At 40.0% G+C, this 142919-nt stretch overlaps 7 protein-coding genes and 1 long non-coding RNA gene across 14 annotated transcripts in view; 3 read left to right on the forward strand and 5 right to left on the reverse strand.

Moving 5' to 3' along the window:
- Positions 1-1874: 1874 nt before the first annotated feature.
- On the forward strand, positions 1875-5633 carry LOC103457450 (voltage-gated potassium channel regulatory subunit KCNF1-like). Its single transcript, XM_008397584.3, has one exon. It carries the CDS (start codon positions 2161-2163, stop codon positions 3658-3660), a length of 1500 nt encoding a protein of 499 aa, XP_008395806.1. The 5' UTR covers positions 1875-2160; the 3' UTR covers positions 3661-5633.
- Positions 5634-20062: 14429 nt separating this feature from the next.
- Positions 20063-21404, reverse strand: LOC145549683 (uncharacterized). The gene is made up of 2 exons (XM_081602268.1): positions 21253-21404; positions 20063-21179 (listed from the first exon to the last, which is right to left on the reverse strand). Exon 2 carries the CDS (start codon positions 21162-21164, stop codon positions 20154-20156), a length of 1011 nt encoding a protein of 336 aa, XP_081458394.1. The 5' UTR covers positions 21165-21179; positions 21253-21404; the 3' UTR covers positions 20063-20153.
- Positions 21405-21672: 268 nt separating this feature from the next.
- Positions 21673-25944, reverse strand: LOC103457645 (uncharacterized). The gene is made up of 2 exons (XM_081602267.1): positions 24255-25944; positions 21673-24121 (listed from the first exon to the last, which is right to left on the reverse strand). Exon 2 carries the CDS (start codon positions 24117-24119, stop codon positions 23115-23117), a length of 1005 nt encoding a protein of 334 aa, XP_081458393.1. The 5' UTR covers positions 24120-24121; positions 24255-25944; the 3' UTR covers positions 21673-23114.
- A 299-nt stretch (positions 25945-26243) lies between these two features.
- Positions 26244-61261, reverse strand: LOC103457451 (rho-associated protein kinase 2-like). Of its 5 annotated transcripts, XM_081602265.1 has the most exons (35): positions 60999-61261; positions 60788-60926; positions 54362-54443; positions 51698-51798; positions 50944-51081; positions 49322-49582; positions 48113-48257; positions 47879-48017; positions 45900-45991; positions 42488-42647; positions 41468-41564; positions 41300-41379; positions 40806-40854; positions 40576-40711; positions 40409-40500; positions 39322-39568; positions 38346-38452; positions 38080-38239; positions 37268-37428; positions 36635-36819; positions 36415-36484; positions 36133-36236; positions 34785-34971; positions 33683-33776; positions 32979-33073; positions 32494-32691; positions 31618-31786; positions 31223-31438; positions 30618-30685; positions 30444-30532; positions 29465-29543; positions 29081-29345; positions 28618-28894; positions 27205-27288; positions 26244-26775 (listed from the first exon to the last, which is right to left on the reverse strand). In XM_081602265.1, exons 2-34 carry the CDS (start codon positions 60881-60883, stop codon positions 27222-27224), a joined length of 4506 nt encoding a protein of 1501 aa, XP_081458391.1. In that variant the 5' UTR covers positions 60884-60926; positions 60999-61261; the 3' UTR covers positions 26244-26775; positions 27205-27221. The 5 variants fall into 5 exon arrangements, with proteins under 5 accessions (XP_081458391.1, XP_017157833.1, XP_081458392.1 ...); XM_017302344.2 differs by lacking the exon at positions 27205-27288 and adding an exon at positions 27490-27581 and having other exon boundaries at positions 60788-61261; XM_081602266.1 differs by lacking the exons at positions 60788-60926; positions 60999-61261 and adding an exon at positions 60753-60771.
- Positions 61262-62393: 1132 nt separating this feature from the next.
- On the reverse strand, positions 62394-77335 carry LOC103457453 (sine oculis-binding protein homolog). Of its 2 annotated transcripts, none has more exons than XM_008397587.3 (7): positions 76980-77335; positions 74213-74342; positions 73737-73931; positions 71273-71424; positions 70180-70275; positions 68093-69997; positions 62394-64966 (listed from the first exon to the last, which is right to left on the reverse strand). In XM_008397587.3, the coding sequence occupies exons 1-6, from the start codon at positions 77070-77072 to the stop codon at positions 68102-68104; spliced, it is 2562 nt and encodes an 853-aa protein (XP_008395809.1). In that variant the 5' UTR covers positions 77073-77335; the 3' UTR covers positions 62394-64966; positions 68093-68101. The 2 variants fall into 2 exon arrangements, with proteins under 2 accessions (XP_008395809.1, XP_008395808.1); XM_008397586.3 differs by having other exon boundaries at positions 68093-70018.
- Positions 77336-81776: 4441 nt separating this feature from the next.
- Positions 81777-84528, forward strand: LOC145549807 (uncharacterized). The gene is made up of 2 exons (XR_014085661.1): positions 81777-82953; positions 83576-84528. It is a non-coding gene; the product is annotated as an uncharacterized LOC145549807 (long non-coding RNA).
- Positions 84529-105222: 20694 nt separating this feature from the next.
- Positions 105223-114475, forward strand: LOC103457454 (NAD(P)H oxidoreductase RTN4IP1, mitochondrial-like). Its single transcript, XM_008397588.3, has 9 exons — positions 105223-105793; positions 105877-106028; positions 108648-108716; positions 109035-109159; positions 109916-109964; positions 110086-110222; positions 110312-110495; positions 112671-112766; positions 113980-114475. Exons 1-9 carry the CDS (start codon positions 105532-105534, stop codon positions 114145-114147), a joined length of 1242 nt encoding a protein of 413 aa, XP_008395810.1. The 5' UTR covers positions 105223-105531; the 3' UTR covers positions 114148-114475.
- Positions 114476-114640: 165 nt separating this feature from the next.
- Positions 114641-142919, reverse strand: part of LOC103457455 (uncharacterized) — a 33056-nt gene continuing 4777 nt past the window's right edge. For both annotated transcript variants that reach the window (XM_081602142.1, XM_081602141.1), the window contains 21 exons: positions 141364-142763; positions 137649-140964; positions 137284-137460; positions 135926-135964; positions 135082-135200; positions 133733-133889; positions 133389-133528; positions 129981-130107; positions 128365-128400; positions 127811-127971; positions 127534-127654; positions 126675-126820; positions 125382-125508; positions 124044-124073; positions 123811-123923; positions 123297-123429; positions 122149-122288; positions 118421-118544; positions 117653-117811; positions 116516-116681; positions 114641-115147 (listed from right to left, as the gene is read on the reverse strand). In XM_081602142.1, coding sequence (XP_081458268.1) covers positions 115059-115147; positions 116516-116681; positions 117653-117811; positions 118421-118544; positions 122149-122288; positions 123297-123429; positions 123811-123923; positions 124044-124073; positions 125382-125508; positions 126675-126820; positions 127534-127654; positions 127811-127971; positions 128365-128400; positions 129981-130107; positions 133389-133528; positions 133733-133889; positions 135082-135200; positions 135926-135964; positions 137284-137460; positions 137649-140964; positions 141364-142763 — 7020 coding nt within the window. In that variant the 3' untranslated portion in view covers positions 114641-115058. The remainder of the gene's footprint in view (positions 115148-116515; positions 116682-117652; positions 117812-118420; positions 118545-122148; positions 122289-123296; positions 123430-123810; positions 123924-124043; positions 124074-125381; positions 125509-126674; positions 126821-127533; positions 127655-127810; positions 127972-128364; positions 128401-129980; positions 130108-133388; positions 133529-133732; positions 133890-135081; positions 135201-135925; positions 135965-137283; positions 137461-137648; positions 140965-141363; positions 142764-142919) is intronic.

Here is a 142919-nt window from a genome sequence, read left to right on the forward strand (position 1 = left end):
CCAGCTCTAATTGCATCAAAAGGTGTTCAGCAAGGTGTGAAATGTTCAGATTATCTCTAAAAATGTGTGAAAGCGGTCCATCTTCTTGCACTTTACAATTAAGCACTGCTTTTCTTCATCACATAAACAATAACATACTTTGTTTACTTACTTTAAGGAGAAATTAGTGACACATTGTTTTCAAGTTACACGGGACAAATTTAAGTTAATAGATGCTTCTTTATTGTAATAACCTTTCTTTAAAAAAAACAATACAATCTTTATTAAATTAAAAATAACTATCCAAAATAATATTCTCAACTACATTTATTCCACATTACCAAACAGAAAAATAATTGAGAACACAGCATTTAATTTAAGGTGAAACATATCCATCCATAAATTCTTCAGTTTTTTTTTCTGAACTTTTAACATGTTTAGCTCTTGAAACCCACAACTTTAACGCACACATGTAATTTCTCTTTACAAGGCAATTTAAAAACAATAAATGTTAAGCAAACTAAAAAGGGGAAAAATACTCCACGAAAGCACAAAAAAGCACACTATTAAGTGATAAGTAAAACAGATCAGATTGATTAGTTGTGATTAGTGCAACAAAAGACGAGCTGCATTGGAACGACGTGACCCCTAGATGGAGACAAAGTCCAATACTCACTGTACACAAGTCTTAATAAAAGGTGTTCATTTGTAAAATATAAAGTTTGATAAATAAATCAATATTTGTCACTATTTTTATAACCATTGTAATACGTTCTTTTGTCAGACACAGTCACAAATGTGCTGTTCTTCGTAGCATGTGTATGCGTGTCTATGTGTTATTTGTGTTTGTTATTCGTGTTATTTGTCTGAAATTCATCCATTCATTCACGTCCTTCTTATGAGCTTTCCATTAATTTATCAGATCAGCTGTCAGTTCATCATTATCGTGTTAAAGGCCAAATGACTCACTGGTCTGCGTTACTGTTAAAAAAAAAAAAAAATCCCTACTGTAAAAGCTCTTCATCTTCATAATGCTGTTAAAACTGTTGCTGAGAAGCTTTCAGTTAGTTTAAGTTTCATGATGATGAATCCAGTATGGATGACAGGACGGCCACATTTTGGTCTGATAGAGAAAGTCTCGTGGATATTTCATCTCAACAGGTTATAGCTCTCGTGTTGCGATGGAAAGCTGCAATTCTCATCTGTAATTTCGTCAAGCTAACACCTCACAATGCTTCCCACGAAGCGCGGAAAATTGCGATCCGCAGCGCCTGGCTGCACTGCGCCGCGTCCAGACAGTAAACAGCAAAACACGCAGCAATCATGTCACAACCGGAAGTTGAGAAATCAGCTTTAGAAATAAATGTGGGTGGGTGGGACATATCGACTTCTGAATCGACTTCAATAGTTTATAATTTCAATGTTAAAAGTGATGAGGTTGAGAAAAACAGAAGTCCAAATTTTGATATAGAAAGTAAGTATTTTGGCTTTAAAGTTTGGTTTATGACTTTGAATTTCACAAGTAGAGCCAGCATGCCTAGGTGGGCCCCATGTGGGGAAAAGGAGGGCGGACCAGATGGGTCCCATATGGGTTTGTCCGAGGGTTCCTCGATGGCCCCACATTGGTTTGCCCATGTAGGCCACAGCCAACGTGGGCCCTATATGGTGGTGGGCCCACATGGGTTTGTCCATTTAGGGCCCATGTAGGGCCCATGTAGGCCCTACATGGGCAAACCCATGTGGGGCCATCGTGGAACCCGCGGACAAACCCATATGGGACCCATATGTCAGTCCTCCTTTCCCCCACATGGGGCCCACCTAGGCATGCTGGCAGGGAGAGAACCCTTATCGTTTGAGTGTTTTATTTTTGAAATCTCGGCCGGAAGTTTGGATTTCAATCGCTCTGAATTCACAACAGGCGCACTTCAATGCCAACTTTTGCAGCGCGCACAGGCGCACTGTTCACTGCCAAACAAGGCTGCATGGAACTGACAGGACTTCATGCTGCAGTCAGGTCGAAGAAAACAGATTTTATCTTTCATAACTAATGTATATATATATACATACATATATATTTAATTTAGAGGAATCTAGCGGCCACATAAAGCGCGCCAGGGCGCCTGGTGGTGACATTTCTGTGAAGATCTCATTCAGTTTTGAAGCGGAGCAATCTTCGGAATAATGTGGGGAATCCAGAGAAGTCGGTACGCGGACTGTAACGGCTCCGAAGCGAGTGAAGAGGCGGAGATCGTGGTGAACATCGGCGGAGTGAAACAGGTGTTGTATGGCGACGTGTTGAATCGGTTCCCGGAGACTCGGCTGGCAGAGCTGGTGGACTGTTCTCTGAAGTCTCCCGAAGAGATATCCTCCTTGTGTGACGATTATGACCCAGACACCGGGGAATTTTATTTTGACAGGGACCCTGAGGCATTCAAGTGTATAGTGGAGCTGTATTATTACGGAGAGGTACACATGAAAAGGGGCATCTGCCCGATTTGTTTCATGAAGGAGATGGACTTCTGGAAAATCGGCGCAGATTTTCTGGATGAATGCTGCAAAAGCCACCTTAAAGAGGTTCAGGAGGAACTTGCAGAGATCGCAGAGAGAGTGAGAACTATCTTGGTGGACAGAGAGGGAGACCCGTCGGCAGGAGGCTGCCAGCGCTTCCAGGCGTCCCTCTGGAGGCTGATGGAGAAGCCGGAGTCCTCAGTGCCTGCGCACGTCATTGCCATACTTTCTTTCATCTTCATCCTCGTCTCCTCCGTGGTGATGTGCGTCGGGACAATCCCGGAGCTTCAGGTGGAGGACTCCGAAGGCAACCTCACTGAGCACCCGACTCTGGAGGTCATCGAGACGGTGTGCATCGGTTGGTTCACCATCGAATACCTCCTGCGTCTGATCTCCTCTCCAAACAAGATCAAATTCGTCCTGTCCTTCATGAACATCATCGACTTCATGGCGATCATGCCCTTCTTCGTGGTGCTGATTCTGACCTCCTTCGGCGCCGGAGTGATGGAGCTGGCCAACGTGCAGCAGGCGGTGCAGGCTCTGCGCATAATGCGCATCGCGCGCATCTTCAAGCTGGCGCGCCATTCATCCGGTCTCCAGACGCTCACATCTGCGCTGAAGAGCAGCCTGAAAGAGCTGGGTCTGCTCCTCATGTACATGGGGGTGGGGGTGTTCCTCTTCTCAGCGCTGGGCTACACCATGGAGCAGAACCACCCGGACACGCTGTTTACCAGCATCCCGCAGTCGTTCTGGTGGGCTGTGATCACCATGACCACTGTGGGCTACGGGGACGTGTACCCTAAGACCACTTTAGGCCGGTGTAACGCGGCCATCAGCTTTCTGTGCGGGGTCATCGCCATAGCGCTGCCCATACACCCCATCATTAACAACTTTGTGCTGTTTTACAACAAGCAACAGGTGCTGGAGACCGCAGCCAAGCATGAGATTGAACTGATGGCGCTGCGCTCCACTGAAGGCGAACTGAGGGCTGCAACCGAGCACCATGAACATGTTTGCGGTACCCGGGTTTGGGACTCCTCCATGAGCTCCTGTCACAGCGATACGTTCCTACCTCTGCTGAAGGACACCAGGGGAGGGCCGAGTATGCAGACCCCCAGCATGGAGACTAGCTTTGAGAGCACAGCAGAGGCCTCAGAATATTTCATCTCATGAATTTGGCAAAAAAAAAAACTGTCTTATCTGATAAGAAAAAGGCATCCACAAGATGATCTAATAGCTATTTTTTTCTAAGTGCTATATATGTAAGGGAGAATGGTTAAGGATTTTAAAATATCCTCGCTCTCAAAATAAGGTTATACAGAAAAATGCTTTAGCTTTGGAGTTAATAAACTCACAGTGAACCCAGATTTGCACATGGCCTCAATTTGAACAGCCATATAGGCATCTTACTTCTGCCAACATTTACATATGCTGCCCAAATAGTTAGAAAATTACCTGATAAAGGGGGTCCCAGTAAGTATGCAGGTCACATTAGGCTCAATGACTACATTATTTGCCACTGAGGGGTTCTGGCCGTTTTTTCTGTCCAGGCAGCAAAAATTTCCATATGGGACCAAACGTGTAGGGAAAAGTAATATTTACAAGGCCTTTTCAAAGTAAATCTGTTTTTGCTGTGTGGTATTGTTACATTTGTTTTCATGTTGGTATGTTATGAAAGTAAACATTTACACATTGGACTCATTATGCATGTATGCATAAGGGTATAGGAAATTGGTTGAAAATATTCCCCACATGTGTTTTGCTGCAGCTTGAATAATTGCCCCATGTTATTTGCCTGTACTTTGCCTATTGCAGGGAATCCATGTTTCCTGAAAGGTTTTCCCTATGCCAGCATCTTATGCCAGCTACCGTTTACATATGTGGCCCAAAAGGGTTGGAAATATTGAAGCTTTTGCTCAGTTCCAGTTGATTCACTGTGAAAAGAAAATGTAACTGTATTTGTACTTTCCCTTTTTCAGTAAGTCCCTATTTAAAGGTTTTTCGTTGAAAAGCCGCTTTATGCATCTTATCAAAGTTAACATTTACACATAATGCAAGTAAGACATGAGATTTAAAATGGACCTCAGCTGTGCTAAATGCCCCCATGTTATTTGCCTATATGTCAGTCCTTTGATAGATAGCAGTGGGTTTATGTTTGTTTAGCTGTTCTGTTCCAGCAGTCAGTTTTTCTCTTTTAGTCATGTCATGAGTGCCAATATTTAAGAAATGGGGGCCATTTTGATAGGACAAGGGTTGAAAATAGGCCCTACATGGGAATGTATGCAGGTTATATGTTGTATGTTTGCACTTATTTGATACAACTCAAATCCGGGTACAAAAATTACCCATATTCATCCACTTCATCTATTTTGAATGTATTTTCTTAATGCCCAAGTGAGACCCCACAAGGACAATTTTAGGATCTCCTTCTGGTTTTGCTGAAATGAGGTTCGTCTAGTAAACCCAAGTTGGACCCATACATGAAGCACATTGTGAGCTCACACCCACCTACTACAGTAGCCATCAAGTCTGAGCAGAATCCACAAACACATACTGGCTGTGATTTAGCACTCCCATACAACTAAATTTCACTTACACTGTAGATTGGTCTGTAGCTTTTTTTTCATGTGCGGCAGCTTGTTTAAGGAGAAAATAAAAAAAAAGTCAAATACATTCATGATAGCTGTATAAGCATAACAAAAAAAAATCAGATTGTACTGTGAGCTTGTGATTTAATTTTGTACATTTTCACTGGAGTTGCTGGAAGCATGGATCCGGAGATGCAAACCCTCAAGGACTCTTAAATGTTGTTTATCACCCGTGATTTACATCAGCGTGATTATTGTTTCTGTGTCAGTGTAGGGTGAAATCAGATGAAAAACGCACAAGAGTTTTTGCAGCAGCTGCGTCATTTACCTGACTTTTTGTTAAGCAGGTTTTAGGGGCTTCGAATGTTCCTCTTCCTCCAGGGTTCGTTCCATGTTGCCGTCTTTCTGCTGATGAAAGAAGCAAAAATCGGGAGGTGGAGATATCCCAAACCACATGACTGTGCTCCAACAAAATCATCAGTAAAAAGAAACATGAAAAAAAAATGAGGAGCTGTGTGGAATATGTATTTTATTGTGATTAAAGTTGAATGCAGCATTTTTACGCTTCATGCCCCAGATTTCGAAATTATCCTGACAGGTGCCATTTTTAAAAGGAAATATTTCACAGTTTTGAAATGCCTCAACTCCTACACTGACAAGTCTGAATGATGTTGACTTTGCCACACAAATAGAACAGTCAGTTAACAGTTAGCTGGCACAGCAGGGATACTGCAATGCCCGACATGTCACTGCATGATTCAAGCAAAGACTGTACATCTTTGCAGAGTTTTCTTTTGTGACATTAGGGTCATTAAATCATTAAATGAACAATCTTTCCACAGGAAGCATGAGCAGAAAGAAGAAGAAGAGAAAAAAAGCAATCGATGAGGACTTAAGAGGCCTGATTGTAGGTAGACTGATGAGTTGATTTTTTTTTTAAAGCAGCTGAATTTGGAGTAAGTTCATGAATATGTGCTGGTAAACTATTTTCTTTTTTACATTAAGAACATTTTATTCAGTGGTTGCCCAGTGAATTACTAGTCAGTATGTCAAAACAGGAAACATTGGTTAGTTTCAGTGACTATTTGACTGGTGAATCACAAAAAAAAAAAGATTCCTATAAACAAAGAAATATATGCACATAGTTGAAGCTATATGAAATCTTATCAAGAATTGATACACTGACATGATCAATATGTGTGCACAAAAATGGCACAATAACACTGCTTAACATTTTTAGTGGGATTGCCATCAATTTTCTTAAAGAAAATGCAAATAAAAATGTTTTTTTTGTTGTTTTTTTTAAAACAATTGTTAATTCAAGAAAGATTAGACATTAGTGCATCTTTCAATGTCATAATGTATCGTGTTTTTTGGACTACAAGCCGCTACTTTTTTCCCCACACTTTGAATCATGCAGCTTATAACCCGGTGCGGTTTTCTGTGAATTTTTCTTCAACCGCCAGGGGAATCTTTAGCAGGAAGTGACTCATGGGAAGTTAAAATTGGAAATCAAAGTAGAAAGTTCATCTAGAACAGGGGTGCCCAAAGTTGGTCCTCGAGGGCCGGCATCCTGCATGGTTTAGTTCTCTCCCTGGTGGTAGTAACAACTTGTTCAGTATGTCAATGTTCTTCATAGGCCTCTAATGAGCCATCATTTAAGCCAGGTGTGTTAAACCAGGGAGAGAACTAAAACATGCAGGATGCCGGCCCTCGAGGACCGACTTTGGGCACCCCTGATCTAGAACAAGCATTTGCTAGCAGTAGGCACGACGGAGAAATGTTTTCAAACTCATATCCCCTCATCATGGAAACAACACGAAGAAGTTCATATGATGCCGCTTTTAAGTTGAAGGCTATCAATGTGGAAGTACAGATCGATAGCCGTTCACGTAAGGTCGGCGTGAACGAATCCATCCTTAATAAATCTGCTGCTGGATTTATTAAGGACGCAGCCCTCTGCTGTGGCTTATAGCCCAATGCGGCTTATATATGTACGTTTCTGTAAAAATATACAAAAATAATGTATATATGTCTGTGTGTTATCTATCTATCTATCTATCTATCTATCTATCTATCTATCTATCTATCTATCTATCTATCTATCTATCTATCTATCTATCTATCTATCTATCTATCTATCTATCTATCTATCTATCTATCTATCTATCTATCTATCTATCTATCTATCTATCTATCTATCTATCTATCTATCTATCTATCTATCTATCTATCCATCCATCCATCCATCCATCCATCCATCCATCCATCCATCCATCCATCCATCCATCCATCGCTGATCTTAGCTTTCTTGACTTTATTTTATCCGTGGTCTAATGCATTCAGTTGCATAATTATTTCTTGACAAGAATTACATTAAAATAACTTTAGCTTCTTCGAGAAAAATCACTGCCTTAAATGTAGCATCACTGGCACATACATGACAACGTGAAACCCCCCCCAAGCCTCCAACTAAAGTAGATAACATATTTAAGATCAATTTATTATTATTTAGAGCATAAGATGCAGGACACTGCTGCTCTCCCAGTGACGAGGTTTGTGAATATGTCACTTCTACAACATGTCAGTTTGGAAAAGAGAAACTTCTCCACCACCTCCTCCTCGGTGATGTTCTCAACTGAGCTCTAAGTCTTCCGTTCTGCAGCCTGAAAGCGAGAACATGAAGGTGGCCAGGAGGGAAGGGGACTGTTCAGACTGTCCACCCACTCACATCTTTTACTCCACAGCTATCTCCTCTGGCCAGCAGCAGATTCACACATGTCAAAGCCAGAGAAGAGGGCCTTTGTTGGCGCTGACAGGTGAAGGGAGGAATGTGAAAAGCATCCATTGTGTAACGGCACAATGCTCCCCTCACAGCAGATGCACATGCAAACACACACACACGTGTACCGTCAAGTTCAAATTTAGATCCACAATCGCATGTGTGTCCAAACATCATTCCTCTCCTGTCCGCCGCCTACCCACATCGGCAGACAAATGATTGCACTCACCCAAATCCAGCCCTGTTTCGTCTTTACACTTGCTGTCACGTGTGATGTGCTCTGCAGTGACCTGCCGTGATCTGCCAGCTATTCACAAGTTTGAACACCTACATGTTGCTCATTTGTTGCATTCTGTGGGTGTTTGAGACAAGCAACAACAGATAAAAATGCTCATTATCCCCTCACCAAAAAACAGATATATTAACTTAACCAACCAACTGCTTTCCTCTTAGAAACAGTTGATTTAAAATGAAGCTTGTCTAAACTAAAATCTAGAAGAGACTCCAATAATTTTTTTAGCATCTCTGTTGGCATTAATGGAGTCTATATGGTCCCTTTTCTGAATTACTTTATTATATTCTGACCTTTAATGTGATACTTTTCCTCACAATGGGTAAAACTGCCATGCCAGTAAATAATTGTTTTTAATAAAGTCACTTGTGCCATAATTATTCCCACTTTGGCTGTTATTACTTCTTGCAACCCTGTACCTGCCATGACACCACTTCTTTGTCCCCTATTGAACTTCACAAGGTTGGAGAATACATTAAAAATGTCTCAGTGTTTCAAATAGCAAACGATGCCATGTGATTATAATGTTCCCAAGGCCCACAGTTGCACAGTTTTCCTCTACCATGCTTAACATTGGCCGAGGAGCTTGTCCACAAATTTATTGCTTGATTCACGTAAAACAAAACTATGTGCTTGTTGCCATAAAGCTCAGCCTTGGTCTCATCTGACTTTAATTGTCAGCTGTCTTGGCAAAAATATCTAAAAGTGAAAGAAAACATCTAGTTGTGAGCTTGATCCAATGATGATGTCCATCAGAGTGAGAGACCCACAGCCAAAGACAGCCTGAGACAAATATGTTCCCTAAAATGACCTTACAGCGGTAATTTCTGGGAAAATCGTTCAGGACTGCTGCTGCGGAAGTGTAGATTCTTGTGCTCTCTTGGCCAGCCACAGGAGCTCCCACTGCTGTCTGCCTCCTTCCTCTTTCCCTGTTTTCAGCATCCGACTCTAATAATAAGCACGTCAACACTTGTAACCTGCTGTCAGATTAATCGAAGGACTGATATGTCTGTTAGATCTGTCAGATAACATTCTGCTGAGGCAACAAGTCATACTGATTGACATCTTCTGTTGTGGAGTGTCACGAAAGTTGCTGTCATATCGAGCTCACACAGTGAGACGTTCAAGTGCTGTATGAATTATTAGAATCGTACAAGAGTGTGCGCGAGGCTTAAAGGTTTCAGTTTTACACCGACAATGAGCTAAAGAATGGGTGAAAAACAGGAACATCTGGAAAAGACTGACTGAAATAAGGTGGTTTATACTGAAGGGAGGAAAATACTGGAAAGCCAAACAGGCTTAGCGAATAACAATAGATTGTGGCAGCATGAAGCTGGAGTGAACAAAGGCTTTGGAAATTACATCAACTGACTATGCAGGAAATGGGGAAACTAACTAAACACAAGTAAGTGCCATAAAAACAAAGTTAAATATAAAACACATGACTCCAAACATAATAATCAGAACATTGAACTGAGAGTTTTCACTATGTTTTCCACCTTTCTCTAACAGTTAACAATGAGGTAAAGGTCATTTTATCTATAAAGTACATTTTCAGCAACAGTTCAGAGTGCTTATGAGTAACATAAAAATGTTGCACAAGTCCAAAAAGAGATGAGCTGCATATACTTTTCAAGGTTTTGTGATAAAAAAATAAAATCATAAGCAATAATTTCTCAATGTGAGTTGAGTAAGCGAATAAGTTTGCTCAACTTAAAGGTTTACATCATTTTTTTCAGCGTGAAATTATACACGTGGTCCTAAAAAGGCAGTTTAAGAAGCAAACAATAACACAAGGACTGTTATATAACACGATATAACAATTATATTACTATTATTGTTATATCTTGCAATAAGTCCAGCAAAAATACACAGAATTATTCCGATCCCCCGGATTTTTCATAGCTCACAATGGGTTCCTGACTCCCTGCTTTAAACGTCTATTTTAGTTTTTACTGTCACAGTGTTTACATTAGCCCGCCTCAGATTTTCATCAACAGCTGCATGCAGAGAAGGCCGATAGCAGACCTCTGCAGAGCATGCATGTCATGTTTGCTCGGTGCGACGCCGCCGTGGGAACAATCCCGCGTTACCGCCTCGCGTCAAGCCCGTATGATTCTGCACACAAACACCCAGACCGAACCTTTTGTACGCTTTCAGAGCAGATTTACTGTGCGCTCCAAGCAGATGGGGGGGGGGGGGGGTGGATGTCACCAGGAGAGCTGGTGTTGGTCGGCTTTCAGGAAATCAGTGCGATTCCTGAAATGTCACGTTATGTCCAGTCGAGCCTCGGGGCTGATTGTTGAGTGTTGACGTGGCCGGCTTTGAGTGTCACCCAACAGTTTCGATGACAGCGCGGAAGCACAGACTTGTCTCCCTCTTCCCTTCTCCCTCGACCTTTTAGTAGGGGGAGATTGTCAACACCTGTTCCCCTTCTAAAAATAGGGAAACCCCTGTGCACAAATGAACCGACACAGACAAACTCAGACAAATCATGTTGCAGAGAGTGGTGCTCTTTTTTTTTTTTTTTGTCGTAGGGAAAAGATTCATCTCACCGGTTTATTTCAACAAACTTGAATATTATCATATCGACAAGAGAGAAAAACCTGCATTTATATCCTGCTGGAGTAAGAATGCATGTGCAAAATGCCATGGCTTAGCAGCCTGCCTCTCTGAGACATTTCTTCATTCAAGAGATATTTACAGCTGCCGGAGAGGGAAAAGGTAATCTCCCTGATGTCAGATTCTGAAGACGACAAAAAAAAAAAAAGAAAATCATATTCCGGGAGATGTTGCTTTAACAAGGAGTGTTTTAAATGCTGCGTAGGTGCGCCCCGGAGCACTTCAATTCAGAAGGCGACCTGCATCAAAATTGCCTGAAAATAATTACACAGATTAAATATGACCTTCTGTGAAGCGGTAGGAGGAGATGCACCTAACCCAGAAAAACACGTCTCTCCAGAGTGGATTCACATTTCTCTCGTCGCCTTTAACCCGATCAATTTTAGAGCTCCTACCTTTCAGAACGTTCTCTTGGAAAATCTTCCGCTTATCTGCCTGTGGGGTTTCAGATGCGCAGATGAAAAATGCATGAAATTTATTTAACCTAATGCATCTGCCGGTGGCAGCTCTAATATTTTGGATCCCTTACTACTTATAATTCAAGATGTTGTTCTGCAGGATTAAACATCGCAACAAACGAGATGTAATAAATTGATCCTTGCCTAATGGTTCATGCCCGTTTGACTTTTGCACATTTTGCCAAACCACAAAAGAAGGTTCAATGAATTTCATTGGGATTTTAGATGATCAGCCCAAAATAATGCATAACAGAGGAAGGAATATATATGTTTTTCCATTTTTATGACAAATAAAAACCATTTGGCATGGATATGTGTTCAGCCCCTTTTATCTGATACCCCTGAGTTAAATCCACTGTGAGAAATTGCCTTGTCATTGAACTTCTTGACCTACTTTTAATAAGCTTAGTTAACTACTGTATTTTGCACTTGGATTTTTTTTTAAGGGTATCAAAATGAGGGGGCGGGAAAGGCAAATGCAAACCACACATACAGATTACATTTGCGCTCAACTTTTTCTTGCTCAACCACAAGCAAATAACTAAATTTATTTGAATGTGTTAAGGTTTTTGCTTCTAATGTGAAAATATGTCAATTTGAAGGAGTACTTTTGCAAGGCCGACAGACCAATGTTAGTTAGCAGAGTTAACTTTTTTTTTTTTTTTTGGAAAAGTTCATAACTTACTTGGATTTATAATGGAGCCAATAAAACTGAATGATAGATACAACTTTCTATGTGAGAATGATTTGCATACAGAGTTACTCTCGGATGTACTTTTCATTTTAGGCAATAACTCAGTTACGCAGGGAGCCGAATGTGGCCTTGAGAACGGTTAAATTCAACATGTAGACACTTTGAGTAATACTTAGGAGCGCACTGAGAATATTCCAGTGGTAGTGTATCATATTGTCGGTTTTTTTATTACATGGTAATTTACATTAATGCTGCTAGGAAACATGTAATGCAGAAAGCAAAGAAGGATAATGTCAGGAGTTGCACTTGGTCCGAGTCTAGTCTCGGTATCCCGAGGTTTGCTGGGGAAGTTATGGTCTCATTTGTTCTGGTTGTTAACCGCTTTTGTGGGGATTTTTTTTTTTCTACATGAAAAAGAAGCTGAGTGCCTCTGGGCCATCACAGTGAATGCTGGTGAGTCTCAAGGAGGTGATGTGGTCTTATCACTGTGAAAACATCCACACGCTCAACGACACCTGTTCTCTGCTGATAATGACAAGTGAAAGCTGAGTAGATTCACACCAGAACGTTTCTTCTGATGCATGTAAACCAAATCACTGGTAGCAATGTGGCTGTTATGAACTAATTAGTTTAATCTGTTATCCTCTTCTGTGGTATTTAATCGGTTTTGTAAATTATTGTTTATCAAGTCTAACATGGAAGGATTTGTTTTCATTTCACATGCACAATCGGGGTCTTTAAATAATCGTTACAGCTTATTGTTCATGATTATATTAGTTTTATTTCGTACATTGAATAACTATAAAAATGAAATATTGAAAATGTAATAGCTTTCTCATACTAATGGAACCTTATTACACTTCATGTTGGGGGGGCTTATGGAGGCTCGGAGCTAATCTATTCAGAAACATTTTAATACTTTACGTGCCTTTTGGTGAATGTAGCTTGTCGTGAAAATACAAATTAAAAAATTTAGATTTTTACATTTAAAATAAATATAATTTTTCCCTTCATTATTACAAAAACTTCGTATTAACTTTGCCTTGATCTGAAAAAGCCTCTATGTCACTGTTAAGTCCCCACAGCATGATACTGCCACCACCATGCTTCACCGTGGAGGTAGTGGGTTTGAATAGATGTGCAATATTAGCTCCTCAATACACACCTTGATTTGCGTGCAGGTCAAAAGTCATCAACGACAAGTCAAAGTGCATGTGCGTGTCACGTTTCAGATTTTTAATTTCAAAACCTTCTCTTTTCTCTTCACAATGCAAACTCCCAAAATGTTCATGTTTGTGGTTATAATGTGTCAACATGTAAAAAATCAAGGGGTATGATTAGTTTTGCAAGGCACCGTATGAAGACCCTGAACCCAGAGCTCACTGAAGAGATTATAAATTATAGCTGCCTCGGGATCGACTGTGATTCCTCCAAAGGACAAGAATGTTTCTGGGGAACAGACAGTTAAAAGTCAGACCTTGATCTGAACCGAACAGTCTGGAAACCGTCTGCATTAACAATGAGAAGATGAAGAGTCCTCCAGAGTTTGATCTAGTTATTCTTAATTCCCAGCTCCTCCTGTCATCGGCAGAAATTCCCAGTGGGTATTTTTTTTATCTTTTCCCTCAACAAAATGGTCCCTTTGAAAGAGAAATTGGAGAAATAAAGTAAAAACCATTTTAATTCAACTCACTATTGGCTTCATATTAACGTGTAATCTCTGCTTTGCATTCCATTTCACTTGGCTGACATGGCAGAGTCCTCTGGAAATAAACCAAACTCCAATCCAGCAAGTATGCATACGCCACGTTTGATTTAAAATTCAGGACCTTTAAATATTTATTCTCGTTGTTCCTCTCTTTTCGGTGCGTCGCTTAGGGTTTGACTCGTCAGTCTTGTGTTTTGTGTTCTATGCATTGCCATTGTGCAGAGCTCCTTTGATCAAGCCTTGCGAGGACAGGTCGCTTCAAATAACTTTGTACAAAGCCAAAGGTGGTTAAAGCCGCTTGAGTTTATTTGAAAATCAATCCGTCCTTTGGTGGGTTTTCTTAGCAAATGGATTTAATTAGCGCTATAAACAGTAGCATGAAAGGCAGGGCTTTCCAGCTTTGTACAGCTTGTATTGTGAGGAGCTAAAACAGCTGTCTGGTGTTTATGTCGAGGTGTTTGCCCTTCACTAAAAGACTTTAAAAACAGCTACAGAGGGCATATTTTAATTAATCTTCCATGCAGTAATGGCCCTGCGCCACTTCATTTTTTTTTTTTAAAAGGACATTCAATTACTGAAGCTGGTCTTCCGAGACCAAACCTGATGGAACTGATATGTACACTTATGACCCCTGTTCTTCAAAGACAAAATACTTTGATGAAGTAGATCATTGTCCTGATTCAAAAATCATGAATAGTTTAGGCTTGCATTATATAAAAATCAGATTTACCTCAGTCACTTGTCCTGAGACTCGTCTCTCTCACAAGAGAGTTCACACATGCATTTTTTTAATGTGTGAAAATATAACAGTTGGCAATATGGAAATGTGCAGCCTCGGGCTTATAACTACTTGAGCTAATGTGGAGAAATGTTTTAAAACTAGATGCGACTGTGCTATATTCGTCTCATAATAAATGAAGCCCTCTCAGCTCAGGAGACTGATTCTTGCATCAACTCCTCACATTAAGAGTTACATAAGAGAGGAGAGGAACTGCATGCAAAAATAGGAGTTGTGAAATTAGGTCACTTGCTATGGAAAAAAATAATTTCATGAAATGAACAAGTACATTTTCACAGAAACTTGTTGCATGCGGTCTCTGTAGGACGTGCATTTGTTTGCGTTCTTGTTGGGACTTAACAGCAGGAACCGTCACATTTGACTGAGTTTCATTGTCACGTCCCTCCGGTTTGAGTTTGATCAAAAGGATAATCCTGCACACATGGGATCATTAAACATTGATGCAGGCTGCAGGAAGGTAGCAAATAGTTTTGTATAAATTACCGGTGTTCTAAATTTATGTAAAAATTATTTTAAATAAAAATTTGCTTGCTTATAATTGTGATTGCCTTTAAAAATCCTAATTATCAAGAGAACAAGCGACTGAAATTACCTCTCTCTGGACTCAGCCTTAGAGACAGAGGTGTAACTCGTCGAAGCTTGAAGTGCTCGACACTGAAAGGATTCAGTTAACATGGTTCAGGCATTTGTTAAGGACCCCCTCCTTTTAGAGTTTAAACAAGTAGGTCCTAATAGAAGAGGGAGACTAAGAACCCACTAGAGGAGCTATTGACCTGGACATGGGATCCCCCAAAAGCAGCTGAGGTGTTGTCATTTGGAGAGGGATGTCTGGATTTCCCTCAATTACCTGTCAACCCCAATAGTGGATGGATGGACGGATGAACTTCCTGTTCCATGCTAAAGTAAGGACATACTTGGCACACAGAAGCTTGTCCTGACCTTGAACCTTCATAAGTTGTTTATGAAATCTTCCAGCAGTTGTTTTTTTTCCCTTCCAATTTGATTCAAGCTTGACGTCATAAACAGCAGTACTGACCTCCTCTCACAGCGTATTAACGACACATGATATCCGTTGGTAGCCCTGACCTTTCTGAACATGCCGCGAACATGTTTCAGTAGCTACCCGGAACCTCAGCGTGACTCTACACCAGGCACAACAACAACAGGTGAAAGTCCTGTTACAGACACTGCAGAAAGCCTCTTGAGATGTAAAGAGAAAAGAAAAAAGAAGTACAAGCAGACATGACAATTTACGGAAGCGGATTCAACAAGTCGCAGTGGATATACAAAACGTCAAACGGCGATGAAATGTTGCGTTGTCTTTGTGCCTGGAGGCAATAAAATCCTTTGGAACATTTGTCTCTTGTGTTGGGGGTCACTGCATTTGATTAAAGGTGAAAACCAATGGGGAAGTAAATCTGCCACAGCTTGGAAGACAATCAAGTGGCACAAGAAAAGTAGTGAAAGAATTCCTTGGACAAATTTCAGCGTGGCTTATTTCACTCACCACAGGAGGATATACTTACAAAAGCAGCTCCAGTCAGGGAGAACAGAAGGACCTTGAAAAGGAGTAAAAAGTCTGACATTTTTAACTCCTCAGTCAAAGAGATTTACAGTTTTTCCAAGCTGAACCCCGAGGTGGATGGTGTAGCCGGCAATATCCCTAGGTAAAATTAACAGTATAGTTTTACTTATGTAGTAGTACAAATTAGTAGTAAAAGATATTCTTCAATACTTTGATGACATTATCTTTTGACCTTCTCATCCTGAAAATTGACAAGGAGAAAGAGTCTGTGATATAAAATGAGCACTTTAAGCTCTCTCTACATTTAAAAAAGAAAATCGTTATTATGTGCACCCGCAGTCAATTGTTGTCGCAAATTGCATGTCTAGATATTTGTTCTGGACTGTAAACAGCTCTCTCTTTGAATTTCGCCTCTCAGGTTTCAACAACAGTTTATTCCATCAGGAAAAGGCCGCAGTTTGTGGTAAACTATTAAGCTTAACGTCCATCAGCAGAAAGCCAGCTAATAGCCTATTTCCTTGGAGATCTGGAGCGGCCATTTACAAGAACGAGTTATAAGGCGGGGTAAGTGACCTCTGTTCTCCTTGCCTATAACAAGATAATGCACAGACGCATTACCACATGTCTACCTCAAGTGTGTTGTTATGTGGAGTGGAGATTTATGAGCCGGGGAATGAGATTTGGAACATTTCTGAAAGATTATGATAAATGAAGATGCGTTGAAAGCACGCATCCCTCGCCCCACGCTGACCTTTAGCTATATATCGATTAGATGTGCAAGCAGCAAAATCTGTGGGATAAACCTGTACGTGTGTGTGTGTGTGTGTGTGTGTGTGTGTGCGTGTGTGCGCGTATGTGTGTGTGTGTTCGCAGGCGTGGGCGAAAAGCTTTTTGAAGATTGATAAAAGGCTTCGCTGGAATGTTTTACAGGGCATTAAGTTTCATGATAATAGCCTCAAATTTCTAAAAGCAGAAGCAGTGTGACTTTTTTCACCCACCAGGAGAAAAGCTTTTAATGAGTCTAACAACCTCTTTTCTTATTGTAGACTTAGACGAACGTTAAAAGGTTAGTGTGACTAAAGAAATGTCAACGATGAAGAGAAAAATGGGCACTGCAGCAGATAAAAAAGGCTTTTTATTCTTGTAGGTGTTCTTTTTTTATATATATGTTATAGTTTGGGGATTTTCTTTTAAACTGTTATCAAATGAAGTACATAGAGTTTGCTGCCTAGACCAATTAGTGTGTTATGTCTGTCCATGATGGCATCCATAACCCCAAATGTGAGAGCCCTTTTTGCCTAAGCTTTAAAAATCACAAGAGGTTGCTTAAAATATTTGACCACAAACAGTGATATTCCATCAAGAAGCTGCATCATCCTCAATTTTAACATATTCTGTTCACATAAATCAATGTTTTGACATCTAATATACTTTTGATGTGACATAAAAGAAGCTCCTGTAACAATGTGTCTTATTTCGCCTTGCTGGCGTATCGAAAGATCCCTTTTTTGCTCTGCACTCAGTGCATGAGTGTCCTCTAGTGGTTGAGTTGTTATAATCTGAATTAGTTAAGAAATAGTTCTAAGCCCCCATGTCAAGCTATTTGAAGAATGAAGAAAAACTGAATCTAATTTCATCAGTGTAGACTGAGACTCTGCAAGGCGCTATGTGTTATTCAGTAATATTTATAGTTGAGGTTGCCGCATTAAGTAACATTGTGCAAATTTTAGTGGATGTCACTGGATGTGAGGTATGTGTTGGGTCAGTCAGTGGTAAAGCTGCTCTCCTCTCCCCCGTCGCTCTCTCTGATGGGCTACAGCTAGTTCTCCACATCAGAGCCCAACATGAAGGATCAGGCTAGTTAGCATGGCAACCAAAGACGAAGGATAAATAATTTGTCTGCAATTGTAAGCTGCTTCTCCGCCATAAACACATTGAGCAGCATCTAAACGAGGGTGAATTCTTGCTCCTTCCTCCTGACTCTGATTGGTTGTTTCTGATCGGAAGCTGATGGTGATAGTTTTAACAAATATGTAAAGTAAAAATAAAAACCATACTGTTTATAAAAGTTAAATACAGCAGTTTGAGCAGCTCCAGTCAACTGATCCAGCATTATACTCCATGCACCTGGTTCCTGTTTGTAAGTTATAGTTGAGTTATTTTTTTCATTAAAGTCTGCTCTACATTTGGGTCTAATGATCAGACCAAAAAATCATGACAAAAATTGGTTTAAATATAAGTAAAGCCAAATTTCTGGCTTTAGAAAAGGCGTTTCATTTTACTGATGATTTGTCATTTTGCAGAGAGGAAACCTGATATACTGACTATAATCAATAAAGAAAAAGCTGCCAGCATCAATGTTGTGTCGTAAATTGTCTAATATATCCTAATGAGCAGCTATCAGATATAATAATATCTGCGTTATTACAACTTGAAACTAGAAAATGCCTGAAAACCGTATCTGTGACCTCTTAGTTTTCACTATTGTTCAATCATCAGTAGTAAACACCAAACGGCAGCATGCCAGCCAGAAAACACGACACCTACTAATCATTGCCGTTTCCCCAAGAAACGCTGTGTTGTCCACTTAAATATGTCCAAGCCTTGGGGTTTGGAGAAGCACAAACAGATTAAATGTCCCACCTAAGAGGAAGCAGGAGTTATAAGGAAAGAGGAGAAGACTCACTTTCCTCAAAACAGATGCTCGAGTCCCGAGGGGGTTCTAATAAAAGAGAATTAGGATTCGAACCATTCGGCCCACTTCCTCCACCTTTAACCTTCAGGATGCAATTCAAGCAAACATAAAGAAAGACATACATCAAACGTCTCCAGTTCTGTTCGCCGCCTTTTGGGGAACACCTATGAGCGAGGTTTAATTTTCATAAGTACCAGCATCCAGAGATGCTGGCATGATTCATGTTTTATAAGAACTATAAATTAGAGCCCAGCACACCTCAGTGCGATCGAGGCTCCAGGACCAGAGTGTGTGGGCACAGCGATGGTACACACAAATACAACACGATAAAGAAAACAGCCAAAGAAAAAAGAAAGAAGTAGATATTTAAACACATCCAGCAGAGGTCAGTTTCAAGACTCGGCCATTTTTATTGCCCACACACCCACGCCCACGTAGTGAACATCATTAAAAACAAAAGGGCACCGCTGAAACAATGTAGCAATGTGTGATGCAGCCGACTGAGACAGATTTGTTGCTGTGAAGGCTGCGCTGCACAAATCTTGCAAGAGAAAAGCTTTCATTTTCACGCAATTCTTCACCCATAAAAATGTGGGATTTGATTGCAGTTTCTGTCCGTTTCTGTCCGGTATTTTTATTTCCAGTGTTTGAACGCTGCAATTACTCAGTTATTCAACAGAAGGTTGGTTTTAGCAGGCATAGAATAAATGGGAAGTTTTTATACTTTTATTTTACAACCAGATCGATTCTGTAAACGGAAGGCAACATATACGTCAATTTTTGAAAATATTTGCTAATAAAATTGAACAAACATTTTAGTTTAGATCTTTTTACAATGGCACGGCTCAATGAAGTTCAGTGTGACTAATTCCTTTTGAAGCAAATGTCAATGACCTCTGCGTAATTTAATTTTATGTAAGCCTCCAGAGGATGCAAAAAAAAACAACTGAGATGTTTTTTTGCATCCTACAGGAAGTTCACATTCCTGTAGGACAACAACCCTAATCGTAAAACCAGAGCTTCATTTTACAAAATACAAGATATTTAATCGATAATTTGTGCCAGGACTTGAAAATTGCTCACAGACACTCAAACTAGGCCAGAACAGTTTTGCAAAGAATTTGGAACCACATCAGTCTCTGCACATGCAACTCTGATCGAGAAAACTTCACTAAAGACTTGAGGCAGCAACTCAGGTGGAAAATCTTTCTACACAGACTCAGGGGAGACAGCTTTCACTTCACAATGACGATTAGCATTTTTGTCTACTGCATAGAATCTAAATAAAGTACAGTGACGGTTTTTGTTGCAGCATAACAAAACGTGAAACAGTCGGAATATGTTTGCAAAGGCATTGTAAACTGATTCACCTTAATGTTGGAAATTAAGAAAACACCTCAGGAGAACACAGCAATGTTTATCATTATTTATTTACTTGACGTGCAACCAAAAGAGGGAACAAAAGTGAAACGTTTACTTTTCTGCATTTTCTCACTGCACCATTCATTGTAATCTTACACCAAGCTGACTGTCAGTTAGAGATGACACTTGCTGATTTTTCAGTGCCTTTGGGTTATCACAAGTCACCTCCGTCTCAAAGAGAACATTTTGCCGATGGCTGGTGAGCCACTTCCACAAGTACTCCATCTTCCCATCACACTCCCAGGGGTTCCCCGTCAGGATTATCTGCACAGAGGGATTAACCCCATCCAGCAGGCCTGCGGGGAGGTGGCGAAGCTGATTCTGATTCAGCAGCAGAAGCTCAAGGTTCTGAAGTCTGTGTAGGAGGTTCACTGGCAGATCCTGAAGCTGATTCTCCTGCAGGTACAGGTATTTTAGTTGTAGATTATGAGCAAATAATTGAGGTTTAAGGGTTATTAATTTGTTCCCAGCCAGATTTAGCGTCTCCAGGTGATGCAGGTTCCTGAACACGTCAGCGTGTAACTCTTGAAGACTGTTACCGTCCAGATCCAGGGTCTGCAGAAGGGGCAGTTTGCGAAGCAGAGCGGCCGAGATGCTGGTCAGACGGTTACTGGACAAATCCAGATAAAGAAGGCTGCTGTTGCCAGAAAACCATGCTGGGTCGGCTTCCGGCAGCTGGTTGCTTTTCAGCACCAGGTTGCGAAGCGAGCTGTGACTGAACACGTTTGCAGGCAATTTAGCTAGCTTGTTTCCTGTGAGATCCAAAGTGTCCAAGTGGGATACGGAGACCAATAGATCTGAGGAAAGGTTTGCCAGATTGGTGTGATAGAGCTGCAGCTTGTTTAGGAACGGCACAGCGCTCAGATCGCCGGCAGTGACGCTGCTGAGGTGTGTGCTTTGGATGGATATTAGTGTGGTGTTGGCAGGAAAACCAGTTCTAGGAAAATCTGTGAGGCCACCTTTGCTGCACACCACCTCAGCAGCTGAAGGCTCAGAAGAGCACGAGCATCGGTCCGGACACGAGTAAGCGCTGCTTCTTTTGTAGTCAAATTCAGCTAGTGCAATGAAAGTGACCAGGAGCAACAACTTCATCTCTGCAGGGAAACACTGGGGAAAAAAATCACTTTAAGAATAAATCAACACTTTATTGTGTAAATGGTTCTTGTTGATGTATGCCTACCTGAAAAGAGCAACAGGAACTCGTCTCCTTTCAAGTCTGGACTGTTTTTCACACAAGGCTGAGCATATTAGGGCAGCGAATCAGGATGAAATGTTGCAAAAGGCAAACAGAACAGAGCAAATAAAGTGGTTACTGCTTTCCTGCACTTTGTAACAGCAACAATGTTGCTATGCAAATAAATATCTTCTGTTTTGCAAAAAACGTTTTAATGCATATATTATTGCAAAGGATTTCTTTAAGCATGCATATAATTGAAAGAAGAAAATCCAAAACACATCCAAGGCTGATTCACATATATGTTTATTATAAGAGATGTGTGAGAAGAGGTGATAATGACATGTCACTTAAAGCCTTGCTACTATATTCACATTCAATCCAGGGTTGAAATTCAACAACAAAAGACAAAATGGTCGTATTCCTACCTTTTTGTATTGTCAACATGTGAAATGTAATTTATTAATTGAAGCAGAAACAGGTGGTTAGTATTGATAGAAACCCATCTAATACTATTTTATGGTCTTTGAAAAGTCGGAAAGAAAAAATAAATCTCTTATAAAAAGGTTTTAAACGGGGCCAATCGAAACATGGCATGCTGAAACAATTGCTCCAAATTCTAATGGAAAAGGAAAACGGCTAGATTTAAACTTTTGCACTAAACATGTAGCTGCAAACTTTCCTAAACTATCTTTGCAAATTTCAGTCTAGTCCTGTCAAGCCTTGCTGAGAAGAGTCAAAGTCCAAAGTGACCAAACATCTCTGGAGTAAAGGTAAATGTAAAACGCAAACATTCAAATGTCTGCAAAAAGTTTTTATTTTTTGGAAAGAAATTTAAAAATGTCTGCAAGTCATCATATTGCTTTGGTTGCATTTTTATCCATTTCCTTAAAAAAAAAAAAGTATCTTCAGTGCTTGAATTAACGAATGTTTAATGAATATATGTCCCTGCCTTAACAAAAACAATAAAATGGGAAATCTTAAACATTTTGTTTGTATTAAATCTTTTTGATATAAAACATTTCTTAAAGCATAGCTACAGAACTAACCGTAAGTTGTTTTTTTTTACTGAAATGTCAGGATGAGCCAAAATCTCCAATGCATCAGCAGATAACTTCTTGTTCAGATTAGGAAGCCCCAGTGGCTAAAGCTAACAGCTAACACAAGAGGAAAAAATACCAAACCAATCTTCTGCATCTCAAAACTCATTAATTTAGTACGTTCTAAATAACTGTTATATTTGGATTTAAAAATAAAATGTTATTCAGTTTTTGTACACCATCTTGGCCAACAAGAATTCAGTGCAATTTTATACTGAAAACAATGGTTATTTACTTCAGAAAAGAAAGTTGATGGTGCTCCACCAATGACCTTCCAGTGTTGAAACATGCGTGAAGAAAAAAATCATATAAAATGGTTCCAGAAGACATATAAAATAAAATAAAAATCTGGCAGATTTTTAAGATCATTAAAAGTGTTCACTTGAACAACTGTTTTTACATCTTTTTATTCTTATATTACAGATACAGCATAACTGTGATATAAAAAAATACACACTTTGTTTCAATTTAGGTTTCAAACAAAAATACCAACGGAATAGCACAACACTTCTATTTCCCAAGTAATAATTTTTTTTATATGACCAACCAATCAAACATGCTTTGATTGCATTGTCATAAACCGATGTGCCATTTCTGCAATTAGAGACATGTCAAGGACGTAGAACTTCACTTCAGACTAGTCAGTATCTTCAGCTTCTGTGAAAGTTGCAGGCAGGAAATTAACAGCTTATACAATTTAACAGGACCTCAGTCAAAAAAAAAAAAAAAAATGAATTAGCCTTTTTGTACACTTAATCACAGTCAGAATCAAGAAGGCTGAGACCCAGTGTTCAGATCGTTTTCTGTAAGGGAAATTACTGAGTGCCCTGCGAGAGTCTCAGGCAATGCACAGGTGATGTTGTCTGCCAACAAAACCTTCTTCTTGTTCCTCTGGAGCCACCTCCACAGGTACTCTACTTCCCTCTCACAAAGTAGTGGGTTGACAGACAGGTCCAGTCCGCCTTCCTCAAGGGAGCTCAGCGAGTCAAGGAAACCTTTGGGGATGTGGCTGAGCTGGTTGTCATCCAGACTGAGATGTGTGAGTCTGGTGAGTCCCTGGAAGAGGTACTGTGGGAGTTTGGTGAGCTTGTTTTGAGAGAGCAACAGAGAAGTGAGGTTGTGTGTGAACTGGAAAACAGACGCATCCAAAGTCTCAAGCTTGTTGTTTTGCAGGTTTAGCCTCTCGAGTTTAGTCAGATGGTCCAGGGAGTTTGGTGGTATCTTTTCCAGTCGGTTGTTGGACAAGTCAATATTGTCTAGGTGAGGGAGCCTCTGAAGCAAACCAACTGGGATCTCTGTTAGATGATTTTCAGAGAGGTCCAACCAGGTCAAGCTGCTGTTATGAGGAAGCCACTTTGGATCTGCCCGCTTAATCCGATTGTTCTTAAGAACCAAGTTTCGAAGCGGAGCATCGCTGAAGACGTCTACAGGCAGATCACTCAGCTCGTTTCCGGTCAGATCCAACGTATGCAGCTGAGGAACGCCTCTGAGTAAATGAGACGAGAGGCTCTGAAGCTGGTTCCCATACAGATGTAGCTCTTTCAGAAGTGGCGTTGCTTTGAGGTGGTGTTCCGATATGGAGGTGATGTTTGTCAGCTGAATTGTCAGCATGGTGGTGTTCTCTGGAAGACCTGCTGATGGATACTCCGTCAGAGGAACTTCACTACAAACGACTTCCACACTTGTGGGGTAGCATTTGCACAAAGCTGGACAGGAAAAACTGCTGTGGCAGAAGAATGCCAGGAAGAGAAAAGCAGCAACACAGAACTTCATTGCTAAAATAAAACAGAATGAGAACATGACGGTTTAAATACCTGGAGAGATATTGCAAAATGAGTGAACTGTTAAGAAATCTATTTTAGTTTTCACAAGAAATTGCTCAGAACCAAAAAAAAAAAAAAGACTTACTGCGGTATTCCGGTTAAGGATCAACTAGACTGCTCCAGTAATGGTCACTTGCAAATTACTGTCATTTAAGGGGTCAAATCTGGTGATCTAATCATTACTTATTGTGTAAATAATGAAATGTCCCTGCACAGTTACTTTTCAAGGCCATGCGCAATTGCAACAGAGTTGCAGGGAAAGTCCAAAGGTGCAGAAAAGGTCACACAGCAAGGGGGGAGATTTAAAATTAATCTGTCGTAAAACTGGTCATAATGATAATGATCCAAAACAAGTGGCCAAATCAAAAACACAAACTGTTAATCAGAATCAAATTGAAGCCGCTTTCATGTCCTAAGAAAACCTGAGAAGACAACATGAGGGAAGATGCAGGAATCTGCATAATCTCTCTAGATTGTCCAAATAACTGTCGGTAATCCATTCCAGACTTTTCCAACATTGTGAAATCTAATAGGAGAAGAACTGGTGTCATATTGGAACAAGGTGGGGGGTTCAACAAATATTTCTCAATGTGGGATTTTCCCCCCTCCACTGAATAAGCTAAAATTGTGGGATTCAGTAGAATAATGTGAGATTATTCTACTGCTTCAAATATTCAGGGAGGTTGTTGTTTAAAAACATCACTAGCATTTTCTGCAGCTCTTACTTGTAATTTTTTTGCAAACATTGCTTTATACTTCTGAATGCTCCAACATAATTGCAGTTCTCTGTGCTTTTGTTGAGCCTTTTACACAAAACATTTGAAATATTTGCATAGCTAATTGGGTTCCATTTATTGCTCAGCAAGGCAATCATGTTCCAATGTTGATTTATAAATCTGCAGTTTTTAGGTAAAAAGAAAACGTGTCCAGCTTCATGTCGAGAAACACTGAAACCAACAAAATGCAGAATTGATCTCAGTTGAATAGAAACCGATTGGTTTAAAAATGCAGACGAAGAGAATTCATAATGAGGAGCCAGTCGGCAGGTCGAGCGGGTTTCAACTACTGGCAAGTTATCCAAATTGTGGAGTTACGCTCATATTTAAAACCTTTGACATGGGATAGGATTTTAGCATTTGGGAAACCTGGAGAACCTATAGTAGATAGTGGGAGTCAGTTGGCTTTAGGGGTTCTGAAAGATTTATTTCAGACCAGCCCACTCAGTCCTCATGCACTCGAGAGATACAAACAGAAGCATCCTAGAAAATTTCACAAATAAACAGCTGCTCTAAAATACATAATCAGATATCACTTGATTAATTTTATTTTCTTATGAAATTGGATGGAAAACATGAGATGTTGTCCAAGATGACTTGAAATGCTACAAATATTTTAAAGCATCTGAAGCAGAAGAGCATCACATCTTTCTAACTTATAAAAAGTAAAAAAAAACTGAAAGATGCATCATCCTTCTGTAGATCAACTGTCTGCCACGTTTTTAACGAATGGCTCTCTGGGGTCAACGTAGATTTTTCTGTCTTTTTTTTAGATTAAGCAAAACAAATGAGGACAAACTGTCTTTGTGACAGACTAGTAGTACACTGCTGTTAAAAAGTGCAACATTGGAATTCATCATACATTTTTCTCAAATAACCACTTGGCTCAAATTGTCATACACACACACCCACCATTATCTGATGGAATATTTGACCACTATTCTTATCAGAAATGTCTGGGCTCATTTATAATGCCATAATTTAGATGTTTTTTTTTTTTTTTTTAAACCAAATATTTATTCGGATTCGGTGTCCTGATGGAACAATCGCATCCAGGTTTCAACCTGAGGAAAAGACATCAGCTGAAATGATCAGAAACCACAGAGGCACACCATGCTGGAACCAACAGCAGAAACGTTTTTAGCACATTGTATTGTTCTTTGAATGAAATGTGTTGCATAAATGCTACATTTTTCTGCTTGTACAATTAACTGGCTCTTTACATCATGGACTCCCCATCAGATCCTCAAATATAAGTCAGCAGGCTTTGAAGTAAGACAAATACACAAAATGCATCCTTGCAAGTTTTGCATGTTATCTTTTTTAATGTCCTGAATATTGAGCTAAAAGAAGAAATACATTTCACATTATTCCGTAATGCTGTGATGGCTATATTTAGTGTGATAAAAACAAGTCCAGGACATTAAGGCTCAAAAAGGGTATAGGTCCTCCCTCTCCAAAACTCTGCTCGTACATTTACAGGACACCCTGTATAATGTGCCGCTACAAAACCCATAAAAATGTAACAATCATGTAATATCAGCTGTGCTTTTAGTGTTCATAAAGAAGCAGAACATTTCACAAACGATTCTGAATGAGTCCATCGGTGAATATATATAAAAAAGGCAGTCTCATTATGAAGATGTGGTTGAGTTTCCTCTCATCAAAAATGACAAAAAGCATCCCAGTTCTCATGACAACAGCCAGTTAATCTGAATCTCTGTCATGTGTTTTGCTATTATTTTCAGGCTTCTTTTTTGTTCTGTACTTTTCACGTGCAGGCAACTGGGTCCAGACAATCCACATGGATGGAAACACAGCCGGGGTTAACTGGAAAAAAGAGATGCAAAAAAAAAAAAAACAGAATAATGTGAGAAAAACTTGAGATGCAACCAGCAGAGTGGCAAGAAATCAAAGGCAACGCCCACACGAAATCCACACATACAAAAACAAGAAAGCTACCCTGCATCTAAACCCATCAGGGCTGTAAAACACACACAAGAAAACAGACAAATCCAGGGATAGACTGTCTACATGTTTGCAGTTGTGAGGATGTTGTCCCTTTGGTGACGACTTGAAACATGCAGAAAACGCCGCCTACGGGGTTTGCATAAATTCTCTAAGCTTAAAGTTACACACTGTAATGCTTGTTTTGCACTCAGCTGTTTAATTTAGGGATTACACAAAAACATGCTTCAGATGATAAATATGCCTCCTGGACTAGATTTTCACACGGTTCTCATGCAGAGGTGGAGTTACCCTCTGACTCTCCGATTTCAGAAGAAAATATCATCATCATCATCCATCGACCAACTCCAGTCTTTCAGGTCAAACTCAAGCAGCCTGAAACAATGAGGGTTCAGGGAATGACATGTTTGGTTGGTGGCAATACCTGCCACAGTCACCAGGGGGCAGTGTGGAGCAAGGACGAGCTTTTGGGTTACTGTGCATGTACATGCTGCTTGGTATGAGGCACGTGTTAATTGGCACGGCAGCACAGCAACAAAGCAGGCGTTTGGGGCTCACCAGGCTTCTCCTACTTACAGTCTCCAAGTGTGAGAGATTTTAGAAATGTGGGGGTCAGAGGTGAGGAGTTCAGGGGTCAGTGCAGGATGATACGCAGCATAGGGCCAGTGCTGCAAGATGAAAGCCGGTTAGGGCGTGGCTGAGATGATCAAGCTCCAATACAGCACCCCCCAAAAAAATGTGATTAGTGACTACGCCAATAGGTCAGGAATAAGTGCGTTTTAGTGCCGCGTTCAGCATTTTGCATGTGAAAATGACTCAGGAAGCCTGTTGAAAGCAGAAACACTCTGTCCCGGCAGCAGCTTTTTTATGGCACAATAAAAGAAAAAGAAAAAAAAAAAACGGCCACATTTTAACTACACAGAAGGAATGTTTGGACATATAATGCGTTTGCAAATGAAGATATTCATTGTTTCTTACTCCGTCTGGAAATGTGTGGAATTTTATTTCAGTAGAACTAGAATGGGGGAATAAAGTATGGAAAACATTTTCATACTTTATTCCCCATCTCGTTTAAATGTTGTGTCCTCTTTCGCCCTTGTTCCCGTCTTTATGTCCTATATTTATTCCTCTGGTCCAGTTCTGTGATCTTATTTGTATACTTCCCTCCCTTCTTTCTTGCATTTTCCTTCTTCTGCCCTTTTAACCTCAAGTCCTACATGTCTGTTTTCTATATTCTTTGTCCTTTTCTTTCTTGTATCAAATCTTATTCAATGTTGCCCTTGATATTTACTCAATCGTTGTTTCCTTCCTCCCTTCCTCCGTTCTTTCGTCTGCTCATTTCATTCCTTGCATTCTTCCAATCATTTCTCTCCTTACATCGTTCTAACCTTTTTTAATATCCTGCTCTTGAGTGCAGAATTTTCTTTATTCTTTCCTTTGTATTATTTCCACCCTCAATTGTGTCCTTCCTTCTTTCATTGTGTCCTACCTCCCTCCCTTCGTCCTTCATTCCTTCTCTTCCTCCCCAAATTTTTATTTAATTTCACAATTTTTCCATGTTGTATATCCAGAAATACCTGCCATGAATTTATAATTTACTTAAGTTCTTCTTATTCTAAAACTATGTGCTACTCTAGGGTGGTCAATCACATAATTCCAGTTAATCAGATCGAAGTTGATGGCTGTAATGTTTGTGCCCCTCACCTGGACTTGTCCGACGTCTGCGGCTGTCTGGTGGACGGGATTTTGATGGCGCGTCGGTGGGACAGGCGAGGAGAGTCCTTGGGGGAAGACTCCGGTGACACATGAGGAGAGGTCCATGGCAGGGATTCACTGGGGCTGCTCCGTGCTACCGGCGGAGGACTTAGTGTTGGGTTTTTCCTCGGGATGCGCTTGAGGAGGTGACTGACCCAACGCTGCTGTTCTGTCTGGGAGCCGGTCAGCAGTAGCAGCTCTTTGGCAGTGGACATATCGTAGTTCACTAGGGAAGATTGACGATACGAAAAGATTCAAATTGAGATCAAGACTGGAGCTTTATGTTTTCTAACCAAGTCTTTTCGGTCTAAGATTTGAAGCGAATTCTTTAAATTAATTGTTTGTAACAAGTTCAATGGGGATGATTAAGCAAATATTTTCTAAAGAGCTCGTTAAAGGAGAGGAATGACACCTTTGCATGGAGCAATAACTTCTTCTTTCTTGTCCAGGTGGTCTTTGTGGTACTTTGTATGGCAGCGGCGGCACTCGAGGGCCGCCGGAGGCTTGAAGACATTCCACAGGGGCCGCACGCAAACCTCACAGCTGCAGGGCAAGTGGTACATGGTGTTGATGAACTCATGACCTTTGTGCATGATGTAATTGGATCGTTCGCAAGGTGCGGGCTCCTCCCCGGCCTCCTGGTCGCGTTTGATCTCGCCCTCATTGGCATACAAGATCTGAAGGAAAACAGGGAGGCCATGAAATGTGGTGCAAAAAAAAATAAAAAAGGATTCACTTGATTATAGTATTATGCACAAGATAAACCTGGATAGAAAGTTAAGAAATCAGAGATTACCTGGAATATTCTAGGGATTTCTTTGACATCTGCTCGGTAACAGTCAGTTTGAGTGATGGGTCGAACGTGGAACAGCTTCCTGAAATCGAACAGTTAAAGAAAAATTCTCCGTCTTAATATTCTGTCACTTATTAAGCAGAAATGGATGAAACAGTTTAGTCTGGTTGAATGTCAGACAATAAAGATAAAGTAGTATCAACTTGGTAATGAGCACTTTCATAAAAGTGATTTATTTTCAGTCTCTGATTCTACAGATACCAATTCCTGGAAGTTGCACAAGAAACCAGAGCCAACTATAAAGTCCTGTGATGACATTTTGGAGAACATTTTAGTTTGCTTTCAAAGTGAACCCGAGTGGACAGCAAGGCCTGAGTAAAATGCCAGATGCATTATTTTTTTTTAGTGCAGGGTTATGACAGAATGTTTAGGACTCACTGAATCCCTTAACAGACCCATGAGGTGCTAACCACTGTGTTCACTGTGACTCCAACAGGCAGCAATGTGCCAAACTCTGTGTCTGAGGACTAGACAGAGCAAAAACCTGTTAAAAATGCTGCGTGAAGATATTCTAATAAAGTCTGCTTGATGTGTCAGGCTATCAATTTTGCAAGATATTATTATATTAAAATTTTGTGCATTTGTATTACACATTTCTGAAGATTTTTGGGTATAAGTATTTATTGTTTATTACCCTTGAATGTCTTGGTATTGGTAGTAAAAAAAAACGAAAGAAAAAAAAAACAATGTTTTTGGCACCATTGGCCTTTTATTGACAGTTGCCAGACAGGACCTGGGGAGAGTCCCAGTATTGATAATATTGATATCAAGTATCCATGTATCCATATCTAGAAATGTGTTCATGGCGTGTGGTAATTTTTTCATGATTTTTTTCCAGCGTTTTACCACCGTCCCTATTAGATCCCGTAAGTAATCCTTGTTTATTAAGAGTGAGATAGATGTTCAGCTTTCAGTTACTCACTCGATGTCCAGGGTCATGAACGGGTTAGCTTGCTCTTGGTCCGTCTGACTGTTGTAAAACAGGATTTTCTTACTGCTTACAACAACATACTGCGAAAGAAAACAAGGATCAAAGACTGCTGAAAAGTAAGAAAACACAACCCTTAAATGCAAGAAACACTGTTGGACCGATTACTTTTTTGTCCCAGCCAAATCGCTTTGTGTTCTTGGAAGGAAGGAAGATCCAGCCCTCCAGCCTGGAATCTAAAGAGCAGAAATAATAAAAAAAAAAACAGGAAGATGCTGGCATTAAAAGGACAGCCTTCAGTCGTCTGAGTCACTTAAAAGAACACCTCGACATTTTTAAGCGTTTGTGGCATTTTCTTCAAGCAAGGCACTCATTACTCTGGGACGAAATGATTCATTGCTAAAACAAAGGACCAGGAGACGGGAAATCCTGCTTCCATGCTGTCACGGAGTGCAACAGCTTGATTATTAAGGACAGCAATATTTACAAGATAATGTACACAAAGCAAGGACAGGATTTTGGTAGAGAAAGAAGAATTAATCCTGATCTTGGAAAAAATCTCAACATGAATTCAAGTCCGTCTCAATTTCAGGACAGCTCAGCAGTGCCATGCTGTGAGTTTTAATGTGTTCTGCAAACATTAAAAGTCAAACGAGGGAGCGGATTAGCTGCACTAAAGTAGTGACAAGCCCGAGGGTAAAAATCGCTAAAAACAATTTTAGCAAAAAAAAATATGGTAGCGGGGTTCAGTCTTCCACGCCATGCAGGGTCACCTCCAGCTTCTGGCTCACGGGACTGCGGATACGTCAGAGCCAGAGGGTGCTGGCAATGCTCCTTAGGCTCTTCGTCTTCTTCCTCATCCTCGGACTCGGAGTCAAACAGAGCCCGGGCTGAGTGAAGGTTGGGCCGAGTGTCGACGCGGACAGATTTGTGCGTGCGCTGGTAGGTGAAGGACATTGACTCGGAGGTGTGAGAGTGAGTAATGCTCACTGTACAGGAGCACGAAAGCAAGGATGTGGTGAGGGGGGGGAAAAAAAGAAGCATTGAGAAAGAAGTGGAAGCAACTAATAAAAAGAGGAGGAATCCATGCAGAAGTTTGTCTAAGGACTAAACAACGCCGTTTAAAACCGTGAAATATGTAGCGAAGATTTCAATTTGAGGAGCCTACCTGGGAATCCGTCCGCCATTTCCAAATCGTTGATGCTACTGATGCTGGTGGAGTCCAGAGAGTGAACGCTAAGAGACGTGATCTGACACCGAAGCCGCTCGATGTCGCTGTCTTTACTGTCCAGAGCCATCTGCAGCTCCTGGCGCATGTGGGTCTCTTCGATTATCGTCTGTCCACACAAACACTCAAAACTGAGTTTGGGTACATGTGAAGTTGACTTACATATTTCTCGTAATTTAGAATTTTTGTTTTTTTTCCTACGCTCAGTTGATCCAGAACAAATAAATAGTGGGATTAAAGTTTTTTTTATTTACTCTTTATCGTTGGCTCAGAATTTAACTTTGTCTGAAAAAACTTTTTCACATAACATAATTTAGGTTAGTTATTCTTTGGCCATTTTTTTGGATGAACTAATAAATTAAAAAATGTAACCTCCATAATTTATCAATTGGGTGCAAAAGGTTTTTTTTAATTCTCACAGATTCAAATGTCATATGGACACAGGATCAGACATACTCGTATACTCACACTTAAACTTAAGATGATTGTCCATTAGTAAGATGCAGGAGTTTGTGCATATATTTAAGCTTATATGACTAGATTTTGAAAAATCTGCTATAAATTCAGACGGGAATCCATTTCTGGTTTTGAAAAAAATAATAAAAAAAAAAATCACTCAAGTTTTATATTTTATTATAAATCAGTTGCATTCTACCTTCCTTGCAAATAAAGCAACGTCAGTCTGCATCTTGCTCTGCAGAACAATCTGACCAGTAAAAAGAAAATGCATCTCTGTTTGACGTGTCAAAGCAGCAGATGTTTTCTGGTAACAAGTATATATTCTGGATGTATTTTGGGCATCGTGGGTGCACTGACCGCCTGCATGTCATCCAGATCCTTCTGGTATTTGAAGATGAGGCTGTTAAGGTTTTGCCTCTCTGCTTTCAGCTCCAGCTGCAGCTTCCTGTTCTCCTTCTCCTTCTTGTGCACCTCGGAGTCGACAGCTCGGACGCCCCCTCGCCCCTTCTCCTTCTCCTTCTTGTGGTGCATCACCTCGGCCAGCTTGTTCACCGCCTGGGAGCAAAAAAACAAACAAAAAACAAACAAGCTGCAGTAAAACAAAGCTCTTTCTTATGGTAAATATAAACCCGGGGAATAAGCGGGGAGGGTTACAGGAATCGATGCTGCTGTGAGAAAGGGAATTTTTATGCTTCTTTGCAGATGTCCAGAGTTCAATACAAGCCCGTAGCGTCGAGTTATTCTTAACAAGAGATGGCATAACGTGGAGGTTGTCCGTTTTTAACTTGAAAAGTGGAGAAAATATGCATATGGTTTTCAGACCTGTGTAGGTCCACACACACCTGAATTTTCAGAGTCCTTTCAGTCTGCACTTGTTTTTCAAAAGACACTTTTAGGCTTTCCAGCTCCTTCTTCATCTCTCTGACTTTTTGCAGCTCTATAAAGGCAAACATACATGTAATTTTAGTAGTTATAAACATATTAAATCACATAAAAGAAAACCAGATGGTGACAAAATAGGATGATTTTTTTAATCTGGGCAAACTGGTCTCCATAAAAAAAATCCATAATAACAGAAAGGCTACATAAGGTTGCTGTATATTTTCAATAAGTTAGTGAATAATTAACTGTCGAAAGCTTAAATATAAATCGTTTATCTCAAATATTAAGATTGATAAAACTTACTTTTAATAGATTTTGTAGAAAAAATGTGTAATGTGGTGCCCATAACCTTTTCAGCAACCGAAATCTTTCTTGTAACAAGTAAAGGAAAGGTTATTTGTTTTATTGTCTGAAGGATTTTTGAGGTGTTTTGAGTTTTTGTTTCATTTTACTATATAACCTCCATCTTGTCATAAATTTGGTTAGACAGGTAAAACTGTAATCAGTGCAGAAAGTAGAAAAAGTGTTTTGTCATTTGTAGCTTTGAAATAGACGTCGGGGTGTTTGAAGTAGACCAAGACAGCTTTTACACCCGTCGGCTCAAATTGTCCGTTTGTGGACGTTTTTTTCTGCCCGGTGCTCATCAGCACAACGGGAGTCTCACCTTGCTGCAAGTCTTTGAGCTGGTTGTTCAGCTCTTCTTTTTCACTGGCCAGATTGGCCACGTCCTCCGTCAAAGTTCGGTTGGACTCCTCCAGCTGAGAAAGAAGACGGGGGAGATGTGAGCCGATTCTGGCCGCTGACAACTAATCTGTAGAAGTTATTCAAAAACAGAAGCCTACAGGAAGCAGAAAAATTGAAGGCGACAGACACATAGTGGTGCTGGATGGTGATTATATTGTACAGATTTTAGATTGAAGCGCCAGGCTAAAGACAGGCATTTCGTACACAATGTGTAAGTGTAGCTATTTAGCCTCTTTTCCTTTCATGCCATCGCTTTTTATGTTATTGGTGTGACTGTCAGCACTTTGTAGTTGAAACTAAGCTGAATATTTTACATGTAAATAAGAAATGTGAGTCATGAATGCAAACATTAGTCAGAGGATTCAAGTCTCTTTCATCTGAGAGTTGCAGATACCAGAGTGTTACGTTGAAAATGTAAACAGACTTTATATTAACTCAATGAAATAAAAAATCTTGAGATAAATATCCAAACCTTTTTCAAAACAAATCATTAAAAAAAAAACTATGCCGATCAATAAGGTTGACATTAATGGTATAAGAATAAAAAAATCTATATATTCTCCAATAATCTGTCGTAGTTAGTGTTTTCGTTAATGGGGTGCGTTTGTGAAACTATTTAAATTAATTAGCTTCTTTTACAAATTCAGCCAGGTAAAACTCCTAAAAGCTGAATTTGTGCATAAATAACATAAACCAAAAAAATGTTCTTAGAAGAGTTTGGTAAATATAAACTATACTGCTCAAAATAAAGGGAACACTTCAGTGTTCACTTACATGTTAAAGTGTTCCCTTTATTTTTTTGAGCAGTGTATATTTAAGGCATTCAAAAAAAGTTATTTCTTCTGTGTAATTTTTTATTAAACTGTTTAAACTAATTAACCTTAGCATTTATTTTAAGAAAAAGTTTTATTTGGTGTAAATATTTTCTGTATGATGCGGTCAAGTCTGCGAGTGCCGAGACCAAATAAAACATTATTCTACTTGATTACTGCCAAAGTCCAGGCCATGTGACCATCTCTCACCGAGCCGATGGTGGCCTCCTTCTCGCTCAGCTCCTGTTTGTGTCTCGCCATCATGTCCCTGATCTCCAGCTCCTTCATGATCTTCTCCTTCTCCAGAAGCGAGTACTGCTCCTCGGCGATGGAGCGAGCCAGTTGTTCAGAATCCGCTTTGGTCAGACTGCTCTCCAGCTGTGCTGCCAGAGAATCCCTGATCGGGGGGCAGAACCACGTGGAATCCTTATTAAGCTGGATAAATCTTTGAACACAACTAAATCCCTGGCATCATTATGCCAGTTAGAAATCCTCTGCCTGTGGTGAGTCGGAACATAATTAATCGATGACATTTTTGTCATTGACAGACCTTCGAAAGAATCCTAACCAGCTTCTTTAACAGTAAACTTTTCACATTTGGGACATCTCCAAACATCCATGATGGCGTTAAAAAAAACAATCATGTTCTGTTTTTTTTGGCTGCGAGACGAATTCACTGGGAAGCAAAGACACTAATCTGGGAAGTCTGCTCCATTGTCAAATGTTAGATAAAAGCTTTCTAGTTTTGAGACAAACATCCATAACAGCTGAACTCTTTCACATTTTGCCACATTGCTACCGTGCATTTCAATGTGTTTTATTGAAATTTTAAGAGATAAACCAACACAAAGGATCTAATAACTGTGAAGTTCAGGGAAAATGAAACTACTTTAAAAAAAAATTTGGCAAAAATGCTAAATTGGAGTAAAATTCACAAACGTGGTAGGCCTGTCACAATAAAAATATTGCGGGACGATAAATTACCCCAGAAAGTTAATATTATTGAATCAAGATTATTTTCAAGCAATAATAGTAATGGCATAATAACACAAAGACACCCTTTTAAGGGTCAATACTCTTTTCATTTCTAATTAATATTCAACACTGGTACTGGAAGACATTTTAAATATCCAAAATAAATAAACAACAAAATGGATACTGTAGATTCTCTAAATAAAATTGTCTGTCAAAAAGGGGGCTAGCTGAGACCAGTGCACCAGACTGAAGCCTTTCGTCATCAAGATTTTGGCAGAAAGAGAAAGACGCAAGAAAAATAATCAATCATGCAAATGGAAGCTGGATTATATAATTCTACCTCCAATTCACACATATTGCTTTGGTTCGTTCAGAGGTTTGTTTCTCAGTTTGATGAAGACTGATACTTTCACAGAAGATTGAAGTTGTTGTGTTTGCCATTTGCTTTTTTTACATCCTTTCTCCAGACATCTCAATGTTTCTTACTGAATCACAATATACATTATATATAATTTTTTTTGTTGGAACAGCTGGATTATTATGTGAATGTTGAAAGCAGTTGAATCTTGACGGGTACAGTTACCTCTCCTCCTCGTATTCTGCCAGCTGCTGCTGCGCCTTTTTATACATCTTATTCTTCTCGTCGCATTCATCCTTCAGCTCACGAATCTGTGTCTTGTAAAGGGTCTATGGGGGAAAAAAAAACACAGCACAAAAGTTGCAGTTTTTACATCGCACATTAGCGCTTAATGATGCAGATTTATGATATTTTTTTCCCACTATGCTGAACATTCATGCTGTTGCTGACTGTAAAATATTCGGCTGTCGCTACTGTTTGACAGATGCACTAGAAAAGGAGAGTTACTGTGAAATACTGCTCTGCCTCCAGCTGGTCCTTCAGTTCCTTCAGCTGGCCATCAGCCTCTTGCTTTCCCCTGAAACGGTACCAAAAATCTGTCAATCACAGGCGGAGGCAAAGCTGAACACGAGAGCCGAAGCAGCCAAAAAAACATGACAGACATCAAAGCTGCAGCACTGAGCGCGGTCGCAAATTGGGCTCCTTCTGAAATGCTTTTGAGCCTGACCTGTGTAGCTCCTGGTTCTGCTTCTCCAGGCTCTGCTTCATGTCCAGCAGTTGGTTGAGTTCCTGTTTGAGCTGTTTCTCGGAGGAGGCGAGCGCAGACACCTGCTGTTTCTGCGCTTTCAGATCGGACTGGCTCAGGCTTCGCTTGCGGGTCTCCTGCTCTAGGCGGAGGGTGAGGTCCGTCACCTGGAGCAAACAGCACAGGGCCGTTAGTTAGAGAGCCATGTGGGGAGAAACTTCAGCTGCAGAAGAAAAAGTTGAATTGTATTCTGCTCTTATCCAACTGATTTGAAAACATTAGTTGTCAGTAAATGGGCGAAACTTCATCCATTTACTGATGGGATTCTGTGAGAGTTATTTTATACACGTTTATTTAATCCCAGCTGCTACAGCAACCAAAACGTCACGTGATGGAAAATGTGCCCTGAATACATTTTAAAAATCGATGCAAAATTAATAAATAAATACATCAAATATATTCACAATAAATTCCTTAATATAATTTGAATTCATCATAGGCTAAAATAGTTTCAATTAAAACATTTTTAAAATAATTTTTAGGATTTATCTCTCATTTATCTCCTCTTGTCACAGGCAGACTTTTTGAACAGCTCATGCGTCTCAGAAAAGTTACCTCTTCGGAAAGTTTCTCCTTTTGTGCCTGCAACTCCTCCAGCTTTTGCTCTGCTTGCTTGTGATCGCAGTCTAGCATGGAGTGCTCCTTCTTCAGTTGCAGCAGTTGTTCTTCCACCTGCAGCTTCAAGTTGCGCTCCTCCTGCAGGGTGCTCTCCATCCCTGGAACAAAAGAAACAAAACCAAAAATTTTTTAAAAAAATTAAAAATTGTTGATCGGATCAGTAATACTTTTGTGCATTTACAATACACTTGCATGTAGCACTAAAGGCTTATGATCAGCAAAGTACTAGAAGATCAAGCTGAATCTCATGTCACTTTTAAGTAGACATTATTTTGCTAAACTACAGACTTTATCTGCATACAATCAAATTTACACCTGTAGACAAACGTAAATATCTAAAAGCTCTAAAATGCATTCTCTCCACACCCGAAAACATGAACAAAAATCACAATTTCTAATTAAACACATTTATTACTGTTTGAAGTAGCTTTTGGAAATAGCAGGACAGAAACCAGGTGGCTGGAGATTAAAAATGTAAAATATGAATAAATAAATTTAGGCCTTACTGGCAAAACTGATCAGTAGAAATAGTGACAGGAAAAAAGAAAAACAATATTTTCTTAAGGTAATAATTTATCCCGACTTTGAATAAAAAATGTTTACATCGAGTTTTTTGTATTCAAAATTTCATAGGGTGACATTTTGCCCCTGCAATAAAATATCCATTAATCTTGAGGCGTTTACAAATTCTTACCATGGCTGCCAGCACATTTATCAGCATCTATATGTCTATTGATCTTTCTGCTCACCTTTTAAGGCCTCAGATTTGGTTTCCTCGATAGATTTGTAGATTTCGCTTTTATCTGCGAGTTTAGCTTTGGTAGCCTTATGCTCTGCCTCCTCCTGCTCCAGACTCTGCTGGAGCGACTTGAGCTGGAACGTCAGGTCAATCACCTGGTTGTTCTTTTCCTGCAATCAAAGCATATATGTAAAGTTTTTTTACACCGTAAAGTCTTTAATGGAGGAATATTTTACACTTAAATACAGTAAAAGTGATTGGGAGAGAAGGAAATACCTTTTCGAGATTATTTAACTTTGTCTGTAGTTCCTTTTTTTCACCGTTGACCTTGGAAAGAGAAGATTTCACCTCCTTCACGTCATCTTCTAGGACTGAAATTGTTCCTGAAAAGGAGGAATGTAAAAACAACAACAGAATTAGAAGGACGGCAGAGAGGTGGTTAATATTTGTCTAGAAGTGAGGCAACTATTTTGACACAAACACCTGGTCTGCCTATTTTTGGACATTCCCTGTGTGACAGCTCATGTTTGACCTAAAACACACAAAATACGGCACTTTGTTTTCCTTTTCTTTTCCATGAATCAACCCTAAAGGAGACTTTGACCAAGGGAAGAAAACACGCCAAACAGGTAAAACTTTGTCCTAACAAATTCCCCTCTGACCTCAGAGGCCGGCGTCTCTGTGTTACAGAGACCATGAAATTTAAAGCCACCTCTCAAGAAAAAAAAAACAAAAAAAAAGCACAATGTTCTGGCATCTTGCTTCACTCTCCACCTCCTTCAGCAGATGTTTCCACCTATGATCCAATATTTCCCAGGGCTGATTCCAAAAAACGATTCACATCTAATTCTCCGTTCAACTGCGCACTCCAAGTTATGTAATGTCTTTCTTTTTCCAAAACTTGAAGAGATGTTTACTTCAGGAACACACAAAAATCTAATTACTTTTAAGCGTCTAGATCAGTGGGTGGGCAACTCCAGGCCTCGAGGGCCGGACTCCTGCAACTTTTAGATGCATCTCTACTTCAACACACCTGAGTCAAATAATGAGGTCATTAGCAGGACTCAGGAGAACCTGACTGCACTTAGGAGATGATTCAGCTGTTGGATTCAAGTGTGTTGGATGAGGGAGACATCTAAGACTTGCAGGACACCGGCCCTCGAGGCCTGGAGTTTCCCACCCTTGGTCTTGATCATAATTAGTGCGACGAACGATGAGTTAAACCGTCTGTTCAGCTGTTTCCGTGTCTCACCCTGAAGGTCAGCGAGGGTCTCTGTCCTGAGGTTGTGTTCTCTCCTCTCCTCCTCCAGCTCAACTTGCAGCCCCCTCATCTGCTTCTCCTGCTCCGCCTTGTTCGCTTCCAGTCCGCTGCACTTTTTCTCCATCTCCCTGAGGCTGACTTCGAGGCTCTGGGCCTGTTTCTGTGCGTCCGCCTGGCTCCTCTTCAGCCGAGCCACCGCCTCCTGCTCAGCCTGCAGGGCATCGTTAGCCTCGTCGAGCTACAGGTGAGAAGCAGATGAAGTTCATTCTCATTCAGCCTAAGAGGCAAAAACGTTTTCATTATAGCGGCAGATTTAGTAACATATTTCAGAACAGAATAGAACACAAATACCCTTCAATCTGTGATGAAATGAACGTGAAGCAACAGCAAACTGACAGGAAAAATAGAAGGTGGCAAAATCGCACAAAGGTAAAAATATAAGACAAAAAATAAGGATATTTTTTGTTTGTGCAGTCTTTGAGTCTTTTGAATCAGTATGAATTCTAAATTATTGTTAGAGGTGAAAATCTTGATTATCACAAGTAGAAATAGGCAACTATATTTTAATTAAGTCAGTGATGTCATGCACTCCAACAATGATCAAATTGACTTTTAGAAAAGAAACAGGCCCACAGCATCACAGATCTTCTGTCAAGCTAAACATTAGCTTTATCCTCTGGTGCCACCTGTCATGCAGATATAATGGTTGCTATAGAGACTTGGAGATCTTGCAATCTCCAAGTCTCATTTTTATCACTAAAATGGAATATTCCCCTGCATTCCACATTTTAAAGAGCGACTAAGAAAACTCTGTCATGTCCAATTTACAACCCTGAGCAGCTAAGTCATACAGAAAGCATATACATGCATACACAACAGGCAACGATGAAGGTCAGAGACAATGCTAGATGTTTTTAGTTAGGTTAAATATCAACTTGCATTCAATCATATGCATGGGGAATATTTGGTTCATTACGCATGATACAAACACATAAAAAAACTTTGATGGCAAGTTCTCATTTTTCTGCGAGAAAAGTAAATCTTGCTGTGGCGAGTGACGACAGAGTTTCCTCCTCACCTGCTTTTGCAGCTGGATGTTCTTCTCATTAGATATTTGTGACTGTTGGTTCCTCTTCTTCACGTCCTCCAATTGGTCCCTCAAGTTGTTCACTGCAAAAACAGTCGAGAAGGATGTTATTCAGATTTTGAAAAAGACGAACCCAGTGTCAGATAAAGGGCGCTCACACTCGTTTTCCAGGATGCGCTTCCTGTCTGCCTCCATCTCCACCTTGCGGAGGTTCTCCGCACTCTGGTGCTGCAGCAGGGCTCGCTCTCGCTCCAGCTGCCTCATGGAGGCTTCCACTTTCTGCCGACTGTTCATCTGATGAAACAGGAAAAGCAAACGCAAACTTAGATCTACTGTGTAATATCAGACTGGATTAGAGGCCCTGCAGCCACTTTGCGTCCATTTTTACCTCCTTATCCAGTTCATTGACCAGCTTGTCTAAACGATTGGTGGCATTTCTGAAGATAAAGAAAAACTGATTACAAATTTTCCATTAAGATAGAGATTTAAAAACAATTTCCTTGACATACAACCACTTGTTAAAAACACAACACATTTGATCTATTCTTTTAAACATTTTCTCCACTTCTCAAAAAGAGCAAACTGGTGAAATGCAATAAATAAATAAATAAAACAAAAATGAAGCTGAGTTTGACTTTACCACTCTTCTTCTCATTTCATTTAGCCTATACTGCAATATTAGGGTGTTAATTGCTACCTCTTTCCTAAGTGATTCTGCCAATATATCAACAAAACAGTGATTTGAAATGAATTCTTTTTATTCTTAAAATCACAATTTATAGATAACAGTGTATCAAAAAGTTGATTTATAGTTTCATATTGTACAAAAAGTGGTATAATCCATCATAATGATGTTCAAATTTGTGTGTGTCTCAGTCATACTTGCACTTCTGCTCCAGTTCATCTTTGGCCTGCATCTCATGATCGAGCTGCACCTCCAGCAGATTAACCTTTTTCTGCAGCTGCTCAGAGGGAAAACAAAGAAAAATGTCTTCCATCTATCCACTGACAGGATAAAAAAAAAAAAACTTTGCACACAAAGTCACTCACATCTTTCTTGCTATCCGCAGAATTTTCTGTATCCTTACAGTTTTCCTTCCAGTCGTCTGAATCCTCCTCAGAGCTGCTGCCTGTTCCGCTCAGGAGCCTACAAACGGAGAGAGAAAACTAACGAATGTTTGCAACAGCTTTAACTGGTAGCAACACACAAGTCCAAACTTCAGGCAGCATGTGAGGTTCAAAGATCAACCTTAACGGTTTCAGTTTGTAAAACCATTAATTTTGCTGTAAAACAATGTGCTGTAAGGAAGCCCTGCTTTCTGACGATTTATTTGATGCGGCCGAACTCAAAAGCATCTGCAGAGCCATGCAAAAGTATTCAGCTAAAATTTAATAAAAATTGTTCACCTTAAAACCATACATTTAATTTTAGCAAGTAAAAAAAAAATGAAAGAAAAGAATTTTCAACGTTTTCCTTTTCTGAAGTGATATTAACAATGTGCGCCCACTCCATTATCAATTTAAACTTCTGCACCTCGTTTATATTCTGAAATTCATTGAAAAGAATTAAAAAGCAATAAAAAACAACAAATTGTGTGATACATATATCATTGGAGTTTAGATGCAGAGTTGCTGCACTTGGTTATTTTCAGTACTGTTTACCGTTTTGACAAATGTCCAATAAAATTTGGCTACATACCAACAGTTACTGTGGATTAAGGCAGTTCAGCAACATAAGTTTAAGAAATGTTTTATTCCTCAATTTTTATGCTAGGCTAAAGTGAGGCAGGAAACTACAATAAATCAGATGCAGAGAGGGCGTTTAAAGAGACTGTCAGAACAAGGTGGCAGTATGGGTCTAAAACAGGGATACAGTGTCTGGCTGCAATGTGAAGCTGTTGTTTCCCTGTAAGCATTCCTGTAAACAGTCCTTCGTCAGTGCAAAGAACTGACTTTTCCTCGAATAAACCCATCACAGCATTACAAATGAATCAAAAATAAAAATTGAGCAATGACATATCTAGATAAAACACCAATCAAACGAACAGAACACAAGATTAAAAGACTTACTGATCCTCCTTGAAATAAGTGAAGCCGATAAATGGTAGCTGGTTGCCCGCAAACGCTCTGGGAGGAGGGAAAGTCTCAGCAGTTCCCTTTTCCACCTCTATGTCATCAAAGTTACTGGTGTCTATGTCGCTGTTCAGCTCTGGAACCACTGGAGCCACAGCTGGAACACAGGAGCAGAGGGCGAGTCGTTGAGTCAAACGGACCAAGGAGGAGGAGGCGGTGCGAACCAGGAGGGTTAGAGTAGAAATAAAGATTCTGTTGAGTATGAAGACGTTAGATTTCCTCAGAGTTATTTACTGATCCTCTGAACCATTTCACATTTTTATTGTATTACAGGAATTAACAGCGAATTATTATAATATTGTATTACAGTGTATAACTGGGAGGCAACAGAAGGTTTTTAAAATTCTTTCCAAACAGAGGTCTAAAAAATGTGGAGTCCATTTGTATTTTCTGTGAATCCACCTTATTCTGTTATAACACATTTCCTCCACTGCCTTGTTTCTTTTGCCTCGCTCACCTTCTTGTCAACTCTGAACTCTTTGACAGAGGGCACGGTCTGTTCAGGCTGATGATGTTAGTGTTCCGCTATAAAAGCATTCTGCATCTTGACCCGATTATCTAATTTCACATGTCTGCTCTGTTCCTTATAAATGTTAAAATAACTTCATGATGCCGTTTCTCTGAGGTCTTCACAAAACAGCTGTGCTGCACTCATCCTAAGAGATTAAATTAAAACGAATAAGGGTACTTTTAAAGGCCATTGGTTGCATTAGGTTTTAGTTAAGTGCATCAAGATAAAGAAGCCTTGTTTCTAAATTTTTACTTGGAAGAAAACTGAAAAAAAAAATGATATCATCCTCCTTCCACTTTAACATTGCAACTTTTGGTCCGTGCCATAAACGCAGTGAATGTAGAGGTTGCAACGTGACACAATGTGAAGAAGTTCCAGCAGGCAAAGAGAATTTAAAAACCCTTCCTTGAAAATATTTTAGCACTGAATATTTTTTTTCACCCCTTCCAGCCAACCCTGTGCCAACTTTGGCACGGCCTGCAGTAGGAGTACGTTTCCTACAGGTTGGCGTGAGCTTGACACCGCTCCTTTTCCCCACACAGTGCTTGCTTTGTGCCCCACACACACAGCTACCTTTCACAAATGAATCCTGACCACAGCAGCAGAAAAAAAAAAAAATACAGCACCCTCTGCTCTGCTTTCACAAGAGCAAGCACACTTTTGAACACGGCACGGCGTGCAGACAAATCCGTGCAGGGGCCAATCAGATAAAAATGGTCCTTTAGTCTATAAAAAGATTCCAATTAAATAAAAAACAAGCGGCCTCAGACGGGCGTAATTCTGGCTCTGTGCAAACAGCTCATTACTGTTAGGTCGAGACTTGACCGTCAGCTTGATGAATACGCAGGAATTAAATCAACGTAGGGGGTGATGTAAAACTAGAAACTTGAAAAAAAAAAAAAAGTCAAACGTGTGGTGAGACAGAAAGAGACATGGATGGCCTTGTGGCAAGACTTCCCAGAATGCTCTCTGATAGGGAGAGTCTAATGACAGGCAGCCGCGGCCACAGTGAGAGTGAAAAAGAGAGTCGGAACCCTTCGAAACGGGGCGCCCCTCTCATTAGATGAGGCCACACGATCGTCCCGCCCGCTGCTACGGAGGATGCGCCTTTCTCAGCCCCTGCATCCACTCGTCCGTCATTTCGCTGCAATCACCGCCGTAAGCAAGCAAACAGAAGGAGATAAGAGTCGCAGCACAGAGCGAAGGCCTTACGTAGCAGGGAGTCGTTTGGTTCTCAAAGATCTAAAGAGTGCACAGATAGGGCTCTGAAGGAAACAAGAAATAGATCTGGCTCATGTTTCCAATGCGTGTTGAGCCTGTGTGTGTGTCTGTGTGCGTGTGTGTGTGTGTGTGTTTAAGAGGGAGAGAGAGAAAGAGGACATGCATGTGCAGCGCAGCAGTGGCACAGCGGCGGTTTTATGTTCCAGACTGCAAGGCTCTGATCAGAACTTTAGTCTGCCCTTATAATCAGAGCCAGGTGCAGTGGAGAAATGGAGAGGCGAAAGGAAAAGGCTCTGAATGTAATCACTCACAGACACAAAGGTGCTCTTCATAATCCTAATGTACAAATTCTAATTTTCTTCCTCTTTTTTCCACCCCATATCCTATAATTTCAGCAATGCATAAAGAGCTTCTTGTAAAGACTATTTTTTTTGTTTTATGTTACAAAGAGAAGTGCACACAGTAGACTAATGTTAGCCAAGTCCCACAATTGATTTCACTAACCTGTATGACAAGATTTTTATCCGTCATATGTACACAAAACCATCCAGAGACAAGAATCTGATGAGAATCAAGTAATATTAAAACATTTTATGAGTTATGAGTTAAAACATTAAAGATATCCATGTTAAATAATCTGACTTGAAATTAAATGTTTCGAATGCAGCAAGTACATAAAACTATGAGGGGGGGGGGAAAGTGTGGCTAAATTATATGGAAAAAGAATTGAATAATTAACTAAACATCAAAACAATATGACATTGTTTTCCACGACAAATATTTTATAAATCATAAAAGCAAAATAAACTATGAAAATCAGAGTTCCAGAGAAAAATAATACTTTGAGTGACGTTCCAAAGGAGAGGGAAAAACAAAACAAAGTTTCCCTCATCCCAACTTTTGCTGCACACTGCTGATCAGCTCCGCCTTATTAGGGTGACGCTGCTTTACAACTGCAATTAAGGCCTAGGAATGTCTGTTAAACAGCTGGCTGCAGGATGCCAACCTCAGAAGAACGAAGACTAATAAACGGTTAATTAGTCATTTAATCTTCAACTAAACTGCAAGTGTGTATAATTTTAGACTTAAAAACAACAATTAAAATAGTGGGCAATGTCAGTAAACCTGCCATTATCAAATTATTTAATCTCACCAACAGTGGCTGTAATTGCTCTCTTTCCAGCATGTTGTCTTATAAATTTTAAATACATTAAGTCTTTAAATACACGACAGCAACCCAGTATTATTTGAAATCTGCTGCTGTTATCTTTAATGCATTTTTATTCTTTTAAAGATATACTCCATATGAGCTGATTTCCAGAAGGATTTGCGCAATAACATGATGTCCTGCTCCACAAAGCGTCCCATCATTTGATGCCAGATATGAGACCATATGGAGAGCATGTGTAGCATAAGTGAAGGCTTACTGGTGCAGGAGCTGGAAATAAACTGAAATCACAGGCTAAAGCGGAGCAAATCTGGAAAGGGAATGGAATGAGCTGGAGGTGATAAGACAGAAATGGCAACAAGACTAAGGCACACATTACCAGACATGGGAATAACAGAGGAAACCTACACCTGCACATGCTCAGAGACATGCACCATGTGCCCACTTACTGTCACGGATGTTGTCAAAGGTCCACTGATCGTCCTTGAAGAAGGGGTGACGTTTGATCTCATCCACTCCGGTGCGGCCCAGTCGAACCGTCCTGCACACAGCAACAAGGAGGAGGCAGAGGCGCGTTGAGAGGCGAGTTGCCTTAGTGAGAATGCAAAACACTCCCCACCTCACCCCGCCCCGCCCCGCCCCTCCACCCACCATCACTAACATGTCATCCCAAAAACACAGAGCCCAGTGGAATGACTGCTCTGACCAAACTGGCCAGACTGGAGAGCCGCATGACCGCTGCTGCAGAGAACCTCCTGTGTTCAGCCAGAGCCAAGATGATATAGTTTCAGAATGGCAGAAAGTTAGCATGAGGAACCGTCGGTAACACAGAACTTTCCCTCCTTCAACGCCTCTCTGCATCCCCCCACCCCAATACCTCTGGGTGCATGGCGGCAGAGGGGTGTGGCAGTTTGGGCTTGCCACGTGTGGGACATTCCAGATCAAGCAAGAAGGGGAGAGAGTGGAGTTTTCTGATGGGTGCATTAAAAAAAAACAACAAAAAAAACAACACGTGCAACAGAGCTAAATTTAAAAGCTATATCTTTGTGCCCAGAACACTAAAGGAGTAAATAGGGGTAAGAGAAATGGAAATTGGCAGCAGTCAGGTAGAAAATGTTGCACATAAAGGAAAAATGAGATAACTCAAAGAGAGACAGGATGGGAGGAGGGAGGAGGGGGACAAGACCGGATGAGTGATCCAGCAAAATGGGAAGACAATGACAGAGTATGTGGGTTAAGTGCATGCAGTGATTAGCGAATGTGTGTGTGTGAGACTGCCTCACATACACACATCAGATTCTGTGCGTGGTGAGAGAATAGTGAGTGAGAAGGTAAATAAACTCAGTGAGAAGGAAAAAATGAAAGGCTGCTCTGTAGAGAGGCAGAAAGGGCCTGTGTTTAAAGCCTTTTCTGGGGAGGGGTCAGTAATGTAAACAGGAAGTGGTCTCTTCCACTGGAAATTGCCACAAAGCAGGACCACTAGCCATGTATTCATTCAGTGAAAGAATAAATCAGAATTTAAGCTTAAATTCTGATGGCATTAACAAACCTTTGGATTCATTCAGCTATTTTAGGCAAACAGGCTCATAAAAAAAACATTGTCTAATTTGGAAATACTTCAACAATGAATAATTCCTAATTTCACTATTGCCTGGAGTGCATCAAATTGAATGTTTTTTTTTATATGGGTTAAATGACTCACTGATTGGGGTGGAATGGCCTAGATAACACCAACACCAGTCAAAAAACAAATCTGTCAGCAGCCGAAGGATATTTTTATTGGGTTATGATGTTTTTTAAATAATCAACATCACAATCATCTTCAAATCTGTGTCTTTTCTTCAGCATATGCCTGAATTTGAGCTAGTCATTCCATTACGACCAACTCAAGCTGCCACCCCACTCTGCCGCCATGCACCCAGAGGTAGTGGGATGAGGGGACACAGAGAGAAATTTTGGTTTTTCCATTTTTTAACAAAACAATACAACTTTACATCAAAGATCAACAATTAATAAAATTATGACAGTTTTGTTTGGATTTCTCATTTTTTTGTTAAGTAAGATTGTCCAGTTTATTTTCTGTCAGTGGACTGCTGCTGGTAATTTCCCAGAGGAACCAGTAAAGTTCAATCTAATTCAAGCAAATCTAGGCACACTTTTTTTTTTTGACCTATTTGAGTGATGCTGTCTTGTATCAAGGCCCAGACAACTAAACTGTTAGTAGGTCTGTGATTGGGTAATGCAGCCAAACATACACCTCTCACATCCTCAGACCTTGTAGCGTTAACTTACACACACATACGATGATTTCTATCTGTTGGAAAGCGAGATAATTATAAATCATAATCCACATGAAGTGGATTCTGATTTATTTTTAAAAAAATGGTCTAATAGTCCAAGAACAATTGGAAATGTTTGATAAGCAAACCTGTCAGTGAGAAAGGCACTTATGAGATCTTTGGCATTCTGAGACATCTCCACATCGTCCGGAAAGACCAGAGCGTTATGGTGGTTCATGATCTTCCCATACGTTCCGATGAGAGACTCGGCATAGAACGGAGTTTCGCCTGTGATGAATATTAGAGGTTAAAACTTTCTAGATTTTTTTACCAATAAACCCATAGAAAGAAGTTCATATTTGTGAATTTAAAATGCAACTCACCAACAAGCAATTCGTACAGAGAAACTCCAACAGACCACCAGTCACATTCCCGACCGTAGGTCCCGTCACCGCCTTGAGACTGAAGCACCTCAGGGGAGATGTAGTCTGGTGTGCCTACAGCTGTCACACAGTGCACCATACCAGACTGTAGACAAGCAAACACACAATCACAAGTATAAGATTCAAAGTATCAGGTCTGACCCACTGATTATTATATACCGAGACGATCCGTGTCAAAGTCCCCAACTAAATCAGTCTTCCAATAGCTATTGTTGATGTTACAGAACACATCATGGCATATTTTCATGACTTTAAAAACTCTTTTGTAAGCTGTGCTAGCTTGCTGATCCAAAAGTCAACTTTTTACTTTTTACAATGGTAATCGCAAAGTAAGAGAGTGGTGTCAGCTGAACCCCCCATTTGGCACTGCTTATTCTCAATTCAATCAAATTAGTGTCTAGAAAGAAAAACCTTTGTCTAGAATGATTACGTTTTTTTTGTCAGGGTACCAATATTTTTTCTCAACAAAGTTTTTCTGTGTTTTTCTTTGAGTTATACTTTTTTTTTTTTACAAATATTATTGAATTTAGTCTTACATTTTATTTTTACTTTCCTGTTTTGTTTTTATATATTTTGCTTCTGATACTTTTTTTTGCTGATACAGTTCAGTTTTTCCTTTTTAATTCTATATTTTTTTAAAATGTTATTGATGCACTTTGTATTTTCTGTCTTGAAAAATGCTATATAAATGAAGCATATTGTTATAATTCATTTAGTTACTTACCAGCAATACAAGTCTTTTTATATACCTACACAAGAAATTAAATTGCAAGAAACCATAATACATGTCGAGGTGTTTGTAACGACTTCAGAGGATTTCCCCAAAGGTACAAATATGTAGGAGCAGCTATTTTAAAAAGCTGTGGTAAAAAGCTGAGAAACACTTCCTGCTCCACACCAGAGGCAGAACCACAGAGGCATTTTGATTTGGGAGCTTAGCAAAGTAAATCCTGAAGCTTTTCAAAACAGCTCGAGAACAATTCTGAGTGCCACTTCCACTATTTGAACACCTGATGGTGCTCTAGAGCTCCAAGTGATAATACAACAAACATATTTCCCTGACAAAGAATAACTAAACGTATTTTTACTTCTAAAGTTTCCGAAATACTGAAACATCTCATTCACTCCAATTCACAACAATCAGCCTACCGAGTTCATCCTCATGCAGGTGCCAAAGTCGGCTAGTTTGAGGTGTCCGTGCTGGTCCAGCAGCATGTTGTCCGGTTTAATGTCGCGGTGGATGAAACCCATAGAGTGGATGGCATCCAGCGCCAGAACCAACTCAGCCGTGTAGAAGCGAGCCCACTTCTCGGGGATGTCGTAGTTTATGGTGAGCGTGACCACATCTCCGCCCGGCATGAACTCCATCACCATGTAGAGGTTCCGATCATCTTGGAAAGCGCAGCAAAGCTGGAATGATGTTCATTCCACACATTAATGTCATGTCTAAGTGCTTAAAGATTTTGCATTGATACAGATTACACAATTGCTGTTCAAAGTCAAAAATCATTACTGTAAACCTGATGCCAGGATTATGTCAACTCTAGCTAGATAAAAAAACAGGTTCAACTGATTTATCTAAAATATGAAGTTATTGTAGCATAATTAGTTTAGTTTTCAATTTTTTAATTTAAACATATGTTCTATTTCAATTTCATTCAAAATTACCAACATAACACGCAAAAGTTCCTTGTTACAACTTTATAGCAAATAAAGTTGCAAATAAAATAAGATTGGTTGCCAGGTAGCACAAAAAAGATTATTTCAAACTGGATTCTTGTTCCACATCTTTTAATTGCCTTAGCAGTTAATAAAACCATTAAGTTTGTAGGATTTGATTGAAACATCCGGATTAACACCATGAAACATATCTGTAAGATGATCTAAAGAGGCGTTGTCTGGATGAAAGTGAAACTGCTTTTTGTTTCTTGTTTTTTTTTTTCCCTGTGTGGGATCTTATTATGGATGGGATTCCTGCCGTGTTAAAGGTGTGCCCGACAAATAGCTGAAATCTCAAAGAGAAACCTTGTGGGTGGTTCTGTTGCTGCAAGAAGACAAATGGTGTAAACATGAGTAAGGCTAGAGCGAGCCACTTGCAGAAGGACGCAGCAACATTACACAGCTAAAGCTGCAGAAAGCTGAGGAAAACACTGATGTATTGTTTTTAGTCACTTATATTGTAGCCTGAATGGATCAGTGGCTCAGCAGTCAGGAATTCAAAAAGTAAAAGCCTGTTGAATGTGCAAGTAACAGCTGAACTGTCAACAGATTCCCTCATCTAGCATAGGCGCCTTCACTGCTTTGCCATTTTACCCTCTCTTTGTCAGGCCTTCTAATTTATGTGGACAGGTACATCTCGATAGAGTTGCAAAGTTCACGTTTCAGCAGTATTGTATCAGACATTGAATGGTTAGGATACAGTATTATAACCTAAACTTGTTTTAAACTTCTCTTAAACATCTGTGTTTCTTTGTTAACAGGATGCTGTTTGTTCACTGATGTTCTCTAAGAAACCTCTTGGATCTTCACAGAACAGCTGGATCTATAGTGAGATTAAATTGCACTCATGTTGCACTGAATTTACCATTAAGGTGACTTCTAAAGGCATTTGAGTGTCTTTTATTCAGAGGTACCAAAGTAAAAGCATAATGTGTTTTCCTTCAATAATGTACCACTTTGTATTGGTTTATCACATGAAAGCCTATGAAAACACATTAAAAAAGTTAAAGAGGGTATGAATACGTGTTGCGGAAAGAAATACACATCCACACCTGAACAATCCAGGGACTGTTGGAAAACGCCATGATGTGCCTCTCCTCCCAGAAGAAGGCCGAGTCTGACCTTTTGATCATCTCGAACTTGCTGAGCTGCTTCATGGCGTAAACCTTCTTCGAGGCCTTGTGACGGACCTGTAAAAAAGTCCAGGCAGATAAGAGAGAGGAGATGATGCTGGAATGTAAACAGTAACAACTCCACAAGGACAATAAGGAGAAAACTGTTGGAATGTCACAATGACTGAGATAACAGCAGAGATCCAGACATGAAACGGGAAGCAGCGAGTGTTGTACACGCCCATAAGAAGACATGCTTACACAAGCGCTAAGCACAAACACAGACGAGTACCCCTTCACACCCCCTCACCAGGCTTCATATTCATACCCCACACAAAGCCTGTCCGGACTCGTTCCAACAGACAAACATCTTATCAGATACCTGATTCTACCAGCAGAAGGAAGGCAGTTAAAAGACGAGGCCAAGATGAGAGCGAGGAATTACAGCCAGTTTCAAAATGTATGATTCATTAGGTAGGAAAAGATGTGACAAATATTTTACAGTTCTGTGTTTAAAACGGGGTGTTTTGTAAATTTGTCTTGATGGTTGCTCCCTCTAGTGGCCCAGAAGCAAACTGTTAAATTCAGGAAAAGCAGGAAAAATTCCCTACTTAAAACGCAGAGTTTAACAATGAAATAAGATTAAAATAAATATTTTCTTCTTTTATAGGGCAGTAAGAGAGAAACGCCTCACCAGTTGCACTTCACCGTAGGCTCCTCTCCCGATCAACTTCACTTTTTCAAAGTCGTCAACCTTCACCTGCAGCTCTCGCAGTTCATTCACCAGCTTCTCATCTGCAGATAAGAGATAGGAGTGAAATACTTCGGCATCACAAAAGCTCAATCTGCTGCCACTTATATTCAATATACCTTTTGGAAATTTTTGTTCAGAGGTCAAGAAAAATTTACTTTTTGTGATTTGCATAGTTTATCACCTCAATTGCAAATGAAACTGCAGAGAAAACGTGGACAATACCATCGATTTAGGTTAGCCTTGTGGTCCACTTTATATTTGGCTTTTGGGAGTCTGAGCTGACACTTTCGAACAAGAATTTGAAAATTTCAAACACTATTCGGACAAGAACTGGAATCTTTGTAGATATATTATGAAATAAATAATATCAACTAAAAAAGGCTTATTTAAGTAGAAAACGTATTTAGGGGATATGTTATTAAAACAAAAACAAAATAAATGGCACAAGTAATCAAGATGCTTGAATGGATCATTTGAAATGAAAACAAACACCACATCTCAAAATACATCAGAAATAATTACAAATACCTGCATTAAGTTAATTGAGTTAAAACATATATTTAACTAAAACACTTTGTAGGTTGGGGCTGCACAGTGGTGCAGTTGGTAGAGCTGTTGCCTTGCAGCAAGAAGGTTCTGGGTTCAATTCACCGGTCCCAGTCTTTCTGCATGAAGTTTGCATGTTCTCCCTGTGCATGGTGGGTTTTCTCCGGGTACTCCAGTTTCCTCCCACAGTCCAAAAACATGACTGTCAGGTTAATTGGCCTCTCCAAATTGCCCCTAGGTGTGAGTGTGTGTGTGCATGGTTGTTTGTCCTGTGTGTCTCTGTGTTTCCCTGCGACAGACTGGCGACCTGTCCAGTGTGACCCCGCCACTCGCCTGCAACGTTAGCTGGAGATAGGCACCAGCAACCCTCCCGACCCCACTAAGGGACAAGGGTGTAAAGAAAATGGATGGATGGATAGACTTTGTAGGCAACAAATCTATGTGAGCCGAAACTAAGGAGGGGAATTTGATCCTAGCAACAAGTTTCAAAAGTGTTTCAAATAAAACCACTCTGCACGCACATCGTTAAATGGCACAATGTTGCAGATTGTTTATTAACATAATCAGCTTCTGAAAAAGAGAAGTCTAAAGATAAGAGCTACAAACACTCCCACCCATTTTGGACCTTGGTATTAAGGTGTAACTCTTGGCATCAAGGTTTACTGAGAATTCTTTCAAAGCTGCTACAGGTTTTTGCCATACCCCTCTGAAGGTTTGACATTCATTTATTGACTATAGTAAAGAGTAGTGAAGTGCTGCCCCTCCCTACCTGTTGCTATACGCTGCCAGACAACTTACCAGAAAAGGGTCTGAGAATTTTCTCTAACAGGAAAAACAAATTTGACTGGAAATAATACCAAAGGCACAGAAAGTTGTGCCGCAATGATTACGTCAACAAGCAACACTACTACTTAAACATCTAAGACCTGCTGTTTGTGTATACTACCAGTTAAATTTGTGTAACTCTAATATAAAATATCCTGTGTTGTACTTAAAAACTACTGAATACATTTTATACTATATTTTTGATTAATTCAATTCAAATTCAGATTCACAAATAATAAACCTAGCATTATTATTTGTGTTTTTTGGTTTTAATTCAATGTATCAAAACCAGTTTATTAAGAAACTATAAAACTTTATACATAACTAAAAATCTAAATCAGCAGCTTCCTAAAACTATTTAGGAAGGTTTAGGTTATTTTTTGCAAAATGTAATTTTGGTAATAATAATAATAATAATAATAATAATAATAATAATAAAGATTTAGAGAAAAAAAATCCAAAATTTACTTAGGCCATTATTTTAGAAAGGTGACAAAATGCTACTTTCTTTTAACAGTAGCAGAAATACTTCTGTCTTTAGAAAGCAGTTAGACTCTGTTACACATGTCTGTTTTATGCAAACACCATGAAACCATGATATTTTTACTTGCATCATGGGAACTTATCTCAGTTTACATGTCTGGTTAATTGTTCTATGATCAGTCAAATCAAAAAGATGAAGCGTTTATTTGACATATTTTCCAGGAAATGGAACTGGCATTTCACAGCTTCAGAAAAATTCATTCATATTTTGGCAACTGCCGCCCAGCCCTCAGGGTAGCTTGCACCTACAAGTTTAGACAACATTAACATATGCATGCCTCCAGATGATGATGATGATATCTGCCACATAGAATCCCTTTAATTATTCAGAGAAGAATAATGAGCTGAATTTTCATGACATGACTCTATAGTAAAAGAAGGCTGTTACTAAACTCGACTGCCTGAGGCACCAACCGGTCAGTTTCTGAATAAGCAAAGAAGAAAACAAACAAATAAACAAACAAAAAAAAAAACATTTGATCATTTTGAAATGAGAAAAGCAACAAACACACAGCTCTGGCCAAGAAGTGAAAAACTGTTATTTCAATTATACAAGTCTTGCATATTTGACTGCCGTACTGAAACATGTTTGTTGGGATTAAATATTAAACGTAGGACAAAAAACATGGAAAGAAAATAGAAAAAGGACAAAGCACCAAAACACTAAAAAACACAAAGAGTAGCTCTTACATCTGTTCAGAAATGCCTCAATGTTCTTGTTCTTTCGCAGGAATGGGTAGTTGAGATCATGAGCTAAGGCATTCATGGAATCCTGAAAGACAAAACAAAATCAATAATTTATTTTTTTAAATGACAACTGAGACAGAAAACAAATGCTAATATTATATTTAAATGATTTAATTTACAAGTTTGGATGCCTTTTAACACTCAAAATTCAGTGTTAGAAACTCTTACAATGTTTTACATCTGTATTTATTAGACACATTTTAACAGCATATCAAGGTATATATCACAGAAAATTCACATATTCACTATCTTTTAAATCATCGATTCATCTTCAACCTCCAAATAATCTGAGAAAAATTAGAGGCCAGTTTACAAAAAATTTATTGCTGAAAAACTATAGAATACTTAGCTACAAACTGTTGACTGTTGAAGGTGTCAAAAAGTACCAGTCAGGAGAAGGAGTATAAAACAGTTTTCCAGGCATTAAACATACCAAGGAGCACAATGGAGGAAATATGGCACAACAGCAACATTACCAAAAACTAGACATCCATCGAAGATTAATGACAAAGTAGGCTTCCAAGAGGAGCACAGAAACAATAAAGGAGCTGCGGGAATTTCTGGCAAGTACTGGCTGTATTAAGCATGTGACGACAATCTTCCACGTTTTTCATATTTTTGGGCCAATTCTTAAAAAAATAAATGCATTCCTTCCAAAAGAACATCGGAAGTCTCTTGAAACTGGTATCTTTTATGTAAAGTCTGAACATTCTGCTCCCTTCCCCACAAGGTGTTCTTTTTGTGGAGTTTTATTGTTCTAAATAAACAAGATAAGACAAAAACTAAACTATGTTTCAAAGCCAAATGTCTCATTTTCTCATTTACTAATCTGTCTGAAAATAATTTTTCACCTGCTAGATGACCTGCTTTTTCCTGATAACAGGTATCAGAAGCAAATGAATGGACAAAGCAGTAAAAGACAGGGGAAGTATCACATTTCCTCAAGTACAACTTGAATGGGAGTGAAAATTAAAGAAAATAAACACAATAGTACAATATATTCTGGATCAATAGAAAAACACGTCTGACAATTCATTTGAATACTAAGGCTAATCACATGAGGTGAAGGCTGACTTCCAGAACACACAGACCATTTCTGTGCCTCAACTGAGGGGGTTAGTGGGAGCATCTGACTAACAGCCGGGGTTTCTGTGGTGTCATCAGAGCTCAAATTAGGGGTTTCAGGTTGCATGTAAATCCAAAATGTCTCTCTGATCCTAGACCTAAGGGGCTGGCAGGACAGTTGGACAGGTGGGTGAGGGAGGTGGGGGTTAGAATGCAGAGTGATCCTCTGTTCCCCCAACCAGGGGTCGAGTTGAGTCACCCAAAATGCATGTGTGTGTCTAGGGAAGTTGAGCCATCGGTCTGTTTGTTCGGGGACTTGTGGGGGTTGGGGTGATCAGGGGTGGAACAATTCTGCACCTTTAAATAGCAGTGGTGAGGCGAAATCCCTCCCTCCCCACCCCCGACCACCACAGGCAGATGGAAATAGACGTAAAGGCTCAGAAGCTATTGTGGGACGAGCCGCATAGAGGCTCGTCCCACTAAGCGATCAAAGATCTGTGATCACTTTCCATAGTGGGTATTTACTCAGATTTTTATGACTGTGGTATGTTGCTGCAGGGGAGAGTGAGGTCTGCTTAAGCGATGTAATAACATGTTCAATAGAACCAGAGGAAACATGAAGTCGACTGTGTGTGGTTATAGTTGAAAAACCTTTGAATCGCATTAATATTCTTCTTTGTTGACTACAGTGATAGTAATATTTTAAACATGGTTATTTTCATGTATCATCTTCTAAAAAAAAGCATGCTCTGTGAACAAAACTCTGAGCTCAGACTTTCATTAAACTCTTATTAATGACAACCCTTATTAATGAGTATCTAAAATAATACAATACTTTATTCTACATGCATGAATTTAGTCCAATCTAAATTGCTGCCATGACCTTCCCCAGCAAAGAAGTTACCGCTCAGCTCACATCCCAGTCTGATGCAACATGTGCTTCTACTAAATGATCCTACAAGACACTGTTACCCAACACTGCAGTACCTCAATGCCAGTGCGATGCATGATCATGCCCCTGGTTGGATTTGGTAATATCAGACAGATAGTCGTTTAGTTTTGTTTGCATTCTTACAGAGAGCTAATGTATCTAATCAAACGTTTTGTTAAATTTAGCAAGTGTGTAGCTGTATCAGTAAATCTAATACATGAAGCTCAGAGGAAAAACAGGAAGAAGCTCATTTATAACAGCTAAATTACAAACCGCTTCAGCATTTGTTGATTCCCAGCTTGGCGAATTTCATTCCATCATGATGTTAGAAAATACACATTTTTTTGATCAAAACAATAGTGACATTTTTTAAAAATGTAACAGATAAAATGTGTTACAATAGGGTCCACAATGGTTTGGTTTTTACGGCAATCCTTTAGAAAGACAATGTAAATGTCTTAAATACGACTGTAGAGGGAGACATGTCTGTGTTGATTCGTCTGTAGGTTTCAGGGGTCAGGACCCTGACCCAAACACAACAGGTTTGCTGTTTGGGTCAGGTTTGTGTTTGTTCAAACAGGAACAACTTTTCCACCGTCTTTGTAAGAGAAACATGCCCACAGCATCACAGATCCTCCACCGTCCTTAACAGTCCCAGTAAGGTACTTTTCCATTCCATCCTTCTTTGTTTCACATCAGGAATGTTTCCTTCAGCCTTGTCTGATCTGACCAAAGCATTTAGTCTCTGTGAAACCCTTAACAACATGTAGCCAGCTTTCCACATGTATATCTTTAACAGTAGGACGTAAGAGGCTATTTCCTGATAAACTTCCTAAAGAAATGAATGGCAGACAGATTGGTGACCCTTTAAAGAGTCTGTGCTGGACCTCTTTAGGAGTGAGCATAGGGTCCCTTCCTGTAATTCTGTCATGGTTCCAGTCCATTTAAGCTTTTCTCTGAATGTATAGGGAATTTTCAGGCAAGCACAGAAAATGCATCCATTTTATCACAAGTGAAGCTAAACAGATATCTGTTTTACTTGCATACCATGTTCTGAGCAACGGGTGTACGTCACATCATGTTTATAATCAGTGGATTCAAATACTTTGATCAACTTTAAAAGCCTACAGTACATCCTCAAAGTCTATGGTAAATTTGTAATTTACTACTATGAGCAGAAAGTGCAGGATTAGTTTTACAAACCTCAACTTGAAACTCTAACTCCACTTCATTCCTCTTCATCTAAAGCTGGGCTTTTCAATGAATGCAGCATATTTGGCAGCTTTGGAAAGATCTGTAACATCTGTTTAACACGTTAAGCGGATAACAAACCTTCAGAATGTCAACATGTTTGCCACTAAGAGCTTGAATCATCGACTCATGGATCTTTGAAAATGAGAAATAGAAAGTGGTGTTTAAGGTTTGGGTGAAAGTGGTTGATACCATAGAGCCATTGGATTATTGGCTATGATTAATGAGTCAGACTTGCTCCAACAGTAGTACATTGTTTCATCTACCCTGGAGACATGTAAAGGCATTAAGCTTTACACAAAGCAGGAAACTGAAATTCAGGGGCTATTAACCCCATTATTTGCATTTGTGCCGTTTTTGTACACGCACATTTTTGTTCTTTGGCACTCAAGAGTTTGCATCAACGACTAAAAAAAAAAATTACAAAAACATCTGAAAAGGTAACTGTGCAATCACCCTCGCTAGGAAGAAAATGTTGCTGCGTTCATGTAATTTGTAGCAGTGAAAGATTTCAACCTCTTTCAAATAAGACGTTCAACTTATTTTGTTTTCAGGAATTTGGACAAATCTGAACATGATCCAGTTGCTGCCAACTGTGTGCGTCCTCATCACGGTAGAGTCTTTTTGTAATGTAAGGCACGAAAAACGATACCATCAGGTATGCATTCGATAACGAAGGCTTGACTAAAAAGATCGGAACAGAATAGGCTTGTCTTGTATTAACCATCGACTTTGGTTAGTTCTAAAATGATTTCATTTCCACAGCAACTCTTTTTTTCTTGGCCTTCTTAAAAACATAATTGTTAGAACTCCATGAATATTGCTGATAAAAATAAAAGCCTCTGCTGCGTTTTACTTATCGTCATGAATACTATACCAATAGCACAAGAACGCAGACAAAATGGTTGAAAAGACAAAATTAAATGTTACAAGCAATGTATAGATTATGGTTTATCTTAGAGCCAAAAATTACATGTAATCATGTAATTTTTACATGATTACATGTAAAAATTACATGTAATCATCATAGCATGACACTTCATAAGTCACATGAATGTAAAGGTGTTTTTCTTTTCTATACAAATTACATGACTAATTCCCCAAATAACTGCTGATCTTTTGAACAAATACAATACTCCTTTGTCTTTGAATTTAAAAAAAGAAGAGGCCATCATCAATAAATGAAACATTTCTAAACAGGATTTGTAGCCCCATACATCCATTGTCTTCTTTTTCTCTGAAATCGGCTTGTGAGGGCAACAGGTTCAGGAGGGAATCCCAGACTCTTGCTCTCTTTCACCTGGACAATATATCCCATTTGGCCTGTGATCCCCAGAATGAGCTGGAGTTTCTCACTGGAGAGAAGGGATTTGTAGTTTGATAAATTGTTAGTTATTGTCCCGTTGATTAATAACCCTTTAAATATAACCAAAATAGATTCTTAAAAAAAAAAGGGTTGAAAAACTTTCTATATGTTTGTGTGACACTGTTAATCTTGTGTGATGCTGCCAAAACAAAAACAAATATTAGACAAACAGGAAACGGTGAGGTGAGGTCATGACTAATTATCTCAGACTCAATTCCAGGAAACCACTCCGGCTTCCTGGTTGTTTTTTTCCCCAGCGTTGGGAAGCACGGTGGCCATTGTTGCATCGACTCAGAACCGCTTAAACAAGGGGAGTCGGTGCCGAATAGAAATATAAAAAAACCCACAACATTTTGAAGAATTACCACACAGAGGTGAACGTAACCAAACATCACTTGTTGTCTGTTTACGCAGCAACATGAGGCCGGCTGGATTTATCAGCCATCACTGTCCTGCACTCAGGACTTTACTTGTGAGTCATCAAGCACAAGAATAGACACAATTCTGTCATTTAACAAGCAGAGTGGCCACAAATTCTCCTTAAGCTCAAACCTTATTTGTCTGTCACGTTTTCCTACTGATGATTGTTCCACAAATACAGACCCCTGATACGTTTGTCATGTCTAACTACAAACCTAAATGTATTTTATTCACATTGTATGTTACGGGCCAGCACAAATTAGCACATAATTGCTGGCTGGCAGAAAAAACTTATTCATCTATAGTTTTCTGAATATTTTTTCATTGTACTTCTGTTTGCTGTAATCCAATTGACCGAGCAATTCCACCACATGAGCATGCGATTGTTCAGAGTTGTATCTGGACCATTGCATTTTAAATAAACTATGTGTTTAGAGTTGTTATCCTAGTGTCCAGCATATGCATATATTTTGCAAGTAAGCAAACAATGTCTATTTTGGTCTCCTTTGACCAAAACAACTTTTTTTCCCCCCCAATATTGATTTATAGCGCAGCCCTGCCTTAAACTTATCCCTGATCTCTCTGGAGTACAAGATGTTTTCTGGAAGAATTTTGCAACGCTCCAAAGAGATGTATGATCAATCTATCCCTGAGCAACTGAATAACCAAAATAACTTTTTTTTTATTTTTTATTTTTTATCCAGTTGTATTTCCTTGGTAAAGTGTGGTTCCAGATAAACTGAAGTGCACAGGACATGTTGATCCATGCCTATTAACCATGGTGCTGGAAGGCAAGAAGTAGAGTTTCAAGATTTGGTGTGGTATGCTAAATCCGTTAAGGTAAAAGTATGTGCAACAGCTAGTTTACTGTCTGAATGCATGCTCACTTTTTAGAAAATATTCCAAACAAACCGAGTTGCTGCCAGCCGCCTTTTTTTTTTTTAAAGACTTTCAGTTTCAGTCAGTCTAGTCCGCTGTTGAAGTCAATCACATTTGATCCTCTGTACACTCATATACTTCTGCTGTAGTGTGTAAACAGGGAGTTTTGCATTCCATGCAGGAAAAGCGGCTGAAACATTAATAGGTGGGGCTCCTTCTGCCTCCTTCTCCACCCCAGTTTGATGTTAAGCTAATTCAGTAAACGATTTAAGTTTTAATCTAAAAAAAAAAAAAAAAAAAGGCTTATTTTGATTCCAATGCTGTACTTTGTCGCGTGTGTTTACTTCGGCTGTGACCTGACTTTTATGGGACCATAATTGTTCTGAAGTATGCGCGCGACTCGCCATGTTTCACGCCCGTACCTGCGTGGGGCCCCCAGGGCATGTCGCTCACTCACCAGCAGCGTTGATAAGTTGAGCGACGACAGTGGATTCTTGACCATGGACTCCAGCTTCTTCAGCCGGCTTTCCACTCTGCTCTCCGCTCCCAGCATGATTACAGTCCACTTTGTCCAGTTCAAATGCCGTAAAAAAATGCTAAAAGACAAATTAAAACAAAACACCTGCAGTTTTGAGGGTTTTTTTTTTTTTAAATATATATTTCTCTACCAGTGGTGGAGGCGCACGCCGATCCGTGGCTCAGCTTCTCATATCATTTTTCCTCTGTACACTCGGGCTTGAGTTGTCAGGTTAATTATTCATCCACAGAAAACAAAACCTCCCGACTTCTTTTCTCTCATTAATAAAACATTAAGCGACAAAAGAGAGAGAGAGAGAATCCCGACGTCTTGAAGTTCAGAAACGGGATCTTTAGTCACAGATGCGTCCCGTCAGCGTCACAAACCAGGTAGTTGCACTAAAATCACACAGCACTGCAGGGGGGGTTCAACCTGTGTGACACGGTCGCCAATGGTTAACGCACAACCATACAACTTCCGGTTAAGGATTGTTTTACCAAAATAAAAGCAAACAAGAAAGAAACAAATATACGAAGTGTTTGTATTGTGTATATATATATATATATATATATATATATATATATATATATATATATATATATATATACATCCTCTGACCCGAGCTCAGAGGATGAGAGAGACCTCCCGTGGAGGGGGAGAAGGGAATTATATATATATATATATATATATATATATATATATATATATATATATATATATATATATATATATATATATATATATATATATATATGCAAGCAGCCTGAGTCTGTTTGCATGGAGTTTTCATGTTCTTCCTGCTTCCTGTGCACACATGGGTTCTCTCTAGGTACTCTGGCTTCTTTGTTGAGTCAGGAAACACAATTGTCAGATTAAATAATTAGTCTGAACACCAAACATTAGTCTAAAGTCCCTGTATATGTAAATGCATGGCTATCTGCCCCAGCTGTCTCTGTGTTGCCCTGTGATCTGTCCAGGTCAACCCTGAAGAAGAGGGTACAGACAATGCTGGATAAATAAATAAATGTTGAAAAACAAAATCCTTTTATTTTGAGAAATTTCTTTACATCCGGTTCTCCCATGGAGGGGATTTGTAACTTGCTGCAAAGGACTCAGCACATGTCGTCGACTTCCTTTTACAAGTTCAATATTCTTTGCTTTTAACTTTTTGTCTTCACACCTGACATAAAGCATGTCGATCTATCACTTGTCTCTCTATGATGCTGATAATAATAATAAGAAAGTCTGAAATTAGCCGAGATTCCTGCTGTCTTATCTCATCCATCGGTTTTACAGTCACAGTGCATAGGCTGGAGCAGCTTTAAGTATTTCAGGAATGTTGACTCGCAGCCTTTCAGACAAGTTGGCACTAAGAATAGATATTTACAGGGTCCATGGTGCGTCAGTGTCACAATATAGTTATTTCTCTTATGGGCGTGTTTGATGATTTCATAATGTAAATTGTAGAACTTCAAACGGGAATTGAAAAAATAATTGTAAAAAAAAAAAAAAAAGAGGAAGAAAAGAAAAACCAATATCATAAATGTGTCTTTGCTCATAGAATAACATTTATTTATTTTTATTTTTACAAAGAGATCTCAATCAAGGATCTTGGATATATAATATTTATTCAATACAAACAATCTGACGGTTTCATTCCAGACTGAAGGCTAAATGTGTGTCAAGTGGAGGTCAGACAGTACCTATTGGCCAGGCTGCAAAAGCAACAAACTTTTGTTTTCTTGTCAAGTTCCAATAATTAATAAAAGGAAGTAAATGAATATTGGCATTTGAGGTTGTAAATGATTTGGCTTGTGCTACTAAATTGGGCACCCGGTTGTTGACGGTGCAGCTGTTTTTCAGCAGTGATGTCACCACTGACTCACAGAGGCTGTTGACAAAGTTTCCTTACTGGCTGAGGATGAATCCACCATTATGGAATTACCTGCAGAAACTAGGTGACCCAGAATCAACAGAACAAAAGAAAAGTGTTGCAACTGCATGAGTAAGAACACACTGAATTTCAGATTTGAAGCCCACAAAGTCTTTTGGGAAAAACTGTCACCTCAGCCTCCATTTTTTTTTTTTCCCAGTTTTGAGGTTCTTTTCTTCCAATGATGTTTGACCTGTAATTAGCTCCATTAGCTCTGCTTCAGAAAGAATCCCCACACCATGACTCTTCCACCACTGTTTCACTGAATGAATGGTGAGTTCAAAGTAACGGGTAGTGTATTTTTTAATCAACCATATTTTACTTGCAAATTAATTTAATGTATCCCTTTCACTTTTTGCAATTGACATTTTTGCAAAATTGGCAAAATTGGCAATTTCTACAAGTGCAAACCTGGTAGAGACTTATTCCAAAAGACTTACAGCAGCAGTTGCAACAAAATGTGGTTATTTTCCTTTCAATCACATACAGGCATAAGGAAGTACACCAGGTCTGTGCTTGTACGACAAAATATGGAGGAGCTCAAAGGGAGTGAATTGTCCAATGCCATGAATAAAGAGAACCTTGATGGCAGTATTTAGTATCAAAGAGAAAATAATAGCAAAATGTCTGTATTTGGCATCTGATATCAGTAAAATAGCAATGAGTGATTTTTTTTTTTTTTATAACTAATAACTTTATGCAAACTGCATAAGGGACTCTATGTAATCAGGTGCAAAGTTTTAAAAAGGCAAACACTGCCCTCTAGTGGGCATTTATCATAATAATAACGTGAAAGGGCACAAAATTGTTTCGGCACTCACAAAATATATTCAAATAAAAATACAACAACAACAAAAAAAATGCATCAAATGAAACTTTACCTATGCTTCTTCCATAAGTTAATATAACATCAAATTGTACCTTTTAATTGCAAAAATGAAGTGTTGACAAGCCTCAAAGCTATCTGTCTGAACGCAAGTGTCCTCATCAACCGTGGCAACTGTAATACTGATCACTGTTTGCTACAGCATTTGATGCTTTCGAGTGTAATACCTCATCTGGTAATATTACAAAGCTGATCTTTCTTTACAGAATTGTCAGATAAGAGCAAAAAATATTGAAATCAAATACCCTGTCAGGAGACTGCAAGCATGCATGGCACCCAGTGCTATAAGTCGTTCTGAGTTTGGAGATCAGAAGGGGAAATAGTGACCAATGTGTACCATCTTTGTCAAGACGATCAGGAACCTTGGATTACCAAAGCTACGGTGCACCGGTGAGCGCATCCTCATACATCCTTCGTAGTTTAGCTTTCCTCGGGAAATCTTCGGCCTGACTCTCCCAACACTTGGGAGAAACTTGCCTGCGGATAAAGTATTCATCTCACTAGATTTCTCTCCTTTCTCAGAAGAAGTGAGAAGGCTGGCAAATCTCAGGCAATCACTTGCAAGGGGATAAAATCTCAGAACCGAGCGAGTGTAGCATGTCTTGTATTTATGTTGGGCGGATAGGCGAAATAGAAAAGGCTATACTATATTCCTGGCTTTTGCTCAAAAAAATAGAAAGAGGAAGAAAAACCCTGCTCCTGAAGTTTGAGCCCCGATCGGCCAGGTAACTCAAAACCTGGAGTGGGGAGTTAGCGTGGGATATGAGGAGAGAAACAATGTGGCTCTTTGTGCAAGCCGGGCAGAGAAAACAAACCGTTTCCCCTGGAAAGAGATCATGTTCAGACTCCATCTGAGAAGACCACACAAGGCTGATCAGAGCGCTGTCTGCTGAGTGGAGTAAGGCGAGGAGGAGAGGGAGGAGGAGTAGCGCATCTGGGCAGCCACACTAACTTGCGCGTATATAAACGCTTGAGGGCAATGTCAGACAGGACGTGGATCTGAGGACCTCCCTTTCAAACTCTCAGTCAGCTCAATGCAACACACAACCCAGTGATACTTTTTGGTCCAAAGGAGAAGAAAAAAAAAACAAAAAAAAACGTGTGACTGAGTTGTGTGTTCTTCCACGTTGTTGATTTGTGATGACTCGGCCATCTGGACTGCTTCCTGGGTTGGCACCCTGCTGGTCTGACGGGCTGAGGGACAGGCAGGCAGGCGGGCAGGAGGGTGTTCATTCTGGTGTTGTCCACACAACGGCGTGGCGCTGAATCTGGCACTGCTGGGCGACGTCAAGCAGGGAATCTGTTCATTTGGACAGGATGATAGACGTTTTGAAAAACAGGAGAAAGAGGACAAAGAGCAAAGAAATGCTACATTTCATTTCTGCCATATCTTAAAACAAGATCTACAGCTCTGGACGCTCATTCCCTAATCCACCCATTCTGCATAAACACTTCGAATGAGGCTTTTAGTCATGTCAACACTCAGATAACTGCTGCATAGGGTGCAATCAAACCAAAAACATCTGGCCTATTTTCTCTTTCGCACGCTTTAATTCAAACACACATATTAAAGTCAAACACACACATACATGTAAGGACCAAAGCAGGACTCTGTACTTGCTCTGTCCCATTGCGTTTTAGTTTCAAACGCTCAGTGAATACCCATGTGGTGGAGTCAGGTTACACGGAGCTATAAAATATCCCAAATAAAGGCAAAGAAAAATGAGACGAAAAGGAAAAAAAAAAAAAAACTGGCTTTCTCTTGAGGTAAAATCTTCCAGTCGGCTGCTGACTTTGTCAGAGTGGGTGTTTGTTTAAAAAGAATTTTTACAGTTGGGACAATAGAGCAGCTCAGCTCAGAGGACAGAGGTGGCAAACTAAAGTCATCCAAAGACAGCAGCCGGATCCTGTTACAGACAACGAAAGAGCATACATCTGTTTGAACGACATGACTAAGGCATTGTTATTCCAAATATAATAGTTAGCATACAACGTCCTGTTGAAGTATTTATGTGCTTTGAACTTTTCCACATTTGGTCACACTATAACCATAACCGTCAATGTCATTTCTTGCAGTTTGGTGTAACAGATCAAAACAAAGTGGTGGATAATTTTCAAATGCAAGGCAAATAATGCCAAATGAAATTAATTTTCTTCCAGAATTTCCTTGTAGTAAGCTTCACCCATCAACTCTGATCAGCTTCGCTCTCCCTGCGGAAGGAAAAGCCTCCCCGCAGCATGATGCTGCCACCACCATGGATCATTGTGGGAATGGAGTGTTTGGAGTGATGTGCAGAGTTAAGTTTTTCTCTTCATACAATGTTTTGCATGTAAGGCAAAAAGGGTTAGCAATGTTCCATCCCCACAGCATGCTGTTGCCACAACAATAATGAGGAAAATTGAAAAACCAAGCATCCCTTTTTTCCTTTAATTTCTTTAATTTTAATTTTGCATTGGTCTAGTAAAGAAAATCTCAGAGAAGTATAATGAAGTTTGTAGCTGTAAGGACCTTTGCAAGACTCATTTGGTAAAAATGCAAAAGGACACTAATTGAGTGAAAACTCTTCTGCTACACAGAGTCAGTCAAACATCTGCAATCCAAGATACGGATTTAGATGAATTGTTCAATCTCTATTTAGCAGCTGTCAGATTTAAACGCAATCACTAGTGTGACCCCTGGCCTTTGGAAAGGGATACGAAGTGAAAAACAGGCAGGTTGAAATCTAAGCCATCTCTCTAATATCAGTGGATTAATCTCAGCACATACAGTAAACCAGAAACACGATCTTGTTATGGTAAGATACCACGAGTGAGGATGATGGGTAATGTTACTGCCATTTGGACTACAAGGCGAGTGAAATCAAGAAGGGCTTTTGATTGGTCCAAAAGAGAGAAAGCTCCCCTGCTGCATTCTAACAAAACAATGTCAGAACGATATCGGTGTCACTTCATAGTTTACAGTTAAAGGGACAGTTCTAGACTATTGAAGGGAGGTTTTGTTGAGGGTAAAGCAGTAGCTTTAGTCCAGACAATGGAAGTTTGCAGTCTGAGTAGAGCCAAGATCAAAATGATCCTCAACCAGTAAAAGCAATTCCAAAAATCAAATATGTCACCGTGGTCTTTGCAAATGCTATTTTATAACTCTCTGAACCATAATCATTGAGTATTGAGCAGTTATGTACACTGAGGTCAATGGTTATTTACATGATTAGATCTAAGATCTAATGCCGATCATTTCTCTATGACAGTTGCTCTCACCCAAAAACACTGCAATGACAAGATATTCCCTTGTCATTGCATGGAGGATCACTGGTTCCACTGTGGCTTCAATCTTTGTTTCCCATCCACATTTTGTGTAAGCAACTAATGCAAATATGACAACAGCTTAAAAGTTCATAAAGTCATGTTCACACAAAACTTTTATTAAGATTAGAGTTGTATCAGAAGGCTGCCATCACCTTAATCTGTCACTTAATGTTATCTTCAGCTGTCAAGACCAGCGATGGATTCATGCTAAATAAAGATGCCAAGAGTTATCTATCAAATAGAGAGCTATATTTGAACTAAGCCACACTTCAAATATAATATAATATTCTGAAATAAGTGTGACTTATTTCAAAAACTTCTTCGGGTAAGCAGTTGCAATGAACTCATAACATTTTTGATAAGTTGCCAACTGGTCGTGATGAGGGCATGGCCTTGTTTAATTAAAACCAGTATATTGTCTGTCTATCTTAAACAGACTAATATTCACCAGCAAATCCAAGCCTATAATACAGGCAGTCATGCAAACAAAGCATTGTGACTGTCAGGTTGTGGTGAAGTGATTGCCTTTCAAAGTCACTCTCACTGCTTCTGCCCTCCACCTCCTCTCCCTGCTGTAACCTTAGCCCACATAAAGGTGCCAGGTTACCGGGATTCTCTCTGGTTGGCGCCATACTGTTTAGTGACCATGTGCACACTGTGAGACCAGTGATTAATCTTGCACTGTGTATGTGTGAATCTCCATACAAATACCTTTTTACACTTTACATTGTTATTAAACCACAACTGGAAATATCGAGCAGTTAACAAGCGATGCCGTTCATTGCGCAACATTTTCCTGAACTGGCTCTGACCCTGTGATCAACACGTCAAATGCTAGAAAATAAATTTTTAGTCTGTAGTAATTGAGTGGATTTAAACTATGAACTCATAGCACATTCAGGTTTAGGAGCATAAACTTTGAGTTTAATATAAACCAGATAAATGTTAGTGTTAGTGACATGCATTGATGTACAAACTGGGACAAGAACCCCTTCATTTTTCCATTTTCCATGTAACTGTACAGTTAGTGGGCCAAGTCATAATACCATAAACATATGAAGAGATGCTTAAAGTAATAATTTCTATACGTTCCACATCATATTCTAGTAAAGTTACTCACCTTGTTTCTCTATTTATTCTGATCTCGGATCCTCAGGCATCGCCTCTTCAAGGCTGGCTCCATCTCCACTGCATTGGGCATGTTGGCAGGACTCCGTAAGCTACCCTTGTCCCTGAGTTTGGGCAAGAGTAATGGGGATGTGGTCCCACCTGTCTTTGGTGCTGTGGGCAGGGCATAAGCGTGGTCCTCATCTGGAACGTGGGAATCCTCCCCTGCACCCCCACTGGTTGTTAAGGGCCCTTCTAACTGACCAACTGGACCCTCGACTAGCACTGGGCTAACAACAGAACATTTGTTTTCTTTGATAGCTTCGAGTTCATTGAGTGAAGAATCTTGGGGTGTCACTGGTATTCTTTGGGATAAGGAAGAGTCCAAACTCGTGGGTGTGGATGATGTACCATTTTGAGGATGGCTCTGAGTAGAGGGCTTGACATTGTGTGAATGGCTGCTCTCCATGGGACTGGATGGGCTGTTAGAAGGTGGAGTGAGGGAGTCCGATTGCTGGAAGTCATTTGAAGGTGACGGTGGCAGAGTAATGTTCGGTCTGATGATATTGTGGAACCCTGGTCTGTTAAACTGGCCAGGTCCTGATTCTCCCAGTGCTGCCAGATCCACCATCCCATTGGCACTGGGCTCTAACTTCACTTGGGTCCTCTGGAGAACCCTTTGGATGACTTGTCGCTCTGTCTGCTGATGTATAGTTTTATAGTCTGTCAGTCCCTCAGAGATTTTGGTTGGGCAGGACAATTCATTACACTGTGCTCTGGGGGAGAGTGGTTTAGTTTGAGGTGTGGCTAATGGGGACAAAAATTGCCTTTCTGATTTAACCCAATCTATGTCCTTCAGGTTGGGTTCATTTGTTGAAGTGAAGGTTTGAGAAAAGCTCCCCCCCAGTTTGTTTGCCTCCACTCTACTAGCCTCTTCAGGGATATCTGGAGACACAGACCTAGTAGTCCTGGATCTAGCCCTCTCTACCCCTTCTGGTACAGGCTGGATAACTCCACCATGATTTGGCGTTTCAAAGGCTGTTTTAGGAGGGACTGGAATTGGAATTGGAATAGGTATGGGTACAGGTAAGGGAACAATAATAGGATAAGGAACCAGGACTGTGGGATGGGGTAAAAGAGGACTAAAAGAGGGGATACCGTAGTTCATTATTGGAGGCACTGGGACAGGTCCTCTTGGCATTAGGTTTAGAGGAGGTGAGTGTAAGCCAGGGAAATAGGCACCAGGAAAAGGGTGCATAAGTCCTGGGGGATTCATTGAAGAAGAGGTAGGGGGCTGCAAAAGAGGAGAGTGAGGTGGTCTGTGGATAGGGCTGGAAGGAGGGCCTGCATGTCTGGGAGGATTGGCCAGGGGACTCTTTAGACCCTGAGCATGAAGCGGGGGCCTGATGAAGGGCATGGGGATTTGAGGTAATGGCTTTTGATCCAGAGGTGGGCGAGGAGGTGGAGGAGGAAGAGGAGCTGGATGAGGTGTGACATCCATAGTAGGTATGGATCTCTCCAGGTTCTTAAGCCCTGAAACCGAGACCCTTGAAGAGGATGAAGAAGATGATGCTTCTGAGGATGACAAAGATGTTGATTCCACCGGTCCATGAATTAGGACTGATCCTTTGGGAGAGAGATTTCGATTGCGTGCATCCCCCGTACTGATGGTGCTGCTGTTCCAAGACTCAGGAGTAAGTAGCTTCTGCCCCGGTACATTGCCATCCACTCTCCCATCCTGACTGTTTCTGTTTGGGCTGGAGCTGGTGCTGGTTAGGGCTGCACGAGCTTCTCGGTAGAAGACATCCATCTTGTACTGGTTGAGACATTTGATGCTGCAGAACTGAAGCCGTTCTTCACCAGATCCAAAGTCCAGGTACTCCTTTGTGTGACGAACATGCTTGCACCAGTCACAAACCTGTGGCACAGGCGAGAGAGACTGCGGGAGGTCAATGAAGGATCCCATTCTTGCTTCAAACTTATTTAAACATACAAAAACAGGGAGAAAATGGGTTTTTCTGGTGTATCTGGATGATACATTTTATACCTATCAATAATTTCCCAAGAATAATAAAGAAAACATTAATAATTTCCTCTTACTCTGACATTAGTGTTTATCTTTAACACTAATCTGGGTGAGTCCTCAGGATGGGGGCGCTGAGGGGATGTCTCGACATGGAGGTCTTCATCTCTGGCCTAACAAGGAGAAACCACAAAGTGACAAACACACCACTAGAAGGAACACTAGTATCTTTAAAGATTACACTGGAATTGTTGTGAGATAATCACATATCACTCGATGTTCCTCTTTATGAAGCATCAAGGTCAAAATACAAAGGTCAATAAAAAAGTTAAAGTTTCATGCTACTTATTTTGGTGTTGATGCAGTGCTTTATTTTTTTCCTTCCCCTGACAGAATTAATATAAGGAAATTCCTTCTGATTCATGTAAGACGATCTGCAGGGGATCTGAGTGCTCCCCCATCTCTGTGACCCAATGAGTCGTGTTGAGTTACGAAACATGAGGCAGCTGAAGGTATGGTATGCACTGAAAGTGGACACCTCGCCCCAGGCCTTCTGGCCTTCCTCTCAGACAAGCAGCAACAAGCCAGCAGAAGTGCTTTCCTCCCCTGCCACAAAAAAAAAAAAACTAGACAGCTTGTTGTGCACACTCTGCTCATATTTACTATGTGTCTCTCTGTTGTTTAAAAAAGAAAAAAAAAACAAAACAAGAAAGATGAAACACCACACATCGGTATGTCATCCTGAATATTTAAATATCAGGTAATCTTTTTGCGGTGGAAAGGGAAAAAAAACATGGCTTTGTGCATCGGAGTGTTTCTCTACAGTTGCAGCTTTCCTGTCCTCCAGACCAAAGCCACTTAATGGCCGGCCCCTTTTGCATTAACTTGAAACTGATCCTACGTGTCCTGTGCAAAGTTTGACCTCCCTCCACTCCTTAAATGGATCCTTTAAATAAACCAATCACTTCTGACCTTTAAAGATTGAAAGAATTTGTTGTTGAAAGTCTTTGAACCTGCAAGAAGACATATGAGGCTTAAATTCCCTCAGTCACAGATGTATGTGTTTGTGTAGGCACCTGACTGTTTCTGGTTATGCTATGCACGTATTTAGGGTTAGGGTACCCGTATTCATTAATCATCACAGGTTAATTGTTGTACTCCATCACCAACCTTGTTGCGCTTGAAGTAGGCCCGTCTACAGGCGGCAAAACACTTCTCACTGCAGAAGCTCTTGAGCTCTGAGCCCATACACAGCGAGTAGCGCTTTACTCCCTCCTTCTGGCACCAAACGCAGACTATTTGCACATTCTGCACATCTTCCACTGCAGAGAGATGGGAAAAAAAAGCAAAGAAATCAGGGTAATCAGAGATATTTTTTGCATAATTCTGCGCAAAAATCGCATGCATCGCTTTAAATCTGCGCAGGTGGACATACATAAAAACTATTTAATTTCCTCAGAGCTTATTAAACAGCTAAACAAGTTAGACATAGAGTAGAATCTCAAACCATTTACTTAAAACTGGATGTGCTCCAAAGCTTCCAGCCAGTGCATCCTGTAATAAATTAAATGAAGGTGTCTCAGGCTTGTATTTTATCAGAGTCCAGATATCCTGTTACATCTGCGAACACCTTATTGCCAGCTGGGATTTAAGCAGGTTTGTTGTAGTGAGAAACTACATGGACAGTGAAATTCTGTTTTGACCAAACTATCCGGCAATCGTTGATTGATAATGATCATGTCAGCATTTTTCAGGCTACTCACATCCATGAAAAGTGAGGATAACTCATATGTCTGAGTAGTGAAAAAGCATGGAGGGAACGGAAAGAAACACTTTTCTCTCATAGACTCTTTCAAATGAAAATCCTGTTTTGCCTCATATATTTCTTTAATGGGTAAATTGGCAGTCACAAGAAAAGTTCTCCACAAGAACGTTAGTAGTCCACATTTATAGTAACAAAAATTATATTGATTTAGGTAATAAAATTTACTTCTAATTTCTCTAGAGATGATGGCTGGATTTAGTACTTATTAGTCTCTGACCTGTGATTAGCCTCTCTTAAACACAAAACCCTGATCTTTTACAGGTCAGTGAAGGCACCACGCTCAAGCGGTACCAGTTCATGCTTACAACACCCTTCAGTGTGTCCAAGCGTCCTGCGACAGCTCAGTTCGTACCTTCACTGGGGATGTTTCATCAAATTAGGGAAGCGAAAACTGACACAGCATTGACTGCAGTAGATTACAGGCAGACTATGTTACAGCTATCTTGTTGAATTTTCAGATCCTGTTTGGTAACATAGTGGATTTTTATCTGCAAATTTGCAAACTCCTTCAGATTACAAGCAAATACAAAAAAATTTGTTGCACATCAAACTATTATGATATCCACCAAATATCATCTTAGGTTTCTCTCACATCAACTTTATGACTTTACATATTTTGAATTTTCACAGTACATCAACATTATATTACTACAACCAATGAGGACTGTCATGAATTCAGAAGGCGGTCCAGAGAACCACTGAGAAAGAAGCTGCTGACCAGAACTGGGAACTTTTCTTTTTTACCAGGGAAGTCAGAGACTCAAAAATTTTATCTTTTTTTAAACCCATTAACAGTCATGATGACACTAGTGTCCTCATGAACCCACTGGACAACATGTTTTGTTTTTGGAGCAACCGATAAGGGGGTTAAATAGTGCATGCATCATACTCCAGCACCAATAGTTTCTGCTAATAACTCTTTGGTAACTAAAGGTTGGCTGTTTTGAGCATCTGGGAGGCACAAAGGCTCTAAGAATTTATTTAAAAGGAAAAGGCAAGTCAGTATTTCCTTCAGGTTGGTGTGCAAAACTTTGGTAGTTGTTTGTCAATTTGATCTTTCATGGTTTCACACTTTCACTTGTTTTTAACTTGAATCTTCTTGCTCAAAAAGAAGCTGTCTGCTGCAGGTACTTTAAGGAATTAACCTGCAGACTGTTGTTTACTGCTAGTTATGCTGACCGTCATACTAATTTCAGCTATGAAAAATAAGATGGAAATGAAAGTTAAAAATGTTCATTTCAAATGATGTTGTTCTTTTTGTAATTTAGCTGTGCTCTGATTAGAGTGATCATTCTGTCTCTCTCACACAGTGTGACATCACTCATGCTCATAATGTAATATTCTTCACATCAGGAATCAGGAAGGCTAAACAAAATATTATGAATATTGGCAACTATGGTTCTACAAAGAAACTGGACTCAGTTCAAATCTTTATCGGAAATTTCTGATAGGTGCATTTCCAGATAACCTCAAGGTTTGTTAGTATTTCACTAGAAATAGCCACTTCAGTGTTAAGAACCCTTTACCCAGTGATAAGCACCGTGTAACTGAAGGATAAACACACATGTCATGTAACTGCAGCAGCTCCTCACTTTCTCTGGAGCTTCAGTTACTGCTCAGGAAAGAACTGAAACTAATACCTGTTCCATCGCTTGCAGCTGATCTTACACTCTGGCCTCGCAGGACATACAGTAAATATCATGGATTATCAGTTCTGGTGCGCTATGCTTGTAAACCAAAGACATATTTTAATGTGCAGGCTTAGCAGAGGCCACTTAGTTCTTGATAGCTGGAGAAGACCTCTCGTACCTGCTGAAGGTTTTATGAGGGGGACGATGACAGGGGCATTCTTGTGCTCCTTCGGCGTGGTCAGGATCGAGCTTGTTGAGGAAGAAGATTGAGACGAGGAAGGGACACTGGAGAGGTCCCTCTCTCCACTCTTCATGGCCAGGACTGAGTGGCTGACTTTGGCGTCCAGGCTCTTGGGTTTTGGCAACGAGTTTTCTGGGAACGGACAAAAAGATAAAAAATAAAAAAAAACTGTAACAGGAATCCAGCTTTTGTAAAACAATACAGCAACGTAAAACCACAGTGTGCTTTACGGGAGGACATGATAACTTCTGCAAAAACAACAGGCACATCTGGTTGAATGTAACTTGAGGACTTGCAGCCACAGGAGACGATGTCTTGCAGTGACTCAGTGTCTGCATTATAACCTGCTGAACCTGTTAGTTGGTGTAACGCTGCTCTAAACAGTGACCTGTCACCACCTGCCCCCCCTTTACCTTTTAGCACAGACACATGCTGCCGCCTCTCCCTGTAGTTTCTGATCTCATTGGCCTCCGACTCTCGGAGGTCCACCTTGTCGTAGCCGTACCATCCCAGGAGCTCATTCATAGTGCTTTCTGCAAATGTCTGCCAGAAATAAAGAGGAACAAAAGTCAGAACTCCAACTTATGTCAAGCAAAGCAATAGGAAATTGTGAACGTGCATCTTGGGGTTATTACTGGAAGTTTTTATCCTATGGTAAACATAATCAAAGCTTCCTAGTCTGAGACAAAGTGAGGGATTCTTTCTCAGCCACGGCCCTGTTGGGAGAAATGAATAGGGGCACAGTGGAGTACAGTGCGACTCTTTTTCCATGATGTATTCAAGTTGTTTACTCTTGCTTAATCTGAGACGGAAAGGTTTATAACCCAACACCAGTGTGAAATCTATGAATCATCCTTTGTTTATCCCTTTTAATTGGAAAAAAGAAGGAGAGAGGAATATTATTCTGAAAAAAATGTTGATGTGTGACCTCAGCTTATTTATTTATTTATTTTTATTATTATTATTACGACCAGATGAAAAAAAATATATACTAAGGTCTTTCTCTTTATCCACCCACCTCTCTCTGTGGCTTTAGAGGAACCCGATTGGAGGAGAAACCTGATCCGGAACGGGCAGAAATCAGAGCGGGACACCCAACACCACCGAGTGGTCCCACGGTTCTCGGAAATGCCCCGCTCCTCTCTTCTCCTTCTAACGTCCACAACTCCTTCTCTCCTCCTCCAGCTTTCCCCAAACTCTCGTCTCGTTTCTTTTTTCATTTTTTTCCCTTTCCTCCCATCTCCCCCCCCCACCCCCCCACACACCCACCCACTTCTCCACCCCTGCCCTGTCCTCCTCTCCACATCCCGGCACCTTCCAGGCCTGACACCCGACACGGCGCTGCCTCTCGGGTTTCACCCCCTTTTCCAACACAGCCAGTGTGCTGTGGTGTTGCAGCGCTTGTAGTACTGACTGCACATTCTTTCCTCGCTCCGACCTCCGCAACCCGGGGCCTCCGACAGAAATGGATCTCTCCCTATTTGCTTGCTCACTTTCTTGCTCTGTCTGTTCTGGGAGAGAATGCGTGTGTGTGCGTGTGCGGGTGTGTGCGTGCGTGTGCGTGTGTGTGTGTGTGTGTGTGTGGGTGCGTGTGTGTGTGTGTGTGTGTGAGTGTGAGTGTGAGTGTGAGTGTGAGTGTGGGTGGGTGGGTGCGTGAGTGGAAGCGGCGGTATCATATCCCGCTAAATATGCCTAACGATGATTAAAGTCAAGGATCCGGTGTCTGGTGCCGGCGAATCGGGCTCTGACGTGGAGGCAGCGGGGTCCGAAGTGGTGCTGAAACAGATGCGTTACAGAGAAAACACCGGGGCAGACCTCAGTTGAACTAGAAATCGGTTTCTCTCACTGTTTGGGCCTTCTTCCATCTGCATATATCCCGGTGTCACTTTCTCTTTTCTCCTGTTTTTTTTTTTTTTTTTTTTTTTTTTTTAGTGATTTTTCTTTTCCCTCCTCCTTATCCACCCACTGCACTTCCCACAATGTTGTTTTTGTTTCTTTTTGGCAGTTTAGACAAACATCTGCTTTGTGAGAGTGACAAGCCATATCCCAAACCACGGAGAGAGAGAGAGAGAGAGAGAGAGAGAGAGAGAGAGAGAGAGAGAGAGAGAGAGAGAGAGAGAGAGAGAGAGCTGCAGCTGCAAGCCAAAGGCAACAAACTGGGCCGACCCAGAGATCCAACCCAGGCAGGCTTACATCAGGCCAGGGGGATAGTGTTTCAAGTGTTTTGATTAAAATTAGTTAAGATGAAACAAAACACCTCCTGTGGATATCAAACGCTGCAATCCAAGCCACTTACACACAAAAACAGCGGATTTTTTTTCCTCCATAGAAGGCCCCCTTCCTCCCCTCGTCCTCCCCAGGAAGACGTGTTGTCTTTTTTGATTTCCTCGCTACGGCTTCAAGGATCCTCAGATATCATTTTAACAGCAGAGTCAAGAGTCTCAAATAGCCTGTGTCCAAACCCAAACAAAGCACACAATCCACGGATTGGTTTCCATGCAATGGGCTCATAATGGTGGGAGGGAATCGTGTCTGTTACTGCGATTTAACCAAAGACCCCGGCGAGGGATTCTGAACACTTTGTGAGACTTTTATTTACTATGCGTGTTTGCATTCTTTACAGCTGTACGGCAGATCCGCAGAGTTTTCCCAGTACGCGGCTGGAGCAGGCTATTTTAAGGAATATGAATGCCCTCCCCTCTCTTTCTCATGAGCCTCTGTGGTGCGGCGATTGAGCGCACCGCAGGGAGCGGGGAAGAAGTGACGCACATCTGGATCTCCTCTGGACATTGGAGAGTGCGCGTCCGGCCACAGCTGGCCCACCATGGCGTCACTGGATGACCAAGTGTCAGCCTGTTCTTTCCATTTTCAATTCTAATATTATTTAATCAAAAAGTCAACATCTGGGCGACAACTTTCATTCATATTAAAAAAAAGTATATATATATATATTTTTTTTCTTTAAATGCAATTGTTGTCCTCTAAAATTGAAAAGCGGCATGCTTTTTCTAAACTTACCAACAACAAAAATATATGATGATTTTTATTATTATTTTTATTATTATTATTTTAAAAAAAGGGGGGGGGGTAATTAGTGTTCAATGTCGGGACTATTCCAACAAACACTGATCTGTGCGCATTTTGCGCGTATAGAGAATTGTTCCAAATCTACCCTCCTACCTTCATCTCCTGGTTGATTTCCCTCTTCACTGGGTGCGCTGGTTTCCTGCTGCGTTTATTTTCCGGAGGTCTGCCTTTCTCCATCTCTGGCATACTGTAGTCCCGTTCAGGCTGGATCCGACCCGGATCGGTGACTCGAGTGTCAGCTGAGGGGAAGTTTTCGCGGAGTCGCGCAGAGTCACAGAGGGAACTCGTCAATCCCGGTGACAGTGGCTGTCATTCCCCGGACGCCTGAGTCTCTCGTTTAGGGCTCCGCTCCATTCGGGTAGCACTGAACATGCGTGTGTAGTCCCCTCTTTGGAGGCTCCGCTGTTTAACAATCCCCTCACTCTCTCCTCTCTCCACTGCTACCAAGCTCTGAGTGATGCACAACATGCGTCTTCCTGTTAAAACTTTCAAAATAGACTCCGTCTGCGACACGACAGGTGAAATCCACAGCGGGGAAACCCAACTTTTTAAATTCATGAACGTCGTATTTTACTGTGACGTTTTAAGATTAAATGAAACGCTCGGTTTAAGAATTTGAATGAAGACGCATCATATTTTAGGGATTTGAGTCAGACTTTTGAATGTCCTCGGGAGCGTCTTTTGAATTATAAAATATTTGTATTCTACGTTTCAATGAATTTTATTTGGGTTTTACAGAAACAAAGGGGCATTATTTTCCTTCCAACGTTGCAGCCAAGCACTGGTTGGCGAATCATTGCATAACTGTGAAATGGAAGGTTATATTTTATTCAGTTTTATTTTGCAAATAAAAATCTGAAAAGTGCGGCTTGCATTTCCATTCAATCTCCCTGAATCAACACGTGTTGCTGGAAACAGTTTGCACTTTTAAAGTGTAATTTTTTGCCAAATCTTCTTTGCAAAATGCTTCAACCTCAATCAATTTTTGTTGTTTCACAATCAGATTAAGATTTGATTTCTGACTGGATCATTGCAAAAAAAGCAAAAACTTATAGGCTTTGATCTGAACCATTAAATTGTGATTTATTAAAAGATGTCATCCTGTGAGAAGGTAAACCTATGCTATATGTCTGTATCCTGCACCTTCCACATCTCAGGTGAAGCATCCACACAGAATGAGGCTGCAATGAGAGCAAGTTCAATGAGAGCAAGTTTAATGAGAGCAAGGTGCAGATTAGAGCACCTTGCTCCACATTTTTTATGCGTCCTAAAAGACACCCTGCAAAATATGAACAGTTGCTTTTCTCTGTTCCATAAAAGCCAGATTTGTGCAGTGCATAACAATCAGTTCAGGTGACTTTGCATTTGAGGTGTGTGGGTTTCTGCTGCACCTCCGCACTCGCCACGGAAATCTTGGCTACTAATCTAAACGATATATTTTTTGGCCAGCCGTCAGTTTAGGCTGAATGCCATGTGTTGGCATCTATCCCTAACCTGCCAAATGTGTTCATTTACCTTCATTTTGTTAATTCTTCGCTAATGTTCTTTAACAAACCTCAGTAACACTTTATTTGAAGGGGTGTGCATAAGACTGACATGACACTGTCATAAACATGTCATAAGATCTGTCATGAAAATAAAGAAGTCTTTATGAATGTTTATGACAGTTGTCATGAAATGTCATTTGGTAAATAATGACACTTTTAATGCAAAGTTGCTCTAAAAGTTGTATTAAAGTCTATTAAAAATGCCAACTTTGAATGATTTTGTAAATTATGATAATGTAATGCAAAGTTGGCATTTTTAATGGACTTTCAATACAACTTTTAGAGCAACTTTGCATTAGAAGTGTCATTATTTACTGAATGACACTTCATGACAACTGTCATAAACATTCTTAAAGACTTCTTTATGTTCATGACAGATGTTTTGTCATGTTTTTGACAGTGTCATGTCAGTCTCATGCACACCCCTTCAAATAAAGGGTTACCCAAACCTGTAAGACCTTTACACAGCAGCTGGATTCATACTGAGATTAGTTTGGTAGAAAACAATCAATTTCTCACTTTTCTTTTCACAGAGACTCTGGATCCTCAGGTATAGACAAATGATTGCTTGCTGGAGGCACGGACTGAGTTAAAGTTTCAAATGGTTAGATCTGATTTTATATATTCACTAATGTTTTGTTAAGTAATGCTCCAAGTCCGATGGAGGATACCTGAAACTGAGTGTGCTGTAAAAGACCCTTTGGGGAATAGGTCTTTAACATCTTTGCCAGCAATCAAAAATCTTAAACATTCCTCTTGCTCAATATTTGGAAGAGTGGCCAACACCAACTGAATGGCTTCACTCACTTGCCCTACTGCCATTGCCAAACTACAACGATGGCAGACTACAATTCTAAAACAGTACAGAAAATTAACATCAAACATTAACAACTCCTCCTTCATTCCGCTGACTGGCCCACTTTAAATTCATCCAGGGAAATCAAGCTGAAAGGGAGAAATCCCAGACAGAACACTAACAAGAGATGAGAATTGAGTGAAATTACGTAGGAAGGCAATGAGATTAAATTGCAAATTAAATTAACTGGTATGTGTTTACTAATTAGGTGAACTCTGAAGGCAACATCCATTTGATTCATTTAGGAGTATCACAATAAAGCAAAGAAATACATAAAGTATGAATGCGGCAAATTTCAGATTGTTGTTTTTGAAAAATTTCAGAAGCCATATCTCAGTTTACCAGATCTTCCCACAGAGAAGTGCTGGTAAAGTGAGACAACTAATACTGCCATCCTGGTGTTCATTTTCAGAGAAGTTCTGAGTGTGTGGGGCAAGTTCTGTGAAAAAGAGCACCGGGATTAGTTGCCCAAAAAAAAAAAAAAACCCTAATTTCTGCTTCAACAGATAAATAAGCTACCGATGCCATGTCAGGTCAGGCATCTCTCTGCCATCAGATGTGTTCAAAAAGAGTTGCAAAATGTCTGAACTCTTTCTGTGATTTTCATCTGAGAGAAAGTTACAAGATTTTGTACCTTGCGTGTCTTTCCACTTAAACTTGCACATAAGCATCCATTGATAACACGTTCATTGATTATCATGGACCAATCTAAGGTCTTTCACAAGCTTTCTTTCAACATTTTAACTGTAAAGTTTAATTTTTGCAGATTGCAACAACATAACATATAGTATGTGTATATATTACACAAAATGCGTTGCCCCACACTGCGCTTTTATTATGAAAAGCTGTTCATTTGACTGCCGGTTCCACCAGCGCAGGTCCCTCTGATTTGATGTAACCCAACACCTGCCGCCCACCCCTCCCAAATCTCAACAGATACATTTCATAAGGAATGCAAAGACTGTGTTTTATCTGAGGGGACACAGTGCAAACACTGTCTGTACGCTCTTGTCTTAAAATAAAGAGATGAAAAGGGCCCTGCGAGTTAAATGATATCCATGGCACAGGGTTCGGAGCTTTCTCAAATGGCATCTGTTTGATCAGGGCACTGTGTGTGGAGCCAGTGTGTACACACTGCACTAAAAACACCTGAAAGGTCCACAATTGGCTCAAGTCATGCAGCCTTGCTTGAGGACACATGCCTGAGGGCAGGGCTAACAACCAGGAAGGTGTGTTCCCCTGTCTCTGAGAGCAAACTGAGGCTTTGAGCATAAACATTTGCCGCATGATTATTCCTAAAGCAAGGCCAGGGAATTTATTACTGTATCATGTTCAACACCACTGATGAAACTCTGGGGACGTTCAAGTGGAGTTAGAACGAGTTCATCTGTTAAAGCAAAAGTTCTCATCTTGCAAGACTTCCATCAGATCACTGAACTTCATGCACAGAGACAGACAGGTAAACAATCACAAGACAGCAAGACTTTTTTTTTTTCTATTTTTCCCCCTCCCTCTCTCCTGCCTCTCTCTGTCTGCTCTGCTTGGAGAAGTCCAGAGACCACGCTCGTGTAAACAGAAACCCGATCCACTGCGCAGGGCTTGGGTTTCTCCCCCTCGTAGACCCAGTGGTGATACCTGATCCGACCCGGCTTTGGGAACAGGGCTTATCTGATGCCTCACAAAAGGCCCCTCTCTCCATGCTCTCCATAACAGCGCACATCTGGTGCCTCTGCAGGGAGCGCTGTCCCCTCGGCTTCCTCTGGGGCTGCAGGCTGGAAATAAAGACGTCTCGCTGTTTCTCCAGCAATCTACCGGGGTAGCACAAGTGACATGGGACTAGAGACAGTTGTCGGGTCTTAAGTTACAGTCCTCAACATCTGGGGCGAATTATGAAAATAGGCCTCTTTGTGTGTGATTGCTTGCTTTACTGTAAACTGGAGACGTGATTACAGCAAGCGTTCTTTGCAATTTAAAAGATGAAAACGTGTCTGTCTCTGTGAGGCTTGATTAAAGAATACAGTCTGTGCGGTTTATAGTTGTGTATTATCACCAATAGAGGGCGATATTTGTCCATAATTGGTGAACAAGCCCTTTAATCTGATGATTTTCCTGCATATAATTACAGTGCCTTGAGGACGTGAGTATTCGTGTACCCACAAATTTGTTACATTTTTTTTCTAGTACAGCCACAAATGTCTGTCTATTGTATTGGAAATGTATTGGTCGTACTAAGTGCTTTATTGTAAAGAAATAAAATTCAAAGAAATTGTCTTGAGAAGGAACATAGTTAATATAATTCACAGCTGTATAGCTTAATCTCGGTATAAACACACCTGATCTGTAAGTGCTTCAGAGGTTTGTTAGGGAACATTGGTGTGAAAGCTGCACCTCAAAAACCAAGGAACACAGCAGTTTGGAGAAGCAAGTTTAAAGCAGATTGTCATTTGAAAATACTTTTTTTGTTTTTTTTACACAAAATCTACCCAGAAAATGCCGTCCACCTGAACTGACAAGCTTGAGAAGGAGAGCATTACTGAGAGGTGGAGAAAATAAGGTTACCAGAGGTGGTAACTCTGGAGAAGCTGCACAGATCCGCAGCTGAGAAGAAAGTTGTGATTGAAAGAAAGTTGGAAGAAGTCTCAGTTGCAGTTTGCCACAAGCCTTGCAGAGGAGGAAGATCCTCAAGACAAATTAAACAGAAACTCTACGTAAATCGAGGCTGAAGGATACAGCTTGACTTTGCATTTCAGTTTTTACACAAAATTCGATATTTCATAAGTTTAAAGGTTGCAAATTCAGAGTTCCAAGTGGAAAATTTAGATTTTGGTCGACCTTAAAGTCATGTTACAGAAACAAAAACAAAAACTTCTGACAATGTCTTACTGAATCTTCCACACACTTAGCATACAAACTATAATTCGATGCACAAAAAACAAAACAAAAATCATTTTACCATATTAACGCTAGGCGTCACTGTCGCTGCATTTAGAAACCACTTGGAGAATTCAACAGGTACCAACTAATCAGTTGAACATTTCTCAAGCGCTTTTGTTTGGTTTAATAGAAATGTGTGAGTCTGTCAGAAGATGTAAGTAGTCGGCGTGTTGACATCTCAGTGAACATGAAAACTTAGAATTCACTCTCCTGATGGCTCCAGAATCACCATGGAAACACTAAGGTAGGATGCATTTTTTTTCGCGGAAGATGTGAGGCTGGGGTTCGACACGGTACATTTAATGAGAAAGGTGAATTACTTTCAAAATACAGGTAGCTGAAAAAGGTTCATTTGTTCACGTGCAACCGAGCATGCGTACTGGGACTCCACTTAAACAATTTAGAAACTCATTTAATTTGATCAGAACCATCCACGATTCAGATTCTCGTGATGAGAACGGCCGTCACTATCAATTTTGCGTTATAGGGACAAAAAGCATATGTTTCCACAACCTTCCGGACTGTAGGGCTCCACCTACGCCGCAGACCCGTCGGTATAAAAGGCTTCCGCTGATGCTGCGCTCACATTACATAGAAGCAGCGCCTGTTGGATGTCCTCCTCCATCTGGCCGAACCACTTCAGGAAAAAAAGAATTTACCTTTAAAGATGTCCAAAATGACGATCGCTCAGCTGGGGATGGTTTTGTTCGTATTATGCTTATCAACCCAGGTAAGATAACATTCACAGTCTGCTCTTAGCAACTATTTTTACATTTTTTTAGCACTATTTCATATTCATCGCGATTGGAGGAGAATTAACCACATTTCTAAAAGGCACGGAAGTTTTTGATTTTGAGGAAATCACGTATGATTGAACTTTATGATCTTTATGAACAGAATTAAAGTTAGTGTGGGAAACTTGTATTGAAGCAAATTAGAAAAAAAAGGTTAACGATTTAGTTCTCTTGTCAGTCACTTTGAACATTTTAGACATCTTCTGCATCAAAATGTATTTGTTTATTTTAAACTTGGTTGTATCACACATGATGAATGATTTAGGCACTGGCTGTCTGTCCACCATGTGGAAAGGTGGAGGAAGAATCTAAAGTTTCTTTTTGGTGCAATTTGCCAAATGTGGGTGTCACATTTCGAAACACAAGTCTCAGTCTCCTGTCTTTTAAACCAACCTACAAGTCATCAATATGTTGTTAGAGCACATTAGAACGATCACTTCTGCAATTTATAGTCATTTTATTCAGTTTTCAGTCAGATTATATACGTCCAGGGTGCTTCAATTTGAGATCTTTATCCCAGGACACGCTAAATTGTTGTCTTTCTGCGTCCTCCAACAGGTGGTCTCACAGGTTCTCACGACCGGAACAACATCCACCAACTCAACCTACAACCATACGGCCACCACCCCAGGCATCTTAAGCAGTCCAACCAACTCCACCTCCTCCACGGGAGCGGCGGTCTCGCTGAACGCAGGCGGCCTCACTGTCCTGACCCCAGTCCTCATCGGGGCCTTTCTCCTAAAGCCCTACTGCTAAATGGTCTCTCTTCTCTTCTCTCCTCTCCTCTGTGTCAACGCTCCGCCTCCCCTCCCGTCATCACTACCTGATCCAGCATCTCCTCTTCTTCAGAGACCACAAAACTCACGCGGATGGACCTTCATCAGTTATGACAACGCTCAACAAAAGGAGTTCGGGACCCCTCCACCCCACGCCCCTCTTACATAAACCTTTCCCTTGCACGGATTCAAAAACGGAATTTTGGTTCATCCCGCCCCCTCTCGGTTTGCGTTTCCACAGTCACGCCATCACATGCATTTGGAGACGCTCAGGGCTGCAGGTGTCATGTCACGAGTTCTGATTGAAATGTGGACCACTAGAGTGTACAGATTCCTTTTTCTTTTGCCACTTTGAATCGACCTGACAATCCATACAGCAGAATGGTGTTTTGTTTAGTTAAAGTGAAGTTTGGTGCATTTAGCTGGATTTTCTTAAGCTTTGCTTCTTTGGTCTGTAAACGTATGTAGCAAATATGTTGCCACATGATTTGTGTTAGTTCTGCCCTGTGATTTTATTTTATTTTTTTTAAATCTGGTCTTTTCATGATGAGGGTGTGGCAATTTTCTTTACTGCATCCATGGGTCTCACAGCCCAGGAAATGACTGTATGTAAAACAAAATGGGAAGGGTGATGTTAGATTTTTATTTCCCCTTATTAGTTTATATTTTGTATAAATTGAAATTGAAATGAGATTATGAAAGAAATGACAGTGTACAATAAATTATAAAACCAGATATTTGGAATCGCTTCTTATTTTGTTAAAAAATGAATTTCATCCCCGTCTTTCTCTCTCTCTCTCTCTCTCTTTTTTTTTCTTCTTCTAAATTTACAGATGTTTGTGTACATAAAATCATTCAACATGGACTCAAAGGGTGTGGCGATGTATTCATCAGGCTGCCGGCCAGTCTAGACAGGGAGCTGCTTGAGCTGCAGGCCAGCAAGGGACCCAGCATTCTCCTCCTACAGATCTCACTTGGAGAGCAGCCAGAGAAACACTAACTGGCAGCGTTTTCAGCCATGTCATCCTTGAATGTGTGGCAATTAAGAATCAGACGCCTCTTTACTGATAATGCAGAAAGGAGTAAAGCTATTGAGTCTGGCATGCTGATACCTGTTAAATGAAATTGAAATTGAATTCAAACTCATGCCTTTTTTTAAAATAACTTAAGGAATACATTTTCACTCCTGCAAGAAAACCGTTAATGTTGTTTTGGTAGGCCTTGAATTACCAGCGCACACACACAAAAAAACAAGATTAAGGATAAGGTAACACAAAGTAGCACATGCTTGTTTGGTAGAAAGAAAAATTATAAGTGGTTTTGAAAAAAAGTTTACAAATCAGATGTGAGAAGTACTCGTATAGACCACCAGACTTTCTTTGTTTGTACTCGGCCCTGATAGGTCAACGTCTTTTGCTTAAATAACAGCTGAAATTCTTTTAAGGGATGTCACTTACAGCTTTGCACATAGATGCAGAATTGTTTTTCCCACAGCATGATGTTGCCAACACCACGCCTCACTGCTGGCACCATGTGTTCAGAGCAATTTGCATTGTTAATTTTCTGCCACAAATAGTACTGAAATGTTTAGTTTAGACCAAAATACATTGTTCCACATGTTTGTTGAATCCGGTGCATGGTTACTGAAAATAAGGCTTTAAAAAAAAATATATATATATATATAAAAAAAAAAAAATTCCCTTCTCACCCTCCGCGGGTGGTCTGTTTCATCCTCTGAGCTCGGGTCCTCTACCAGAGGCCTGGGAGCTTGAGGGTTCTGCGCAGTATCTTGGCTGTGCCTAGAACTGCACATTTCTGGACTGAGATGTCTGATGTTGTTCCTGGGATCTGTTTGAGCCACTGCTCCAGTTTGGGGGTGACTGCCCCGAGGGCCCCGATGACTACAGGCACCACTGTGGTCTTCACCTTCCAGGTCTTTTCCAGTTCCTCTCTGAGGCCCTGGTATTTCTCCAATTTCTCATGCTCCTTTTTCCTGATGTTGTAATCACTTGGTATTGCTACATCCACCACAATATATATATATATATATATATATTATATATATATATATATATATATATATATATATATATATATATATATATATATATATATATATATATATATATATATATATATATAAAACTACTCTTGTATAAAGGCCAGATCGGTGTTGCCTTTGATGTCCTACTAGGTTCGCCCATCTGCAGCCCATCCAGAGTTGCCAGAATTACTGGCTGCTTCTGAAAAGTTCCTCATATACATTTAGAGGTTCCTCACAAACTTTTGATATTTTGTGGTATTTTTAACTGTTGTGTTAGTTTGTTCCTAGTTTGGCAGGCAGAGGGGCAAGTTCATAAGGACAAAAGGAAACAAACACTCCACATTTGTGGAACCTGCAATGGCGAAACGAGCAGAGTGCAGCTCAGAAACAACTCAACATAAAAAATCCATTGTGTTGTTCATGAATTCTCACTATTGTCCCCTTTCCTAACAGCATACCTTCCTTTTCTGTCCAATGCTAATGTCAATCAATCTATTGAATTTTTACCTACTGTCCAAACTAAAGTTTAAAAACTTTATTATTATTATTATTATTATTAGTATTATTATTATTATTATTATTATTATTATTATTATTATTATTATTATTATTATTATTATTATTATTACTACTAATAATAATTGCTTTTACTCTTAAAAGTAACAGTAGAGTGTCACAATAAAGGTAATGCATTATAAATCGATCTTTTACCTTATTTCGGCTTAACATAACCTGGCAAATCTTTTATTTTTATGAGTAGTAATTATTTTTGAAGTTTAATATACACAGCAAGTTTATTTACAAAACCCTTTTTTAAACACAAATGTGACTAAATGTACTTAGCAGTTGAAGGAATAAAAGCATAAATGATAAATAGTTCAAAACAAAATTTACCATAATAATACAACAAAAATAAAACAAGTAAATAGGATGTAAAAAGTACATGCTAAAGCCTTTTATAGTGAAGTATTTCAGTTACACAGTTAATTTCACAGAACCTGCTGTTTTAATTTAAAACTCTTTCATAGAACATTTATGGTATTTTTTTTGTTGCTATCCACTGATAATGATCTCATTCCGTGAAGCACTTTTCCAGTGAAAACATTTCCCTTTCCTTCTTTGGATCCGCTGATGCATCCTGTCTTTCACCAGAACTGGTGCTTCCAGTAAGATCCATTAGCAGCAACAGTTAATAAGCCACATTTTCGCTGTGAAGAGTCACGGTACTCTGGCTGCTACCAGCAACAAAAGTGTTGTGTTTACAGGATGTGATGATGCCATGATAAAAAATAAAAAAAACTTAATATTTCAGTTAAATCTTCTGATTGAGATCCTCGTTTCATCTCTAGGGAGCATTTAACACAGCTTTGATACAGTTCCCTCGCCGCCCAGAGCCACCTGCTCCGTGGTATGAGGTGTGACACCCAGCAAACCTTTAATCATTGATTGACTCTATGAATTATTCAGACGGGTGCCAATGTAGCAGGGACTGTTTCACCTGCGTATATCATGCCCCAGTCCCAACCCCCACCGACAATGTTCTGTTTCATGCGTTTCTTTGCTGCATGTTAAAACAAGCAGTGGGATTATTGCAGGGTCGTTACTCACACACGGTACTGTGAAATGGGAGAAACGTTTTGTGGGTGTGAATGTTTGATATGACTCATGAAGTAAAATAAACGTACAGTTTAATGTTTTGGGTGCTTGGGTGGTAAAGCCTGATATAAGATACGGTGACGATTAGGTCATCAGGGTTCAGGCCTCCCTGCTTTGTGTCACGTTTCATGACTGTGAGACACACAGCCATGGGAAGCAAATGGAAGTAGCTTTAATTTTTTTTTTTTTTTTGCGTAGATCTAAATGGTAACATCTGTTCATCTGGATAGAGAGATTTAGATTTATTTCACAGCTCATTGTACCCACTCAAAGAGTTTCAATATTGACATTTTGAAGTTATAGGATACTTTTAATGCCAATGTCTCAGACTGGACTAAAGGTCAGTGGCATGCTGTCATGTCTGGTGATATCAGATATGTGCAGAAAAGTGGCATACCTACTCTAACACTAAGAACTCTGACATCACATTATGCTATCCTGAAAAATGTAATTAACCATACAGTAAAAGCTAGTTATACTTTATTTTTGCACTAATTGCAAAAGCCCACTATGAAGCTATTAAAAAGCAAGCATCTTCAACAAACCAAAACTATATTTCAAAGTCTATCTGTTATGTTTTTTTATGAACTCAATTGTCCTAAATATTAACTGGGGGACACCATGGGTTTAAATTAATTGCTCTAAACTGTCTTTGTGCTTTGCCTCTAAGCAGTGTTCTCGCAGCGTAATATGATTTTTAAAACTATCAGAGGAAGAATAAATGTTAGTCATGCTGTTCTTATTCAGGATATGGATTATGCAAACATTAAGTGGAGCACCCAACAGTAAGCGTGCAGAAAGGGTATGTTCCCTCAAAGGTTATTTTAGAAGAAAGAAGAAGAAACCAAAACTCAGTCTGATCCCCTAATTTTTGACGTAAGCAAATAAAAAGCCCTCTGATAGGTGCTTACACTGAGCCAGAGGTTATATACAAACATTTCTCCCATCTCCTAGACTTGTGAAAATATAACATGAATAATATTGTTTTCTAATTCAAACGGATTGAAATTAAACTAGCAAAAGTTATACGGTAACAATATTGGGCAATTTAAAACCATATGCGTAATAAATTAAACTCATTAACACCCATTTGAGTAACCATCTTGTAATCTAAATGGTGTGGTGCAGCAAAATAATATGCAATGACGATGAGCTCATCCGGATCCTCATTTATTTTACCACTTATGTTCTCTGTTCATGCAAATCATCTGTTCCTGTTATCATTTGCCTTTCATAAGCAGAACAGGCTGCTGTCCTTCCTGCCTGCGAGTACATCTCACTCATCGACACAGGATATATTGACACACAGCACGAACCAGTGAAAGCTCTTTACAAATGCTACCAATACTAACAAAGAATTGTTTGGTTTGTTCTTAATAACGCAATTTCTTAGGACAAGCATCCTTGTTAATTATTTAATTTTTTTTTCCAAGAAAGATTGAGACTGAGTAAAACAAATGCAAAATACAGAAATCAAACAGTTACTTACTAAGCTGAAAAAATTACTCTTCTTTATTGCATTCATTACAACACATCTCAAATTCCGGTTTATTCCCAACAGTTCAATGAAACAACTCCTGTTGATGATGACTTTGCTAACTGATTAATAACTGAGCTGTTTATTCTGATCAACCTGAAAGGGATGATACAGAATTTTACTAAGTGAGGATCTGATAAAAGGTTATAGAAATGGTGCTTCATATTAGATTTTCTAAATTTCCTTTGGGAAATAGAAGCCGTATATCGCTCACACTAGCAACCAGAGTCCGTTAACTCAGATGTAGCACCATTCCCAAAACTCTGCTCTGACAACTGAGACAAATTAAACCCTTACTTGATACTTTACATATAGCAGATAACTATTTACTATAAATTCAGATTAGTTGAACATGGAAACTGTGCTATGTTTGCATTGGTAGTTGTTTATAGAGAAGGTAATGATTATTTACACTCATTAAGGAGGAGTAGGTCACGAGGAATATTTATGTTTTGAAAATGAAACACATAAAGGATTTCTGATGAAAGCAAATACCTAGTACAAAGGTGCAGAGATTTAAAACCACAAAAACATTAAGTTTTTGGCTTTACGGAACACCAAAGTTTTGTCATTCAGTCCAACGACCGGGTAGAAAAGCGAGGCAGTAAAAAATAAATAAAATAGCATTTACTTCAAACACTGTTATAATTTGTACTTTTACTTCACTTTACTTTTCTTTCTGTTACAGAGACAAAAAAATGCTTTACCTCTTCAGTTTTATTGCACGTGTCACAGAGGAAGATAAGAGGTGGTGCACTTCCTCCAACTTTGCATTCCTGTGAAAATAATCAGTGACTTCTCTGTTGCAACATAACAATTTAAAGGCGCACAAACTAGTTTGCTTAAACTGCTGTGCAGTTTCTTAAGATTAAAGTTGCTTCAATACATTCAGAATACGCTTTGCTGTTGGATCTGCTTTAGAGTTAACTACCACCAAATCAAGACAACATTGTTATTTCCAGGTGGTGAGAAGTTAACTGCCTACATCCTTTTATCAGAACCACATTTTTAAGTCCTCAAGATATCGCTCTCAGTATACATAAGCACTGTTCTTATAGATAAGTGTTTGCTGAATTCATTTTTAAATGATATGTAAATCAGGTGGTTTACATTGTGCCGTTAAAAAAGGGTTGCAGAAACTCATCCGTAAGAACATTGGGTGGAGGAAGGAAAAGGCAAAAAGGCAGCCAAAGGGTTGGAAATTAGCTAAGAACTCTTTCCTGCCAGATGGTCTGCTGTATTTATTTTTCTGTCCTGCATTCCTCTCAGGAGGTTTGTTTTTTTAGACACAATAAGTCTCTCATTTGCTGCATCCACAATCATAAGAGGTGTATCAATTAGCACAAAGGGAGCCGGTTTAGTTTCTCACTCTAATTTTTACTAATCACATGTAGCTCATCAATTAGGCAGGGAAATGGATGAATGGAAGAGGGGATGCTGTAGTCACCATGGAGACCTGATAATACAAAGTTTTCTGAACACCCGTCCTTTAACCAGGATGCACCTTTTTGGATCAAAATGTTTTTTTTTTAATGGACGCCTCTTTATCGTTTGTCCTCTGTGTAGTCAGACAGTTGAGATTATGATTTTGCTTCTTTCTCCACAATAAGATAAAAAAAATTCATGTTTGCTCTGCCACCATGCAACATGTCATCCTTTCATAAGTACCAAATGACCTATTTAACATGACAGGAGTGAGAGCCCTAAATGCTAACCTGATTTTATAAGCAAATCAGGTTGCATCCCACATTTACAACCCCGATGTCCCTGCTGCCAGCAACTCAGATGCTCCTCAGTTTGTGGTCTCACTGACTGAATATGTAGGACAAAGCGGCTTCATCTCCGTTAATCTTTCAGAAGGACACCTGATGCCGCACCGTGGCACCTGTTTGCTGGGAATTGCTTCCACCCACTGAGCATACAAACAGGGTTACATATGCAGCCTCAGCCAGGAAGTTGCAATGCATATGAACTAATCCTGCACACAATGAGTGCAGGGGTCAGAGACAGAGAGTCAGGGCCATCTGGTGAAGCAGTGAGTCTATGCTTTACTGTCAATGTAGGTTCACCAGTCAGAAGCATTGTAATAACTGAAAGTCCCACAAATATGTTCTACTGGTGAAATGGAAATAACAAGAAAGCCTCAGGGTGACTCAAAAATACATATAGTTAAATCATTTTCAGATTTAACTATACTATATATATATATATATATATATATAAAAAAAAAAAAAATTCCCTTCTCACCCTCCGCGGGTGGTCTGTTTCATCCTCTGAGCTCGGGTCCTCTACCAGAGGCCTGGGAGCTTGAGGGTTCTGCGCAGTATCTTGGCTGTGCCTAGAACTGCACATTTCTGGACTGAGATGTCTGATGTTGTTCCTGGGATCTGTTTGAGCCACTGCTCCAGTTTGGGGGTGACTGCCCCGAGGGCCCCGATGACCACAGGCACCACTGTGGTCTTCACCTTCCAGGTCTTTTCCAGTTCCTCCCTGAGGCCCTGGTACTTCTCCAATTTCTCATGCTCCTTTTTCCTGATGTTGTAGTCACTTGGTATTGCTACATCCACCACAACGGCTTTCCTCTGTTCTTTATCCACCACCACAATGTCCGGTTGGTTCGCCATTACCATCTTGTCTGTCTGGATCTGGAAGTCCCACAGGATCTTAGCTCGGTCATTCTCCACCACTTTTGGGGGTGTTCCCCACTTTGATCTCGGGGCTTCCAGTCCATATTCTGCACAGATGTTCCTGTACACTATGCCCGCCACTTGGTTATGTCGTTCCATGTATGCTTTCCCTGCCAGCATCTTGCACCCTGCTATTATGTGCTGGACTGTCTCAGGGGCCTCCTTGCACAACCTACACCTTGGGTCTTCTCTGGTGTGGTAGATCTGAGCCTCTATTGCTCTGGTGTTTAGGGCCTGTTCCTGGGCGGCCAGGATGAGAGCCTCTGTGCTGTCCTTGAGTCCAGCTTTCTCCAGCCATTGGTAGGTTTTCCTGACATCAGCCACCTCAGTTATTTGTCGGTGGTACATCCCATGTAGGGGCTTGTCCTCCCATGATGGTACTTCCAGCACCTTGTCTTCTGTTCCCCATTGCCTGAGACATTCGCTGAGCACATCGTCCGTTGAGGCTTTGTCCTTGATGTATTTATGGATCTTGGATGTTTCATCCTGGACAGTGGCTCTCACACTCACTAGTCCTCTGCCTCCTTCCTTACGGCTCGTGTACAGTCTCAGGGTGCTGGATTTGGGGTGGAACCCTCCATGCATGGTTAGTAGCTTCCTAGTCTTAACATCCGTGGCCTTCATCTCTTCCATTGGCCAGCTAATTATTCCGGCAGGGTATCTGATTACTGGTAAGGCATAGCTGTTTATTGCACGGATCTTGTTCTTGCCAATGAGCTGGCTTCTCAGGACTTGCCTTATTCGTTGGAGGTATTTGGCTGTGGCTCCTTTCCTTGTGACCTCATCGAGGTTGCCATTTGCTTGTGGTATTCCCAGGTACTTGTAGCTGTGCTCTATGTCTGCTATTGTTCCTTCTGGGAGTGAGACCCCTTCTGTGTGGGCGACCTTCCCTCTCTTTGTAACCATCCGACCACACTTCTCTAGTCCGAATGACATCCCAATGTCAGTGCTGTAGATCCTGGTGGTGTGGATCAGTGAGTCGATGTCTCGCTCGCTCTTGGCGTACAGCTTGATGTCATCCATGTAGAGGAGGTGACTGATCGTGGCCCCATTCTTGAGTCGGTATCCGTAGCCAGTCTTGTTGATGATTTGGCTGAGAGGGTTCAGGCCTATGCAGAACAGCAGAGGGGACAGAGCATCTCCTTGGTATATGCCACATTTGATGGACACTTGTGCAAGTGGTTTGCAGTTGGCTTCAAGGGTGGTTTTCCACAGCCCCATCGAGTTTGCAATGAAGGCTCTTAGAGTCCTATTGATGTTGTACATCTCTAAGCATTCAATGATCCAAGTGTGTGGCATTGAGTCATAGGCTTTCTTGTAATCAATCCAAGCGGTACACAGGTTGGTGTGTCGGGTTTTGCAGTCTCGGGCGACTGTGTGGTCTACAAGGAGTTGGTGTTTGGCTCCTCTGCTATTTATGCCTATGCCCTTCTGTGCCTTGCTCATGTATGTATCCATGTGCCCGCTTATCTTAGCCGCTATGATGCCTGACATGAGCTTCCATGTTGTAGAGAGACAGGTTATTGGCCGATAGTTGGATGGGACTGAACCCTTCGAGGGTTCCTTCTGTATCAGGATTGTGCGCCCTTCAGTTAACCATTCAGGGTGAGTCCCATTTTGTAGCAGCTGGTTCAGTTGAGCTGCCAGTCGCTCATGGAGGGCAGTGAGTTTCTTAAGCCAGTAGGCATGGATCATGTCAGGTCCTGGTGCTGTCCAGTTTTTCATACCCGAGACTCTGTCTTGGACATCTGCCACAGTGATGGTTACCGGGGCTTGTTCAGGGAGGTTGCTGTGGTCCTCTCGTAGAGAGGTTAGCCACTGTGCATTGCTGTTGTGGGACGCCTCCCTTTCCCATATGCCTTTCCAGTATTGTTCAGTCTCCAGCCTGGGTGGGTCTGCTCTGTTGTTATTACCCTGCCATTGAGAGTACACTTTAGCTGGTTGGGTGGCGAAGAGCCGGTTAATCCTCCTGGCTTCATTCTCTCTCGTGTATCTCTTTAGGCGGCTGGCCAAGGCTTGGAGCCTTTGTTTGGCAGTTTCGAGTGCTTCAGGTATGGGCATCTGGCTGTACTTCTTGGGTACTGATCTTTTCATTGCACCCCTTTGGAGCTCTGACAGTTGACTCACTTCCCTCCTTGTTATCTTGATCTTAGCCTCTAACCGTCTTTTCCATGGTGGGTATTGGGTCTCATGGTTGCTCTTATAACCAAGCATCTCAAGGATCACTGATGCTGAGTTGTATATCAGCTCATTGGTTTCTGTTATGGTGTTGGTAGGGATCGTTCAATGAGACTTTCTGATGGTACTTCACTCAGCCGTTGTAATTGGCGTCGGGGTCGTCTGGTGTTCATTCGGGCCATGATTCTCTCTCTCAGGTCAGTTGCTGCCTCGTTCAGCTCAGATGGTTGGTTCATTACTGGGGCTACATACCCAGTCTCTGGGCGGGGAGTTGTAGTTGACTCCCTTCTGACCTGGCATCCTGGCTCCTTCCCGTAGCACTTGTGTCGTACCTCGTCAATCTCCAGTTGTGACAGCAGTTGCCGTTTGCGTATGTTGGAACACTGAGCTACTAGTTGTTTGGCAGTTAGTGTTGACTGGGGATGTCGAGCTAACCATTCCTCCCACAGTCTTTGCATGTAGCCCCTCTGACTAGGATTACTTGAGTAGTAGCATTCCAACAGATCCATGTTTTCATCTCTCGCCCATTTCCGTCTTGTTCCAGTAGCCCACTTTTCATCAGGGTGCTCTGGTCCCCCAGCACTTGTGTCGTACCTCGTCAATCTCCAGTTGTGACAGCAGTTGCCGTTTGCGTATGTTGGAACACTGAGCTACTAGTTGTTTGGCAGTTAGTGTTGACTGGGGATGTCGAGCTAACCATTCCTCCCACAGTCTTTGCATGTAGCCCCTCTGACTAGGATTACTTGAGTAGTAGCATTCCAACAGATCCATGTTTTCATCTCTCGCCCATTTCCGTCTTGTTCCAGTAGCCCACTTTTCATCAGGGTGCTCTGGTCCCCCAGCACCTGACGCAGACCTTGTTTGACCGGGCGACGTCTGAGCCGGCATGTCGTGCTTATTTGTGTCTCTCATGGTATGAGGTAGGCTATATAGCTCCAAGGGTCTTGCCTAAGGACCCACACTGACAGCTCAATGTCACCGTTGTAACTTTTTGCCCCAGCCCCCAGCCTGGCCTCGAACCCGGGTCTCCCGGGTGGAAGACTGGTGACTTACCTATTGAGCTATACAGTCATATATATATATATATATATATATATATATATATATATATATATATATATATATATATATATATATATATATATATATATATATATATATATATATATATATATATATATATATATATATATATATATATATATATATATATATATATATATATATATAAACACCTCAAACAAGCAGATACCCTGCAGTTTATATTTCCATGGAGATGGAGTTGAAGATGCAATCATACACCTGCTTCAACAAACCTATTTCCATCTGGACAAAGCAGTCAGCACTGTGAGGATCACGTTCTTTGGTTTCTGCAGTGCATTCCACACAATTCAGTCTGATTTGCTTTGCCGGAAACTTCAGGAGACACAGCTGGAGGCCACCTTGGTCAACGAATACCTGACAGACAGGCCAGTCTGTGAATCTGAAGGGTCATGTGGGTCTTAACTCTCACCACTCCTTTTGACTCTGTGCACTTCAGACGTCCTGCACAAGTCCGACTAATGTCATCTACAGAAATACTCAGATGGCTCATGAGTACAGAGAGCATGGAGAGAAAACATCCACCTACTTTTGAATGCAAACAAAATAAAAGAGGTGATTAAAGATGTGGATAGATGCAACTGGAGGTGATGTAATTGCAATTAACGTCAGAAATGCATCAAATTTACAGTTCACAAAACAATAGATTTAGTGTCAGCAGCAAGATTTGAATTTTATCTACACTTTAATTGCTGATCAGTAATTGAGAAGGTGAGCTGATTTTAATGGTGGGAAAGCTTTGAATTGCTTCCTCAGGAGGATTTAACTATACTAAATAGAGCAGTTCCATGCTCGCAATCTAAATTTTGGAATCAGTTTTTTACTGTGTGAGACAACAACGTTTGTTGTTGATTGTTGTTCATTTTCCATTAGTTATGTGGCATATTTTTATGCTTGGTTCACTTTCTTCTTAGCTAAAAATCACTCTTGAATGGTTTTATGTTAAAATTACAATTATAATATTTCAGACCCCATGCCTCCAGCCTGCCAGGTTTTACAAACAGATTCGCTTTTGTCAAGTCAAATCATGTTTACTTGTGTAACACATTTCAGTAACATTAAATGTCATTAAAAGAAATCCCTCTAAACAATGGAAACTAATCAGACAGGTTTTCTTGGTATTCATACTAGTGAGGTTAACCAACTGTAATTTTATAATCCTGGAAGATTTTCATAAAATTACACCCAACATTTGCATTTCTACAGAATTTAAAATGCATGCTCTCATGCGGACAGATCATCTGAAATAATTCGTGGTTGATAAAATAATTAAAAAGAATTATTTGACCAACAATCAGGCTAAATCCATCAGGTAGTGGAAGTTTGATGCTCTACCTCCTTCCAAGCGTTTCCTTATAAACAACCTTTCAAGAAAACCCAATTTGAACATCAAACGTAAAATGTTGTCAATTTCGCGCAAGGAGATTTCCTAAAGCATCACACTGTCTAATCTTGTTAATTCTGCTCCTAGCTCGTTTGTCAAATTGTGCCTCTTGAATAGATTGAGGAGCCTTTTTCCTTGATGATGTCTTATCAGCAGGCTATCAGCTCAACTTGCAGCCCCTTCACACCTCCTCCAAGGCCTCTCTCTTCTTCCCACACTCCACCGGCAGGCACTGACATTTCTGTAATGAATGTGCCTCATTTTCAGAATGTTGCCCAATTAGGTGTGAGACTATGAGCTGTGGGGAAAGTTTTGTTGTATTTGCGCCAGAGTGATTCTCTAATTAAAGATCCAAGTAAATTAGGCTGGATTTCTGAAAAGGACATGGCTGATGGCTAACTTGTCCTTTGAAAAGATTCATTGCCTTACATTAGACAAATATGTGGATGTTGTTAAAGCTCGGATTCTACTAAATGTCATGATTCGTAGAGTTTATTGCATTCATCAATATTATCTGTAGATGTAAATGAAGCATACGTTTTACAAAGTGAAGTAGTAAAAGGCTGCAGATTATAAAATGGAAACTGACCAGATTGTACCATGATGTTTGCATCACCAAGTGGGATGGTGATATTGTACTTTTCCTTTTTCTTCCTCCAAACACAGCAAGAGGAGTTTGTACCACAAAGTTGACCTCCTCCCCTGCTCTGATTTTTCTTTTCTAGTTAGCACTGGGAGCACCGGAAGAAGGAAGAGGAGTTTGATTTTTTCACAGATTATCTGTTTCATACCACACTGTCACGATACAATGACCGTTTTAACAAATATGTAAAAACAATATATCTTTTATAAAAGTTGCATACTGCAGCTTTAAAGGATGTGAGATATCAGCCATGTAGTTTGCCAATAATGAGACGCAACTGACAAGCAAGAAGATGCTCTGGTCAGACAAAACTAAAATATTACGTTACAGAGATACAGAGGTACATAAACATCACATCATTTTGAACACAACTATACTTCAGGGAGGTGGCAGCAAAATGGTAATTTTCTTCAGCTTTAACTTTCAGGCTTATAGACATGCAAAGTTGACAGAAACCCCAAAAGAGTTCTAGCTGGACATATTTATAATATAGACTCTGTGACATTGTTTGGATTTATATCTGTCAGTTTTCTTCCACTTCACAAGTGTGCACTAATTTGTTCTGGTCTGTCCAACTGGTGGCCAACTCCAGTGTTCAAGAGTCGGTGCCCTGTATGTTTCAGATGGCCTTCAGCACACCTGAATCAAATAAATGGTTCCCTATGAGGCCACTGCAGAAACTGGCTGACATACTCATGAGAGAATTCAGCTGTGTTGGAGCATGGACACATTTACAACATACAGGGAATCAACTCTCGAGGACTGGCGCAGGCAGATGTTGCACGTTCATTACATAAAGTCGCAATGGAACAGCTGAATGTTGTGGTTGTAATGCGAGAAAATGTGAAAAATGTTCAATGAGTATGGAAAGTTTTAAAGGGCAGTGGTTATCTTTTGAGGATATCCTACACAAGACACACAATCAGCACCTGTGATGCTTATCACACAAGAGAGCCTAAACCGAAGAATCTAAATTGTTATACAAAACTACAAACATAGCACATGTCAGACCTTCAGAAAAATTAAGAGAATCAATAATAGTCCAATACTTTGCACTCATCTTTAGAACTAACATTATTTTTTGTTCAATGTTTATCAATTAAAGTACTTCTGAAAAGTACTTTTTCAGAAAAAGTACTTTTTCATAAAATCCATATTTGAAATTTGCTGCTGCCTAATTACACACGTGATGCAATCTCAAATATTTTTTTTTAGATATAAATGAAGAGTCATATTTTGGCAACACAAGCTGAGAAATTACTGCACCAACTTTAATTGTTTTTGAAAAGAGCAAAATGTGAACATGCAAACACAAATAAAGGCTTAGTACAAAAGATGTTGAAATTAAGTAAAAAAAAAAAAAATCTAAAGTTCAACATTTTGTTAGTGTCTAGTTTTAGACACCAATGGAAACTGTCATTTACATAGACATTTTGGATTTGGAGTGCCTGGGTGTGTTCCACGGAGTTCCTAACAGACAGTAACTTCACCAGCACTACACAGTACATTCAGACCTAAGCCTCTGGATAAACAGGGTGGACAAAGCAACATGTCCCCAATGCATTCTGTATGCTGTGGAGGAAGTCTGCTGATAAGATGTAATCTGTGACACAAACAGCAGTGAGTTCTGACTTTCCTTCATATAACAAGCCAGTCTGTATGCACATGAATTTGCACCTTTGAAAAATGTACAGCTAAAATAAATTCTAAAACATTATATTCTATGAAAGCTTTTGTGCCATCTAACAGAAAATAAGCATATTTGTTATCAGTTCTAACAACTCTGGGGATACAGTGTGACATAATTAAAATATTGTTTCTCAGCTTTATGAAAAGGGTTTGGACTGCTGAAACCTCAGATCAGTGGCGGTTTCTGATATGGGCAACGTGGGCAAACGCCCAGGACAGCATCTTGTAGGGTAGACATGCATGCATGTCTTCTGCCTTCATGTTGGGGTAGCAGCATCAGAGTCAGTGACTGAAAATAGCTCAACAGACTAATTAGAAGGCTCATTGTGACCTCTAAGAAATGATTCTGCAAAGAAGAAACCTTTTCATGAAGGATTCTTCAGAAAATCAAGAAGATTATGGACGACCCCGTGCATGTTCTTCACCAGACTACTAATCAACATCAGAATGACTTCAGTTAGAGGCTTCTTCTGAGTCAATTCTTCCCGCCCACATCCATCACCATATCAACATCAACTTTTAGAAGAAACTTGAATTATATGACTTGTAAAAACAGTATTTAATTTCCCTTTAGGGATCAATAAAGTATTTCTAAATTGAATTCAGATGAATTGTAATATTCCATATTTAACTGATAATTCGGATGTTATTTTAATAAGAAACAGTTGTTGCTCAGGCATATTAGATCCTGATAAGAGAACAAGAAACAAGAGTGTCAAAAATAACCTCACTCAACACTGAACGGAGGGATGAACATGTGAGGAATCACGAAGTAGCAGCATGATGAAGAACTCCTCCACAGCATCAATTCCACTGCCAATACATTCACCCAAGGTATGGCCTAGTCTGCTCATTTTCCTGTTATCTTTCACCTTTTTAATGCGCCTGTACTGCTGTGCATCTAAGGAACATGCAGACGGAAAATCTCAGTCACACTCAATATAACACGACCACTAATGAGCATTTTAAAATCTGAATCCCCCAGTGTGACCATATGACTGAGTTCACTAAGCATGAATTTCTCTGTAACTGTGCAGCGCAAATGAGTACAGTCCAGGCAGAAAATGAGGCCGTGGATTATTCGATTCCAGGGACTCTCAGGCTGCTGTTGTTTACAAAAGCCGACGCCTTATCTTACAATTACAGTGATTGTGATCTGCATCCTCATTACTAATGAATGATTTCTTCCTTTACTTACAGTTCCTTGCAAATATAAACACACCCCATGAACTTTTTCCACAATGTTTGACGTCATAACCGTAAACCTTTGTGGTTTATAAATACCACATACATGGGTTTTCAAAATTATTTTGTGTTCACTTGTTCACCTGCCTTGAATAAATCTTTTTAAGAAACACAATTTGCTGCAAGTAGGTTCAAGAACTTTAGAATAGTTAAATTTTTGTACAACAAAATACATTTTCCCATCCATGTTTTTTTTTCCAGTTGAACTACGGTAACATACAATGCTTTGGTTATTCTGCTATATATAAGAAGCCTTGAAATAAATAATCCCATTGTAGATCTGGATGCATAGCATGGTTTTTCTGTTGTGCAGTGAATCAACACCTAAACAACTTTTAGGTTTTCTTCCATAATTGTAGTGCTTTTAGCTTAATCCATCTGCCCATCAACTTCACAGCTTTCCAGTCCATGCTAAAGAAAAGCAAAGTGGTGCTGCAAACCACCATGTTTTGCAGTGGGGACGATGAAGCTGTACTACTTTGTGTACATAAAATAAGAAAGCCAAAACAAACAAAGTTTGTGGTTCTAATGTGGCAAAATATGGAAAAGTGATATGGACACTTAATTCCAAAAACACTTTGTTTCACTTCTGTCAGATATTCTGTCAATGGTTATACTTTAATCAACAATCATAAACTAAACACAAAAAGTAAGGACACAAGACAGGCAAAAATAACCTATTTTGGTCATTTCAGAAAAAAAAGTGACCTGTCTGTGCACCACACATTGATGGGTACTTTCTTTCTTTCATTGCTCCCAGTTTCCTAAAACTCAACTAGCACATTCTTATTGAGCACCTTCCCTTAAGAGTCAAAAATGAGAACACCAAGGCCTGTTTTCTTTCTCTTTTTTTTTTTTTTTTTTTGTTCAGCGGGGAACTGACCTGTCACATAATAAGCGGCGCTTGTGTGATCATTATTCACTATCAGTGGCCTTTCGTATCTTTCATCCAACTGGAACTGGGTCTCAGTGTTCAGCTGGACATCTGTCCTCTAGAAAAGTGGTGACATGCAGGTGGGGGAGGAGCTGCACAGATCCACAGCATAGGTAGGCGAAGCTGTCGACAGGGAAACATTTACTGTAGCTGTGCACTCTGCAAATCTGGCCTTCATGAAAGGGTAGAAAGAAGAAAGCCATTGTTCAAGAAAGCAATTAGAAGTCCTGTAGTTTGCCAGAAATCAGCTAGGGGAATTTTTGGCCTAGATACAAAGTCCTATGAGTTTAGAAAACAAACACTGCACATCACCCAGAACACACCAGCTCCATGGGTTTAACAGGAACAGGGAAGCAAAGTGGTTTGGATCTGAGTTGTCCAATACCAGTGTTTACGGGTCATTTTCCCGCATTTTAGACATAACCCTGCTTTATAACCCTGGTAGTTCAAATGGCTGAATTGGCGACGCAGCATGTCATCAAATTCTGCAGGATCAGGCTAACCACTTGTTCTTTCGAGATGTCTTGAACCAGGAAATAATCTATAACAGTACGCCCACCGAGGACTGACCTGACCGGTCAGGGGTCTGTAACCTTTACAGTCCAAAGAGCCATTTTTGCCCTCAGGCAAGCAAAATAAAATCAATTTAGAGCTGCAAATATTACATGACCGCTTGAATCAATTTTTATATATATATATATATATATATATATATATATATATCTACAATAGAAAAAAACCACACTTTTATATATATTTCTAGGCATTAAAATAAAGCATAACTAAACTTTTGCAAAAAAAATAAAAAATACAGGATACATTTTCTTCTTTTGGGTGTCGATATTTGTGCAAAAATGATGTGAAGAAAAAAGAATTTTACAACCTAATGACAAGAAAAATATATACAATTTATCATTGTTCTGTTTTCAAAATTCAATGGAATTTGAAAAACCAAAAACCTGAAAAATTGTTTGAATCTGCTTTTGCTGTTCTATCCATATATATATATATATATATATATATATATATATATATATATATATATATATATATATATATATATATATATTAAAACAACAACAAAACATTAGTTGGTTCAATGTAATTTTTAGCCATTTTAGCATTATAGAAGATTCAAAGAGCCTCTTGCCACAGGCTACACACGGCTGCTTCAGATCCAAGTACATTGATATCCTAGCTCAGTCAGAGAAGTCCATTCTTAAACAAAGCTGAAAATCTGTGGCAAGACTTAACAACTGTTGTTGGGACACCTTCCAGCTACTTTATGTTAGTCTGATCATATATTTTAAAATAAAATACTGAGCCTTGTAGATGTAACTGAATCCGAGAAGGTGTAGGGATGTGAGTAGTTTTGCTAGACGCTGTTTATATTCATTAAGTACGAAAGCCTAGGAACCCAGGAGGTGTTCATTTTTAGTCAAAAACTGTCTGCCCTTCTGTCATGACCACCAAATGAAATTAGACCAAAGCTATTATTTTTAGAGCAGCCGCATGAGATGGGCCACAGGTCTCGAGACAGATGACAGACCTAGAAAAACTACACTGCATGTGTATTTTTGTAAAAAGAAATAGACCTACATGTTAAGTCTATCATTTCTTGAATAATTGGCAAAGTATTTGAAAGTTTTTAGTTTTGTAAGGGTAATGTTTGTAGGATGATGCATTCTGCTCTCAGCAGGATGAAATTGAAGTTTTTTGTTTTTCTTTTTTCTATGTGGTGGCAACCGGTGGCATTAATCATTAGGCAGAAACACCATAATGAGCCAGCACAGACAAAGCACCCAATTTCCACGGTGTCGGCTTTCCTCTGGGAGTTCTGGCGATAATGACATAGCTGTTTGTTACTTGGTTCTGAGCTGAATCACGAACACGCAACCCAAGGCCTCTCTGTCCTCGGTTTCTGGAACAAGAGAACATCATTAGACCTCATCACTTATCAGACAAGTGTTATTTAATATATATTTATTTAAGTTGCCACAAATTTTACTTTACCATCCACTAATGAATTGCTGAAAAAGACATAATTCAATTTTCCTGCACATTCTTTTCTTTTCTTTTTTTTTTTTTTTTTGAGGCTACAAATATAGAATTAAGGATTACTTACACTACCAGTTGCTTTAAATTAACTTAGTCTTTTAATTGCAATATTTACATAGTTAAAGCTAGTTAAAGATATTGAGACTGCATGGAGTGAATACGACTATTTCCCATTAAGTAGTTAAAGACGTGCAGCAAGTGCCATGTTCTTACAGACGTCATGTAAACCAGTCTGCTTGTAGCCCCTTGTGACTAACTGAAACGTAAATATTGGGTTTTCAGTTTTTCTTTCACTGGCCCCTCCATTAGTTTTAGCTTTCTGGCTCGTGTCCACACATTTGATGGGGCACTCAGCAGTCAGTTTATTGTTTGCAAAAATCTCTCAAGCATGTTGGCTTATGAATATTTCATGTGTTTTCCCTTTTATGATATTAGGGGGAAAAAAACTGGAGCCGAATAGATTTAATTGTTTTGGAAACTGTTGTGGAGACAGTTTTTATGGTTCTGATTTTTGACTGAACCAGTGACAGCCAGAAGTTTACATACACTAACCTCTCGTGTGAATCAAAATATATTCAAAATTAATTTAAAAACTTTTCACGCCCCTGGCAGAATTAAATCTAAAGTTGCTTTCAATGAGCCAATGAAGTTTTGTTTCTGTTACGGCAATCGCTATCGCTATAACTGCTTTTTTTTTTTTTTTTACTGATGATTTTTATTACAATAAGCTGTTGATGTTGGACAGCATCCTTGTTCTTGTCGTAATCTTTACATTTTTCCAAAGATTCTCAAAGGATGATATTAACTTTGAGCTATAACTGTAACTATCCGTACAAAGTTTGAATTGATGCATCTTAAAAAGTTGCTGTGTGGAACTAATCTGTTTTAGTAGCCATCAACAAGGTGGATATTTCAACAAGCCTCATTCTAGGTGGATATTTCACCAGTATTTTTTCGGAGATTTTGTAGAGCTCGTTAACTTACTCACGTGGCCATCTATTAAAATAAAGACAACTCATTTCCAGAAACTTAATATTGCTGTTCATCCATTCCAAGCAACTTTGGATCTGTTTGGAATCATTGCCAGATGGAAAGTGGGTCTAAAAGATTCCCTCACATTTGACAATAATTGTTATCTCTAAAAATAGATATATAATTGGTTTGGGTGTTCAATTATCAGCTAGAAACCACCAAGACTTAAATGTATAATAATCTGGAAGATGTTGGAACACCAGTGTCATTGTCCACTGTAAAGTGAGCTTAACATTAAAAATAAGCTCAGAGGCTGTAACTTAGGAAAGAAGCCATGGGTGCCTAAAAATGTATACCTTTAGCATTGACTGAAATTGGCAGCTACCTGAATGAGTGAGGCTAATTTATTCTGGAGGAAATTATGGTTGTGTTGTTTGGTCATAATGACAAAAAAAAAAAAAGAAAAAAGAAAGAAAAGGTGTTTGGAAAAAGTCACAATAACTTTTTAAACTTAAGAACTCTGCATCAACTGTTCATTATGGAAAATATTCTTTATTTCTTTTACTCGGTTTTTATTTATACAGGTTGTTTCACTGATCCAACATTATATTTAGAAGAGACATTATAAGAGACGTCTATATATTTAACTGATAATTTGGATATATTTTAATAAGAAACAGTTGTTGCTCAGGCATATTAGAACCTGATAAGAGAAGAAGAAACAAGAGTGTCAAAAATAACCTCACTCAACACTGAACGGAGGGATGTATATATATATATATAAACAAAATTATAAATATGGAATATGTCCCCCACTTATTTGCCGGGTATCTCAAGGATTTAGTTTAGGCTTCCTTTTCTTTGTTCACTTTTTTGCTGAAAATTTTTAATTTTTAATTTGTGTTTTTGCGTTTTTGTGTTTTGTTGAGAAATGCCAACTGAAACCACTTTCTTCTAACTGGCATTTGTTTTCATTTAGGTTGATCATCATTAGTAAATCTACAATTATTTAAACAGACTTTAAAAATGTATATCTCAATAAACTCTAACTTGTCTTTATTTTCTGAGTTTATGTCTATTTCGTTTCACAGATTTATTTAGTTATTTATGTATTCATTCATCTTCGACGTGTACTTATTTCTGAGCTACACAACTAAAACTAACATGCGAATAGAAACAATCAGAAGTGAAATAATCCACATCATAAAAATGTGACGGAAACACGAACCAAAACGTAGTACGTCACAACCAATTCTTCCACACTATTGGACAGAGTCTATGTTTACTACTATCTGATTGGCTACCTCCTTGAGTTCAGAGGTTAGCTTGTTTGATAACTTGTGCTGTAGATGGAGGCGTTGTTTCTGCAGGTTTGTGCTCAGTAGTTTATATTTATTAAAATGTAGAACAGCAGTACCACACAGGTGGAATGTCACCGATGTAGTTAGTCTGTTATAAACCTTAAGGCATGCATGTTTCGCGGCAACCAGTTGAACATGCTGACATTAGCCTTGTAGCTCCGTCCAGTAATTAGCTAGCTTGGCACCAAATTACATATTTTTAAAGCTGACCTTCGCTGGTCGTGGGTTTAAAAGCGCTGTATCAGAGTTATGGCATCAGTCAGGCTTCTGTGTTTGTTCAATGGGAAGGCTGCAGGCTGGAGCAAAACATTAGCCCGGACTGGCTGCAGAAATGTCTGCAGTTCACCTTCAAGGCTGCAGAGCATGTCAGCCTGGGTCATTGATCAGTATGGCTCTAGTGGAGTTTTGAGGCACACAGAAGAAATCCCTATCCCGACTGTCAATTTTGCACATGATGTGATGATAAACGTCAGTGCGGCCAGTCTCAACCCTCTGGATCTGAATATGAGGGGTAAGTGCTATTCTGGCATTATCAGCAATAATACAAGATATAATTATTTAAATGAATATGCTTTGCAAATTTTTCCTCTCTAGGGGGCTACGGGGCTACATTGCTTAACTTAAGGAGGGATCCGTTGTCTGTGGTTAACGGCTTCAGTGAGTTTCCACTCATTCTTGGTCGTGACCTGTCAGGTGTAGTAGTGGACTGTGGGTCTGGGGTGACCCACTTTGCTCCAGGAGATGAGGTAAGCACTTCAATACAAATCTGTCTTAGAAAAATGAGGAATATACACAAAGCACCCCATTCTTTGTTTCATACTGTACCACCCAGCCCTTCATTTCCCAATATTTCCTACCTTACAGAAGTTCTCCAAGTTTCTCAAACTGTTGGAAACTTTCTTATCCACAGCCCTCTTCATTTGTGACTCCACATATTTTCTGTCAGATGTTCTGCATTTGGTTATGATTTGCTCAAACTTAATTTTAAATTTTTTTTTGTCCTGACGTAGTGATTCTATGACTGGTTGTACCTGTGATGTTAGAAAGTTCAATCCCTCTGCTCTCTGAGCAGACATAAAAAATTTAGTCTGAAAATGCACTACTGTTTGATAGTATACATAGTTTTATTCATTTTTGCAAAAAACAGTTACATCTGGGAGGAAAAGCAACTTCAGATCATGATACCGGTGTCAATTTCTGACACCAGTAGTTGTCAGAAATGGTTTTATAATTTATTCAGTATACCTTTTCTGTTACCTCTTCACAGCATTAATTTGTTGTTTTGTTGTCACTCTGTACATGCTTATTTTAAATACTAAAATGTGGAATTTATTTGTACTCTTCTCCCAGTACATGCATTTGTGCAGTGAGACTATTGTAATATTTTGTCATTTATCTGCAAACTATGGCTTTAAAGGAAGTAAAAGTCAGAAAAGGACAGCAATTTCTTTTCCTAATTTAGAAAATTTGGCATAATTGATGTTTGACTTTTACCAAAGAAGATTGAATTCTTAAATGAGATCTGAAAAAGACAACAAAAAAAAAATCCATTATTAAAAAAATGTTAATCCATTATTAATCCATCCAAGTTTTGTACCTGGAATTAGCCATGTAATGTTACATGCATGTTGCATAATGTTACATTTCTATTAAAAAGCTATGATGGAACCACTATTTTATTTAGATTTTTAGGCTTTAAAATGAAGAACAACATAAAACTTTTGAACAGAGAAGATGGATACATTTTTGTTTTATGGGATGTTCATATCTGTGGGAAACTATGTATAAAAAATGAAAGTCTCAGTTTCCAGCTTACTGACAAGAATGATGGCTCTAAAAAAAACGTACTGGTACCTTTATTCTGTTGTGGAAATTCTGTGGAGTTATTCCATAAAAAAATGGACAACTGCTAAAACCTACATTTGTTATTATATCTCTCTTCAAAACGGTACCGGTACTTGATTTTATCTATTTATTTTTTATCATTTTTAGCCAAAAATTATTAAGAGCCAGAGGTGCAAACCCTGATCTAGTCTTCCTTCTCTGTTTTCTTTTCTACCTTTTGTTTTTGAAGGTCTTAATAAAGAAATCTCAGCCATACATTTATAATGAGACTTCAGGTTTAATATTTGAAAATGGGCTAAGCTCAAAAGAAAATTCTGGAGATTTAAATAATAAAAAAAGGGTTGGAATGTTTATACAGTAATTTTGAGAAACCCTGAATATTCTTCAGTTATATTCAGCAACAAAGCCCACCACAGAATAGTACACTTTTCTTTAGACGGTGACACCAATGGGCACCTCAACCTACAGTTTTTGTAACAATCAAGCTGTTGGAGTAATTCTTAATTTGAGGAATAGTCCACAGATTTTCAGCGTGGTTGAGATCAGCAGTTTCCAAAACCTTAATGCTAACCTGCTTTATCTATTCCAAAACTTATTTTGAAATAAATAAAGCATAGATAATAGATAATTATGTTGGAAATCCATCAGTCTCTTTCTCGATTTGAGATTCAGTTGGGGAATTAAGAGATTGCCCTTTTTTTTTTAATATTCCTTTATCATTGTACAGTGCCCCAGTTTTCACCACTAGCCTCACCAGCATCCTGCCTTACAGTTCATACAGTGTTTTTAAATTCTAAAAGTCATACATTCTGCCTACCAATGTGGCCAGAAAATTTGATCTTTAAATAATCTGACCTTAAAGCTTTTCTCCAGAAGCCATTAGGCTTGTCCATGTGGGCAGACTGTGAGCTGATCAGTATAAAAAAAATGACAAAAACAAAAATATACATCAGTCATTTGTAGTTTTTTTCTTTATTTTCTCAGTCATTCACACACATTTGGAACCAGTGACGTACGTGGCTTTAATGTAATGTTGACACAGCCAAAACCGATGAGAGCCATTTTATCTCACCCCCATTAAACGGCAAGAATTATAATACATAATCAAACCCTCTGATGTTACGCAGGTTACCCTATTATTATTCATGGTCCTTTCTTGGAACTAAAAGATTCTCTTTGGTCGGTTCTTACATTAAGGTGACTCATAATAATTACGGACGCCTACTATGTTGTCTCCCACATGTCCACATTAGTGTCTTCCTGTAGGCCGAAATGCAATTTTGCGAATTCGTCTTCATGTGAGCATGATTAAGGAACAGAGGGACACATGGAGATTTCCAGCAACATACTGTTCGCAGCAGTGAGCCGCCCGTTTAAAAATATCCTTTAAAGCAAGTTAATTATGATAAACGGCAGGAACCGTCTTCTCCTGGATGGCTGATTAGGCAGACTAAGACACCATGAGTGGGCGGATAATTTCAGCTGTGTTCACCTTGTTAAATGTCATGTTGGTCCTCTAGGTGTGGGCTGCTATTCCACCGTGGAAACAAGGCAGCCTGGCAGAATATGTGACTCTGACAGAGTACGAGGTGAGACATAGAGGCTGTTGTGTAACATCGGTGCATGCGTTTAAGATTAATTAGAAGTAATTGTCTGCTTTTCATGGCAAATATAAAAACGTACTGTAGAAAATATTACTTCCAAGTGATTGTGCGTTACGCAGCCCTGCTGTGTAAGCAATTAGGATTGGGTTTGTTTGGTGGCAGTAGCTGTTGCGGCAGCATAATTGCGGACACATAATTTGGCCTGTTTTCTTTCTGTGTTGTGTTTCTCTCATTCTGTAGCGCCTTGCTTTTGTCGCAGCTCTTTTAGGCTTGTTGCGACTGTTTTTGTTTGTTTTGTTGCAGGTTTCCTGCAAGCCAAAATCACTGAGCCACATAGAGGCTGCATCCATCCCCTATGTAGCCAACACGGCCTTCTCTGCGCTTGTGTATGCAGGCGGTCTTTGCAGGGAAAGCTCCTTGAATAAAAGGCAAGAAGCAGCATGACCTTGGATAAACTTTTCACCTTTCAGAAGCTGTATTTTTTTTATTATTATTTACAGAAAATGTAAGTTATGCCTGATGAGGAAGGAGTCATTTCTGTAAGTTTGTGTGTTAAAATAACTGTAGCTCTTCGTCCTCTTTTCGTCATCACAGTAATAAACAGAAGACTTAATTTATGAACCAAGTACTGCCTTATAAAAGTATTAACATCTTAACCGTCTTCAGACAGGGATTCCTTCAGTAAAGTAGATAAGATAATTAAGATTATTTAACCAGAATTGGGTAATTATTATTATCTTTACTCCTCTTCACAACAAGCTTTTGTGAAGAAAACTATTCCCACAGGAGGATGCTGCCACTACTTTGTTTCACTGTGGGGATGGTGTGCTCAGGGTGATGCGCAGTGGTAGATTTCTCCACAACTTTTTACCGAGATTAAATTAAACATAAGCTGGGTCTTATGTTTAATGTGACCGTGTACTTTGGTTATGTGGAATCTAAAAAAATAAAAAATAAAAATAAAAAACTTTCAAATTTGTTTGTTTTTGTGGTTTTAACTTGGAACATGTGTGAAAAACAGCAGCAATTATTGCGAAACAATTTCAAGGCATTAGGTCATATCTTCCAGTCCTACAATTTCCTTTGTACCCCATGATGATGCGGTTTCTGTTGACAGCATTGCTTAAATGAGTAACACGGTAAATAACCTGGGTTTTTTTTTTTTTTTTAATGTTCCTCTTCAGAGTTTTGATCACTGGAGCATCCGGAGGTGTCGGAACGTTCTCAATTCAAGTACTCGAATTCATTTTCTGTTGTTGCTGGAACATTTGACTCATTAACCAAATGTTTTTCTCATAAGCAAGAGAAAAACTTCTTGCTGCCAGTTTACATCTGTATTTTTTTTTTAATCCAGTTATTAAAAGCTTGGGGTGCCCATGTGACCGTTACCTGCTCTCAGAACGCCGAAGGCCTCGTCAGAGGCCTCGGAGCCGATGAGGCAGTTGACTACACTGCAGGAGATGTGGCTGAACAACTGGAAATGATGGAGAGGTGAACAGATATGCTTTGACGAAAACATATTTTAACCCATCTTTCAATAAGATTTTGTTAAATTGAACAGCTTGCGGCTGTACCTTTAGGTTTGACGTTATTTTGGACAATGTGGGAGGAGATACGGAGGAGTGGGCCACGCGCCTGTTGAAGCCCTGGTCAGGGGCGAAGTATGTAACGCTGGTGTCGCCTTTACTCCTCAACACCGACTCCATGGGGCTGTTGGATGGATCACTTCACGCTGGGCTGACCCTGCACAACAAAGCCTTTCAGGTAAACATGAATCACTTGAATGATTCTGTGCACAAGTTATCGCCTCTAAATGCACACGAGTCTGTGTTTGCCATGAATCCATCAGTTTGGGTGGGGATTCCTGAACAAAGGTGTCGTGTTTAATGCTCAACGGCGTTACAAGAAAGTTTAGCTGGGAGTGCACGCCTGTTCAGACACCTGAAGCTCCCTCTACATTTTACTTCCATTCAGTTGATCAGATTAGTTGAAGTTCTGGTACGACAGGGAGGGAGAAATCGTGTCGTCACATGACCAGGCTTCATTGGCTGCCTTTCAGACTTTAGCAGGAAATCAGACTTGGAGTAAGAATTTCAGACTTTGATCTTCTAATATGGTAAAGTAGTAAAGTTTGAACATTTCATGACTGCGATGCATGAATCACACAGGACAGGGTGGAGCAGCTGTAGGGACTGAGTCAAGTCGGCCTGGTCCAGTGAAGGCAGCGATGACGGCACAGCTGGCCGCGGTGGGGCTGGCTGGCTGGCTGCTAGTGAGTCTGTGCATGCGAGGAGATTCGACTTGATTGGTGTGTGCGTGTGCGCGTTTTTGCCGCTGACGCAGCAGTATTTGGTATTTGTTCAGATTACAGCCGACTGACTGACTCTCCCCACCAGCAAATACCAGCATTACAACATGTCTTGCCAAGCCTTCGAGGCCTTTTGTCCATAAGAGCAGCCAGCTGGTCAGTTAGGTGGGGCTCAGCTGCAGCGGCCTCACCACCACCATCTAGCTTTCATCTCGTCACATCAGGGCGTTCATAGCCCAACTGAGCCCTCTAGTGGTCAATGTGCACAAAGCAGGAACCATGTATGTTTTCTAGATCGGCCGGATCTTATTCCAGTCTTTAGGTGATTGGTGTCCTGCATCTTTTAGATGGATTGCTGCTCTTAAATAATTTATTTACCTCATCAGCTTGTTATAAACTCAAGATGTCAAGAATCAGTCAGGGTCCACTGCTGCAGATGTTAGAGAAGTGTTAAAAACATCCCTTGAATGTCATATAAAGCTTTGAAAAAAATATATATATATACTTGCACCTTGAACTGTTTCTATGTTACATCCACAAACATCAATGAGCTTTATAGATAAAAACATTTTTACAAATAAAAATCTGAAATGTGTGCTCTCCATTGTGAAATTAGCCCTCTTTACTTTGATAGCCCTCGATAAAATCCAGTGTATCCAGTCTTTAAAAGTGTAATTCAATCTCAGTATAAATCCAGCTGTTCTGTGGAGGTTCGTAGCAAAAAAATGTGTCATGGATGCTAATAACCACTGTAAACAAGTCAGAGATAATGTTGTGAGGACATTAAAAAAGGGGTTGTAAAAGAGTATCGCAAGCTTTTAATGGCCCAAAACTATAACGGCCCATCAAACCTGAACTGTGTGGTGGGAAGCTTGTTAGAGTTCTATGGAAGATGGATGAAACAAAATACATGGTAATACTGAAGAAGAGTTTAGACTAAGGATGGAGGTACACCCTCTACCAAGACCGTGACCGAATGATGTTAGAATGGACCAGTCAAAGTCTAGACCAAACTGGAATTAAGAATCTGTAGCAGTATAGCAAGACTGTTGCTATTCACAGACCCTCTGTCCAATCTGACTGACCTTGAGGTATTATCCCAAGAACAACCAAACGGAGTAGAGACGTGATGCAGTAACGACAGAGAAAGGTGGTTCTGTTGACTTAAAGGGACACGCCACACTTCTCAGATGTTTTGTAAAATATATTTTTACTTTTTTCTTAAACTATTTCTATTTCGGTCTATCACCGAAAATCCTGTAAAGTACATTAAAAGTTGTGGTGTAATGTAACAAAGTTTAATTAAGAAGGCTCACTATCAGCCATGCAGCAGAGTGCAAACGTTCTTTCTACACGAGTTTAGCTTGTATAACTTGTTTTGGAGGCAATGACTTCAGGTCACCAATAAAATCAGTAAAAATCGGATCACTGTCTTGCTTCGAAACACATTTATTGGATATAGATCTTCTTAGACACACAAAAAGCAAAAATTTGACTTCCTAAAATAATATGGACATTGATAGAGACTATTCAATGCAATGTTTCTTATTAGAAATGCCAACGAACCGTTTCATCAGTTGTCCTGATTGTTTTATTTCTCATTTTTGCCTTCGCTCTGTTTTGCCTCCTAGAACATAGCCTCCAGCGGAGTTTTCTACAGGTGGGCATTTTACGCTCCCGACGGTCCCACCTTGGATGAAGTCAGCCGGCTGGTGGACGCAGGGAAGGTACTGCCTCAGTGCTGCTTTAATATTCATATCATGCGAAGCTGACATTCAGAGCTGCGGGTGCTGACAGAGTAGCAGAGTTAGAAATTGCCTGATTTGCACAGCAGCCGCAGCCCGACAGTGTGGACCTCATGCTGCGATGGAGATCATGGAGAGCAGAAATAACAAACATGCCGGGGATTCCCTACATGCCTGTATTCAACGCTTCCCCGCGGCTCTGTAAATGAGCGAGAATCAAACTCCCGTAGTGCCTCGCTTGGTTTGGCTGGCGGCGTGCGCTGCTGGGGGGGTGGCAATGCGAGTCGGGCGCCAGGAAACTGTGAATGGATTTTAAAACAGTGCTGAGCAGCCAGTCGCCGAGGCTTGTGGACCCTCTGTCCTTTTGTCCTGGGGGGCTTACAGCTTGCCTTACACTCTGACCAGTGGCTGGAAGCTGGGGAACAAGCACACACACACAAATGACAAAACCCCCACTCACTCACTCACACACACACATCCACTCTCTGGTCTGTAGTGACGCCATTGCGCCCTCCATTCATTGTTAAAGACAAGAGCTGCTGACCAGAATAACAAGCTGAGCTGCCTGTGCCGGACTAGCAGAGGATTGTCCAGCCTCATCACATTCTTAACCTCTCCCTCACATTTGGCTCTGCTAAAGCAGAGATTATGTTTATTTTCAGCCCTGAATTAAATAAATCGCACGTGTGTACTTGTATTTCCATTTCCAAAGCCTGTCGGTGTGAAAAAGATTAAAAAAACAAACTTTTATTTCTAATATTTTGTAAAGCAAAACAAAACATCAGCTCATCACTTTTGACTTTTAAAGCAAATCTCCGTCCAAAAGGCTACATCTAGGACTGTACATGTGATCAAATTGATGGGTGCACTTTTTTGTGTGAGATTATTTTTCTGCTATGAAATATAATTTTAAGACCTTGTCTTACTGCACTGCAGTTTGTGGATATAGTTATTGTTTTGCAGCGGGAGAGATGAATGTGTTCAGTACTGGCTCATTTTATCCTGAATCCACAAAATAGAACAGAGCAACTTCAGTCAAAAAGTGCAGGATCAGAAGGCAGGGAAACTCCCTCATGAAGCATTTGAATGAAAAAAAAAAAAAGCCCACTGCAGCTCTAGACAGGTTCATAATTTTTCACCCAGCACCTACTGAATCGATTCTACTTTCAGCTTCTGAATTTTTCGTTGGTTCCAGATCCTGCCGGTTGTGGAGGCCCAGTTTCCGTTTAGCCAGGTGCCTCAAGCGTTCCAGAAGCTGGAGCAGGGCCACGCCAGGGGGAAGACTGTCGTCGAGGTGGCTGAAGACGCCGAGTACACGGAGTCTGAGCAAAAAGTGCAAGAAACGACACTGCAGCAAAATTGAAGATGAAAATTGCTAAGAGAATCCCTCGTGCGCTTCTTTGACCTTTCACAGTGCTACAATTCACAGCAACAGACTGTGAACTCCAAATGGAAAAGGTCACGAATGGAAGAGAAGGGAGAAAGCCAAATGATGTTTTTCTTACAGCGCTCACCTTTCTGCGCCATTTTATATTTATGAACGGTGTTTAATTTATGTTGTGTTCATGCTTTATTGAAATTAAAGTACATTTAAAATGGTGACATTTAAAAGTTATATATATATATATATATATAACATGGAATTTGGTTTAATCATCTTTAAAGGTTTCTCAGTAAAAGACTTGAATTTGTTTGTTCTCTCTTGTGTTTTCTTGCTGGAATAACATAACCATGTATTGCATGTTGCATGTTTACATTATCTGAACAGAATTTTTATTAATTTTTTTTTTTTGAGAAAAACAAATTCTCATGAAATCAATCCTTTCTACATTTATAAAATAGTGATGCATATGCAATATATTTAAGACATTTATTGACAAAAATAAGTTTTACAGCTTTAATAATTCTGGTAAAACAAAAGACAGGTGATTATTGCTTGTATTTTATGCAGCTGGATTGTAAGGCAGGACACAGCGGCGCGCTGTTACTTACAAAGGGACAAAGAGTGGTAACACTGTTTAACTTATCAGAGAAACGGACTTATCAAATGGAAAAATTTACACAAACCTAAAAGAAACATTTATGTAGGTTTAAAAAACTCAAAGTATTTTCAAGTTCCTACTTAATATATGCTTAATGGGTAATAATACATTCCTAGAAAATTTACTCTCCGCATTGACCTCATCGAAAGGTTGCGCAGCTCTGAAGCCAAATGCCCTTTCTGGCCTCCAACAAAGTTCTTCTTATAATGAGGAATTAGTTCAACAAGGCCGTTTAAATGACCTCCACGTGCCATCTCTGCTGTAGTTTATGTTTGTCAAGTGTGTTGAGAATCACTTGGTTTTTATCGTAGTGATGTCCACCTGAAATGCAAAACACATGGTCAGTTAGTATCCAGATAATTAAGCGTTTATTTGCTTTTTAAATCATGAAGGCATATAAATTATCAATGTAACTATTTAAGAAAGAATTCATGCTCCAAATTATATATTTTATAACAAACAGTAACATTCAATAAGTTAGCATATTAAAGAAAAGTTCATTCACAATTTCAGTGCTTAGTCCACAAGGTGTCACTAATGAACAGCTTTTTTTGAGGGGAAAGATAAGTAATAGAGTGCCAATTGTTCAATTTTCTTTCCAGCATAATGCGTCCAAAAGAAAATTGTAAAAGCACAGACAACATTAAGGAACATTATTGCATTATTATGAAGAGTGATGGATACAGTAGTTAAGTTTCAACCTGAAATTATTGGTTATTTGTCTAATACTGTTCCTTGAAAATGAACCAATTTAACTTTTTTGCAATTTCTTATTCTTGCCCTGCTTTACAAACACAAACTTTAACGTCTTCTTTAAATGGGATTTTGAATGACTGACCATTACAAAGTATAGCGCTAATGTGAAGTGGAAGGAAAAGGTAGAGCATGTGCTGAAGCTCCAGTCCTTGTGGTTGTTCTGGGTTCGACATGCAGCCATTTGTCTTCCTTCTCGCTCTCTCCTCACTGTTTCCTGCCAGTTTACAGTCCAATAAAGGCCACTAATGCTAAAAACATTTAAAAAATTTGATGCCATTAGCATTTTCCCCTGTAAGGCAGTGACTTCAAACTGCATTCCTCAAGGGCATACCCTGCTTCAGCATACCTAGCTCCAATATTAGCTCATTAGCAAAACTATGTAGAGGCAGACTATATGCTAATGAGGCAGTGTAGCCATCCATTTTCACATTTTTCCCAAAGTGTTTTTTTGTTGTTGTTTGCCAAAATCCCCTTTGGCAAAAAATGACTTTGGCCTTTATTTTTGGAAGGTGACAATATGATGGACTGAGCAATGACCTGTTCCTGTTTGTTAAATAATCTTCCCTAACAAACCTCTGATTTATAGTATTTATAGTACAGCCGTGTGTCTCATTGTAAGTATAGCTTTATTAATCTTCCACTTCATAGTGATGAACCACTTTGTATTTGTCTATTGCATAAATTAGCATCAAAATGTTCAACTGAAATCTGTGAAAATGCAAAAAAAAAAAAAAAAAAAGTTAAAAGGGGTAAAAGTATTTTATCAAAGCTCTATACTGGAGATTATTTCTTATTTTAGAAGAAAAAATAAAACATTTTCATAAGAAATATTCTCCAGTGGTGACATTTGACCTTTTTAGACGTGTAAGATAAATAACTTGGACTACCTATCTTTTCAGATTCAAGAGTCACATGTCAGGCTTGGAGGCTCACCTTTGACTTCCAGGACCAGATCAGCCTTGGGGCTGTAGCGGACGAAGCCTTCAGGGGTGATGCTCCAGACGTGGATTTGGTTGTTGAGCTCCGGCGGCGCGAGACCGACTCGGCTTCCAGCAATCGTGACACTGCCACTTGGACTCAGGCAGCACTCCTCCAAGAGCTGGACGCAGGTAATTAGAAAGAAACAGAAGCAAACATCTTTTATTAGTACAGAAGAGCAATATTTTGGTGCACCAGTTATCTGGAAAGTGATCAAAATCTCACAATTTGTCTTCAATCAGCTTTGACCAGCGAGCAGCCGGTCAGATATTAAGAAGTTTATTACGTTTTTCTGTTATGCAAGACATCAAACTTGAAAACTTCCACGTTATCAGGTCTGGAAGCACGCCAGCAAACAGCATGCCCTTTCATTTTAGTTCAGAAAAATCCAATAAAGGTTAGGAACATGTGAGTCAATGCATAAAAGGAAATAATCCTTCAGTTTCTGTTGGGCTCAAAGCTGCTGAGTCAATAGAATCTGAACAACTCTTTTTACAGCCATTTCTTTGTCACTTTTAATTAAATTTAATTAAAATCACAATCATCGAGTCAGACCTCAAAGAATATGTGAGTGATTTGTGCGCCTGATGCGCACATCTCTCTTAATTATGTCTTGAAAACGATTGAATGTCCAAATTAATTTCCATTTACTCCAGGATTAAACTCAATAATGGTCCTTCCGGTCCAAAGAATTTGCCTAATCTTGGTACGTTAGTTTAATTTTTCAAAGTTGCTGAAAATTGTCCCAGCCTCAGGGTTCCTGCACATTTACCTGACGAAAGCTACACACCGTCTTAGACTCAAACGTCCAGGGCAATTTTTTTTTTTGGTCATATTCTTTTGAGCTCAAGCTTTAAATCCTTATGGATGGATGGATAGATAGATAAGTCTGTCAAGAGGGACAACATAAGAACTTACACCAACATGCTGAATGCAGATTGAATTTTTATGCTCTATTTTCTTTTCCATGCTTATTCAGATCTGGGAGATAGTGCAATACATTTTTTTTTTTTTTTTTTTGGAACGTGTAGAAACCCTTTAGGAACAATGCATACCTTTGAAATTACCAATATAACTATGACCAGCTTGTACCTTGCAGTGTAAATGTCCGTTCTGGTAGGACCATATCTGCTCCACGCCGTCCGTCTCTTCAGTTTCTTGTATCCGCAGAAGTTTGACGTCATCCAAATCACCAGTCACTGACATTATTAGACCCGTCTGCCGGTTTCTTAAACGGAAGTACACTTGCTTCTGCGCACACAAGGAAAGACATTTAAGCTGTGAAGATCAGAGGTTAAATGACATTTGCTATTGGATTAAAAGTGTTTTTTTTCCCCCCTTTCGTTCTGAGTTAGGTTTTAAAAGTGGTAACAAATCAAAGTAAAGATTCATCAGTCGGGTTTTTCCCAGCCAATTTTTTTTGACGTTCTTTTTAGCAAGGAGCAAAACGACAAAAAGCTGAATAAATGTGCTGCTGGTTCTTTAAAAGAAGTTGTGACTTCAACAGTAAATGTAGCAAATGACAAGTTCACCCTCGTTTCTGTTTCAAAGCATCAGATTCAACTATAACCCTGATCTGATTTTTATTAAACTAACAGTCCCTCAAAGCACACGCTGCTGGCGGATGTGTTTATAAAACAAGAATGCCAGGAACCTTTAGCTTTGATACATTTACTTAAAAAATAGATTTTTCAGTATCTGATCAGCAGTTTGGTGATTCCAATCTCTATGGTGAATCTCCAAATAAAATGGGTGCCAGGAACAGATGTGTCTGCTACATATGTATGCAAGCAATCTTTAGAAGTTGACATTAAGTACAAGCTTTGAACTACGCTAGTTATGACACAGGGAGGAGCAAACCTGTAGAAGAGGGCGAAGAGATCCAATTTTCTGCCAGCTGCTGAACTTCCGCCAGTCGGGAACCTCGCCAGGTTTCAGTAAAATCTGGCCACCCCTGTAGTTGATTCCCTCGTATAATATCCACCTGATGCAAGAAAAAAAAAGACAAATCTTACGTCTTGTATGATTACAGCAAACCCACATAGGTAAATATCACTTCAAGATGAAAATGGCTGATTTTTTTTCTTCTTGTATCTCCATATACATGCCTTTGAATAACTGCTTATTCTCAAGACTGCAACACATAAAGGAGAAAAAGACAAACTGCACTTATGCATCTGAAAATATGTTTTTAATCTTTATCAGACTTATAATATATATATATATATATATATATATATATATATATATATATATATATATATATATATATATATATATAAATAAAACTACAGTACTGGACATTCCCTTGTGTGTTTTATAGTATGAAAATAATCAGTTTTGTTGGTTATGATTCATTTCATGGATTGAAGCCAATCATTTTTTAAAAATATTTGATCTGTGAATGACTGATAAAATGAGAGAATGCCAACCTCTCTAAGATAATCTTTTAAAAGGTTCTGAGGTAATCCTGATGTTTGCTCTGCAGTGGGAATAAGCCACTCCACTGCGAGCTCTTTATTTCCTCAGCGGGACTCACACCTGCAGTCTAAATCTGACACATCGGCAGCAGGTTTCCATCATTCATCTACATGTCAGCGGTGGGACTGTGAGATGTGCTGAGGCAGCACTCTGGATTTGAAATCGGATGAACATCTCCAAATGCCATTTCACGCCCAGTCATTTACACAAGTAGGTCATGTTCCCTCTGTCGCGATAAGAGACTTTGAGTTTCTCTCTTAAGCATATTTAAAAACAGCCCCTGTTTTTAAAGGAGAACAAAGCCAGGCTTTTTTTTTTCCTTTCTCTTTTTTTTAGGTTGTCAACCTTTCAGCTTGTTTGTTTCATCACCGAAAATCAATTAGATTTATTTTTGGGTTCCTTGGTTTGTCTGCTAAAGTTCATCCATTTTTTTAACAGACTCGAAGGCAGCGGTTTGTCACACAGCTAATTACCATGGAAGCTAGAAGCTTCAAAACCACCATAAATGGTACATTTAGAAACAGCACTCTTAAACAGCACTTCTAAGAACCAGCAGAGCAAAGACTGATTTTATTTTATTTTTTCAGTGAAAATAAAAAATAGCTCTCTGTTTCATGCCTTCCGTTGCAGAATAAATTACTTTGACAGAACAGTAGGTCTGATCTGCAGCAGAAACACAAGCCATGCGTGAGCCTGTCAGTCACTGCCTGCTGACAGCTGGCTACCTGCCTTTCATTCTGCAGAGTCATGTCATGCCCACTCAGCCAGAGCTTTGTTCTTCAGCATCCTTTTATCTTTTCAAATGAAAAATGAAAAAGTGTGATGGAGGAATCCAAAATACTAGAAATTTGGGAGCTTAAATGTCTTCGATCAACAACGTTAAAAACAAGTAGATTAGACTTAGTTTATGGGGGAAAAAAAGGTTTTTGACTTTGTTAGGAGAGCTTAGAGAATAGAAACATGCACAAAATGGACCAGGTCAGGCCATGTCTGTGGCTAACTTGTCGAAACATTGCTGATAAGACAATTAAACAAGAAACGAGATGGAGTTGGTTTTTGTAAGTAGATGTGTTACAATTAAAAACAGTTACAACCAAATGCAAAAATTAACATGACGTTCACTGCGACATCTTTTATTTCCTTAGAAAAAGATGCACTCGCACACATCTTTTCAGATCTTCGCACAACTTTTCCATACCACTGAGATCAGAACTTTGTGACGGCCACACCAAACATTAACTTTGTTGTCCAGTTTTTGTCCGTTTGGAAGATCCTTTTGAGCCCATTTCGGTACAGAACAATTTGACTGTGGATAACAACTAGGCCTGTCACAATAACAAATTTTGCTGAGCGATTAATTGTCTAAAAAATTATTGTGATAAACGATAATATTGTTTCAAGACGTTTTGACACTGATTTAATGGAAATGACTAATAATGCATGCAATTTCCTGCCATAGATAGATACACTTTATTTTCAAAAGAACACATAACACTGGAACTGATAAACTAAATAAACAAAACAACCAAAAAACAAAAATAAAATGGATTCTCAGTCTCCATTAACAAAAAATGTACTTGAATAAAAACTAAACAACATAAATTCAAAGTGGAAATAAACACTGCATTCATCCAAGAGTGCAGATTATGAAGTCTGTATCCTATATTGCCCTTCAGTAATCACTAAATTTAAATAGAGAAGATGGGCACAACCCACTACCTAATGCAATAGTTCACACTACACAATTTTTTGCCCCTATTTTCCCCTTATGACAATCTTAGATCGTTGGCTGATCTACCCGATCTACCCAAAATCCAGTGGACATTGGAGATGATATGTGGAAACAACATTAATATTTATTCAACATATCGTGTAAAGAATATAGAAATGACAAGGGGAGGAGTAGGAGCCAAATTGCTACCGCAGTTGATAAACCCGGTAAGTTTCAGCTGCTCTTCGTTAACGTGACATAAATAGGTTACAATGATTTTCATTCAGTCAGGACTTTACGCTGACTCTAGCCACATGCATCACAGGTAGATCCTAGTAAAGCATTGATTAATGCCTGGTTTTAAAATTAGTTAACTGGACTTGTAGCCATTATTTTGTGCCCATGTGGCTGGACACCACACGGCATGATCAAACCTGATCGAACCATTATACCTAGGATTTCTGTCGCTAATGTGTCTCTCAGGTTTAGAAAATGGGCCGACAACTCTTTTAGTGTGTGCTGGGCATTACAGTAAGGAAATAGGATGGGAGGGTCAGTGGGAGGGTCAGTGGAGAGCACCGGAGTTTAGCCTTTTTTCATTCAGTGTCATCAACAGAAAGAAAAAACGGCATGAAGAGACGATAAAGCCGATAATTAAAATGAGGTTGATAGGTTTGATTTATTGTGTGATTAATTGATTTATCGTTTATCGCGACAGGCCTAATAACAACACTATTTACTAGCTTCAGCCAGAATCTAGACAAGGTCTTTGGCTTTTATTCTGAGGTAAAGCTGCACATTTCGGACATCTCCTGGACAGAGAGCCCTTCTCCTTTCTGAGCAGTACATTGGTTGTGCATTCCCATGTCTATACTTGCATATAACTGTTTAAGCAGATGAACGCGGCACCTTTAAACATCTCTAAATTGTTCCCAGGGGATGAAACAGACTCATACAGTTGCACAGTTTCCTTCCTGATATCTTGGCTGACTTCCTTTGACTTTAAAATACGTCTACAGGTGTGCCTCCAATTAACTCAGATGTTTGTGTTTGGGGCGTCCTTCCACAAACGTCTATAAAAAAGGTTTGACTCAAGTCATACGGCTTAAAAGAGAATTATCCCTGCTGCTGACCAAATGTACTTTTGAACTTTTGAAATCAAGGAAAAATACAAAAAAGTATCAACAAAATATAGAAATGTTCCTGCTTTGTTCTCTGGCATTTAGGAAATAGAAATAATTTAGGTAATTCTAACTGACCCAAAACAAGAGAGGTCTGCGCAGATTTAACTTCAGACAGTGTGTGTGTCATTTTATTTGGTGTACGCATCTGATTTCAATTGCATATGCATCTAATTTGGATTGCACCAGTCCAGCAGGGGTTACAATGTACTCACATGCCTCCCTCCACCAGCACAGACTGGACTCGGCTGCATCCTCCCGCCAGCGGAAGGTTGACTGATCCTTCTGTGAGCAGCACCCTCTTCCCCCGCAAACCGCACCGCTCGAACAGAGTGATGGATGGCAGAGAAAACTCCTGCCAAGAAAGTCAAAAGAAGGAGCATTAACAAACTCGGAAAACTGCAGGTCACGCAGTTCAGAATAAGAGTCGTTTCAGAAGTTGCCCTGGAAACCGACCGCACTCAAACCTCTGTGCTTCTTGGCAAATAAGCTGTCTGGAAACTTGTAAAGAAGGCCTGTTTTATAAATTGATGTAAGTATCTTATTTGTTGCTGGACAGCACCTTTTATGAGTACAAGGACGAAGAACTGAACTGCTCAATTCTTTGTACAAAATCAACATAAAATGGTTCAAACTCAAAATACTTTACAACTTAAATTTAGTTTATGGATTCTTACAAGTTCATAAATATGTAAATCACTCTCTTGGGGTTACATAACATTTGCCTTGTTTAGAAACCACAAGGCAGCTGGATGGATTCCATTGTGGGTGGCCAGTACTGTGGACAAGAGTGGTAATGGTATAAATAATTACACCACATATGCATAATAAATTCCAAAGCGTCAAATACATAATAACAAAACGATGGAAATCATATTTCCATCATATTTCACATTTCCTTAATAAAGGAAGTGTAAAATGGTGAAACAACACAAACAGCTAACACTTTGTCCACTCATAGAAACAAATAGTAGTAATCAACAGGCTAAAATCAATTTTTTTAACATCTCTGTTCAAATTACTACATCTTATCTGCTTTGCATGTAAAATGTGTAGGTAGTCAAGATACAGATATATCAAAAAATTTTAACAAGGCAGCCGGTAATTTCTAACTCATTGAATTTCAGCAAAACTAATTTCCACTTTTCTTATTCTAACAATAACCTGAGCAGTTTCCAGGGAGCAGAGCACCCCAAAAACTAATGGCAACACAATCAGTGAAAGCCTTTATCTCACACACACTGATTTATGAAACACAGCACACAAAGAAAATGCAAAGCGCTGCACCTTTAAAGGGACAAGCAACCCGAAACACAGAGGTGGGTGGAATGGCATTAAAAGAATCGACAAAATACAGACTCACAAAGCCAACAGTCTGTAGCGACAGGATGGATGAGCTCCCGCCGACACAGCCCATCGCTCTCAGATCTGGGTAACTTCCTTCCTCTAACACATACATCTTCCCTGTGAAGTTCTGCCCTTCAAATGCCAGCCAGCTGAGGGTCATTTGCATGAACATGGACATGAATGCAAAGGAAAAAAATGAAGATTACAATGAAAAACATATTTTCTTTAACATTTTTTTGCATTTGTGCTAATTTTATTTGATAAGCAGTACAATAAACAAATGCCAAAAAGCAAAGTGAAATATCTGTAGGCAATGCCGTGTATTTTAATCAGCTCGTATATGAAAACAACTGAAACGCAGAGCTGTAGCAGCCTCAGAGATTTTTCTTTTCAGCCACAGCGCCTCTACGTTTAAGCTCCGCTTTTCGAAGGTTGTTGCAAAGTGTCCGTAAGCACTATTGATTCAACCCGTCACATCTCAAAGACAGTTACAGTGAAATGTTTGCCCCTCAGCGTGTGGGATTGCTCACCTCCCTGCCAGGACTTTGCAGGAAGCCACTGAGAAACCATCCTGCAGGCACTGCGCACCGTCCTCCAGGACAAGGACAGAGCCCTGGAAACCGGGATCAGAGAAAAGCTGCACCTGGGGGACACAAAGAAAAGCAAAACAATACCAGAATGAGTCACGTCCCTGCACACAAAGTCACATCAGATGGACAAGAGTACAAGTTTGCACACTAATATTGTTGTGGGCAGGGCCTACCTTAAACTTGGCAGTGTTCTCAAAATCATCCTGCAATGAAAGGAAAGAGAAATGAAACTAATTTAAAATGAAAACTCATCTAAGGAAAGAGAATTGAAAATTAAAAAAAAAATACAGTCTATGCTTTATAATTGGCGTCAAAAATCCTCAAACATTTTTCCCCCCGATTGTTATGTAAAAAAAAGTCGATATGAAACGAATGGGCGACATAAAAATCTACTTTTTGTACAGTTGCTTAAATGGACCCAATGTCCTTGGAGGTTGAGGTGGATTTATAATCAGCAGCCTTGTGTAGCAGTTTTATTAAGATTCCTCAAACCTGTTCATGAATAATTCATGTTATTGTTCTTGGAACAGTTTTTAAAGCAGTTTCTGGTCAGAATCTGCTGAGACTCCCCTACAAATATCGATTAGATTCACCCTTTAAGGCGGAGGGATGTTCTATTTTATGCAAATATCTGTTTGTGAAATTGATTAAAGTTAGTAATAACCTATGTCTCAGTTTTAGTTACTCAGCTTAACTGGAAAAAAAAATCATTGGAAGGAGTCAGGAGTTGATAACTTCAAGGTCTATAAATGCATTGAGCTCAGTAGAATGCAGCCACTTAATATGTTTTTCCTTTATGATGTGTTGAAATGAAAGCAGCAATAAACCCATTAAACTTGAAGGGTTTCTAGTATACATTTTTTTATGTGTTTTGACTGCGATCGAATGAATCCATCCCTCCATAGTGACAAAATGGGTTCTTTGGAATGCCTGTTTCATTTACATTTTTGGGGATTTAACTTGTTTTTAGATAAAACAATTAGAGAAGAACACTTTAATCAGTAAATGAATCTTTTTTTTTGTTTTCACTCAATTTTTGACGCTACACTAAACCCAGATGCATAAACAGTGACCGTTTATCCTCATGTCTGTAACCAAAACAGCTTCTGCATGAGTCACCTTTCTGATCATTCTGATGATGCTCCCTTTCCATAGGCCACATTTTCGTCCTTGATTTGACGGTGACTCATGCTTCTGAAGATATTTTCTCTGTGGAGAATTGCCCGAGAACTCCCGAGACGTACGGTATCTGCTCCGTCTTATTATTGGATTGTGTTACAAAGATGAGTGTTGTGACTGGTCACATGCAGCGGGTCAGAGCTGGGGAAGTGAAATCTTGTCAGACACGCTCCTCTAACCGTCCAGCCCAGACAAAAACATTGGCTGTTATAGCGACAGAATGCTAGAATACGACGCACTCGCTGGGCCGTCTGAGTAACAACCAGGCAACTTTTCCGCCAAAAGCAAAAACAGTGAGATTTCATGGTTTTCCTGTGAGTCACCGCTCTTACCAGCACGACAGGCATAGTTGAGCCAACTTTGTGCTGCAGCGCGCCCCAGTCTTCTGGGCTCCCGTACAGGCCTTTTTCCAGGACGTAGGACTCGCCGCAAAAGGCCGGCTCTTCAAACACAACCCAGCTAAAGGGGGGGGAAGAAAAAATAAAACAAAGCAGATGAGGAGCGTGATCTCTCTGACAGATATGACAATTTTCAATTTCATTCTGTTTTAATTTACAGTGACAGGTTAGTGTTTGATGTGACCACGATTCCTGAGAAAGATCACCACAAGATTCCAAGTCGTGCGTAATTCTCATATGCTGCAGCAATATTTGGACAGAATCCAAACTAATAGCGCAGATAATGCTACGTGGTAGCATGTCTGCATTTTATTGCGAATCACCATAAGTCCTATCGTTTTGGATCTGGTTCCTTGAATTAAAAAAAAATATTAAAAAAATTGAGCAAGGGAGTGTATTGCCTTCATAGACTAATAGCATGAGAGGCAAGTCAAATTCAAACGCGTCAGGACCAATCACAGGCTCGCAGGCACGGCGGGAGAACATGGGCGAGGCGGTGCAGCCTAATGGCAGACTAGCAGCGCAGCAAGAATTTCAGCACTGTGAGCTCTTCCTTGTAAAGAAGGACGCGATGTTCCGCTCCGCAGTAATAACAGTCTTGTTAGTTTCTCCCTTGGGAAGCAAGTTGGCATTGCGTGTTCTGCTCTTCATTATCCCTATTTGCTCTCAGTTTGTTTTACTTCTAAAAAAAAAAAAAACAGCACAGACCACAACCAAATAGCACGGCTGCATGTTTCTTGCTTACATATAAATAGAGATCACAAATAGATGTGTGTTTTTTTTTTTTATTTTATTCAGAGAGCCACGCACCTTCTCCGCACATAGTGTGAAACTGAGTTTCACAATTATCCCACACCGCAGCAGGGTGTGAGGCAGCATGCTCCAACGTAAACATAGACAAGGAAGTGCAGGCTTGGAGAACTAAAAAACATTAGTGAATTTGTTCCTCTGTCTTGACCTGTCTGCCTGGGTGTGGCAGTTTTTGCCGCTACACCTGAACCACGAAGAATGGCAGTAAATCAACAAGGCTTTGCAGGAACTCTCAGCTAATTATGAACTTGAAGGGAAGAAAAACAATTTTGAAAAGCGCGCACGTTACTAGAATTTAGCAGGAATGTTAAGTCGTCAAGATATGTTTCCAGCAAAAGCGTCTTTTAGTTTCATTTGCTGCTCGGATAAAAAGGCAAAAAGACTTCTAGGATGAATATATTAAAAAGTGTCACTTACACGCCACTGTTGACTTCGATAGACTGCGTCTTCATGCCGTAGTCCGTGTCGTCCATGTTAACAACAGGCACGGTGAGGTTAACGTTCACGCCAAGCTTGCCAAAGTTTCTGTCAGTGAACAGCTTCAGGTGAGGAGATAGAAAATCCTGCCACAAAAAAATTAAATAAATTCACAAATGAACAAAGATAAGAAGAAGATGCTGGACGTGTCACAGCACGCCAAAATCTGCATTATTCACAAACCACAACACAAAAACTAGCTAAGAAGCCCATCAGTAAAATGTTTTCATCACGCTGTTAAACACTAATTTAGTGTTGGTCATCCAAGTTACTCACAAAAAACTATTCATGCCATCTGAAACACTAGACATGTAAAAACATGTCATTCTAGTATGAGATTCCCATATTATCTGATTGCTTTATTTGAAACTAAAAACAATGTTTTGTACTGGTGCTAAAATATTTTACCACATTTTTGTAGGTAGAACAATGTTACCCATAATATAAATATGTATTTTAATTGAAAAACATAACTTAGGAAACAGCTTATATTTATAAGTCACTTAACTTGGGGAATTTCAAGACGCTGATAATTTCTCTGACTTTTCATTAAAAACTGCAGTAACAATATTTAACCTGCATAGGCATGATGGCTTGTGGAATCAGGAAAAATCATGCCCAGAATTCCTATTGTGAGGTTGATATCTTCATAATTGCGTGTAAAACTTTAGAACTTGGTTGCGCATCACAAATCTGACTGGTCAATTTTAGACAAATTCCACTTATTTCAATGTATTACATGTTTCCATCTGCTGTGGTCACACACGGGCCAGAGGAATGCATTTAGTGCAGGACTCACAGATATTATTGGTCGTAGCGACAGAAGCTCAGAGCCTCCCCATTCGCTGCAGTCCAGGTACTCCCCTTCCTCCAGGATGTGCTGCTGACCCTCGAACCCGGGCAGGTTGTAGCCCACCCAGCTGGAAGAGGAAAACATCTGTACTTCAGCTCCATTTATAGATTCTGCTGTTGAAACAGTTTGAGAGCTGAATGCACTCGGCTTAGGACTGAGACAATGACACCTCAATTTCAACTTGCACAAGGTTAGGATGAAAAAGCTTCAGAAGATGACTCACAATCCTCCAATGATTTTTAAAGATCCCACAGATTTAAGTGCCTTTGTTTCAAGGTTTGTTCCCTCTGCAGCGAGGCCTTCTTCTGTCTCGTAAAAGCTCAAAACATCGCTGTCTATTTCTAAGCAGGTGCCCTCAAAGCCGGCCTTCTCGTACACCAAAGCCTGCAAAAAGACACAGGCAGACTGCATTCGAGACCACTCAGTTCAAAATAGCTATTAAAGTGTAATATATTCTTAATGCAATGTCAGTTTCTTTCTATTTTCCCACAAAAGCACAAAATATAACAGAGCATTCAATGAGCTGAACAGGAGCAGAAAAGGATAGATTTGAAAAGAGGCTTTAATTCTCACATCTCACATAAGTAAAATATCAGCTTTTTTTTAATCGCAGCATTGGAAGTTCCGTCACATCGTGACTATTTTTGGCTCAGCGCAAAAATAGAACAGCACAAAGTCTCGCTCTGAAAACATAAAGCTCAGCAGCAGAAGGCTTCTTCCAGAGGATGCTTCCAATCTGAATTTTTAACTGGCAAAGGTGAAGCGAAGTGTGCTTACCTTAACTTCGTTCGGATTCTCCACTTTGAATCCACCCTGGAAAAATGGATTAATATGTATTTATTCATATGGTTTTATAAGTCCAATAATTAAAACCAACGTATTCTGCCATTTTAGAAATAAATGTACAAGTGTCAAGCAATTACAAAAAAAAATAAAAATAAAGAAAGAATGTCTGTGAACTGATTCCTGTCACGGCAAAAGCCTTTGTACAAAGTGACATGCCTGAGCTGATTCACGTGGAAAAACAAAACGCGAGAGGAAGGAATAACAACAATCTAAAGAGCGCATTTCAAGCTGCTAATTAGCCTTGCAAAGACGATTCCCCACTGCATTTCTCTAACATGGTGTCACTGACATTGTAGCACAGCAGCATTTTCTAGTAAGCCCCAAACGAAACAAATAGTTACAAGATGATGCGAGAGACAGTAGTTTCGCCATGGACTTGCATAAAATGAAAAGACAAGTTATGACTGTGTGTCAACTTACTGAATGCAACTTGAGGAGAGATTAGCACAACCCATTCAGAACCTTTGGATTTAAACTGCCCAATTTAATGCATTTTAACATAGCTTTATGTGACAGACCAACACAAAGTACTGCAAAACTATATGCTCAAAAGTACATGGTTTCCAAAGTTTTATACAAATAAAAATCTAGAAAGCCACATGTAAATTTGTGCTCTGCTCATTTTAGTCTGACACCCCTATGAAAAACCCGGCAGCTCCAATTTAAGACGTCACCTAAACAGAAAAACTAGCACTCTGAACGTAGCTGCTCCACTACGAAGTATGGCGGTGCCAGTGTTATGCTGTTAGCAGGTACAGGGAACCAGTGTAGATCATCCCTTCTAAATACGTAAAATGAAATTGAAAATTCGGACCGTGCTGGTCAAAAAGGGAAGCGCAGAGGGAAATATTTATGAAAATTGCCCTGCAGAAACTGAGTCAGAGGTCAGTGAACCAAGAATGGTACTTTATGATGTGTTCCGATTTTTCTCTGAAGCCAAATATTCTGGGACATGATTAAGTTGGCTTATTTTCAAGGCCACCTTAAACACGTTTCAGCTGGAGAACCAGCAGATGACGCTAATTCCTGTTGGCAATCCTAGCTGCTGGCAATTAAATTAAAGTATTTAAACATAAAAGGATTTTTTTTCTTTTTTACAAATGGAGGTCATTGTGTCTTAAATCTTACAGGTTTAATAACTCCAAAGCTGTCAGAAGTGCAAACAAATGGTTTGTGAGAAATCTCCATCTGTCCATGCTTGCATTCTGATTTCAGGGAGCTTTACTGTTTATTTTTCCAGTTTGAACCTTGAAACATGCATGAAGTGCAAAGAAATTTGAATGTTTTTTTTTTAAATTATTATTATTATTTTATTTGGACAAAAAAAAATGTCAATCTGCTGCTGTACTGCTTTTAAATTTTTTGAGAGTTTACTTGTTAGCAAAAGACTGAGAATCCCTTATATTTGACAATAAACATTAAAGTTTTCAGCAAAACCAAAGATATAACTAACTCTCATAGCCGTAAAACCCCTTTCCCAGAATGACAACTAGTAGTGAATGAACTGTTATATGCATAAGAGGACACACACACACATACATACATACCATTTTAAGTGGTCTAAGAGATCCCACAAATGGTGATGAATAGCCCCAAGCCTCAGGAACAGGATACACTCCTTTTTCCAGCACGCCTATCATGCCTTCGAATCCCGGATCAGTGAACACCAGCCACCTGACGGAAGATCCACAAAAGACCAAACATTACCATCTTATTTATTATTATGTCTAAATGTCCCTCTATGTTATACTTAGCTGCACCCAGCGTAGTTTCAGAATCACAGGAAGTCATGGCCTGATGTAGGTGGTTGCTTATAGTGAATAAGCCACCACCTATTGTAAGGGTTCTCACACTTACAATAATATGCATCATTAGTATGAGTATCATAATTAGTATTATAAGCGTAAATCTTGTTCTGCTAATTTCACTGGGATTTATTGTGATAGACTGAAAGAAAAATAATAAAAAAATGTCTTTAAGAATGTTTTACAAATAATAAAAATGACCTTAATAAGACAATGTCTGTAGTTTGTCACAAGCTCAGTAGGGAACTCAGTGAAATGTGGATACTGTGCATGACCTTGAATGCACCATCCCCACAGTCCAACATGGTAGTACCATTATGGTATGGGGATCTGCTTCTTTAGCACAAACAAGCACTGATGTTAGGATGAATGCAGCTGAATACAAAACAATCCTGGACATAGAGCTTTTCGAGGCTCCAAAAGACTTAAATCTGGGATGAAGGTTTAGCTTCCAGCAAGATAAGAACCCCAAACACACAGCAAGATATATGCTTCAATGATTCAGTGATGTTTTAGGTTGTAATGTGATCATGTGAAAAAGTTGACGGTTTACACAATTCGACTAAGAGAACAAAGCTGACGCTCTCTCACAGGAACGACTTCAACACGTCCTGCTGCGTGCAGCACTTAAGAATGGTGAAATCAGGCTTTTTAACAGGGTTTGTTTTTTTTACCTCCGTAAGACGTGAGTGAAACAAACTTGAACAAAAAACAAAAGATGCTTGTTTTGGAGTGAATGCCAGAGGAACGGCACGCCGCAGTTCAAAGCGCTTTTCTTCACATTTCATTTTTAGCGTGGGCAGCCTTTGTTGTCTCCCTTTTCTCTGGCATTTCGAGCACAATACCAATGCCTCATACCGATCACCATGTGTGAGCCTCTGGCAGGAAAAAACAAACCCATCCCCTTCAGCCACCGCTGAGGAAGTAATACCAGGAGGCGATGCCAGCCTCGTTCTGCTAAGTAAAGGAATAGCTTCACTCCATTTGGCTGGAACAAAACCACATCTGCTACACACTCGTCTCCACTCGAAGCAGGGGAAAAGCTATGCAGGATGAGCAGCTGAAGGAGATCTTTGAGGATTATCTAAGTAGATGTATTCCGACACCTATCGCTTTTGTTTTATCTGCGACGATAGTCAGATTAAATTCTTCATCGAAAGGCAAAGCCACAAAAAAAGCAGCCTATGAAGCACGAGTTTAATAGCACGCATTGCCTACTGGGGCAGGGCACAAAATGTCCTAAATGCCAACACCTCTTCTGTGGAAAAAGAAAAAAGAAAAATCCCACATTTTGCCAAGTTGACACCTTTGTCTGGTTCTCACTCTTCGTCGAGTCTTTAACTATTCCCTTTTTTTCTGACATGCAGCAGCAGGACATACATTCCCAGGCTTTCTAAAGAGTTCGAATGAGAACAAACAAAACATAAACGAAGAAGGTAATGATTATAATCACTCAATTTATTTTATTTTAAAAGATTTCTACTCATCAGAGAACCTCTGATGAGAATGCCAGTCGATATAAAAAGCAACATAAGTGATGGCAAATAGGAGTGACACATATGGGTCTAACTACATTTTCTTTTGTCTTTTGGAGCCTCGGGGTATTTTCTCGGTAGTATAACTCAGCACTAATTGCTCATACTAACAGGCAGCTTTTTACCTAAGTGTTGTTCACAGCAGATTCTCAACAGGTTTGCTGGGAAAGGGAGATAAGCCGAATACGAAAGTGACAGGCGTTTCGCTAAAGCTCAAGACGTTCTTTGAATTTCTACATTTTGACCATATTTGGAGAAAAAATACACAATACGTGTACCCTCTGTGGTTGCAGATTATACATCAGTTTTTCCAACTTCATTCATTCCCATGGCTTTCTATACCATAAATATTTTAATCTGAGCCATTAACTTCAGGTCAGGGACTAATGTCACACCCAGTTCCCCTGTGTTCCAGCTGCCAATTAGAAAACTAGAGATTATAATTTATTTATGTATTTTCAATTTTTTTGCGTGTTTACTGTCCAGGCTAAACAATAGAAACAGGATAACATAATTTCTTGGGCTTTAAAAATTCCTACTTAAGGTATAAATAATTAAACACATGCACAAAATGATGTAAGTAGTACACAGTGCAAACTAAGGAAGCTCGGGAAACACAAAGTAGGATAGATGTGTGGTCTTAAATCTGGAAATGGGAGGATAATACATACTTGCTGAAACTTGTTCAAATCTACAGTCAATGCAACAACTAAAACGCTTAAAACAAACAAGACTGAGTGAAGATCAGTTGTTTGTTTTGAACCCACATACAAAGAAAAAGCCGGTAAAGGATGAGACAAAAAAAACAAAACATTTGAAGCTCAAGTTAGAGAACTGCTGCAAACAAAGGGCATTTTAAGATTAACAAGTCTTTGTAACAATCACTGGATGCTGTCCAAGTGTTTAGGAGACATGTCACCACAAAACCCATCTCTCTTAACACTACAAATGGTAATCTGGAATTTGCTCAAAGCTACTAGGGCTTTAACTGGAGTCATTTGATTTGTCAGACAAGGGCATGTTTTATTAGCTGCAAACACTCTTATGCTCAAACTTTTTGAGAAAAAAAAGCAAACATTTTACCAAATCAAAATTTCTCTGCACGATATAGTAAGCTGATTATTCCTCCAAAGACTTCAGAAATTTAATTTACAGGGAGCAGATGCATCTCGGCATTTAGATGCAACTGATTTGCATAGAGAAGTTGAAAGTTCGAAGAGGAAAAAAATCTAACCCAATGAAATCAGAATTCTGAACTGGATAATTGAATGTGCCTGCCTGACATCGAGGTCATATTCAATATGGCTGCCATCTGTATAAAATGTAGCAAAAACATTTATTTCCACTTGTGTTTTGAAACCAGTCGTAGTACTGTTGACTGGATGCAGCATTAATCCCCAGATTATTGTTGTGGCTTTTGAAGTGCTCTGCTCATTTTCAGAAAAACCTTTAGTAAGCAACCATGTCACAAAGTTCCTAACTTTGAAAATCACCTTTTATTGTCAACTCAGATTACTTGAAAATTATTCCTACAAAAAGAAACTCTCAAAGAAGATCTAATACAAAATGTAGAGCTCTAAATGAAACCAGATGCTATAAAAAAGGCAACACTCACACTCCAGAGTGGACTTGGATGGAAGCGGTGCTCAGTGGGATACCAAATGAGCCAGTTTCTATCACATCATCATGGTACGGTGTCACTCTGCCCCGGCCCTCTGGCTCGGTAAACAAATCAATGTGAGGGATGCTATAATCCTACAGAGAGAGAAAAGGGAAAAAAAATCAAACATGTCAATCACCCGGAGCAGTCAATGCTAAATCTTCAATAAATCCTCCCAGTGAAAGCAATTCAGCGATTAACTCATTTACTTCTCTGCTCTGAAATACGACCTGAATGTCACATGAGTTATTAAAGGCAATATGAGATGAAAATGAAGTTAAGTTAATGAGTGCACTCACCCTGACAGCAAGTCGAATTGAGCCTATGGCAATCGGTGGGCCCTTCTGTGGTTCAGTTTGTGGCTCTGCCCACAAATTTTCTAAATCTAAATCTGTTTCACCTTCTTCCAAGGCGATGGTGCGTCCCTGAAAGTCAGGCTTCTCGTAGAGGATCCAGCTGTAATATGAAAACAGTTTGTTTTCACACAATAAACACAGAAAACTCAACTTAAGGAATAATAAAGGTAGGATATGAAAGGCTTTAACTAGTTAAAAAAACAGAGAAATACTCTTAATATTCACTGGACGCTCAGTCTCATATCGTTTGTGCAAATATAAAAAGTGGAAGCCTTATAGTGGCTAATTAGCTTAGCTTAGCATCTCTAAACCTCACTAGAAAATGCATAATAATTTCCCTGATTAATCCTTTTACAAGATGAAGTGTAAAATCAACAAATGACAGAGAATGAAGATAGCCTTCCCTTCTGTAAATAGTTTAATAAGATTGCTTGAATTATTCGTATTTGTGTAAGACGAGAGAATGTTGAATCAGTTTGGCTCAGTGCGCCTGCAGACAGTCACATCTGATTCTTTTTAATATGCGTTCTGTTTTCTGCATTTATTTAACGGGAGCAAAAACAGTTCATTTGCATCTACAAATATATTCACTTGTTGTTCAAGGATGCAGAAACTATCCAAATAGTAAAATGGATTCACAAATTGTTGTAAGAGCCCCTGTTTTTGCAGCACGGTTAGTATGGTATGCTAATCATACCCCAGCTGAACATTTGCACAAGACTTTTTAATGTGCCTTTTTTTTTTTTTTACACCCCCAAGATTGTGCTGCAACATTTAATAAAATTAACAGGAACACAACTCCGATGATAATTTCTGTTTTATGTCTTAAATAGATCATATTGTCTAGAAACTTGCAATTAAAAATCCAAAACTTCGTATTTCCCAGACTACAAATATGAGACACTTGGGCCAACTTCTCCTTGCCACTGTTCAACATGGGAAACACAAAAGAGCATGCATTGCAAGTAAGTCAGCGACACCAATAATTCTGCTAAGAAGAGTTACTGCATTCATGTGAAAAATGTTGGCTTAATCCACTATTTAGGAGACTGAAACTGCCACAGGCAATAGAGATATACTGTGCATACACGAAATAACCAGAAAATTCATTTGATAAGATCTTAAAAAAAAAAGAGTGCAGTTACCGACGATGAAATCCAACTTCTGATATTTCACACAATTAGTCCTCTGAGACGCCCTAACTTCACCCTCACAAAGTCACTTTACATTAATTAGAACTACGTCTCACGGCCCATTTTCAGCTGAAGCTATTTATTTTATAACACACTTACCATCCCCTCACGACCTTTACAGACATGAGAGGCGAGAGCTCCAGAGAAGAAGCATCGGCCACGTCCCTGTAAATCTCGTGCGCTTGGCCACTAAACTGAGCGTTTTCAAACAACACCATCTACATTGGAGGGAGACACAGAGGGCAAAATAAAACATTCCATCACATTAAGCATGCCGGAAAAATAATTGGGGGGGGGGGGGGCATCCCTCGTTAAACGCTTCATAGTAAAACAGGATTTATTGAAAGCGTATTAGCAGACGGATTCCGATGTTTACTCAGGCTAAAAAAGCCCATACAGGCATGCAAGTAGGGCACGCTGTTAATGTTTTGAGTCACTTTAAAGGAAGTCATTTACATGTTTGTGCTGGTCCAACAGAATGTTAAAAATAGTCAAAAGCAAAGAATTGAACCACAAAAATGCTCTCTCTTGGGAATAAATTGGCTTTTTTCTCTTAATGCTTGCTTCCAGAGATCTTATAAACAACTCTAGCAAAGCTCTATTTGAAGTCAGTGGATCCTCAGCACAACAGAAACAGAAGGCAAGAGACTAAGTAAGTATGCTGAGCACCAGGGGAATAACAGGCTTAGCTGCAACAGCTATTATGAAGTTATACACTAATGAAGATCCTACACTCATGCACTGTTAGCAGCAGAACATTTCATAATGCTAATCATACCCAGCCGAACATTTGCACAAGATTTTTTTAATGTGCCTTTTTTTTTACCCCCAAGAACACTATATGAAGAACAGATGTTTCCCCCAAAAACAAAGCGCTGTCTATTGAGATTCCTATCTCCATCTTGTTTCTATCGTCTGTGGGCAAAGGTTTTGCCTACTGTACCTTTCCAGGGCGTATGTGAAATCCCTTGATAGTTCTTTTCTGAAACACAAAAGCAAAAGCAAATAATTAGAATTGTGAGAAAAACCACGAAGCACGGCAAACATCTGAAAAATGCAAAGCCTGCTAATTAATGTAACCTTGTGCAGCTGCTCTGTGCCTGCAGATTAACCTGACCTTTACAGGTTATTTATAGTATTTTGTGAGTACACAGCTCTGATTTCTTACTGAAACAGCACAATTCTGGGCAAATTTGCCAAAAAAAAAACAAAAAAACTGAGTAATGCATGCTATGAATGCTACAGGAATGCTTTAGAAATGTGAAATTCCAACCAACAAGACCAGACTGAATAACTTTGTGGACCATAATTCTATAATAACCCACCGCTCAGATGAGCAAACAAATGCACAAACATGCCTAAGCGTTTGGCTGTGGAAAAATGTGTGATTCGACAATTACCCACGACAAGCCTCTGTCATCGTGAACATAACATTTTGCATGGATTCATGTGTAATTACAACAAAATTATATTGTTCTTTCCAGGAGAAAACCTAGAATCTAATCCAAAAATAAACTCCAGACAAGCATAGCTAAAGTTCTCGTCTTTCTAATTGGCTGGGAATCTGAAATCTAATAACCCAAATTTTATAGATATGACGTTATACCTCAACAAACAGCAGGTTCTCTGATGCATTTAACTGAAAATTCAGATAAAGGATGGGGATAGATGCATTGGGGCAAAAATGGGGATAAACTTCTGTTAAGTTTTCGTCATTTCAGGATCAGTGCTTGTATACTTTATTAGTTGTCAAAGTTCACTCAAATGAGTTTGGATATTTTATAGCCCTTAAAAAAAATATTGGAATTGCCCTGCCATGACAGACCTGGAGATTGATCAATCTCTTATAAAAATTGCTGAAATAGGTTTAAAATACTTTGCTTTGCTTTATTGACTTACCTATAGGTTTTTACTGAAGATTTACACTAGTAACCATAAAGAAACTTCTGCTGTATGTGTAGTAAAAGCGGTTTCAGCCTTAAAGGATTACCAAAATCCTCATTAGTTGAAGAAAAGATCCTTTATTTACAAAAACAAATGGGATACAGGAGAAAGTGATACAAGACACAGTAAAAGAATAGAAGTAAAAGCTCTCCTACAAATAACACATACAATGTTTTTGTTTTTTTTCCCCCCATAAAAGCCATAGGAGCAGCAGCTTTATGGGAATTGCAGTAAAAACAGTATCTAGCTCACTATGCCAACAACTGAAACCTGATACTTCTAACTGTAGAGAACGAATCTGTTGCACAACACAACACAGCACAGCATCCTGCAGCAGCATGCTTGTGATGTACTTACGGTATTTCTGATTGCCTCGTGTGGTTGGGACAAAGGCTCTTTGGAAAGATGATGAGGGTGTGCAGTTGGAGGAATCCCAGGAAAACTTGGAGCTGCAGAGTCAGGAAGCACCAGACCTGGTTTCGTGACTTCCTCTGCCTTTCCTCCAGAAAGCAGAGATGCCATTTTCCCTGTTAGCTAAGAGATAAAATGATATGCGTTTGGTTGATTCTTTGTCTCACTGCTCATTCACATGTTCACAGATGACTTTCTGTTCACACGATGCACTGAACTTTCCTGTTTCAGCTTGTGCCGTTGCGTCACTATTTTAGTTTAGCTTCGACAACAGTGGCATTAGAATAATTTTAATTCAGACTGAAACTAACCTCCGGTTTGACTTGGTCCAGTCCTAGTACTCCCGGCACTGCTTTTGCTTGATCCTGTGGGAGGTACTTCTCTAAATAGTCAGGCAGCTTGATGTCGTTAAAAGCAGGAAGTGGAGGACTTGAGTCACAGACCACAGTCTCTGCAGCCCGGGTTTCCTCTTCATTCTGCTTGGCTACTGTTTGTTTGACTGGAGTTGAGTCTCTCAGGCTTGGAGGGGCCGGCTGGGGTGAAGTTAGAGGACTGAGCTTGGGGGGTTCGCTAGGCAACACGCCGTCTGAGCCGGTGCCTTCAGCCTGAGACTGAGCTCCATTCCGCTTGCCTCTTGAGAGAGAGGAGGTGAGACTGCTGAGAACAGAGCTCCTCTCCAAGCGAGACGTAACTTTTATTTGATCTTTTTCTTCCTTTCCTTCTGCCTCGCCCTTACCAGCATCTTTGTCCCTGAGGCCACCAAGCAGCAGGCTCCTGTCAGCAAAACTCGCCCTGGCGGGTATCAGGCCAGATTTTGTGTCTGCGCTCTGGAGCTTGGCTAAAAGGCTTGGAGTTGTTTCTAACGTGAGCTGAGTCTTCTTCCTCAAGCCAAATGTGAATTCCTCAGGGTCGAATGACTTCTCGAAGCGGTCTTCCCTAATGGCCGGCATCGCAAAGGGAGGCTGGGGGGTCCGAAGGTGGTTGTGCTTACGAGGTGGGAGGGAGAAAGGGGCGCAGAGCTTCTTAATTTTTTCAACAAAACCATCATCATCCAGCTCACCAGAAGTGTCCAACAGGTTGCTCTCACTTCCAGAGGAGGTCAGCTTTGCCTCTGGGACTTTGAGCTTGTGCTTGGGAACATCTACGTCTAGCCAGCTGGATGGTGTCTCTTGCTGTTGGAAGGAATTATCTTTCTTGAGCTCCCTTGGCAAATTCAGTTTCCTCATGGATGAATGGTGAACTGGGTCTGGGATCAGCTTATTAACCTCTGGGGGGAGAGGAGCTTTTGGAGTGTGACTCAACGTGTCTTTCGCTGGCTCCTTCACGACTTTGCCGAGTTGTGAATGCGAGGACAAATCACCATTAGCAACAGGCGAAAGTTTGTTTGCTGGGAGAGTGATATTTTTCTCCGCTGCATTTTCTGTTTTATTACCTGTCAAGTGAAACGTGATGCTATCAGTGGGGCTCTGAGTTATTTTCTCTGCATCTTTGAGTGAACAGACATCAATACTGCTTTCCGTGCTTGTGTGAGTAAGAGTGGGCTTCTTGAATTCTGTCAAGTTTTCTTGCACGGATGGCACCATGGTTTCTTTTTCCCTGACATCTTCCCCGAGCCCTCTGCCTAGTGCAGACTGAGAGTCAGAAATACTAAATGATTTTTTAGCAGTTGAATCTGTCTTTTCCTTGTGCGTCACATCAACCTGAGCAGGTGCCACCAAGAGAGTGCCATTAGTGCCTTTTGCACTCACTCCCTCATCTGGCGTGGCTGCTTTGGTAATAGGCTCTGACTCGGACAGCTCGGCATCATTAGCTCCATGTGTACATGAGTCATCAAGTGGATTCTCAGATTTTTCCACAGATACAGAATCGGGCTTGGCTTCTCCTGCCACCAGCTCGCTTTGTATTCCAGAGCTTTCTGAGAGTTTTGTTTGTGACTCAGGAGGCACGTTTGTGGCCAGCTCTGCCTTCTGTGGCTCTTTATCACTCTCTGTTGCACTCACAGCCTCATTAGTCTGGGTGATTGTACAAATAGCAGCTTTCTCTGGAGGTACAGTCATCGCCTCGCTGGGTTTTTGTGTATCGTCGTGGAGGGCTGATGATCCGATGGTATTGTCTGACATTTGACAGGTTGTTTGCGGTTGTTTGGATTTTTCAGAACTCTGCTCCTTTCCTAAGATACTTTGCCCACTGTCTGAAATATCCCCCTTTGCAGAGGTTTTGTGTGCAGGCAGAAGCTGCTGGGTGTTTTCTGTGTCTCTCTCTTCAGTATGATGTAGATTTCCACTGTTAATTACTCCTAATTTCTCCACATGTTCAACCTCAGCCTGATATATTAGTGCTGTGTCTGTGCACAGAGGAAATTGGGTTTGTTCTGCTTCTTCTTTAGCTGCTCTTCCTTCTTCCTGTTTACTTGTTGAGTCGAGCTGCATTGCTAATTCTTTATCTAATTTAGGTTGCTCGGCAGATAACTCCTGATTTGCTGCAGGTGGCGTCTCAAAATCCTGTTTAGCTGAAGGAGGTGTTGACAGAGAGGTGGTAGAAATTTGACTCTTGTCCTCTGAGGAGTTTTGTCTGTCTTGTGTAACTGTAAGGCTCTGTTCTTCTGATTTTTCCTCCTGTTTGGGTTCAATTTTGGCCTTCCTGTCAATAGTCCCTTTTGTTTCAGTGCTGCAGCTAGCAGTATCAGGTTCATCTCTGTTGACAGGTGATTCAGCAGCCTCCTTTGATTCATTTCTGAACTCCTCCTGTTCATTTTCTGTCAGAGTCTGTGTTCCTGAAGTGCCTCCGGGGAATTTTTGAGATGACATAAATTTTGGAAGTTTTTTGGGGGTAGAGGACATCTCCTCTGTATTTCCCACCTCCTCTTGTTTTACATCAGAGCCCTTTGGTTGTGTTTGTGCATTTGGGCTGACGGGACTAGCCGCTTCTTTATTTTTCCTTCGTTTAGACCGGGAGCTTGTTCTGCTTGGGCTTTTGTGCTCTGGTGTTATGTTTTTGGTAGTCTCTGCAGAATCTCCTAGATCATCTTTTTCAATAGTGCTTGAATGTGTGGCTTGATGTACATCCTTTGCTTCTGTTTCACTACCTTTAGAGTCTATTTCTTGCAGTTCTTGAGGGGGCATCGGTACCCCTGCAGCAGAAATATCCTGTCCATTTTGACTTGACGTTATCTCTGACTTTGCTTTACTTTGCATCGGCTCTTTGGTATCGAGTTTATCTTGAACGTCAAGTTCTGACGACTTTGATACTGGAACCGTCACAGAGGCGTGAGATTTTACAGACATTTCTTTAACAGGTGCCATTTGAGTCGGTGCTGGTTTTACTTGAGGCTTCGATGGTTCTGCAAATTTTCTCATTCGCTCCTTGATGGTCATTGGTTTCTCACTGTCAGCTGACCTGGAGCTGCCGTACCGTTCTTCAGATTTTGACCTCTGCTCAGGTAGAAGGAAGTCCATTTTAAGCCTGTCTGAGACAGATCTGGTTGGGGAGACATCAGCACTTCTTGGGGTCTGGTAAGTCTTGTTGACACTCCCATCTTGTTTTTTCGGCTCAAACAGGCTGATTTTATCTGCAATCCGACCAGCAACAGGTTTCGGCTCTTGAGCAACCGTCTTTGGACCAGGGGCACTGCGCAAAACAAAAGGGAAACATTTGAAATATTTAAAATAAAGCAGCACTTAAAGATAACTTTACTTAAAACCACATACTTTCCATAAACAAGTAACAATTTAATCTCGAGGGAATTTCCTAATCATCCAAAGATTTATCTGACCTCAATTTAGATCTCAGCTACACTTTTACAAGTCCGATCCTAAAGCTCAGGCCTGAACTTTGTATTATGACTCACACCTTGTTTCTCTGTGGATATACCTGAATCAATTCCACCCTGCTCTGTAAACGTCTGCGAAGTGACATTTAAGAAAAGTATGCAAGTCAGTCTGAATAATAGTTAACCCTTCCCCTTCCAACCAACTGGCATTGTATGTGGACTGTACAACTTTTAGTTACTTAAATGTTTTGACTTACCTTGCGTCAGTCTCTGTTTTGGGCTTTTCTTCTTCTGCGATCTCCTTTAACGTATTGCTGAAATCCTGCTGATTTGCTGTAGTGCTTTGTTTTGGTTTAAGAGGAACATTTTTTGAAAAAAGCTTAACTTCAGTTTTGGAAACCTTAATACTCCTGCGTTTGGACTCTGGTGTCTCGGTCTTCCTCTGCACTTTGTAGAGACTCTCGTCCTCGTCCATGTCCGCTCCCTCTTCCACCTTGCCTGCCTGGCTGGCTGCAGAGGCTGAGATTGAGTTCTGGAACTGGTCCAACTGCTTGACCATATCCGAGGAGGAGAACTCACTTTCTCCTCCTTCAGGTGAGACCTGTAAGGAGGGGGCTGGCTTGGAGGAGGAGTCTGTAGATGCTTCTTTCAGCTGAGTGCTTGGACTTTTGCCCTGCAGACTGTCTGCAGAGTGACCTGCGGGAGGGGATCCATCTGTGGATTGAGTGTTTCTGGGGTTTTTGTCTGTGGGGCTTTTTGCTGTGGGGCTTTTGATTCCATCTCCTTGAGAATTTTTCCTGACCCTCCTCTTGCTAGAGTTTTTACGCCCCATGTCGTCTGCCTCTGTTTGCTCAGCCTCAGTCCTTAACCACGAGTTTTTGTGTGTTTTGAGCGACACTCCCCCTAAAACACTGTAATAACTTTGTTCCCCTGCAGCCGGCCTCACATTTTTCTCAGCATTTGTTGAGCTGGCTGCTAAATCAAAACTCTGTGATGACTTTGACTTCCGAAGTATCTGCAAGCTCTTTTTAACAGTTTTGCAAACAACTTCCTCTCCCTCGTGGACGTTCTGGCCACACTGAATCACGCTAGTCTCCTCCAGGTACACATGGAGCTTCCTACCTGTCTCAGCCTGTGCTTTTCTCAGTGCGTGTGGCTGGGTGTGGGCCTGGCCAAAGTCCCACGCCACTCCCTGTTTAGACGAAGACGAGGGATGCGTCAGATGACTGACATTCCTCTCAGGATTCCCACTTGCTGAAGGAGCACTACTGTTCTCCCCTGTCTCCTTGCCCTGCCCTGTTCTCTGCTTCCACCTCTCTCCAAGCTCCCCCTCCTGTGCACCGCCCTCTCCTGTCTCAGCGCTGCACACAACTGAGTTGTCTCTGTGGGCAGACTGCGTGGCGTCCCGCTCTTCACAAGGGAAAACCTCTTTAAAGAGGCCAAGTGAACTAGTATCCCTCTCCTGCCACTGTCGCTCCTCTGCTCGGATTTTCACAGAGTCCTCACTCTCGCGATCACCGTCTCTTCTCTGCGTGAGACCAGAGGCTGAGAAGTCATTTCCATCCGAGCACTTTGGAGAATTCCCCCTCCATGGAGACAGCCAGCTGCCAATACGGCCCAAGACTCCAGTACTCGGCTGCTCCTCGGGGCTCTCAGACTATAGCGAAAAGCAGACCAAAGGAAAAGGGACTTACTAAAATATCTGTCTACAAATATATCAAAAATGTTGCAACTGTTGATGCAACTTAAAAAATAGAAATACATTTAAAAAATAAACCTAATAATTGCATGTAACTGAGCACATGCAAAACTG

Source organism: Poecilia reticulata, chromosome 21 (assembly GCF_904066995.2).
Source record: "Poecilia reticulata chromosome 21, P_reticulata-male-v2, whole genome shotgun sequence".
Lineage (NCBI taxonomy): Eukaryota > Metazoa > Chordata > Actinopteri > Cyprinodontiformes > Poeciliidae > Poecilia > Poecilia reticulata.

Bases quoted from the DNA above. Each gene is read 5' to 3' on its own strand.
- LOC103457453 (XM_008397586.3), bottom strand. From the start codon at position 77,072: ATGCCAGAGATGGAGAAAGGCAGACCTCCGGAAAATAAACGCAGCAGG. The intron at 73,932-74,212 runs GTAAAGGGGGGG...GTCCGTTCCCAG, and splicing joins GCATGTGTCTGTGCTAAAAG to AAAACTCGTTGCCAAAACCC. The intron at 70,276-71,272 runs GTTGGTGATGGA...TCTCCTTGTTAG, and splicing joins CCTACTTCAAGCGCAACAAG to GCCAGAGATGAAGACCTCCA.
- LOC103457645 (XM_081602267.1), bottom strand. From the start codon at position 24,119: ATGAAGTTCTGTGTTGCTGCTTTTCTCTTCCTGGCATTCTTCTGCCAC.
- LOC103457450 (XM_008397584.3), top strand. From the start codon at position 2,161: ATGTGGGGAATCCAGAGAAGTCGGTACGCGGACTGTAACGGCTCCGAA.
- LOC145549683 (XM_081602268.1), bottom strand. From the start codon at position 21,164: ATGAAGTTGTTGCTCCTGGTCACTTTCATTGCACTAGCTGAATTTGAC.
- LOC103457451 (XM_081602265.1), bottom strand. From the start codon at position 60,883: ATGCTGGGAGCGGAGAGCAGAGTGGAAAGCCGGCTGAAGAAGCTGGAG. The intron at 36,820-37,267 runs GTAACTTTTCTG...TGTTTGCTCCAG, and splicing joins AGGAGAAACTTTCCGAAGAG to GTGACGGACCTCACCCTCCG. The intron at 33,777-34,784 runs GTGAGAGATGGT...CTTCTTTCTCAG, and splicing joins AGGAGGCCACCATCGGCTCG to CTGGAGGAGTCCAACCGAAC.
- LOC103457454 (XM_008397588.3), top strand. From the start codon at position 105,532: ATGGCATCAGTCAGGCTTCTGTGTTTGTTCAATGGGAAGGCTGCAGGC. The intron at 108,717-109,034 runs GTGAGACATAGA...GTTTTGTTGCAG, and splicing joins TGACTCTGACAGAGTACGAG to GTTTCCTGCAAGCCAAAATC. The intron at 110,223-110,311 runs GTGAACAGATAT...CTGTACCTTTAG, and splicing joins CAACTGGAAATGATGGAGAG to GTTTGACGTTATTTTGGACA.